Below are 101,048 nucleotides of genomic sequence, written 5' to 3'. Positions count from 1 at the left end.
CCCAAATCGTCCTGGTACTGAATCTGTACGAGCCTTAAAAACATCTGAAAGTTTATTAACAGTCCAAGAAGATAGTAATAATTGCTTGGAACCATTAAAGATTTAGATAAATTTGTGGGATCCGTGACATCTGTAAAATTTTTCGAAAATCAGAAGCATTGTAGGGTGGGTTGTGGAACAAAAAGATTGAAGACGGAAAAGCAAGAGATCAAATGGACAAGTAGATGGAGCAAAAGTTCGAATCGACAAAATTAAAAAATCTTCAATTCTATATACGTATGATGATTCAAACAATATTTTCAACAAAAATTTCGAACACATACTTTTAAAGCAAAATCTAGCTTATAATTCCCCAGAATGCCTCCCTTTTTATTGGGCAGTTTTCTAAACAATTTAAAGTGAGTGTACTGCAGCCGGAGACGAGCCAGACTCGGGCTGAAAGTCTCCTTAATAAAGACACAAAAAAAAAAAAAAAAAAGTGTACTGCAGCCACCAGGCGGGCAATGCGCGGGTTATTATTTATCTAGTCACGAGACAGTGAAGTTAAACAATTAGTGCCTAACTTGTAGTACGCGTCGTATGTTTGAAATACGCACGATTCTTTACAAACCACTGGAGTGTGTAGACTAAGTGATGGAATGTGCTATCGCTTATCAGACAAAACGCACTTTATCAGTTTGTTAATGCAAATTGAGAGCGCGATTGAGTTTCGTCAGGTTTCGTTTTTATACCTTGAAGTATCTTTGTTAAGCTATATATCTGGTTTCTTTACAATGTGACTTCCAATTAATTATCATCCCTGCTAACCCACTATTCTTTTCCAACGGCAATCGTGGAATTGCAGAGAATTGCTCGGCCTCTTCCCAACAATCAATTTTATTTGTTAAATATCTTGGCTGTGCATATGCACAGCATATGTTTCGAAATGGACAAATTGATATGAAATTTGCGAAAAAGAATCCACGTGTCTTGGAGGGACTCGAACCCTCAACCTCCTTCGAGTCCCTCCAAGACACGTGGATTCTTTTTCGCAAATTTCATATCAATTTGTCCATTTCGAAACATATGCTGTGCATATGCACAGCCAAGATATTTAACAAAAAAATAGTTTTCGTACGGCCGAGTTGCCGAATAATATGCAATTAATCAATTTTAGCTGAAGAAGTTTATAACCGCTTTACCCACCTCCAATGTTTGTTGGGTTGTACCAATGAATTATTTTGCCTTTCCTTTTCCTGCATTCATTGTGATCACCATTTAATTAAAAGAGCAACTAGCAACTACGAAATGTACAATCATGGTAATTGGAAACAAGGATGTTATCGATCATTTAGTAATCTGCCTTCAATCGTTTAGTAGTTTGTCAATAATTCATTCTAGAGGCCTAATTTCAAAATGTATTGTATGGTGGACTTTTAGTGCGAAGGTTTTTCTACAACTCTCCTTAACAGGTCGATGTTCGAATTCCACTATTAAATGAGTTACGGTGCTAGTTGCTATAGTTATACTAAATGATAACAAAATATGCAGTCATTTAGTCTAAGTTACTGCTACTAGCGCTATAGCTCCGTTATTAGTGAAATTCAAACAACGAACTGTTAGGCAGAGTTGTAAATAAACCTTTGCACTAGAAGTCCACCATACAACACATTTTGAAATTTGGCTTCTGGAATGAGTTATTGACAAACTACTAAATGATCGAAGGCAGATTACTAAATGATCGATAACATCCTTGATTGGAAATGCAATATTTGTCTTGAAAGTCAAAGAACATTCAACAAATTATGTGATGATCCTGTCCGGAAGGTCCAAAAGTCCAGATTTTTTATATTGAGAAATGATAATGCTAAAAATGTGCATCGGTTTCTCAACACCACCATCGGCATTTCTCCAATTTGTCCTACCCACGACTTGGAACGTGGATGCGCCTCTGACCCCCAGAGATGTAAGATTCAGCGAGTAGCCATTTCCTATGATGTTGTTTAGATCAGAAGTTCCCAAACTTTTTGGATAAACAACCCACCTGATAGAAACCCCCATTCCTTGCGATCCACCAGGTACCAAATGAATTGATATTTAGAAAATGGATAAAAATGAGTATGCGTTAGATTGAACAAATCATGAAAAAATGCTTCATACCCCTTCATTGGAATTGGATTTGGAATGGATTTGGATTTGGATTGGATTGGATGTGGATTAGATTTGGAATGAATTTAGATTGGATTGGGATTATGATTTGATTCGGATTGGATTTGTATTGGATTTGGATAATCCTTATCACATTTGGATTGGATGTGGATTAGATTTTATTTGAATTTGGATAGGATTGGATTTGGATTGGATTTATATTGAGATTGGATTTGGATTGGATAAGAAAATTATTTTGAGCTTTTTAGTGGAATGTTTTCACCTGTCATAAGACGAGTTTAAACAATCCCATTGAATTCCACCACTTAATTGTATCTTGACAGATACGTATTTCGACCTCAACAGTAAGGCCGTCTTCAGTGTCTCGTACTTGACTCGACTTAAGTCGAGTCGATTGGAATTCAATGGGATTGTTTAAACTCGTCTTATGACATTTGGATTGGATTTAGATTGGATTTGGATTAGATTTGAATTGGATTTGGATTGGATTTGTATTGGATTTGTATTGGATTTGGATTGGATTTGGAATGGATTTGGATTGGATTTGGATTGGATTTGGATTGGATTTGGATTGGATTTGGATTGGATTTGGATTGGTTTGGTTGGTTTGGAATGGTTTGGATTGGATTGGTTTGGATTGATTGGTTTAGATTGATTTGGATTGGTTGGATTGGTTGGATTGGTTTGGATTGGTTTGGATTGGTTTGGATTGGTTTGGATTGGTTTGGATTGGTTTGGATTGGTTTGGATTGGATTGGTTTGATTGGATTTTGATTGGATTTTGATTGGTTTGGTTGGATTTGGAATGGTTTGGTTGGATTGGATTTGGATTAGATTTGGATTAGATTTGAATTGGTTTGGATTGGTTTGGATTGGATTTGGATTGGATTTGGATTGGATTTGGATTGGATTTGGATTGGATTTGGATTTGGATTGGATTGGATTGGATTTGGATTGGATTTGGATTTGGAATGGATTTGGATTAGATTTGGATTGGATTTTGATTGAATTTTGATTGGAATTGGATTTGGATTGAATTTGGATTGGATTTTGATTGGATTTGGATTGGATTTAGATTGGATTGGGATTGGATTTGGATTGGATTTGTAGTGGATGTGGATAGGATTGGATTTAGATTGGAGGTGGATTGGATTTGGATTGTGATTGGATTTGGATTGGATTTGGATTGGATTTGGATTGGATTTGGATTGGATTTGGATTGGATTTGGATTGGATTGGATTTGGATTGGATTTGGTTAGAATTTGAATTGGATTTGGATTGGATTTGGATTTGGATTTGGATTGGATTTGGATTAGATTTGGATTTGATTTGGATTGGATTTGGATTGGATTTGGATTGGATTGGATTTGGATTGGATTTGGATTGGATTTGGATTGGATTTGGATTGGATTTGGATTGGATTTGGATTAGATTTTAATTGGGTTTGGATAGGATTGGATTTAGATTGGAGGTGGATTGGATTTGGATTGTGATTGGATTTAGATTGGATTTGGATTGGATTTGGATTGGATTTGGATTGGATTTGGATTGGATTTGGATTGGATTTGGATTGGATTTGGATTGGATTTAGATTGGATTTGGATTGGATTTGGATTGGATTTGGATTGGATTTGGATAGGATTTGGATAGGATTTTGATAGGATTTTGATTGGATTTGGATTGGATTGGATTAAGATTGGAATTGGATTGGATTTGGTTTGGATTTGGATTGGATTTGGATTGGATTTGGATTGGATTTGGATTGGATTTGGATTGGATTTGGATTGGATTTGGATTGGATTTGGATTGGATTTGGATTTGGATTTGGATTGGATTGGATTTGAATTTGGAATGGATTTGGATTGGATTTGGATTGGATTTGGATTGGATTTGGATTGGATTTTGATTGGATTTGGATTGGATTTGGATTGAATTTGGATTGGATTAGGATTGGATTCAGATTGGATTAGGATTGGATTCGGATTGGATTTGGATTGGATTTAGATTGGATTGGGATTGGATTTGGATTGGATTTGTATTGGATGTGGATTAGATTTTGATTGGATTTGAATAGGATTGGATTTGGATTGGATTTGGATTGAGATTGGATTTCGATTTGATTTGGATTGGATTTAGATTGGATTTGGATTGGACTTGGATTGGATTTGGATTGGATTTGGATTGGATTGGGATTGGATTTGGATTAGATTTGGATTGGATTTGGATTGGATATTGATTGGATTTGGATTGGATTGGGATTGGATTTGGATTGGATTTGGATTGGGATTGGATTTGAATTGGATTTTGATTATATTTGGATTGGATTTGGAGTGGATTTGGATTAAATTTGATTGGATTTGGATTGGATTTGGATTGAATTTAGATTGACTATGACATCCGGAATTTTTGGATTGGAAATTGTTCCGACTTCCCTGGGCATAAAAGTATCATCGTGTTAGCCTCATGATATACGAATGCAAAAATGGTAACTTGGCTTAGAAACCTTGCTGTTAAGAACTGTGGAAGTGCTTAATGAACACTAATCTGCGAGGCGGCTCTGTTCCAGTGTGGGGATGTTATGCCAACAACAAGAAGAAGAAGAAGGAGATGACATCCGGATATGATTCTGGGGATACAGTCGCGATTCGCTGGTTGGCCTCGACACAACTAACGAATTCGGTTTTTTAGTTGAGCCTACTAACAGCCATTTGAACACGTGTATTTTGACTTGAACATCACAAATGATGTCCAGTGACAACCTTACTAAGACAGTCCGTAATGGTCTTCAAACTGACCTCAGCGTGATATTTTGAGAACGGCCGATTTTGATGCTTCCGGAGGCTTCCTCAACTGCCTGGAAACTGACTTCATAATTCCATTTGTCTTGCAAAATGCTGAGGTTTGATACCCATTTACTTATACGCAGCGAAAATATTGAACGTGGAGGTGCTCTAATGAGAATAGCGACGAGGACTCCCGTGGAGGTGCTCTTATAACTCTTTGTTCAATTTAAGTCCAAAAGTGTAATGGATGTCTTTCAATAAAGATTTCGAAATACCCGAGCAAGTTTTGCTATCGAAAAAAAAAAACCAATTAAATATTAAGGCATAAAACTAAATTAGCATTAGATCCGGACCTTTATTTGTGAAATTTTCACCTAGAACTAGATCCGCGCCAAACCCGCGCGAAGTCTTAAAATCGATATGTAAATCCACGCCAAATCCGCGAAAATCACGAAATCCGCGTAGTCGTAACAACCGCTCTCTGCTAACTACCACTGGAAATTGGTAAAGCTCCGGTCCCAGCCGTCAATTGGAAGTGGGAAATTCCGGGAAATGGCCCTAATTTTTCTGAAATCCGTATCTTTTCGTTTGCGACTTTCGCCCTTAGCAATGTCGAAATAATTGAATAAACTAGAGATAACTGTAATAACGTTAATTAATGCCAAAACATGAGAAACACTTTCACCTCCTCATCACCATATCCGCTTGCTCGAGCTTATATTTCCATCCCATGTAAAGCTTTTACCACCCCCACCCATGTGACAAAGCTGTTCTAAAAACAAAACGTCAAGCACCTGCTGATGGTGCACGGCAGTGTGCGTGTGTCAGAGCCGCTAAAAAGAAAAGCGCGTCTGACCAATCACCAACACATCCGCATTCGGCATGTAAACAAACAGGCTGGAAGCTGGGACTGGAAGCTTTTACACGCAGAGGCTTGAACCGGAAACGGGTGAATGGATCGCTAGAATGCCGCCATAGTATTTTTCATTTTAAACTTGCTACCAAAAAATTGAAAAAAAAGATATATAAATATAAAAAGATATAATACAGTATTTATTTTACAAATCAAATATATTCTAATTCTTCCAGTGCATGACGTTTTTTTTCTATGATAAGAGACATGAAAGAGATAAAAGTTGCAGATGTTGGGAAACAGTTCACCGATGTATTTAAAGTGCAAAAACAGATTTTGCTTAAGCAAAATAACAGCAAGATTCATGCAAGAGTCGTGACTGGGAGCCCTCTACCTACATTTTTGTTTGGTCTCGTGAAAATGAAAACGGCTCTGTTTTCGCTTTTACGTCCATCAGGAAAACTATTAGTACTGGTGGTGTGAGATTTAATTATAGTTTGGTCAATTATCTGGTCCTTATTTTTAGTTACGACTAAAAATAGACGGAGTAGATTTTTTTATGAACGGTTCAATATGAATCTTCTTCTTCTTCTTATTGGCATTACATCCCACACTGGGACAGAGCCGCCTCGCAGCTTAGTGTTCATTAAGCACTTCCACAGTTATTAACTGAGAGGTTTCTTAGCCAGGTTACCATTTTTGCATTCGTATATCATGAGGCTAACACGATGATACTTTTATGCCCAGGGAAGTCGAGACAATTTCCAATCCGAAAATTGCCTAGACCGGCACCGGGAATTGAACCCAGCCACCCTCAGCATGGTCTTGCTTTGTAGCCGCGCGTCTTACCGCACGGCTAAGGAGGGCCCAAGCAGGGCAAGCAGGAGGGCCCAATATGAATAGGCCTTTAAAAATAAATATACACAGCAAAAATTATTGTAAAACACATCGACGTAATTTGCCCGATGTAGGAAAAAAGGCTATGTAACAACAAAATACAGATACAAAATTACAACAATTGTATGTGTATTTACATCGCCTAGAAATTACACAGGAAAATGAAATCCATTTAACATCACGTTACTTTCGTGTAATAAAGACATACAGGCAATGATATTATTACATCGAAACGTATGCAACCATCTGATTCTAATATGCGTGTTTATTATTACACACATTTTATTTAATATTGCGTTGAATAAAAACGCAATATTAAATCTGGCTGCACTTCTCTAACTCAGCTCCAGTTTGTCAAGGTGCCATCTTGAAATAGTTCGTGAAAATTCATGGAACTTGCAGGTTTAGGTTTTAGGCATCTTTTTGTTTGTTTCAAGATTTTGAAGTTGAATATTTGTAGCTTTATCAAATACCTAGTAATTGTCCACATCATCCAGAACCGTATAAGATGTAGGTATATATTTTCCTTGCAATAATTAATAATTAATTTGTTCGATTTCTGTTTCAGGATTATGGAGTTCTGTATTTCAAAACGGCTGAGAACTTTCAGAATGATCAGTCTGGAATCAGCTAATTCACGGTTGGATATACGGATAAATTACCGGAGAAGCCAAACCTTATCCGCGATGCCGTATTTTCTTGAATGGATCGTGGAAAAGAGACCAATTCTCGGTGAAAGTGTCCGACTTCTGTGCGCCCATTACCAAGACCTGCTCCCAATATTTAGGCTATGTGGCATGGAAATAGGAAAGCGACGAGTCTGGGGTTGAACTCACGACGGCAAAAGCGGTAGCAACAATACCACCGAGCTCGTCTTAACCCAATCATCGGTCTATGTGGCCGGCATAAAGTATGTAAATATAAGTTCTAAAACATATTCATACATAAACCAAACAGTGCCTTTAGCAAGCCCTATCCTATTATTGATATAAGGCTACTTTTACTTAGATAATTAAACAATCTTGTGACCATAACATCATCGAAAATGTCTTGGGGAAGAACCACAAAGTACGTCACGCAAAAATCTGCGATTTTCAACCCCTCTTCCCCCTTCGTCACACTTTGAATCATCACGCTGCTCGGAACTCCTCCTCCCCCTTAAAGCGTGACGTATCTTGTGGATGCCCCTTTGCCAATAATAAAACAAGTTTCCGCTTTTCGGATACGTAATTACTAGTTTGTTTCGGGAAATTACTAAATTTATTTTCCAATGTTTCAGGCTATCCCGCTTGTACAACTATCCTGACATGATGAAGTTATTTTGCCATAAAGCCCATTTCAGTATCGGGTCGGGTGTGCTTAGAAATTTGGAGCAACGAAACAAGATGTGAGTAATGCTAAATAGTGATACGTTTATAGCATATTCAGATTACGCCATTTATCATATTAATTATCGTGTGAATATGAGGAAGAATGTATGGAAATCGGCTTCAAATTACTCTTCATCATAATATTTATTATCATAAATGGCGTAAATCTAAATAGGATTTAATAGAGCTTCGGGAATATTTTATTTTTGGGGGAAACCAGCAGATGTTCTATACCAAAGAGTTATTATTAACTTTATTTGGGAGATTTTTTTGGTTCATCTCCGCAGAGGAAAAGGGCGACAAGCCTCCGGGGAGTAAAATAGTACAGGGATTTAAGTCAACTTATTATATTAAAAGTATCATATATACATCTGTTGGTTCGTCTTGGAGTGGTTGCGAAGATGAGTGTTGTTATCCGAAACGTTCCATATTCGATGTCCACTATAATACACCGAAGAGCAATTAATCTGTGGTAGAGCTAGTATTGAACTTATTCAACATGTTTGTTGGTTACAGAATTGGAGCTTCATCAGTATGCTTCTACGCTTCCGCATGAAATATAATTGGCATTCGAAGGAACATGTTTCCCAACAGAACCTTTATTTTTTTAAAGTTTAATATAGGGAGATGGACGATTTGTGCAGCACCCCTTTTTCCAACGTGTATTTGCTCGGCATCATTAAATCTAAATAGCTTGTTTTTAGCACCGAAACTAACCAAATACTAAAAAAAACAAGATATTGGGTTGCAATTGTGCTTATTCTGCGTCTCGTATGAGGTGGGGTGTTTCGAATGAAGTCGATACCTCCCATTTAAATTACACGGTCGTCTCACGTGAGACGTGTCGAAATCGACAATTCTCGAGTCATGCGAGACGCAGAATAAGCACAAATGGGTATCCTCTATAGTGCTGTCCAATGAGCAGCTCGAAGTAGCTCGAAGTTGTTCCCGTCCTGCTCATTCTTTTTTGTCAACAAATGGGCATGAGCAGGACAGGGAGAAACTTCGAGCTACTTCAAGCTCTCATTGGACAGCACTTATGTCTAGACAATTCCACCGCTTCGTCATATTTACTGAAGGTCAGAACCATAACAGACTAGCAGATAATATTTAGCTTCTTAAACAGGTACTAGTGTGATCATGTGCCATGTACCAATCATAATCAAACAGAAGAAATCAATATTGAACCAGTTTAACACTAATTGAATAAAGTAAAGTGAGTCTTGAGACAGAGTGAACCTCATAACTAAAAAGTAGACGCACGGGGACATGACTTGATATTTCTCGAAAGACTATTGCTAATGTTATTACTATAAAACACAACACATTAACATTATGAAATAATTAATATTGAGCGTCTCAGGGGAAAATATGTTACAAGGTTAAAATACTTTAAACTTCCATTTACTTCCGCTATATTCGGAATATAGCGGAAGTAAATGGAAATAAGTATTTTAACCTTGTAACATTAACATTTAATTTAGATTAATATTCAATTCATTTATTTAGTCGACATCTAAACAGAAAATTTGATGCCAAATTTCGAGGCCACATCTATCCATCCTCGGTTACGCCCCACGCTCGCCAAGTCGTTCTGTACCTGGTAAGACAACCTCGCTTGCTGCGCTCCACGCATTCTTGTACTTGGGGGTCGTGAGCGAACACCATATTTGCAGGGTTGCATTCTTGCAACATACCCTGCCCATCCTACCATTCCAGCATTAACTAGCCTCAGGATACTGGGTGTGCTGTAGAGTTTGGCGAGCTCTTGATTCATCCCTCGTCGCCACACTTTGTCCTCTTGCACACCGTTAAAGATGGTCATAAGCAACCGTCTCTCGAATACTCGAGTGCTTGCAAGTCTTTCTCGAGCATGGACCAAGCTTCATTTGCGCAGGGGACTACCGTTCTTATGAGCGTTCCATACAATGTACATTTGATACGGGCGTCAATCTTTTTTGACCGAAGTTTCTTCTAGAGCCCGTAATAGGCCCGTCTTGCCAACAAATGATGCGCCTTCGTATTTCACGACTAACATTATTATCAGCCGTTAGCAAGGATTCAAGGTAGACGAATTCATCGACGACTGCTTCCCAGGCGGGCTCTGTCGCGCTTGGTTCCGCCCACTAGCATGTACTTTGTATTCGATACGTTCACCAACAGTCCAAATTTTGTGGCTTCACGTTTCAGGCGGGTGCACAGTTCCGCCCAGGGATTGAACTTATCGTTTCATTATCATTTAGTATTCAGTCAATAACTAATTCTGTTGCAAATGTTCGTCCGACAATGTCCACATTATCCTCGAAACAAATATATTGATTGGTCTGTTGAAAATTTTACCTCTGCTGTTACACCTGGCTCTCCGCATGACATCTTCTAGCGCAATATTGAACAACAGCCATGAAAGTCCATCACCTTGCTTATTCCCCGGCGTGATTCGAGCGAACTGAAGTGTTGGCCCAAAATCTTCACACAGTTTTGCACATCATCCACCGTTGCCTTCAGTCTGGTAAGCTTCCCAGGGAAGCTGTTTTCGTCCATAATTTTCCATAGCTCTACGCGGTCGTATGTCACCTTGAAATCGATAAATGGATGGTGCGTTGGGACCTGATACATGAGACCTGCTCGTGGAGGACCAACGTGCACTAGGAGTTTTCGAAAGGAAAGTGCTGCGTACAATCTATGGTGGGGTGCAGATGGCGGACGGTACGTGGAGGAGGCGAATCAACCACGAGTTGCATCAGTTGTTGGGAGAACCATCAATCGTTCACACCGCGACTGCGGTGAGCCGGGCACGTAACCAGAATGTCAGACAGTAATCCGGTGAAAATGGTTCACGATAACGATCCGACGGTAACAAGAAGGCGAGGTGCACAGTGGGCAAGGTGGATCGATCAGGTGGAGGACGATTTGTGGACCCTCCACAGACTGCGTGGATGGTGACGTGCAGTGTTGCGACAAAAGTGTTGCGACCCGATATTCACGGTATTTTCGGAGGATTTGCAGTACAGTAAAGATCTGGTCCGTTATCGAGCGCCCTTCAACGAAGGGCTTGATAACTTTCCATGAACTCATTCACTATTGGTGACAGAAGACGGAAGACGATCTGGGAAATCACTTTGTAGGCGGCATTAAGGATGGGTATCGCTCGAAAGTTGTTACAATCCAACTTGTCGTTTTTCTGGTAGATGGTGCATATGATTCCTTCCAATTCTCCGGTAGCTGTTCAGTTTCCCAGATTCTGACTATCAGTTTGTGCAGACAAGTGGCCAGCTTTTCCAGACCCATCCTGATGAGTTCGACTCCGATACTAAACTTACCAGCTGCTCAATTGGTTTTTAGCTGTTGGATCGTTAACTTTCCCAACGGTGGGGGCTGATTGGCTTCGTCTGTTGAACTGACGTAGTTGTCTCCTCCGCTGCCTTGACCTTCTCTGCCTGTTCTCTCACCGCCATTCAGGTGTTTCTCGTAGTGCTGCTTCCACCTTTCGATAACTTCACCATATGTTCGTCCGCCAAGATGCTCCCATCCTTATCTCTGCCCACCTCGGCTCACGACAAGAAGCCTTTGCGGGATGCGTAGAGTTCCTGATAGTACTTGCGTGTTTAACCCTTTTGTTACCGACAAAAAAAAACACCCTTACGTTACCGACAGGGACCCGGGTACCCACGGACTTAAAATGATCATAACATTGTCAGTTTTTCACCGATTTTGACGATTTTGGTTGCTACGGATGCAGGAACTTACCCGCTATTCGATACATGTTACAGAGAACCGATTCGGATTACCTGGTAACCGGAATTCCGGATTAAATGGGCCAAGTCCCAAAGTATGTGTAAATTGAAGATATATATTCAACCAAATGAAGATTTCTTGCGTCATGACTAATAAACTTCGTTGGAAATTTAACTTAACTTAACTACGTTACAGGACCATCTTATGAATTAATCCCGGAACGGTTGTTCCGGAAACAAATTCCCGGCGGGTCTAAAGTGGCCACAAACTTATTCTGAAGAAAACCTGGCAATATGGGTATCAAAGTTCATGAAATTATATCGGAAGCATGATCCGATAAGTAATTGGACCATAGGATGGTTTGACAACGGACCGGTCATCCTAGAATAGGTTCCCGTGGGGCCTAAAGTGGCCACAAACTTATTCTGAAGAAAACCTGGCAATATGGGTATCAAAATTCACGAAATTGTTTCGGAAGCATGATCTGATAAGTAATTGGACCATTGGATGGTTTAACAACGGACCGGTCATCCTGGAACAGGTTCCCGTGGGGCTCAAAGTGGCCACAATCTCATTTAGAAGACACCCTGGCATCAAAATTCTTGGAATATTTTCGGAAACATGTTTTTCCAAAAAGATGGGACCGATGTTGGGTCATCAGGCTGAATGGCTGTTAGGCCGAATGGTTCTTGGGTCGAATTAGAAGTGAGGAGTGAATAGTGAGAAGTGAACAGTGAGAAGTGAGGAGTGAATAGTGAGAAGTGAACAGTGAGAAGTGGAAAGTAAAAAGTGAAAAGTGAAATGAGAGAAATGAGAAGAGAGAAGTGAAAAGTTACACAGTGTTGACCCGATTTTGTCACTCCCCGATTTTATCTACTTCCAACTTTATCACATTTTCGACCCGATTTTATCACGTCCCGCTTTTGTCACGTTATTATATTGCCAGGGTTTATTCTAAATGAATTTATGGTCACTTTAGGCCTCCGAGAAACTGTTCAAGAATGACCATTCCGGTTGATATTCATCCTATGGTCTCAACTACATGAATAACATGTTTCCGGAACAATTCCAAGAATTTTGATACCCATATTGCCAGGGTTTATTCTAAATGAGTTTTTGGCCCCTACTGGCCTTCCGGGAACTTGTTCCAGAATGACCGTTCCGGTTGATATCCATTCTATGGTCTCAACTACATGAAAAACATGTTTCCGGAAAAATTCCAAGAATTTCGATACTAATATTGCCAGGGTTTATTCTAAATTAGTTTTTTGCCACTACTGGCCTTCCGGGAACTTGTTCTAGAATGACCGTTCCGGTTGATATCCATCCTATGGTATCAACTACATGAAAAACATGTTTCCGGGACAATTCCAAGAATTTTGATACCCATATTGCCAGGGATTCTCCCAAATGAATTTATGGTCACTTTAGGCCCTCCGGGAACCTGTTCCAGAATGACCATTCCGGTTTATATCCATCCTATGGTCTCAACTACATGGAAAACATGTTTCCGGAACAATTCCAAGAATATTGATACCCATATTGCCAGGGTTTCTACCAAATGAATTAATGGTCACTTTAGGCCCTCCGGGAACCTGTTCCAGAAGGACCGTTCCAGGTCATATCCAATCTATGGTCTCAAGTACATGGAAAACATGTTTCCGGAACGATTCCAAAAATTTTGATACCCATATTGCCAGGGTTTATTCTAAATGAGTGTTTGGCCCCTACGGACCCTCGGGGAACCTATTCCAGAATGACCGTTCCGGTTGATATCCATCCTATGGTCTCAACTACATGGAAAACATGTTTCCGGATTAATTCCAAGAATGTTGATACCCATATTGCTATGGTTTATTCTAAATGAGTTTTTGGCCGCTACGGGCCCTCCGGGAACCTGTTCCAGAATGACCGTTCCGGTTTATATCCATCCTACGGTTTCAACTATATGAATAACACGTTCCCGAAACAATTTCAAGAATTTTGATACCCATATTGCCAGGAATGAATTTGCGGCCACTATAGGGCCCACGGGAACCTATTCCGGGAAGTCCATTCCGAGTCTATATAATCACGTGGTCCTAATACATTGGGAAATCATAATCCTCGAATTTTCTGCGAAACTGGTAACTCAGAATACAAAACATCATCATTTGGATTCTATAAGATCAACTTCTCCACTTTTGAGACATGGTTTAGCAAATCCGGAACTCCGGTAACCAGGTAATCCGGATTGGTCCTATGTGACATGGATCGGATAGAGGATGAATTTCTTAATCCATAGCAAACGGAATCGTCCAAATCGGTTGAAAACTGACGAAGTTATGGTCATACCAAAACGTGTGTACCCGGGTACCCTGTCGGTACGTTCCGGGTTAAAAATATTCAGAAGCCCCTCCCCAAGCACCCCCTTACTGGATTTTCATTTTCGTACCACCCAAATCTTAATTTTGCAGAGTTTGAAGATGTCACGGAGTTTCAATTTCCTGCGATGTTTAGAACCCCAAAAAAATTTCACTTGAAAACGAAAAAGGTATCCGGGTACCCTGTCGGTAACAAAAGGGTTTTAAAGAGAAAGGCACAGCTGTTCCAACACCTCGCACTCTACTTCTTCCAGACGGGTGTTTTCTGCTGAAAACGCGGGTCTGCTGTTTTCGTTTTTTTTTTTAGTCTTTATTAAGGTGTTTTTTTAATCTACAGACTAAGTTCAACACCATGTTTTCGTTTCAGTCCATAGCGTTCCATGTTCTGCTGGGTTTCTTGCTGCAGCACGATCGCCCGTGTTATGTCCTTCTCTACAATCTCTCTGCACTCTTCGACGAATCAATTGTTCCGTAGACTTCGCCCCACATACCTGCTATTGCGTCGTTAATTGCTGCTTAATTGTACTCCAGGCCGTATTAGGCCGAATTAGCAAAAAGTGAAAAATGAGAAGTTCTTTCTTCACCTTACCCCTTCTTCCTTCTCCCTTCTTTCTTCTTATTTCTTCCTTCTTCCTTATTTCTCCTTCTTTCTTGTTTTTTCTTCCTTCTTTCTTCCTTCTTTCTTTTTCCTTTTTCTTTCTTTCTTCTTTCTTCTTCCTTCTTCCTTCTCCCTTCTTCCTTTCTTCTTTCTTCATCATTCTTCATTTTTCCTTCCTACTTCCTTCTTCCTTTTTTCTTTTTCCTTTTTCTTTCTTTCTTTTTTCCTTTTTCCTTCTTTCTATTTCCTTTTTCCTTCTTTATTTTTCCTTTTTCCTTCTTTCTTTCTTTTTTCTTCTTTCTTCCTTCTTTCTTCTTCCCTCTTCCTTCTTTTTCCCGTCTTCCTTCTTCTTTTTTCCTTCTTCTTCCTTCCTTCTTCTTCCTTTTTCCATCTTCCTTTTTTCTTCCTTCTTCCTTCTTTCTTCTTCTTTCTTCCTTCTTCTTACTTCTCCTTTCTTCCTTCTTACTTCTTCCTTCTTCCTCCTTCCTTATTCTTTCTTCCTTTTTCCTTCTTCTTTCTTCCTTTTTCCTTCTTCTTTCTTCCTTTTTCCTTCTTCTTTCTTCCTTCTTCCTTCTTTCTTCTTCCTTCTTCCTTCTTCCTTTCACCTTCTTCCTTCTTCCTTTTACCTTCTTCCTTCTTCTTTCTTCCTACTTTATTTTACCTTCTTCTTTGTTTCATGTTTCCTCTTCCTTCTTTTTTCTTCCGTTTTCTTTCTTCTTTCTCCTGTCTTCCTTATTTCTTCTTTCTTCTTTTCTTCCTTCCTGCTTCTTCCTTCTTCATTATTCCTTTATCCTTCTTTCTTCTTCCTTCTTCCACCTTCCTTATTTCTTCTTCCTTCTTTCTTCTTCCTTCTCCCTTCATTTTTCCTACTACTCATCACCCTTTTTGTAGATAAGACACATGACACCTTCCATCCATCGAAGGAATCCATCCCGAGTTGCCAGAGATAACCGTCCATGATTTCCGAAGGAACCCTTCCAGAATTCTTGAAAAAAATCCCTTCCTAATTCCTGAAAAATTAATTCCCCGTGGATTCTCGAAGGAGTCCATCCAAAATTCTCGAAGGAATCCGTATAGAATTACCAAAGGAATTCTTGAAAAAAAATCCTCCAGAATTCCCGAAGAATTTTCCTCTAGAGTTCCCTAAGGAATCCCTCCATGATTCCCGAATGAATCCCTTCTAATTTCCCTCGAGAATTCTCGACATTGTTCTTCCAGAACTCCAAAATGAATCGCTCCAGAATTCCGGAAGGAATCCCTCTACGATTCCAGAAAATTTTTCTAGTGGGTTCCCGAAGCAATCTTTCCAGAATTCCCAAAGCAATTTCTTGAGACTTCCTGAAGAAATTGCTCAAGAATAACCGAAGGAATCCTTTGAGAATTACCTAAAAAATCCAGAATTTTCAAAGAAACTCCTCCATAATTCTTTAATAAATCCCTCCATAATTCCCGAATGAATCCCTCCTGAATTCCCTCCAGCATTCTGGGAAAATACCTTCAGGATTCCCAAAAAAATCCTGTGTGGATTCTCGAAGGAATCCCTCCGGAACTCCCGAAGCAATCCCTTGAAAATTCCTTCCCGAAAAAACTACAAAATTCCCGAAGGAATCCCTCCATGATTTCCGAAGAAACCCAGAATTCTTGAAAAAAAAATCCCTTCATAATTCCTGAAAAAAATCCCCGTGGATTCTCGAAGGAGTCCCTCCAAAATACCCGAAGGAATCCATAGAGAATTCCCAAAGGAATTCTTGAAAAAAAAAATCCTCCTAAATTCCCGAAGAATTCTCCTCTAGAGTCTCCAATTCCCTAAGGAATCCCTTCATGATTCCCTAATGAATCCCTCCTAATTTCCCTTGAGAATTCTCGACAGTTTTCTTACAGAACTCCAGAATGAATCGAAATCGATATAAAATTACCGAAGGAAGCGCTTGAGAATTCCCGATAAAACCTTCAGAAAGCACAAAGGAATCCCTCCAGAATTCCCGAAAAAATTTCTCGTGTATTCCCGAATGAACCCCTCCTGAACTTTCTACAGACTTCCCCAAAAAAACGCTCCTGAATTCCAGAATAATTCCTTCCAGAATACCCGAATGAATTCCTTGAGTAATCCCAAAAAAAACCTCCAGAACTCCCGAAAGAATCCCTCCAAAAATCCTTCATAATTGCCGATGAAACCCCTCCAGAATCTCCAAAGGAATCTTTCCAGAATTCCCTAAAGAAAAAAATCTCCAGAAGGAATCCCTCTATAATTCCCTAATGAATCCCTCCTGAATTCTCGATTAATTTTATCTAGAATTTCCTAAGGAATTGCTCCAGAAACAAAATAAATCCCTTCAGAATTCCTGAAGAAATCCTTCTAGAAATCTTTCCAAAATTCCCGAACGAATCCCTCCATAATACCGAAGTAATGCCTCCAGCCGGGCACGTATCCAGAATGTCGGATAGTAATCTGGTGAAAATGGGTTTAGACAACGATCCGACGGGCACAAGAAGACGAGGTGCGCAGTAAGCAAGGTGGATCGATCAGGTAGAGGATGATGTTTGGATTCTCCGTGGAGTGGTTGGCCACGTGGAACTAGGGTCCGAGCTGAATAGAGAAGACATCAGAGTACGAGAACAGAAAAAATTGAAAATAAAATGCTTTATTTTGGATGAGTTTCATGAACTGACCACTTTTACGAACTCTCCGGAACTCCCGGAGGGACACCGGACCGTGGAATAACCAGGAATTATGATGACCCATGGAAATAGACAGTAGCTACATTCTATGTATTGTGATTATTGCCACAAAAATTGATGAAAAATGACCATTTCCAAAATTACCCTTCGAAAGGCAAGGAATCACGCCAAAAACTATCCTAAGAATCTATGTTTCTTCAAAGCCGATTCCTGAGAATCAAAATGGTCAAATAGCAAAAATCAGTCCGTAACGACATCCATAGCTTCAATTTGGCTCAAAAAGATTGAAAATTGATTCGAAAATGAACTTTTTGGAGCGACTTGATATTGGGGTCATTTTGAACCCGCTATAATGCACAATGTGTCGCTTTTTTGATTGCACTAGGAAGGTTAAAAAGGATATTTCTTTAGCAACCGCAGAAGAATTCTCAAAGAGATTACCATCGGAATCTTTTCTGCACCTTAGAAGGATTCCAGTCGAAATCTCAAAAGCAATTCAGTCGGAATGTTAACCCTCCGGGACTCACTTTATTCCTCTAATTAACGACAAGCGGGCCTTTTCGAAAGGTGTAGTAGTTTTTACAACGGTGCGTGCCCCGGAAGATTAAAAGCATTCCTGTCGGAATACTAGAAGGATTTCCGTCGGTATGCAAGAAGGATTCCTATCGAAATCTCAAAGGGGTTCCCTTCGGAGTCTCAAATGGATTCTCGTTTGAGTCCCCAAGGAATACACGTCAAGATCCTAAAAGGATTCCACTCACAATACTAATAGGATTCCCGTCGGAATCCTAAAAGAATTCCCATTGGTATCAAAGAGATAGTTATAATCCCAAAAGGATTCCCGTCGAAATTGGAAAAGGATTTCTGTCGGAATTACAGAAGGATTCCCGTCAGAATCCCAAAACGATTCGCATCATAATCCCAGAAAAATCCGTAGAATCTCAAAAGGAATCTCAACAAAAATTCCCGTTGATATCTCAAGGAAATCTCGGAATTTCAAAAAGATTCTTGTCAAATTCCCACAAGGATTACGGTCGGAATTCCAAACGGATTTCCATCAGAATCCCAAAAGGATTGCCTTTAGAATCAAAACTCAAACGGATGCCCGTCGCAGTCCCAAACGGATTCCCAAAAGGATTTCCATAGGAATTTCCAAATAATACCCGTCGGAATCCTAAACGAATTCCAATCGGACTCCTAGCAGAATATCGTCGAAATCCCAGAAAGGATTCACGTCGGGATCCTAAAAGGATTCTCATCGGAATCCCAATAGTATTCCTATCGGGGTCCCAACAGGATTTCCGTCCGGATCCCAAAAGGGTTCCCTTCGTGATCACAAATGGATTCTCGTCGAGTATCGGAATCTTAAAAAAATTCCTTCAGTATTTCAAAAACGATTCTCTGCGGATTCTCAAAAAGAATTCTTTGTCTAAATCCCAAAAGAATTCTCGTCGGAATCCCAAAAGAACTCACGGAGTGATCTCAAAAGGATTCCCGTCGGAATCGCAAAAGTAATCGTTTTGGAATCTAGATAGGATTCTCTTTGAAACACCAAAAGGATTCCCTCCGGAAACCCAAAAATATTCCTAGTGGAATACTTCTGAATTTTCGACGGGGAGCCTTCTGGAATTCAATAATTGCTAATCATTGCGTATTTCTATTTTCAGCGTATGACGTCGTCCAAGAACACTTTTCCTCGCCGCTATCCTGGGAATTTCGAATGAGATGCCGCTCATTTCTCGCCATGCCATTTCACTGGCTCGGAAGTTTATGTCCAGGATGACTCGCTTTCCCTCGCTAGGTATGCTATGACCATTACAAGAGCTGTGGATGGACCGATCAGGACAATGAGGGCATCTTGATGAGAGGGCTTCCATTCGACGAACAATCACCCTCGGTGTGAATAATGCTCATCCACAGTGAAATCAATTATTTATTAATTTGTTCAATTTCACAACACCGCTTCTGCAGTAGAAAAACCCCGATTTCTGACCATAAAAATAATTTTCTTTATACAAATTGCTGTAATAGAATATACAAAATAAGAGCAATAAAATAATATTTAGATGCAAATTCAATAAAAACATTTCAGAACCCGAATTTCCGCCTTACCGAAATTAACATTCTGACCGGTTTTACATCTGATTCATTTACATCGTTTGGATTACATAATTTTATTGATTACATCTAATAAATTACATCGCTACTGTCCATTACACAGCAAGCTCTCGAGTACGTCGCACAGTGTAATATTCAGCAATCGATGGATTCGATGGGTTGCAGCGATTTCGATGTAATATTCAACAACTTTTTTTGCTGTGTATGGCAAACAAAAAGAAAATTCATTTATTTATTATCGGCGCCGAAGTCTACCATCGCAAAGTTTGACTTGCTCGCAAGCTCGCGAAGGAGTGTGATGTGTCAGACCTGTCAGACGATTGCCACATAACAAACGGCAAAATTTTGTGTTCTGCTGCGAGTTTTCGGAAGAAAAATTTCTCGATCGTGAAAAGTGCGATAATATTTTCCATTCGAAAGCACAAATTTTACTTAATTTACGGAAATGGCCGAAACGCCAAGTGAATCAGGTGCTCCTCAAAGTTTGAACGCAATGAGGGAAGCTCAGCCAGATGAAATTCCTGCCTCGAACGTAAGTTGCTAGGGTCATCGATTTTTTTTTGTGCTTGAATGACTTGTTTTCCTCCGACGTAGGTCCGATCAAGTTTGGCCGAACTGGAAACTCAATCTTCGCAGGTGCTGAATCGCCTTGAGTACGTCAAAGTGGCCCTGGAGCAACATCAGCAGAATACGATGTTTCAGCAAATGCCGCTAAGTCCCGGATTTTTACAACCGGACAAAAAACCTTCAGCGGAAGTCCTCACTTCCCTGGAGACGCTCATATCCCAGCTTGACATTGACGAAGAGACGGATTTTGTGCTTCCTCCGCTTGACGACTCTTCGCAGCTGGCCTCGGTCAGCCACTCTATTGGTGCTTACCTTTCGGCACTGGACAGGCAACATCTCAGTCGGATTGTTTCCAAAGTCGTTACGGACACCAATCGCTGGCTGAGTCACATGTTTAGATACATCGATTGTAGCACCAGTTATTATCGGGACAGCGCAGAATGCATTCTGCACGCCGTCAGGCTGGCCATAGCGACTCGGTTTCCGGAATCTATGGAAAATCGTCTGACACAACTGCAGGGCGCTACACTTTACATCTCGGAAGCGAGTTCACTGTTTGCTCTGCAGAACACCTGCCGCTATGTGGGACTTCCACCGTCGAATATCCGGGTTGTGCCTTGCAATACCTTGTTCGGTGCGCGTGGCACGATGGATGCTTCCGAGTTGCAGAAAATGCTAGCCGCAGATGTTGAAGCAGGTAAAATTCCGCTGTTTCTGATTGCCGATCTCGGTTCGTCGATCTGCGGCGAGGTGGACAATTTGACCGTGATTCGACAGGTTTGCAGCCTAAACAATATGTGGCTGCACTGCCAGGGACACTGTTTGGCAGCGCTGGCCGTGACGAAGGGAACACTGACTGGGGTAAAATGATTTATTTTTAGTTCTTATTATGGCGATGTAATTCTATTTTGAACATATTTCAGATCAAAGCAATACCCGATTCGATGACGTTGAATATTGGAAACTGGCTGGGCATAACGGGTGTTCCGTGCGTGTTGATGCACAGACAGGTCCCGGTTACTCTGCTTACGTTGTTTGATGTGGATCCTATTCTTTCCAATAGGCTAACTGCCATTGGACTTTGGACAGTAATGCAAACGATGGGGGCTGATTCAATTAGTGAGCGCATCTTCATGGCTTTTGATTCATGCCGACATATTTACGAAGTTCTAAGTAGAATTGAAGGGATTAGAATTTTGGTAAGTCTTGAGTTCTTAAGGTATTTTTTTCTAACAGAGGACTCACTTTCCTAAAAATCGGTTAATTTTTATGCGGATGTAGACGGTTTCTACTAAAGACACTATAAACAAAGACGGGAAATGTTCCAATTGGAATTCCAAATTTACTGTCAGTGCTATTCCAATCGAGCAGAAGACCTGTCATTCCAAAAAATCACGCAGTACATTTGGTAAGGGCTAATTTAACTTCCGCAAATAAACATGTTTAAATTATTGTTGTAATATTTTTGGATCAATGTAGCTTAATAAACCCCTACAAATGGTAGAAAATGACTCTCAACTTGTTTATATTGTATTTGCTATCTGATTTGCGTGGGTATAAGCGTTACTAATCATTTTTTTGAAATTGGGAAAATCACTTACACCAATTTGAAAACTTTATGCAATATAAGCAGTGTTGCGCATTCAGGGTTGCCTGTCGAATCATTTGCTCACGGATCAGATTTCGCGTCTTTGTATATAGTGTCTTTAGTTTCTACCAGTTCTGATCAGTAGCTGAGATTTTCATTTTTATTGGGAGAAGTCACGCAATATTTACATTTAACTCTCTCCCGCTCTCATAAAAAAAAACAATGGGAGGAATTCGCAAAGTCTTCATGGATTTTTTTTTTTCATGAAAGCGTATCAATATCAAAGTATTGCCTCTGCTTCGATAATTGTCTCTGCTTCGATTTATGTGAATCAGGACCAGTACGATAGTACTGGTCCTGATTCACATAAATAAAAAAAATACCAGTCAAACGTCTGCTCCCATCAAAGGAATAACTCATATTCTTGTTTCAAAACTTGCTTTTATTTTCCAATATTTTTGTTAACGTAATTTCTATAATTTTTCCATCCAACAGAGCAAAGCACCCAGACAGGAGGCAGGAAAATCGTTCCGAGCATTGTTAAGCAATCCGATCAACTATTGTGTAATACCAACAATGGTTCTCAAATAAACGAACAATTATAAAATATCTAAATTTTGCAGATCTTATTCGAGACAGCCGTCCCCGTTGTAGTGTTTCAGTTCGATGGAAGCAGTGGCGAGCGGGAGGTGAACGTCCTCGATGCCCCAACGGGTGCTCCTCACAGCGGCACCAATACCGACGATCCTCCGAAAATCGAAGGAGTAACAAAAGTCACCGCCGTTGATCCCGTCAGCAAATCGATTGAGAAAATATCCAATGCCTCATACTACGACCGGTTGAACGGGTGGCTTGGTCAGATTTTGCTTCGCGACTGCTCACAACTGAATTTGGAAATCATCAACCATCCAGTCTACGGAACGTGCATTCGATATTCACCGTTTGCTCCTGGATATGGAGAGCTGCTTCCATTGACCGAAGTGATCGAAAACGTTGCACAGTTTATCGATGCACAGATTGAGATTCTGATGGCAACCGTCAAACACAAGAGTCGATTCAACAAACTCGTAGAGGAAAGCCCGGTGCTGCGACTGATCGAACTGAACGATTGGGCTGGTCTTGGCAGCGTACATTACGTTCCGGAAGGTTGGGAAACTCTGCTAACTGACCAAGCGAAAACTGAGCTCAATCGTTTGAACACGGCGCTGGTGGATATGCTTAAGGCTCACGATGGTGCATTTTCTCTTGGCGAAGGTAGTGATGGGCTTATTTGTGTGAGGTAAGCTTGTACCATGGCAATATCTGAAAGCACTTCCAGTAATTCAATTTTTACTTTCCAGGTTTGGAATGGTCACGAACGAAACAGATGTGGAGGAACTGCTCGACCTAGTCATCCAAACCGGTCTTAAGATTCAAGAGAACTCCAAAATTCTCGACACCATGACGGAGATTTTGAAGAAGGGCATCGAAGCCGCTGAAACCGATCTTCAGCGCGAAGCCGAAGAAAAACTATGGCAGGATGGGATCTTGCGGCAAGTCCCACTGGTTGGCCGAGTCGTAAATTGGTGGTCTCCACCCGCAAAAGAAAGCGGCGTCAAGGGAAGGAGCCTCAACCTGACTCAAGGGGTCGTTGAAAGCACGGAAAACATTTACAAGTGAGATTATTTTTTCAGGGCAGATTTTTTTTTGTCTTTATTTAAGAGACTTGCAGCCCGAGGCTGGCTCGTCTCCGTTCAGAGCAGATTTTTTTTTAATTAGGTTATTTATTGTTTTGTTTTGGGCGGTCCTATTTATGGTTGAACCTTCAATGCCATATGCTTACAATTTCAATATCTTTCGGCAGGTACCATATGCAAATGTCCGCGAAAGCGAATCAGTTGAAGGGAAATAAGAATCCTCCCACCCCTCTTGTACAAACGCCGATCAGTGCCGACGGTACGAGTCTACATTCCAGAAACGCAAGCTCCAGCAGTCAGCAGTCGAGCGTCACTGTTGATAAGCAAACCTCTCAGCAGCACAACGGACAGCCGGAAGTGGCCCCTGCGTAAGTAATCAATTGTTAACGATTTTCGAATGTGTTTTTAAAACGTTAAGGTACTTTAATGCTGAACCAGCATACATTTACATAACACCCATATTATGCATTATTTTTACCAAAGTCATTACCTTCTTTGAAAGTGATAGATTAAGTTAGAGCAAAACCGTTCAAGTGATCTTGTACTACATAAAATAGCTGATAGGGTTAAACAATATAAAACAGGAGTGTTTTGAAGTGGCTCATGCCCGGTGCACGGATCAGCGCAATAAAAACATGTCAACTTATTTATTACCTATTATAATAGTATAACAGAGATGACATTGTACTTGTAGCCCTTCGGAAGCGTTAAATAAATTTTATTTTGCACAAATATTAAACGCTTGCTTTATTTATTCTAGATGACAAGGAACAGAAATGGAAAGAAACGGAAGGCGACGTTCCCAGGTTCTAATTTGGGTGAGTACTAACACTTGTCCAATATATTACCTTCCCCGTGCTTGAATGTTTTGCTTTTCTTGTACAAAAAAGTTGTACCGAAAGGCTATCATTTCACTCCGAAATCGATCTTTTTATAGAAGTCTCGGAGCCCCATGGTGTTATATAACAATCAACTCAACTCGTTCAACTGAACAAATGTCTGTCAGTACGTGTGTATGTGTGTTCTTGAACGATTTTTGCGTTGCATTCGACGGGCAACCCTAGTTGATCACTATTGAATATAATCACGATCGGTCATTGCGTTAAAAAGTTATGAAGAAAATGGTGCGTTGAACCATATTAGCTTGGTTGGTTGATTAGCTATACAGCATCTGGTCGGGGTTCAGCCAAACCGCACCAAGCGGCTTTTTGACTGACTTGTAATATTTTGTTCGCAAAAGGAAAACGGAAAGTATTTTATCTCAAATCATGCGTGCATTTGTTGTAGGATATCCTCAGTTATGGTGTTGAACGATGCCCGATGCGATTTGTGAATAATTGAATCTGTTACACGAAAACCTTGGTGAAAAAATTGGAAATTTTTCATTGGCGCTTGGTGTGATTTGGCAGAACCCCGGCCATCTGCAAAAGCCGTAATGTAGGAAATTATTTATGATGTGTATCTTACTAAGGCGAAACCAAACGATTAAATCGAGAAAGGCATCGTCACCGCTAGGTGGATTAGTCTGTTTTTTTTGTACTAGGTTTTAAAAACAAAATAAAAAGGACGGCTAACTTATTGTTTTCCATCGGACATTAACTTTCTAACCACGAGATGTTGACAAGATGGACAAATTTAAAACGAATCGATCATAAATTTAACTCGCCTTCTTTGATGATCTCTCATCTGCACCCGTCGAATCATTCTGATTGACCGTCGCGAGAATATCACCTTTGAAATAAATACCGCTAATCGATGTTTATATTATGGAATGCCTAATATTTTATTTATCAGACTAAGGCCGGAGTGGCCTGTGCTGCACATAAAAGTCTTCTCCATTCAGCTCGGTCCATGGCTGCACTTCACCAGCCACGCAGTCTGCGGAGGGTCCGCAAATCGTCCTCCACCTGATCGATCCACCTTGCCCGCTGTGCGCCTTCTTGTTCCCGTCGGATCGTTGTCGAGAACCATTTTCACCGGATTATTGTCCGACATTCTGGCTACGTGCCCGGCCCACCGCAGTCTTCCGATTTTCGCGGTGTAAACGATGGATGGTTCTCCCAACAGCTGATGCAACTCGTGGTTCATTCGCCTCCTCCACGTACCGTCCGCCATCTGCACCCCACCATAGATGGTACGCAACACTTTCCTTTCGAAAACGCGGAAAAAAAGTGCGCGTTGGTCCTCCACGAGCATCGTCCAGGTCTCGTGTCCGTAGAGAACTACCGGTCTTTTAAGCGTTTTGTAGATAGCTAGTTTGGTACGGCGGCAAACTCTATTCGATGGGAGCGTTGTGCGGAGTCCAAAGTACGTACGATTTCCTGCCACTATGCGTCTCAGAATTGCTCTGCTGGTATCGTTATCGGCGGTCACCAGTGAGCACAAGTACACGAACTCTTCAACCACCTCGATTTCGCACCACCGATAGAAACTCGTGGTGGGTGGCTTACATTGACCTCTCTTGAGCCTCTTCCTATCATGTACTTCGTCTTCGACGTGTTGATGACTAGTCCAATCCGTTTAGCTTGCCATAATATCTTTAACGTGCCATAATATCTATGTCGTCGAAGAAGCCAAATAGCTGAACGGACTTATTGAAAATTGTTCCACTCGTGTTAATCCTTGCTCTTCGTATTACCCCTTCCAAAGCGATGTTGAATAGCAGACACGAAAGACCATCACCTTGCCGTAACCCTCTGCGGGTTTCGAAGGGACTCGAGAATGCCCCTGAAACTCGAACTACGCACATCACTCGATCCATCGTCACTTTGACCAACCGTGTCAGTTTATCCGGAAATCCGTTTTCGTGCATTAGCTGCCATAGCTGATCCCGATCGATTGTATCATATGCGGCTTTGAAGTCGATGAATAGATGATGTGTGGGCACGTTGTATTCGCGGCACTTCTGCAGTACTTGGCGAATGGCTAACACCTGGTCCGTGGTGGAGCGTTCGCCCATAAATCCCGCCTGGTACTGCCCCACGAACTCCCTTGCAATTGGTGCTAGTCGACGGCACACCATTTGGGAGAGTACCTTGTAGGCGGCGTTCAGCAATGTGATTACGCGGTAGTTGCTACAATCCAGCTTATCGCCCTTTTTGTAGATGGGACACACGACACCTTCCATCCACTCCTGCGGCAAAACTTCCTCCTCCCAAATCTTGGTAATGACTCAGTGCAGCGCTCTAGCCAGTGCCTCACCACCGTGTTTAAATAGCTCTCCTGGTAGTTGGTCAACCCCAGGGGCTTTGTTGTTCTTCAACCGGCCAATCTCCTCCTGGATTTCTTGGAGATCCGGAGCCGTTATAATTATGTCCTGCGCGCGTTCCCCCAGGTCCATCACCATACCGCCATCTTCGTCTGCCACATCGCCATTCAGGTGCTCTTCGTAGTGCTGCCGCCACCTTTGGATCACCTCACGCTCGTTCGTAAGAAGGTTCCCGTTTATGTCCTTACACATATCAGGCTGTGGCACGTGGCCCTTACGTGAACGGTTCAATTTCTCATAGAACTTTCGTGCGTTATTAGCGCAATACAGTTCCTCCGTCTCTTTACGGTCTCGATCTTCCTGCTGGCGCTTTTTCCTCCGGAAAATCGAGTTTTGTCTGTTCCGCGCCCGTTTGTATCGTGCCTCGTTCGCCCTCGTGCGGTGTTGCAGCAATCCCTCCCATGCTGCATTCTTCTCCTCAACTAACTGCTCACATTCGCCGTCATACTAGTCGTTTCTCTGATCCGGAGCCACCGTGCCTAGTGCAGCGGTTGCGGTGCTTCCAATGGCGGATCGAATATCTCTCCAGCCATCTTCAAGAGACGCTGCGCCTAGATGCTCTTCCGTTGGAAGTGCCATTTCCAGCTGCTGCGCGTAGTCTTGGGCTAGTCTACCGTCTTGTAGCCGCCCAATGTTTAGCCGCGGCGGACGACTCCGACGCGTGTTGTACACCGTCGAGAGTTTTGAGCACAGACATACTGCAACGAGGTAGTGGTCGGATTCAATATTCGCACTGCGGTAAGTGCGTACGTTCGTGATGTAGGAGAAGAATTTACCGTCGATTAGAACGTGGTCGATTTGGTTTTCCCTTACTTGATTAGGTGATTTCCATGTGGCCTTGTGGATATTCTTGCGTGAGAAGAAAGTGCTTCGGACTACCATTCCGCGGGAGGCTGCAAAGTTTATGAATCGTTGGCTGTTGTCGTTCGATACGGTATGCAGACTATCCGGTCCGATGACCGGTCCATACATTTCCTCCCTTCCTACCTGAGAGTTCATGTCACCGATGACGATTTTGACGTCCCGCAGTGGACATCCATCGTATGTCTGCTCCAGCTGCGCATAGAACGCTTCTTTCTCGTCGTCGGATCTCCCTTCACCCTGCACGTTGATGATGCTATAGTTGAAGAAACGGCCTTTTATCCTCAGCTTGCACATCCTTGCGTGGATTGGCTGCCACCCAATCACACGTTGGCGCATCTTTCCCAGCACTATGAAGCCGGTTCCCAGCTCGTTGGTGGTGTCACAGCTTTGGTAGAAGGTAGCCGCTCGATGCCCGCTTCTCCACACTTTCTGTTCTGTCCAGCAGATTTCCTGCAGCGCTGCGACGTCGAAGTTGCGGGGATGTAATTCATCGTAGATTATCCTGTCGCAACCTGCGAAGCCTAGCGACTTGCAGTTCCATGTCCATGGAATGCTTAAAAATTATGTAAATCAAAAAGGGAGAGGGGGTCCAAGAAATGTGAACTTTCAAACGAAAAAACATTGGCGTAAATAAGGTTGGCCAGGGGGGAGGTCTATGTGGTGTATGTGAAATCGAATACGAATTCAGTCCAAATTCAATGCAAATCTAATCCATTTTTAATCTAAATCCAAATACAATACAAATCCATTTCAATACAAATCCAATCAAAATCAATCCAATCCAATGTAGGAGCTCAAACATAATCAAATATCAGATACCGTCGCTTTGAAAACAGCCCTGCAAATCTATCGCCTCTATATATGTACACATAAGAAAGTTCATTGATTTGCATATAGCTTCATTCGGTATTATTCGCCGAAAAACTATCACTTCAACAATGAATTCCTAGAGTCCGTTTACAATTCAAATTAAATCTGAATCCAGTCCAAAATCCAATTCAAATCCACTGCAAATCCAATCTAATGATATTCCAAAAACAAATCCAAATGTAACTCATTTCAAATCTAATCCAGTCCAAAAAACAATCCAGATCCAATTCAAAATCATTCCAAATTCATTCGAAAACCCAATCCGAATTCAATCCAAATTATATACGAATCCAATCCAAATCGAATACGAATCCAAATTCAGTCCAAATTTATTTCAAAAACCAATCCGAATCCAATCCAATCTGAATTCGAATCCAATCCAATTCAAAATCAATCCAATCCAATATATGAGCTGTTTTGTGTTTGTGTTGCACTTTGCCGTCGCGTTGATTATCGCTGCGTTTTAAAACATTGAGTTTTATGCGTAAAACTAACCGAAAATATAAACACGGATTTTCATTCAAGCATCAATATTTGTTTCATCTCTGCGATATACGGAACTGACTTCCAGTGAAAGTTGTAAACAGTAATTCGAGAAAAACTGTAACTGTCTTATTGCTGTGTCCGCCATTCATTTTGCACAATAATGTCAAAGGTTTGCGAGAAATGCTCTTCAGTCATCCACGATAATGATCTCAGTACAGTGTGCGAAGGAAAGTGTGCGAAATGGTTTCACGCCGGCTGTGTTGGTGTAACAGAGGCTGCTCTGTGTGCATTTGCCTTATCGAAGAATATCATTTGGATGTGTGATCCGTGTATGGCGTCATTCTGCAGAATGAGAGAACGATCAACTGCCGATATCGCTACTGGCACCGAACCGTCGATGGAAGATGAGCTGAAGGACTTAAAGCACACAGTGGCAAACATTGCGCAGACACTTGCTGAGTTCGTTAAGAGTCGAAATCCAGTACCAACGCATCGTCATTCAACTCCTGTTGCATCGCTCAACATCCAATGCATTGACGAGACCTCTTGCAGTTTACCACAAGCGGAAAGTGAGAGTGAACAATTCTCGTTGTATTTGTCCAATATAGATAAAAGTGCTACGAAAAATGATGTTAGATTGATGCTATCACGTACGCTAGGTACTCCGCTGTCTTCTTGTAGAAACGTAATTAGGCTACTTCCGAAATGGAAAGATATCGACACAGTTGATTATTTATCGTTCAAGATTGTTTTGAGTTCGAATCTGAAAACAGCAGCACTTAATGCTTCTACCTGGCCTAAAGGGATTAAGTTTCAGAATTTAAAAGCCATTTAAATGAAACATGGAAACCTTAATTGTGAAATAAGTGCTTAGTCAATGTGTAATGTGATGATTCTTTTTTTATTTATCGTTGTATGTATCAAGTTGTGATGATGAATGTCTTGTTTTATTGCCAATTGTTGTTTATGGTTGTTTTTTCTTATCATGAATTCCGTGTAAATATTGTACACTGTTTATTGCTGTCGAAATAGATTTAAGTAGTTCAATAAGATCAACAGTGATCAGTTGAATGTTATAAATACAAATAAACAAATAAACATATTCAAACATCAGATACCTGGCGCTTTGAAAACAACCCTGCAAATCTGTCGCCTCGATGTATGTACGTATAAGAAAGTTCATTGATTTCTAGCTATAACTTCACTCGGTATTATTCCCCGGAAAACTGTCGCTTCAACAATGAATTCTAACCATCCGTAAACGGAAATTGAAACCTGTCGCTCCAATCGAACAACTAAATTTCTTCAGAGACCTGCCGCTCCGAAATTCATCCTCAGAGACCTGTCGCTCCGGCATAAACCAAAAAAAAAAACATCATGAAGAGCCATCGCTCCCATCGAACAAAAATGTTGCCTCAGAGACCTGTCGCTCTGGCACTAACCATCGGAGACCTGTCGCTCCGGTATTATTTCTAGAGTCCTGTCGCTCTATGATAAATTAAAAAAAAAACACATCACGGAGACCTGTCGCTCCGGAATAAGAATTTCAGTTTTCTGTAACTTTAATTCATACTTACCAACTGCGCCATGTGGTAACCAAATTAAAATTTGAAACCAGCCGAAACAACGAATTGAATCGGCCGAACTAAAAACTATGCTGAGTAGAAACCACTCAGCACACGTGCGTCTATCGTCGCCAAGATCTGTCGCAAGAAGAACGATGAAAGCTTTCTCGCACGCTCTCGTCGGCCTCCTTCGTTTTCGTCGAAGCTTTCGGCAAAACGAACAAACGGTTCAAGCTGTCATTTTTCACAACATTCGATCAAACTGTTTGATGGACTACACTTAAAACAAAATATACTTATTATTTATCAAAACTGTACCAAATATAAGAGAACGATAAGAAATTCAAATTACTGTTCTAATTTTTTTACAATCTAAATCACATACACCACAGTCTAGTTCTCCCAACCTGGAAAAATCAGGGAATTCTCTAGACATTTTTGGGTCAATCAGGGAAATTAAGGTGAAGGTGGGTTGAGTACCAAAACAGAGCTTTGAAAATATTGGTACAATAAAAACTGTCATATACTGTAGTAGTATTGGTGTCGTTTTTATAAAAAAAAACAAAGTATATTAGTAGGGTGGTTCACAAAACGACCCAGCTTCACCACGCTCACTCGATTCTATCCCATGCTCCGAGTGTCCTCCAAAAACCGATTTGAACAAAAACTGGTTGAACACTAGCCGGTTCAAGTTTGTATGAAAACTAGTATGAGAAACTAAACTTTTCATTACACTGGCTACAGCGCACAGTGCTTCGAACGTATGGAGCTACGGGACAAAAATCATAACTTACATTCTACACGTTATAACTCAATGGTGTCTTTGGGAGAATGGTTGTAAACTAGTTTTTCTACTAGTTGCATTACTGACCTATGTTAAATTGATAATTGCATAAATGGCGTAAACGCCAAATTTCATAACATATAATATACTTCGTATAATCGTGATCCATTTGGGAAAATTGCCACTTATAATAAAAACTAATATTTGCGTAATTGACCTATGTTGAATCGATAATTGCATAAATGCCGTAAACGCCAGATTTTACGATATGTCTCAAAGAATCAGGATGTTTTTACGAAAATTATGAGGTATGATAACAGTTTCTATTACAACAATTTACATCAATTGACCAATTTCCAATTGATTATCTCATAAGTGACGAAAACGCCAGCCATATTTTTATACTATAGAATCAGGATATCCTTAGAAATGATTTGAGGAATTGTTTTTTAACGACGGTATAGGAAATCATTGGAATTTGTTTTTTTTTTCCAAGTTCGTTTATTTTGTAGGCTTAGGCGTGTATAACACTTTACGTAGCCATGGTTATTGATACGTACAATCAATATCATCTTATAAAGTTAGTAACAGAGGGGTAGAAGCCAGCGTATTCGTGGCGACTCGAGGTTAAGTTTACAATGTTTAAGGATGGGCAGGGATTAGGATTCGGGTATCATGGAATCATCATAATCAAGGAATTTCAGCTGATCATCCGGTCATTTCGCATCACACGCATACCAGGAATGACAATATTATGAAACTAAGATGAACCTCCGATCTGTTTTCACAGGGTTCTAGTACTAATCATCCTCTTTCAGGAAAGCATGCGATCAAAATATTCTATCGGTGAAAATTTAAGAAAATTAGATTTCAAGATTTTGCAGGGGTTAGATATATAGGTTAAGATAGGAAAAAATTGTCGAAATTCAATTTAGCATAATTTTTCGTGAAATAACTCAGTGTTATCAATTTGGCTTGAAAAGGATGGTATTCATCATCCCCATTATTTCCTATTGAAAATACGCCATACGTTGGACTATGGACTTAAAAGTTATGACCAAAATGAAAATGTATAGAAAAATCACTTTTCTGGCATCTATACTCATCCGATGTACTCGAAACAAATTGCGTTCGACGTGAAATTTTAAAATGGTTATAAACGGATTAAAAAATAAGGACCTATCTACCTATCAGTGATATTTTGGTCCTTTTTTGTGTGCTTTTTAACTCTTACAAAGGCACAAGAAAGGCATCATCACTGGCACTGCTATGTGGAGAGCTTTATACTGACTGAGACCATGCAAATATATAATGTTAGCTTTCATATTTAATTCAGTTATTATAATACGGATATACTGCCGTTCTACGCATAATTGTTCCATGTACATAGGAAATCACAGCAAACATGAGACAGATATGCGTATAACGGCAGCATAGTACACAATAACAACATGGTTGAGGTATTTATCATCCTTTCAACACAGTTCAAACAGATTTGGTCACACTCATTGTAACTTATCTATGACGAGGATAATTTATTAATATCAAGTTATGATATATGTATGTATGTCATTACCTCTTGTTTTGCTTTGGTTTTGATTATATTTTCAGCACTTTAAGACTCACTGGCTAATCTTTATCAGTTGCCAGGTGCCATAGAAATGTGAAATCCGTAATTGCCAAATTTGCTCACCAAATGAAAAATTATAAGCAACAACGATCATAATATTTTTGTTGTGAATACAACTTGTGTCCAAAAAATATAAAATGGCATTCTTGTCCAATTTGGAATCAACTAGCGGATAGTCAGATGTAATTATTATCATGAAAATGTCTAAATAGTCATCGATTCGCATTACTATAAAGTTTGATACCCATATTAACATAATTTCGTTCGTTAGCAATTTGGTCATATTTCCTGAACCAATTGTCACAATTCCGGAGCACTGAAAACCGAGTGGCTATTGAATCTCACGGTCTAGAAAATCTCAACGTAGTCATCGTCTTAGGGGCATGCCAAAGTAAATGCGATGCGACGCGACTCACATAAAAGAATAACAAGCATTATCAATGAGCTGTCAAATGTCTCTGTCGCGTCGCATCGCTCGTCGCGTTTACTATGACTTGCCCTTAAAAAAATAATTACGATTGATTCCAAAACTAACCAATCTCCCCAACATATTGTAAGGAAGTCAGTCCACATTGTGATCCTGGAAATCTCTATAATCATCGTCTTGAACAGTGACTTTCCATGATTTCGATTATCAATTCGTTCATACTCCCTTAATCAATTACACGGAATCGACCATATATCTGAGAATTCCTTACGGATTATAGACATATAGCCCGCATTGGACTAGTTGCTGAAGAAGGCATAAACAATATCCAAAGCTTACGTTTCAAATAATAAGCATCAGTGGAATAAATGCATTTTCCACCAACCTCGGAATTCCGGAATATCTTCGCTATCTTCAGACCGATATGAAATTTCATCTGAGGAAAAACCTAGAAAACATTAAACATCCAATGTTTTCATTTTTATCAAAAGTGAATTATTTTACGAAAAGTTATGTTAATTTGAAGTTCGACAATTTTCTTCCTATCTCAACCTTTATGTCTAATCCCTGTAAAATCTTGAAACATAATTTTCTTAAGTTTTCACCGATAGAATATTTTGATCGAATGATTTCCCAAAATGGGATGATTAGTACTAGAGCCCTGTGAAAGCAGATCGGAGGTTCATCTTAGTTTCATAATATTGTCATTCCTGGTATGCGTGCATCAGGGACGATGTGGCGTGTCGTCGTGCTCGAGGAATGGTTCGACTGGGAATATCTTCTGGACGGCCATAAAATGAAGTATGTACATGGCGGCGGATTTGATCAGAGGATAGTGTTGTTTTTAATGTCGATAATTTTCAAAGTAACTAGAGTCACGAAAAGCAGGCTCTCATCTGAGCTCTCAGCCTTCGACAATTTCTGTGTGTAGGTGCTATGTCCTGATCTTCCATCAAAAACCAATTTGCATACTAGTTTTACCGTCCTTGAGCTCTCTACCGAAAGTTGCTGCATAATGCAAATCAACCTCAGCGGACGTTTCAACGCGTAAAAATTAGGAAGCAGATTTGCATGTACCTCGTTTAAAGTACTTTGAAGCAGATTGTACTTTCTCTCGGATAAATCCAAGTCAATGTACAACGCCAGTGCTTTTGCCGCTGTCATAACCTTTTCCTGATTTGCGCTTGAGCTACTTGATATATGGGCCGCAGATGCTAGTTCCTCAGGTTCATTATTATTGATGAGGTATCAACACGTTATTTCTTTATTTTATTTGAATATTCCTGAAACGGTTTTTGAGGTCTTACCCTTCGCAATTCTCAAACAAAAGAATTTGCAAAACTGCTTTAGTTCTTTTTCAAGTTCCTCGGAGAAATTATCTGGGTTATATAAATCCGACAGAAACTTCAACACATGAACTTTTCGTTGGGAAAGCTATTGTTTTTATATACCTATGTTATGGAGCGCAAGAGTATCACCTACAAAATCGTTCATAGCTATTAATATACAACCTAATTCGGTTGCAAATGAGTTACAGAAACTGATGTACAACATGTGTGCTACTCGGGAACGTATAAACAAACCTGTTTCGCTCTTCATTTTTTCGGGTTAGGAAAAAATACTCCAATGTAAAGAAAGATTGAAGGACATAGGAGACGTGACTAAGTGTATTCTGAAAGACAAATAAAATTAGTTGACTACCTTATAACACAGCTTTTATCTACATGACTAATAGTTTGACCACCTAAGGTCTTGAGGAGGATCAATCAATGTCTTTTTAAGCCCATCATCAAATGGAAGCTCACGAAATGGTTTGAAATTTTTACTGACTGAATCTAGTTCCGAGACAATGATGATGCTATGCAAGGCCGTCATAAGTCCACAGAGATAGTATCAAGCGTTTTCTTGGAACATGGTTCTTCAAAATATGTAGTTGTTAAAATAGCAGGCTCAAATTTTTGAAGATTGTTTGGTAAACAGTTCTGAACTGTGGCCCATTTGGGCTTTTCGATTCAGTTTCGACTGCTTTCACTAGATAATTTTCAAAACTTTGTACGATTATTGAAATTCATCAAATTGTAATACGATATTTTAGTTTCAAAACACGTTTTCATGAAAGGTGTTTATTTGAAATATAGTCAGCAATTCAAATTTAACGAGATGTATCGCAATTCCTATACCATATACACATCAACATAATTGTATTAACACTGACTCGCGATTGAAAATTAAGATTTTGAACAAACTTTTAAAGCTTCTTTTGTTTGATGGGGCCATTACTTAAACGCTATTGATGAGAAAACTCGCTTAACTTTTGAAAAGGACCTAAGTAACATATCATTCATTCTGAGAAAAACGATGTAGAAGTTGAAAAAATGATTTTTTGCAATTCCTGATCATAATACCTGGTTTACAGTTGTCATTTTAGTGATAAAACGGCCTACTTTTCCATACCAACAGAATGGGTGCTTTAATGACCATTATGCAACTCAAATGGGTTGCATAATATTCATTATAGCACTCATTTGGGTGCTATAATGAAAAACCTACATTGGGACAGTAGTTACATGACTACTTTTAGCTGAATTAGTTTGGGTGAGTGTTTAAATAGTGTACTCTAAGCGTCTCGTAACAAATGAAATGGTTTGTTGGACATAACATCACAATTTTCCAAAGGCAATTGCATCCATCGCTTCATAGCTTTTCAAGCTATGCAATTTGGCACGATAAGATGGAATCTTATTGTTCTCTGCGCAACATAATTTATTGGCATGAATGATCATGTGGAGTAAATTCGATTGTACAATTTTGGTATAGATTTATCATATTAAAGCCGATTTTTCGTCATTGCAAAAAATAGCGTGTGTAACTCGTTGCAAAACTCGATTTTTTCAGCACTCGTAGTATTTATCCAACTCGGCAAGCCTCGTTGGATAAACGTACAACTCGTGCTGAAAAAATCATCTTTTTGCAACTAGTTGCACAAACTACTATTTTAATATGTATTAAATACAAACACATTTTTAAATTCCTGTTTCCTCTAGAAGCAAGCAATACCATGTATTTTGCTGGAGCAATCGATATTATTCGATTTTATGTTAAATTTTCTGCATACATCAAAAACGTTAGATAGGACATTTTGATTACTTGTGCAGTACATTGGACGTTTCATATCGACTATTGTTACATTGGTTATTTTTTAATTTTATTTTATTGGTTATTTTTTAATTTATTTTATTTGATTTTGGCTTCGATAATAATTCGAAATTAGTTTAGTAGAATCTCTCGTGCAAACAAATGATAGTGTCAGATTTATAGCCTTTTCAGATAACGATCACTAACGAGGTATTTGACGTGAAGGTATGTGACGTGAGGTAGGTATATGAAATAAAAATAAAATGAGCTATCTTTGACATCAAGATAGTCTATCATGTCATTAAGCTCGAAATCTGATTAGGGAAGATACATTAATTGCGTAACGTAAAAGAGTAAAATCAGCAGTGATTCAAATTCTTTGGGATTGTCACTTTGAATATGAATCTGAATTGGGATATGAATCATTTTCACATCAGCTGTTCTTAAGTCATTTTTTTTAAACAGTTGAGTTTTAAAAGCTTAAAACTAAAAGATATTTTAGTTAGTAGATAAAGATTGTCGCTGACGTCGCTGTCCGGAACATCTTTTGCTGGCGAGGATAGGGGAGCTAAATGTCAAAGAAGAAAAATCCATACGATTTGACAGCTTGGTACCCAACATGTTTCGGACAGCAGAACAAAGGGATCCGAAGCGACAATCTTTATCTAGTAACTAAAATATCTTTTTTAAAACTGTTATACCACTCAGTTCTATTTTCTGCAGATTTGAACCACAAATGAATCACGTCATTCAAATAATTTCAAATTGTTTTGGTGTATGTATGCGTCATTTTATCTGCGGATCAATCCACTTTGCAACTTTGGCGCCTTTCTTTGCAGCAACATAATTTCATTTCATTAAACAAAAATTAACATGACTAGAATACTGCTATACTACCGTTATATGCATAACTGTCCCATGTATATAGGAAATGCCAGCAAACATGGGACAAATATTGGTATAACGGCAATATAGTATTCTTTCTTTGTTTGAGTTCAAATAGTATACCTTATAAACTCCTTAATTGTTCAGGACTGTGGATATTGGATATATATGACATCTAGGGGGAAAGATGCTACGTGGACTTCGGCCCTTACTTCTCAACTGGAACATTTCTGCATTGCAGCGTAGTACTCATAATTCTACTACGACTTCTCTATTTAAATAATTACCATATTTGGCTAATTACCATGCATATCTGAATATTAGCTAATTTTAATTTAGGAATACCATTAGGGCCAAAATGAAGCCATTGTTTTCGATTACGACTAAATATCAATGGTAATTGCTAAGATATAAAACAGCATAATAGTAGACTTACTTTGGTCATGAGTTTGGGTCATCATAGAAGCGATGTAGCATGAGGTGATAAAACAGTCAATGAAGAATCTCCCTGGAAGCTGAGAGGCAACGCCCTATGGCAAACGGATCCATTTATATGCTAGTGATTCTTGCTATCATCATCACATTAGGGGTAGTAGGGGCAATATGAACATACGGGGCAATATGAGCCACCCTCATTTTGAGCTTATTGACAAGTTTTATCATGTAAAAGTTATATGATCTTTAAAAGGATGCTACACATATGCATCAACGTGAAAACCGCATTAAAATTCAATTCAAACATGAAAATACACTTGAAAATGTAAATTTTCGCTGCATAGGCAAAATTATTATAAGATTTGAAGTTTATAAATAAGGTTTTGACACAAAATTGATTAAAATACAGGTCAAAAATACACCACAATCAAAAGATATATTAAAATTGAGTATTGTACACACATGTTTGTATTGATACAAATCTGAATTTATCATAAAACTTTTTTTTTTCCAAAACCAGTCCCTATGGGGCAATATGGGCATACCTGCACAGAGCAAGATATCAGGCCTTAAAATACGAACAAGTTCAAATTTCAGTAGTCAAATACAAGAATATTATCATATATGTAAGATTCATTACGGAAAAATTACAACAGCGCATTACTGCGATTGAAACAGCAAAATGACCATTGGCCAATTGAAATGTGGTTGTTCAAACGGTGAAGAGTGGCAAATCGGTTCAGTCCGCTGTTGCGCGGTTTTTTAATTTTATTTGGTATGGAATACTCACAACTGTTGTAGGAATATCATATTCTTCCATATTACGATACTTTTTTCGCCCAAATAAACGTTTTAGATGGGTGGCCCATACTGCCCCAAATGGTGGCTCATATTGCCCCGTATAGTCGGGAACACACATTGAAATCAATACATTTTCAAAAGTGCATTCCAACAATTTCCAAACGCATTTTTCGTCATTCATCGACGTTATATGAAAGGTAACATTCTCTAGTATAAATCAACTACATTTGAACGATGTTTTTTGAGCTTTTCAGCGCTTTTCGGAACGATTTCCTTAGGTGGCCCATATTGCCCCGATCACCCCTACATATGCCATCCGGATGGAAAACCTACATGTATGTAAAAGATAATGAAACATGTATAAAGCATATAAGTATCATAATAAATAGCACACTAGTTGAGGAATACGATACATACCAGTTGATTTTAAAACTGATTTTTTATCAATAAACCTTAAAACACTTGCTAGTTGATTATTTTAATTATAATTTCTCACTCGAACAAAACGACCAATGTACAATTTTGAATTGTTTTGTTTTTGTTGTTACTTCAGACGTTTTACGACAGACAACTCAAACGTCTTATGTAACAGCATAACTTTTTTAATGCGATGTTGTACATTGGACGGGGCCCTCCTTAGCCGTGTGGTAAGACGCGCGGCTACAAAGCAAGACCATGCTGAGGGTGGCTGGGTTCGATTCCCGGTGCCGGTCTAGGCAATTTTCGGATTGGAAATTGTCTCGACTTCCCTGGGCATAAAAGTATCATCGTGTTAGCCTCATGATATACGAATGCAAAAATGGTAACCTGGCTTAGAAACCTCGCAGTTAATAACTGTGGAAGTGCTTAATGAACACTAAGCTGCGAGGCGGCTCTGTCCCAGTGTGGGGACGTAATGCCAATAAGAAGAAGAAGAAGACATTGGACATTCACATAAATATAGGTTTTATTAAATTCGATTACCGCTGTTAATTTGGAATGTAGGGTAAATTCCCATACAGTGGACTTTCTATCAACAGTGGACCATCTTGATTTGATTGCATTTGTGATAATGAGGATTTTTTAAATGAAATTTCATCTATAATTACTATTAGACTTTCTGCTAGCATGTATGCATTTGAACCATATTCTAGTATAAGTTATCTTTCAATCGCGATTAGCTGCAAGGCAGAATCAAACGGAGTTATTTCCAAGCACGAGCCTTGAATTTGTGTTTGTGAAAAATCTTGGTTGTTCTTCATTTGGTGTGAGATTGATCTTGCAACTATGCCAACGATGCGGTTTTTCAAGCTGCGTTGATTTATTGCTGGGTGGACGCGGCGTTGATTATGCTGGGTGGACGCGGCGTGCACGCAACTTAAAAAACGTTGCGTGGACAACGGCCCAAACATGAAGAAAACCCGTTTTCAAAACTGAAAAAATATAGGGGGCCTTTCACAAATAACGTAACGCTCTAGGAGGAGAGAGGGGGTCAGGCCGAGCGTTATGATCCATACAAAAAAATTAAACCTTCCATACAAAAAATGTTTCGAGGGGAAGGGTGGTGGTCCAAAATCATCAAATTTAGCATTACGTAATTTGTGAAAGAACCCTAATATGATATCTTATATATAAAAATGAAATGGTCTGTGTTCGTATCCGCATAACTCGAAAACGGCTGGATGGATTTTTTTCATTTCTTCAGCAGAAACATTCGTTATAGTTTCCGACGGGTTTATATGATATTTCCTAATGCGAAAATTACGAGTAAAGTTGAGCAAATCGTGAAAAACTAAAATTGTGATTCCTATGCGAACTTTGCATGGGCAGTTCGGAACGCACATTCTCGCCTACTATGCAGGACAACGTCTGCTGGGTCGACTAGTAATATTATATAATTAGGCATGTAGAGTATAGCATGGATTGAATACGTGTACTCTACTCACCCAAATGTAATTAATAACAATCGACAAAAAAGACCTATGTGCAATTTTTCATTTTCCTGATATTGAAGTTACATTGGACATTTTGCATGCGCTTGTAATAAAATGTCCTATGTAACAGTTGTACTCAGTTCTACAGAGCATACACATTGGTCATTTTATAAATGTTTAATTTTCCCAGCACATCATAAGAATTCTCGTATGGGTGTTCATGTGTTACAAAGATGAGTAAAAAAGCTATCATTTGCAATGTTTAACTCGATTTTTTCAAAATTGTTACTTAGGTCCTTTTGAAAAGTTAAGCGAGAAAACTACTTCGAAACAATACCACTCACACTGAATACTCCGAACAATATTGAAAGAGACTTTTTATAAGAACTGTTTAGATCAGGCCTTAACAGCAGACTGTAATGACGAATAGACTGATCATTTAGGAGTAAGGATTTGTAAGGGTTACCTTGCTGGACAACTAAAATTTGTAACATCAGACAACTCTAACTGGAAGAATACAGATATCAACACGACATACTAACAAACACATTTGTTTAACCGCCTAAATATAAGGGAAGCTCTTTGTGATTTATAATTGGAATCAAAGTTAATACATATAATCAAATATTATAACCGACATCTCTCCACAGCTTTAATATTCATCACTAGTGGACCCGGCAGACGTTGTCCTGCATAGTAGGCGAAAATGCGCGTTCTGAGCTGCCCATGCGAAATTTCCATACGATTCATAATTTTAGTTTTTTGCGATTTACTCAACTTAACTAATAATTTTCGCATGAGGAAATATCATATAAACCCGTCGGAAACTGTAACGAAATTAACTGCTGAAGGAATGAAGAAAATTCATCCAGCCGTTTTTGAGTTATGTGGATACGAACACAGACCAATTCATTTTTATTATATAGATAAAAATATCCCCAACCTGCCCATACTCCTAAGGCAGTAATATACTAGCAGTATATCCCGCAAAACTTAAAACCTCCATGGGTAAAGATGTTGTGAAGCCTTATCCTTTAGTCCCTGGTGTATCATGGACGATATGAATTTCAAATTCACATCGGTGACTTGGCCCCCGGCCCCCTTATACATCAATAATATAAATAAAATAAAATAAATAAAATAAACTTTCCTGACGCTCTGAATTCCACTTTCCTATAGGCTGTAATTGAAGCAGATTGGATCCCTTTTCCGCGAAAAAGAGATTACTGATATGGGTTAACGACCATTCGGTTTTTCCCACACCAATCAGCCAAGGCATTTTTGATTTGATCGGTCGTCAACTTTTCATTCGTGAACACTTTGACGAATTTATCCTAAAAAGAAAATTTCTGGTGTGATGTAGTAGCTACGGTACCGTTAAAGGTATGCTAATTTTGGTATCTTCATTTGCCGTTTCGACATTCCTATGTCACGAGTGCTGTGGAATGTAGAATGAGCATAGAAATACGCACATCACCCGATCCATCATCAACCGTATAAGTTTGTTCGGCAATCCGTGAACCAGCATTAGTTGTTATAGCTGATCTCAATCGATTGTATCATATGCGGCTTTGAAGTCGATGAACAGATGAGTGTGTGGGCGCGTTGTATTCGCAGCATTTCTGCAATATTTGGCGTACGGCACCTGGTCCATGGTAGATCGATCGGCCATGAACCACGATTGGTACTGCCCCACGAAATCTCTTGCAATTGGTGCTAGTCGACGGCATAAAATTTGGGAGAATACCTAGCTGGCGGCATTCAGCAATGTGTTTACACGGTGCTCCCAGGTTCGTCACCATACCGGCATCGTTGTCGGCCACATCGCCATTTAGATCCTCTTCGTATTGCTGCCGCTTCTGGAGCAATGCTGATATTTGGTTGGTTAATTATTCCCGCTCCCTAATCCATTGAATCTCTGCTGTCATATGTATCGATCAATTAATGTGGCAATTATAAATGATATTGTCAAGCAGTGCCGAGTTGTGGAACTCAAGCTCATTGTTGACCAATTTATATTAGAATTTTCTTCACCAAGATGCAGGTTTTCGGAAATTGAATAATTGCAGCGCAGCATGTTATTCTCCATGTTGTAGTCATGATTTTATTATATTTAAATTACGTGTTGAAGTCTTCAAAATTCTACATAATTACTTTTCATGTTCTTTCATTTAATTTCATCATGTTCCACACGATAAGTGGCTCGTTCAATGTTTATCATGCGATGTATGTCTTCTTCGAACTAAATGCTAAAAACATTCTCTAGGATGCACAAATTCCTTTTTCTCGTTTCAATGGTGATGTTCACAATTTGATGCAAGGATGCAGTTAATAGTCCCTTAGCGCTTTTGAGCACTTTTCGAAGGGCAATATCGGTCGTGGCCATACTTTCGAGTTTATTCTACCAACATTTCATGATTCACCGGGTTTGTAATGCGTTTTAATGAATTTTTGGTTTGTATATTTGGTATATCTATGATATAGTTGTATGACCTTTCGCAACCTTGCATTTAGTGTTTCGTTTCACGTGTTTTACTCATTCTTCAATAAAAATAAAAATAATCATATACAACAGCTAATTACATTCCTACATTCAATATATATTTAATTAAATATTTGGTTTAAGGGTACTTCATTACAATATGTTCGCATTGACTTCTAAAACTGCGCATTGGAAATAAATTGCCATGCTTCACCTATTAGCTACAAAATCTCAGTTGCTCCCCTACTCAGAACAACGCAACTGATGCTATTTTGTTCATTTCCGTAGATGTAGCTTCTTTTTATATTTTTGGTTTACTGTTAATATCAATTACATTAATATGCATATCAAAAAGATTTAGTTTGGATTTAGTCAATTTGCTTCCAACATTATGCGTAATGTTATTTTGGGTTTCATCTTGATTTGCTCTAGTCTTTTGTCTATTTCTTTCCAAACTTTCTCGGTATATTGGAATTGTGGGTTCAATAAGAAATAAAATTCTGTAAAGTTTGTAGAGTCGTTACCTTATTTGAGCAGGTTTTTACTTCTCAGACTAGCATTGTATAGTTTGGCATAATATCTAAATTATAAACGTAACCTAGTTAAACGAAAATGATGAATGAACACCATTCAAATTGGTAACCGAGCTAAGAGATCATAATATCATGTTTCGTAATGTGTGATGGTGTCGTAGCGTGATTGAAATTGTATGAAATTGATGTAATGTACATAGCATTTTTTCCACTGTCATTCCTCTCGTAGCATAGACACAAATGGCTCGAATCAATCGAGCGTATTTGTTACATTGTTGTTTCGTTATTGTTGAGCTAATCTAAAAAAAGGAAAGCTTGCCGATATATCTAAGAACCCTTTTCCGTGATATAACACGTTGCATTTCCACATGCACATGAATCTACAAAATTCGGTTGGATTGTTTTAACTGATTTGTATTATGTATGGTTCATCTAATGGACAAAGTCGATGTTCCAACGGTCGCATACTGTTAAAGAACTTTTTTTTTAATGATATGGTGTTAAAATGTCAAATGGAAGACTTTTCTTACTCTCTTCCCAGAAAAAAATGTAATCTGCTTTAGAATACAATTCGTATTTGTATTCAAAATAGTTAACTTGACCCTTGGCAATAAAGTGAACAAGTATGCGAATCGGATGTCCTACGTTAGACAGAAACACGGAAGGCCTTTCAAGCAAATCCTGTAAGATTCCAAACAATTAAGGTGGTAGAAGTGCGTAAATATTGATCCCGGTCTTCCATCATTGTTAAAAACAAAATAAACTTCAGTTTTCGATAGTATCTGTCTGTATAGTGTTTACTATCGTCTGCATCGATCAAATATCAAATGCTAGGTGCGTAGAAGGTTGATTTCATTTGCTTTGGGGTACCGGATCAGCGTTTTCGTAGTAGATTTGAAACTTATTGAATGATCCCAACAACAGCGAGCAAATAGAGAACATTTTCCATTAAATAGGTACTTAGCTGAAGGTGAAGACTGCACACATCACAGTCATCATCTCAAGTTCCTATTTAAGGTAACATATATCCAGAGTTCAAACCCGACCATCAATAATTTTGAGTAAAAACAAACCAATGATATTTATAGATTCATACACATTGAAAATAAAATGCAGTTTTTACACGTAGCTTATTAAGTACCCAATCGGTTTGTTCGATCTATTCCGCCAATTCCAGAAGTTCTGGAACATACCACAGATTGATCAAGCCAAGCCAGTTCATTGGCCCGCTTCTAGTTATAATCTGTTTTCTATTAAAGCCTAAGCAGTCGTCTATAGTCCGCCTGTAACGATTTATTTTGATTTCTCATTCACCCTTTTTTCTGCATTCATTGAGATTCATTCGCCTAATGAGGGAATGTGAAAAATGCAACATCTACCTATTATAGAAGATACGCTATTTGTGAGCTGCCCCGACAGTCTACAGCTCAGTCACCGCATAGAAACTACTTTCATCGCTATTATTAGGGCTATTCGTTGGGTTGCTGTTGCTCAAAACACCACCATTTTGACCATTGGTGCCGGCGCCATTGTTGGAACCGTTGCTCATCGCTTGACTGTTGTGGTTGGTAATCACCTTGGTAGCGTAAATGGCCTCCTTGGGTTCGTTTTTGGGCTTGCCGGCTTGATCCTCACAGGCACCATCCGACACGTGGTTCATCACCGGTGGCGGCGGAGGAGGCAACAGATCCTCATCCTCTTCTATCAGTTCCGGTGGCGGGGGCGGCAACGGAAGTGACTGGATCTGAGACGTAGTCATGGTGCTGTTCATGGATATCGCTGGAGGTGGTGGTAGTGGTGTGTTAGCTACCGATATCGGATTACCGTTGGGGAGGTTTGCTTCTTGTTGTTGCTGTTGTTTCAACTGTTGCGCCTGTGCCATTTTCTTCTTTTGAGCTTCAAGTTCCAATGCTTCAATTTTCGGCAACGGAATAGCTTTCAATGTGGCGAATTTACTATTGTGGTCAATGAGCTTCCGTTTAGCGTAAATATCGTCTTTCGCTGGTGCTGGCGGCTGTTGTTGCTTGGGAATTTCCGGCAACGGTGTATTTATAATCGATGGTAGTGGTTTAGTCGTAGTAGGCGGTGTCGAGTTGAAAGTTGTTTGGTTCTTTACTGCTTGTGCATTGTTCTTCATAGTTCCATAATGGTTTACTCCATTATTTGGGTTATTAGTTGGGTTGCTATTGTTATTACTATTAATATTATTATTGTTCGTATTATGATTGTTTGGATTTTTTAGTGTAGAACAAATGTAGATCTGTTTGTCACGTTCGTTTACAGAACTATCGTTGAGACTAGGAATAGCTTGAACCGATTCTAGTGCTTTTTGTGGATTTCTCAATGGTGGCAATGGCGGTGGATTATCCTCATTGTAGTGATTCTGTTCGATAACTTTTCTGTTGATGGTCATTGTGTGACCGGGGTGTTGCACATGGCGAGTATGTGGTGGCATATGCGCATGTTGTTGTTGCGGTTGCTGTGGTTGTTGTTGTTGTTGTTGCTGTTGTTGTTGTTGATGTTGATGCTGTTGTTGCTGCTGTTGCTGCTGTTGTAGTTGTTGTTGGTGTTGCATTTGCAGTTGCATCAGCTGTTGTTGTTGCTGATGGCTTAGCGTATGATAATGTTGCTGAATATTAGGCGGGTGATATTTTTTATCGTTACAGGCGGCGTAACTTCAGTAAAAATCATTTGCATCAAGTGTCTTGCAGTGCTTGCTCAGGGTGGCGTACTTGCCATTGTTTGGTCCATGCATGTGTGTTGGACTGTTATTGTGTGATGGTAGCCTTCCGAGGGTATGTGTTCCTCCTTGTCGCATCATGGCTTGGTGATGATGATGCATATGGGCCTGCTGCTGAGGGGTCATTTCATGCTTAGGGTTTCGGCCTGGATGTGCCAATGTGTGGGACCCACTGATCACTGGTGGGCTGCAATTGAAAAATAGTAAATTTAATTTAAAAGTTCTCTGGCATATTTCAAGAGTTTCATTTAATACCCCTTATGTTGATGTGGCAGTGTTCTGGTATTCATATTCTGATGGTTTTGAGGATGAAGTTGATGGGCAGATACATATGATTGTTCTTCTACTTGAGCATAGTCGTTCCTATAATGATTGCAATAAAATTCGTGAGAAGTGATAGGAATATATGTGTTTTACAGATACACTAATCATATTTTTCTTTTGTATCGATGAACATTACTAAAATTGCTGAGATTTACACAAACGAGTGCTCGGTAATTGTTTCAGCGTTTAAATAAATTGCCGGAAATCTTGGCAATCTCAAATTCTCAAATGTCGATTATTCCTTTTTGCTTTTCTCGTGTCACTCCGAAAACGAACTTTTTATGGAAGCCTCGGAGATCGGAGATCGACTCAGCTCGTCCGTGTGTATGTGTGTATGTATGTATGTGCACAGAAGCCAAGAAAAACTACTTTACATATTATTATCCTTAACCGATTTTCTCGCAACAAATTTTATTCGATAGGGGACTTAAGTTCAAAAGGCCGAAATGACAAAAGGTCGATAGTACAAAAAGTCGGAAGGACAAAAGGTCGAACAGACAAAACGTCGAAAAGTACAGAAGGTCGAAAGGACAAAAAGTTGATAAAATCTTTGGAACAATGTCGTAAGTTCAAAAGGTCGAAAGTACAAAAAGTCGGAAGGACAAAAGGTCGAACAGACAAAACGTCGAAAAGGACAGAAGGTCGAAAGGACAAAAAGTCGAAAAAGACAAAAAGTCGAAAGGGAAATAAAAAGAAGGTAGAAGGAAAAAGGCGGAAGGAATAAAGAAGAAGAAAAAAGTAAGAACAAATAAGGAAAAAGGAAGGAGGAAGCAGAATGAAGGAAGAAGATATGAGGAAGCAGGAAGAATTATTAAGAAAGAAGAAATTGGGAAGAGGGGAAAGCAGAGAGAAAAAGAGGAGGAAACAGGAAAAAATATGAGGAAAGAAGGAATTATGAAGAGGGGGAGGGAGAGAGAAGAAGAAGGAAGCAATAAGAAGAATAAAGATAGAAGATAAAGAATAAGAATTTAGAGAATAATGAAGAAGAATTTAGAAGGAGAAAGGAAGAAAAGGGAAGAAGAAAGGGAAAAGAGAGAAGGAAAGAGGAAGGAAAAAAAGGAAAAGAGAAAAGGAGGGAAAAAAGAGAGAAGGAATAAGGAAAAAGGAAGCAGGATGAAGGAAAAAAGAAGAAAGTAGAAAGAAGGAGGAAGTAGGAAGAATTATGAAGAGATAAGATGAAGGAGGAAAAAGGAAGAAAAAAGAAAGAAGAATAAAGAAGGAAAAAGAAGTAAGAAGGGAGAAAGAGGAAGGAATGAAGTCTTTTTCGACATTTTGTCTCTATCGGCCTTTTATCTCTTTCGACCTTTTGTCTTTTTTCGACGTTTCATCTTTTCCGATCATTCATCCCTTCGACCTTTTGACAGCTTTCGGCCAGCTCTTCGGATGCGCGTGTGTGATTTGTTGTTTGCGTGTAAACGCCTTTTTTTTATTGGAAAAGTTTTTTTTTTATCAAATGCATTGACGCAGACTAATGGTTCCATGAAGTCGCTGATTTCGAAGATACTGGAATTTGCTTGAATGGCTGATAAACTCTAGTGGTTCAGTGTTCCGGAAATGGATATTGTTTCAATATGTTTGTATTATTAGATCATGTTTTGTCTGGGAACTATCCCGAGAAGCAATTAGTAAAGGATTGCGAACTGATTTATTGGTGAGGACTTTATGGATCAAACAAAAAACATTAATTCAAAGATTGCAATAAAAATACGTTAAGTGGAAATAAGTCAAAATACTTTTTGATTGAAATAATTATCTTTATATTAAGGGATTTATACTGGATTAGTTGTCAATAGTTGTCGGCTTTCAGTCACATGAAAATGTTGATAATTTCAAATCATTGCCAGGGGTTTGGATCTTCATCAGGGCTCGAGATCGAAACGTAACAATGATTTGAAATAACAACATTTTCGTGTGACTGAAAGCCGAAAATCCTAATTATTATAATCTTTATTATATTATTATATTATTATTTCACGGTTCGTTCTATGTCTGCGATGACCCTAGAGGGATTGTTTTGCTTACTTAGCAAAAAGTTATGCACAAATAGTTGTATAACAACAATATATTTGAATTTCACAACCTATTGGCCTGATAAATCATGAACATATAAATAACAAACAATAAATAAAATAGATATATACACTTTGGACAGCCGACTGGAAAGAGTTTAATTTGGAAACATATAGAAAAAACATTTCCTATGGGTCGATTTGCCAGCTTGAGGCACATTTCCATTACCAACTTTACAGTACCCTATTACCAACCTCCGTAGAACTTATGGGAGCGTCGCCAAGTCGGAGGACTCTCGCTACGTAAGTTCTACATCAACATTTCCTTTCCTATACCTAGTTACGGTAAAAAAGGGCGTGGCCGGCAGTAGTAATCCTCATGCTTTCGTCATTTTTATCTTAGATAGGAATGAAAGATTACTCCCCACCTTGATCTCTGATAACAATTTAGATAAGTATTTTAAAAGAAACACGAGTATCATCTAATCTACGAAGTATGCCATAACAACGCTATTCGCTTGTCATAAGACGTGTTTGTACTATTCCATTTAGTTCCACCACTATATTGTACCTTTGACAGATGCGTATTTCGACCTCAACAGTAAGGCCGTATTCAGTCGAGTGAAGTCGAGTAATTACTCCCCTCGACTCGATAAATCGAGTCAAGTACGAGACACTGAAGTACGTGTCGAAGTACGTGTCTGTCAAAGGTACAATGAAGTAATGAAATAAAATAGAATAGTACAAACTCGTGCTATGACCAGTTTATACATTCCACTAAAAGCTTAAAATAATTTTCGTAACGCTATTTGTCCCTTCGACCTTTTGACTCTCAACCTCTTGTCCTTTCGACGTTTTGTCTTTCGGCCACCGTTTGGGCTGCACCTCCGGCGACTGACAAGGGCTTCATGGAGGGGCTGGGAATCGCATCCATAATCGACCCCTTATAAGGCGAAAGTGTAGCCAACTACGCTACGGGACCCCCATGACCAGAAAGTAGTATGATTCCGGATATTGAGCAACACAATAGAACTTTCAGCTTATCGTCTAGAGTGAACCCTATATTCTACAGGCTTCCGAATAATGTATTGATTTTGAGCAAAATGATTTTTGGCATTACCACTGGAGTTTTGAATTAAAGAAAACATCCCTCGAAAAGCTCAAAAAATGGTGCAAATTTCATTGTTAGCCTGTTGGATTACACTGTTGGAAAGAAATTCTCTCTTTCCCGCGGTTTTCGTGTAAGTGTCTATGCTTATGGGTTCGCCACTCCCATTTTTGGCCCCTTTATCCAGCAGTGCATTTGTTCACTAAACTTTTTACAATATAAATATTCATCCCATTTTGTCGCTTCTCCAATACGGTAGTTTCTGCTTCCAGTATGCGGCAAAAAACACACATGCTGAAGCTTCAATGGATTTGTTTCCGTATAGTGCTGGGTTATATCAATTTGACTCATACGATGAGTCTGGAAGTACTTGCGGGAGTACTACCTCTGACAGATCGTTTCGCGGAATTATCGCTCCGGTTTCTCATCCGTTGTGAGGTTCTAAATCCATTGGTCATTGACAACATCGAGAAGCTGCTAAAACAAAACCCTCAATATCGATTCAAAAGTATTTACCACTGGTATATGACGCTGGAGACACTAATCGTGCTAATTTCATCGACTCGTACAGTTCCTATGTTAATTTTGATCTGTCCATGGAACAGGAGGTTCATGGAATATCATCCAGCAATGTCCCAGTGTGGGGATTTAATGCCAATGAAGAAGAAGAAGATATGCCATCCCTACCTCCTGACCACTTCTTTTTTTTTTCACCGACAGTCTAATTTTCCTGAAGGCTGTTCAATCAATGAAACCTGTTAAGCACTCAGCGTATCGTCTAATCGGGATACGGAAAGCTTTTGAGTGCATCATTCACAATCACCATGGCTTAGGTCCCTTCTCATTGCTCGATCCCGAGAAATGAGAAAGCGGACTCTTTGGGTAAGGAGGGCACTGTGGGAGATGAGATTTACGATCAGGTTTCGAACGAGGATTATCAGGATATATTGATTATGTCGTGTGGGCGTGCGAAGAGCATCGTGGCCTGAACATCTCCGGGTCCGAGGAAAGCAACAAAAGACTATTACACCCAAAACAATTCTGTGTGACATTCTTTGTATTAATATCAAATCTCGCATTCAAACCGATCAGAGAATGTCATACTTGTTAATACAGCCCGTTGCATTAAGTCGTTTTTTTGGTTTCGATTAATACATCCAAACGAATCTCGTAGGCACCTCCTAGAACAAGTATATGAATCGTGTACAGCAATATAACTTAAACCCACACAATCTTCCCGATTCCATTGAGCTTGATGACTGAAAAAAAAAACAAATATGCATGGTGCCTATTCCACTCGTATCACTCATTGCTATCCCTGTTATCCTTCCACTTGTCACATCCGCATAGTATAAAACGTGGATTATGATTGCCTTTGGTCGCGTCGTTCCTCATCTGGTATTTACCGGATGAGAAACGACGCGACCAAAGGCAATCATAATCCAGTCCAGAATGTTAGCGCATCATACCAGATGTGCTAAGTGTGGAGGGTCCGGGTTCAATACCCGTCTTAGACCGATTTTTTTGTAAGGTTGCTGAGGTTGTCGAAGTATACAGCATTTCACTCCTCGACGGGAGACTGTAAAATTTGATTCAATGTAAACACTAACACATAACCAGTTCTTACTTTTTCTCGTGACCGGAAACCTAATGCAAGGGCCTGCCGTTTACTTAATACAATCTGTGGCATATGTCGCGAATTATGGCAAACTGTACGCGAAACTAATGCGAGATTTTAATGAAATGTTGCAGTCTCTGGTTGGGTGTAGAGAAGTGTCGGCGGGCCTTGATCTCGAATATATGCCCCTTGTTCACCAATTTGTAAAAGTCGCTGATGTAAGACTGTAATCCATCCCCTTGTCTATCGTACCCCATGACGAATGTCTTCATCGTGTTGTCTGTCGTTAATCCCTTTCGTATGTCTTACTTTCATTGTAGTTCCCAAGGAAAATTTTTGTTTGTCCCGTTACAGATGTGAAACCTCGCCAAGAATGTTTACTATGTGAACATCAGCATCGTAATTACTTAAGCACCCTAAATTCCTTTCCTTCTATATTATTGTATTCCCTAACCTCGACCAAACCGCGAGTCTTTCGGTTCCCCAAAACTAACACTATGTAAGGTACCCCGGGCAAGTGGGACCTAAAAAAAACGCTAGTTCAGCAAAATTGTTAACGCATACTTGGAAAACAAGACATTTCAGAACATTAACCACGGATAGATCATTATAAGCTTCCGTTGTTGAAGTGTGGACGTATTGTAGGCCATTCATTCAATTACGAAAAATATTGGTAGTGAAAGAAAGAAATTCATCTGTAGGACCCACTTACCCCTTTAAACGGGGCAAGTGGGACCTATTCTGTTTTATACTGTGGAACTGAACTAATTAAAGGAATATATAATGTTCATATTATTTCTGAGTCGTAGTTTTTTCTGATCATGGATGGAGGTTTGTTGCTTGTCGAATTTTTGTCTTTGCAACAAGGAAGGTATTATAATTTTAGTAGATATGAACACAAGACAACAGCCGATTTACTGTTTAATTGGCTCTTGTCTTGCTTTTCACTAGGTTACTTTTGTACCAAATGTTCTAGGTGGAAAGGATAGGGGAAGTGGGGGTAGCACGCCCATAGGGGTTAAAACGCGCCACCCCTGAATAAGGTTAAATATCCCCATTTTGATTATTTTCAATAGTCTATACGATAAAGCAATGAAAAATATTGCCATTGGATACATATATTTCATGATTTTTCTCTAGTTATACATGAAATTCTAGCTCGGTGGAATTTAGTCTTTCTGTCGCTGTTATACATTGATAAATTAATAATTGAGCCATGAGCCATGCTGCTTACTCGTGTTCTTTATGTTCCACACGAAATCGTCGTCAAAAATGGTTTTAAAACGATTTTATGGGCCTTCAAACTTCTGAGGTCGGTGTGGGGCATTACGCCCATGCTCATTTCGTATGACCGAAACAGCTGAAACATTCGGTTAATTGCCTTAATGTAGGCAATTAAAATGAAAATCAGTACGATAAGCACATGCGCGTTTTAACCCATCCACTGGCGCATCTCACCCGCATGGTTTCAAAATCATTTTTTCGGGTGCTTTAAAAATCAAATTTCTGTGCAATAAAATTGACAATTAGATATCTGTTATCGGTAGTCAGTCGCAGATATGCTGTTCTTCAGTATGCGCTGATGAAAACTGGCTGAAATGGTGGTTTTCATTGATAAAAATGGCATTTTCCTTAACGTGGGCGTCCTACCCCCAGTTCCCCTAAGCAAATCTTTATTCACCATTCGAGTGAATGTTTCTGTGTTTAGAACATAGATTATTACATAAATCAGTACTTCAAAAGACATGTAAATTCAGACAATGCGCAGTGTTGTAAATTTGTAATAGAACGAAATTGCCAATTTATTTGTTGAGCACTTTATTTATCTGAAAATCTGTTAATTTGATACGAAATTTGAAAATAACAAAACACAAGACAAAATCTAGAACAAATATATTATTTGCACTGTGAACGGAAAAATATCGTATAGTTATGACTATTGCTCCTTTTGAGGCAAGAGATAATTTTTAGAATGAAAAATACACATTTGCTAATTAACTGTACAATACTATTTAACAACGAAACCAACGATATCAAGCATCTGATTTAGATCCATATGATATATGAGTGTCGAAGTTATTTTTCACTAGACAACGATTTAAATTGTTGTTGAAATATGTCCCACTTGAACCCATGTATGTTAAAACTAAAGGGCAAGCGAAAATTGCAATTTTTAGCTTTAATTAAAACTTAAAAATCGTTTTCGATGTCACACAATTATTTAAGTGCTCAAACTATTCACCTTCCACATTAATGATAAATTTAAAAACGACTATTCTGTTGGAAATCCATCGAATTAAAATAAAAGTAATTGCTTTTCCCGGTAGTTTATAGTCATGATTAAGCTATAGTATTAGCATGGTGCCTCAAATGGTTTTGATTCCAAATATTTTTGTGTCGGCTGTATTCGTTGATAGTCCTGCTTCATCTTTCTAGAAGATTGTTACCACTAAGAACGTTTATCGATTGATCGGTAGCCATAGTACCCACTTACCCCGTATTTTCACTTGCCCCAGGCAGTGTTGGTAAAATCACTCATAAATCTCAATCAACGAGCGCTCCCGTGCGATCAAAATCGTCTGCGATTTTAAAGGAATGCATCACGCTTGAATTTTTCATGCTAAAACGCATCATTTCACTCACTTGCCAAAAATCATTTTAGGTTTAAAAACGCATTTTAAATCAATTTGGGGGCAATTTATTGCTTATACATAAAAGAGTGTCTAATATTTTATGCGACAAACGTCAATTAGGCTAGATATACCAGTTGTGGCTATAGCACCAATTGTCGCACTAGAGCTTTATATGTCAAATGGCCAATCAAATCACCGCAAACCAAGTTCATATCGATAAAGCATATTCATATGATACGATACAATTTTTGATCTCCTCCAAAACAAGCAAAGCATAATTGTAAAAATTGATTTTGCTTAATTTTTGACGTCCTTTGCACCAGTTCTATAAGGATAAGGACCACTTTATTTGGCCATTCCCATAAGAAAACAATGGGATTTGCCAAATAAGGAACCAAAATTAAGAATAGTGCCACAACTGGTGCATGCGTTCATATTATGGATTAATCAATTTTGAGGATTATAACAAATTTTATTGTGGTTTTCACTGCTGTTGTAAGGAGCAGGAAGTAAAACCTTTCGCTTGATATATAAAGACCACCCACATGCCTTTTACTTATTTTCTAAAAAATAGTTGTTCTTAAGTATGGCGACAATTGGTACACCCACCCTAACTGTTTTTAACGAAGGAGAACAAAAGAAAACCTACGATGATTCAAATGGATGATTCAACTCATCCATGAGTTTTTAGGTGCTGAGTTGGGTGCGTTTCAACTCACGCTTGATTTGAATCATCCATGAGTTTTGAAATTTTGAGTTTTTACCAACACTGGCCCCAGGGTACCTTATAAGAATCAAGAAATGTACTATTGAATTTGATCTTGGCTCACTTTGCTTACACTTTCAAGAACAGACTTGCTTGAGGCTTGTGCGCGATAAAATCTGGACACCTTTACACACGTATAACTTTTGAAATACCTCATCAATGAGTGAAATAATTTGTAGAGTGATGAATATATGTCCTTACTTACTGAAAATATATTTCTTATAACTGTTACAAGTAGGGGAAATGACGGCTTTGGCAGGTTTTGTTCTATTATTGTCAGGGGGTTTTCTATAACTAATTGTGCTCAAATTTGGCCTAAACATTCTTTGCATGGGGGCCCTCCTTAGCCGTGCGATAAGACGCGCGGCTACAAAGCAAGACCATGCTGAGGGTGGCTGGGTTCGATTCCCGGTGCCGGTCTAGGCAATTTTCGGATTGGAAATTGTCTCGACTTCCCTGGGCATAAAAGTATCATCGTGCTAGCCTCATGATATACGAATGCAAAAATGGTAACCTCCCGACTAGAAGGTCATATCAAAATTATATCAACCTATGTTATTATGTTATACTAAATTTTTATAACAAAATTTGATTGAAACATGGTGCAGGATGTTGTTAAAATATCTAAATTTCTATCAAAAACTACACTACTGGAAACAAAAAACTATCAAATTTCGTAAATCTCATAAAAAATACATATTTTATCATAAAATATCATAAAAATAACATATTTTGATAGAAATTTATAACAAAATCAGATACAAAATATATTGTTTCTGTGCAGTTGGGATTTTTACAGGTAGTGATAGGTCTCCAGATTGTGATCAACAATCAGAAATTTTTGTTTTTGTTCGAACAAAAATATTTTTCGAGAGCATGATGTTAGTTTCATGCTCTCGAAAAATATTCTTGTTACATTACATTACAAATAAGGTAACCTTCTTAAATTATATCAGCGTTGTGATATCTATGGCTGGGATACTTTGCTACATCTATTTTAATTGCCTATTGTTGGGCAATTCGATGTTAGGCATTTTTCAAATCATATTATGATATAATCCTGTTGCAACATTTGAAAGATAATGGCTACTGAGAACAAAATTGTATCAAAATAAGATATGAATATATCACAATATGTTAAAATTGTGTTCAGTTTCTGTTATGCTCTTCTAGTCGGGCTGGCTTAGAAACCTCGCAGTTAATAACTGTGGAAGTGCTTAATGAACACTAAGCTGTGAGGCGGCTCTTTCCCAGTGTGGGGATGTAATGCCAATAAGAAGAAGAAGAAGATTCTTTGCATATCAATTTCATCAAATTTGGTCAACAAAAACCCCCCTGACAATAATAGAACAAAGCCGTCATTTCCCCTACGTAGGCTTTGGTCCGATTCGCGAATAAAAATAAAATTAAACTCAAAAGTGACAGTACAGAAATTATGAAATCCCCCGCTCATAAGAATGGCTGGTGCTACCCAGCAAGACCAGCAAAACATCTATCAAAAATGATTCAATATCTGTCAAAAATAATCTTGCTCTGCGAGCAGGGTTATTTGGAAATTTTCAAACTGTCACTTTTAAGTTTAATTCGATTTTAATTCACGAATCGGACCAAAGCCTTAGTGAATGATGGCGTCGAAGAAATTGGAGATTCGAAAAGCAATTGTGTGCAGTCCAATTAAAATTCGGGACTCTCAATCCGGAAACTGGCTGAAAACTTTTTCATAGCGTTTTGAAATTTGTCGATGCTTGTTTGACAATATCCAACACGTCGGAGAGTGGAACAAAAACGGATTTTTTGAACCGCCATCTTTCGGCACGTATTATTTCTCGGGAAATTCAAATGTCATCAACCTTCATGCATACATCGAAGCATCGACAATGAATGAAGCCATTTGAAGTGAAAACTGTGCCGGAATTAACCAACTAGGGTAAAACGACCTAATGTGGAGGGGTTAAGCACCGTGTCAAACCAAAATTGATTTCAAAAAATTTTCAAAAATCACCTGTTGGCATACTTGCTTATCCAGAAACAAAAAAAAATAAGGGTATTCACTTAACAGCGTAAGCAGCTGCGTATCCGATTATTAAAATGTTTCATACACAATCTCAAAGGACAACCTACACGGAAGAAATAAACTACCCAATAGTGATTTCAATTTACCAAACCTCGAACATCCGTACGGGAAGCCAAAATTGAGTAAATGGGGTCGAAGTAGTTTGCCCTTACTCCCATGTTAAAAAGTACCCAACGGAAAATTTATTTACCCAACTGCAGGTTTAATTTACTCAATTTTGAGTTAATGCAATAAACTCAAAGTTGGATTCCCGTATTGAACTGGCGTCGTTGGATTGTTTCGCTCTTTTGTTTTTGACAACAGAAGAAAGAGTGGATGAAAGAGAAGAGAAAAAATAACTCAAATATAAGTTTAAAAAAACTCAACGTTGGGTACTGTTTTTCTTCCGTGTACGTTGTTTAGTGATTACTCCTATTAACTTCCCGAGCTACGCACTTGTCCTCAATAACTTTACACAGAAAAAATATGTTGTGATTTTAAATGTATTTTTATGCACATATTTGGAGCATGCAAATAAACGCAATATTCAATCGATCTTACTGTGCATTTAAATCGAAATAAATTTAAACTGTGCTTGCTTATAAAAATCAGTCAAATTATTAATATTAAACTATCAAATATTAATTCGTCCTGACGAGCTCGGAGCTCGCTTCTGCCTTATAAATAGGAGGTCGTGGGTCCAGGCTCGTTCCTATCCTACTTTGTATTTCTATCTTAGTTCTTTCTGTGTTTCACATTTTACCAAAACGACAACCTTCCACACAATCCCAAAACCTTCCGTGGCACCTATGAGAGGTCATAGAGTTCTCTGCATCTTTCTTAAGTAGGTGTCCAACTAACCATCCTTCCCCTTCCTCAGCATTCGCAAGGACGTGGCCAAGACAGATCTCGACTATTGGAGAGTGTAATGCTTGCATTTAAGAGATAGTGATTAGTCCCAAATCAATATCTGAGGTAACGGATGAAAGTTATGCTACTCTCTTGGCTTGTACCACCTACGAATTTGTGCGAATTGCGCAATGCTAATGCTAATATCAAATGTTAATTCGTCCTTTGGGATTAGCTGCAATTTTACACGTCGTTGAATATTCAAAACTGTTTGCTGTGTATGTGACGGAACATATTTAGTCGTTTTTGAGTTGTCTTCATTAAATCTACCTGACTTATGCTGCTTCAATTCCCACAAAGTCATAAAGCTAGATAATGTATGTATGCTACTAAGCTTTTTTAATAGGTTCGAATGTATATAACTAGTTTTGTACGATTTATTTTTCCTAAATTTAAGACGCTGGTAACTAAATAAATTTGATAATATAAAACTCACCTTTTTCTAATATATATCCAAGTGTGTGAGTCAACCCAAACCATCACAGTGAGTAAAATAGCAGCCATGAAGCTGGCGACCAGCATGAGCACAAGTCCCAAAAGTCCCCCCTCGCAGAGGCCACGTGTTGCGCTTAGATAGCTGTAGTGAACTGCTTTACAGTCGACCAACGCCGTTAGCTGGGTTAAAATGCGTTCGCATAGTTTAATATCCGCATTGACCGATCCCAGTTTAGGCCCTAGTCCGGCGTTTTTAAATAGCACCGGAGATATTCTGTAAAGAAGCAAACAACTCTCAATGTTATTGATCTCGTGTAATCCAACTGCGCATACTTACTTCGAGACGGTGGTCATGGAGTTCCGGGCATTGTTGATAGCATTGTGTGATTCGCGGAGTCGTTGAGTGAATGGATTTGACCGCGAAACGTCGCACTGTGTGTAGTACAGGAGGATGTCCGATGGTAACTCGTTCGGTGCTTGATGTACGAGAAAATCAGCCGGATCGTTACACAGGTCCCCTACGGCAACCGAAGTGGACAGATAGAGGCCCGACATGAGCCAAGATCCGGTTACAGCCAACAGGCCGCAAACACTGAACAGAATCAAGGCACATCGCGAGTGACGTGCGACTCCGACCAGCAGAACTGCACACAGCACCAGCAGAAGCGCTAGAATGGCAACTGTCCCTGGCCATCGAATTAGCTCCCATTGGTCTCCTTTCTGTGAATAGAAATTAATTATATGACTTCATGGATGACGAAGTTGTGGTAGGAAATAATAGCAATTACTCCATCGAAGGAGTAGTTGAGCGCTCGGCGAAGGTTTGGAGTTCATATAATTCACCACGGTGAATATCAAATAAAGTTTTATGTTTATCAACAAGTTGATTGGTCCAATAAGAACATGTATTAGATGGAGTTTTTGATGTCTTTTGAAACCAGAGTTTCTCTTCTTCAAGAGCTCTATTCTTCTTTCATTAAATGGCGCTGGATTACGTGGCTGGGCACAGCGACGTGAGAAGCTCTTGTTCACAAAAGCAGTTTGCGCACTTTTGAAATGTTGGTGTCGAATTCAACTTCAACGACCAAGACAATTACTTGAAAAAAGTAGAAACATGGACATTTTACGTGGCATGGTAGGGAAGATTAGATTTCAAGCGTCTCCAAAATATAAGGGTTTGTTTAGTCAAATATCGTTTGGTCTGGGCTACGGAATATTGAGCTGACATACGTAAAGGGGCGCTCAAAATATCCCTGGTCTTCACAAGTTCCGATACTCACGGTTCCAAGGATTGCTGATGACAATCGACCGCTAGTTAAAGGTTGCGTACTTAGCTGGTATAGAAGCCTGGACAAGAGCCTGCACATTGTTGTCCTTCTGACATCAGCTAGAGTGATGGGTGCCTGCCTTGGATGTGGTGAGCAGGGTTTCGACTTTTCGTTTCAATGAGACCAAAGCAAGCGTTTTTCGGGAAAATCTTGTTTCGTTGTTTGTGTTGAGGATCAGATTTCACCCACCAATCTTTTCTCTAGAATTAGCATTGGAAGATGAACGAAAATCTTGCCTATCCTTTTTCGTTTCATTACTTTCACCTCTCACTCACTTTTCGCGAGAATTATCGCAGAACAATTACAAAATTGTATAGCCGCGCCGGGATTTGAACCCAGCATAGTAACAATAATAGCTGTGGGGATGCGCTTACTTTAGCCACACCACCACGCTATCTGTGTGAAAGCGTTAAGTTATTTGTTCCATATAAGCTACTACCATTTGCATTGATGATGCCACGAAAAGACTCGAATATTAAAGAAAAAGAGCAAACCAACGTTTAGCGGCAATCAAAGTGAGCGAAAAATTGTTATCACTCTGCAGGCTGTTTTTCTTTCCCGAAAAGCGATTTCTCCCCGAAAACTTTCGTGAGGGAAAATCATGTGCTCCTGAGATTGAGTGAGCATTACGAACCCTGGTGATGAGGTTTGACCTAGGGTTTGACAGTGAGTTGAGTTAAACTTTTATGAAAACCGGCTTGCGGCTCGAAGCGCAGTAGCCCCGTCCTGTGGGGTGAGACTCTAACACTCTAAGCAAATATGACCCGACTGTCAACAGCGTCTGTACTACATTTCTTCCCGGCAACCTTCATCACCATACGATCTTTTCCGATCTTGTTCGCATCTAGCCTCGTTCGATTCGCTTGTTCCAGTTGACAGCCGTCTCTTTGTCGTGGTTGTGGGTCTATGTGGGGCCGTATACTAATTATGTATGCAGTCTTTCTAGGTTTTTCAACTCCCCCGCCCTCAAGGTTGGACATTTCTCACACTCGTGGTGATAGCATAATCATTGCCAGGTCTACATTGGCGAGTTGAATGCGAAGATCAGCTCCGATAACAACACGGACTATGAACGTGTCACGAAACGTCATGGTGGCGGAGAAATAAGCGAACACGGTGAGCTATTTACAGAGTTCTGAAGCAACTAGCAATAACAATTGGAAGATAGCTCTTTCTCCAAGGAGCAGTGCGCAGAGTCACGTGGGTCTCTCGTGATGGACATATTGAAAATCAAATCGACCACATTTACGTCAGTAGAAAAAGAAGACGAAACCTTATTGATGTCCAGACTACATCACTACATCACTGGACATCGCGGCTGACCATCACTCTCAAATAAACGGAATCCGATTACACGTTGTTTGGATTAAGCGGCGGGAAGAGAGACTCGGACGGCGTTTTACCATACGCCAACTAGAAGATGTAGTTATGACGAGACCACTCGGTGAAGAACTTGAAACTTGGACAAAGGATGTTCCGGAAGGTACCAGCATAGAAGAGCAGAGAACGGCCATTGTTAATGGCCTTTAACAAAATAAACGAGAACAATCTGGCTGGAAATTTGAAGAGCATCGAGAAGCAATAGCCGCGATAGAGCCTTCCGCCCCAATAGCTGCTTCTTCTGCAGATCGCCGACCAGACGCCATCGTCGTCCGCTCTCCGTGGAATCTCCAACGAAAATAACGCGCGCATCTGTGGCATGCCTACTAATCGTGTGTCTGCGAAGCGCCTGTCTACCAATATCCCCGAACCAGCTACGGAGGACAGTACAAGAAACCCGCCGGGACAATTTGTTGATCTGGTATAAATAACACCGACAAGTACCAATTATCACCATCTCCGTTTCCGAATGTAGCTCATGGGCCCCAACGATGTTTATTCGACCGTTCCTTACAATTTCCATATCTATTTTCCTCATTCTTAAAATGTAAATAAAAAAACGTTAAATGTATTATTTTTTTTTGTAAAATTTACGCCAATCATTTTCTTATGAAAGAGGTTTGGTATCCATAAAGGTGAAGCTACTTTTCTTCCATCCTCGTTACGTCATTGTCGAGTAAAGCTAAATGGTTCTCAGAAGCAAGTAGGACGCCGGCCCTGAAAAATCCATATTAGGAGGTGAGATAGTTAGGGGCGTGCGGACGTCCACTGCCCATGCGTATGGACGCCACGGCAAGTATCACACAAAGAAAATAAAACGTTGGTCCAAAAGGCCAATTACTCACGTAAAACTGATGTCCATCTTGGCGATGCATGAACGGGATTGGTTGGTTCTGAATTTTTTTACTTTTTTTGAAAAGAATTGGAGGGTTTTCAAATCGATTGATAAGAAAATCTCGAAAATCCATCAAAAGATAAAGGCGACATCAGCGTTTAAAATTTCGCCTAATTGCACCCTGGTTACGAGTCTACCCCTCAGGCGTAGTTAACGTAAAAAACATCTATTCAATGCATTGAGGCAATCGGACAAATCGAATTCGAAGACTCCTTTGAATTTTGAATAGTGCATAAGTTATGCCAACAACGGTAAAGAGTGTCCCCGGTTTGGATTTAATGCTCAAAGTAGTATTGTTTTCATCGTTCCCGGGCATGACATGACACATCTAGAAACGTAACATCCAGAATCGATTTCGGTTCAAAGGTAGGGTAGGATGAGGCGAGATGGGTACCTAAGGAGAACCATCAATGCCTCAAAAAAGAAACAATTTAGCTTTTCAACGTGGATCTATAAAAATAGCTCATAATCTGTAATATTAAATAACAAAAAATTTACGTTTTATTCCATTTTGAGTCAATCAAAAAATCCGGGGCAAGATGGGTCAAATAGTGGGGCAAGATGGGTCACCTTGAAATTCTGCCATTATTACTGTTTTTATTATAATATTAAATTACACACAGATAGATAAGTGTATTGCCATGAATAAAACAAGGATTTAAAACCTTTGGATTAAGAAATGGCCCTATATTTTAAAATGTCTGCAATTTCTTATGAAAACAAGCCGTTCGTGTATTGCTTTCTTAAAGACAAAAAATACATTTTTAATTAACAAATTAACATCATTATGCTCAAAAGTAACCTTAAAATGATTAAATCAGCAATGGAAAAAATGTTTTGAGTACGAACTATGTTCTTCAGTATGTGCTGACCCATCTTGCCCCATTTGCAGGTTCATGTTAGAATGTATAACTTTCGATCAATATTTATTTCAAAGCAGTTAACACAACATCGCCTACATTACTTATGATACATTCACTATATTACTAAAAATGTTTAAATTTTAGATTGCTCGACGAGATTACACGTTTTATAGAAAGTTTGATTCGCATAAGAAACAATGCTGAACAAAATTTTACCTCGCCATACTCTACCAAAATGAAATGTTATCATCAAATCGAGTGACAATAAAGTAGAATCAAATGATTCATCCTTCGGTAGTGTTGAACTTAATTTTAAAATTAAAAAAACACTTTAATAAAGAATTTAAAAAAAAAATTCATCCTTCTTCTTCTTCTTCTTATTGGCATTACATCCCCACACTGGGACAGAGCCGCCTCGCAGCTTAGTGTTCCTTAAGCACTTTCACAGTTATTAACTGCGAGGTTTCTAAGCCAAGTTACGATTTTTGCATTCGTATATCATGAGGCTAACACGATGATACTTTTATGCCCAGGGAAGTCGAGACAATTTTCAATCCGAAAATTGTCTAGACCGGCACCGGAAATCGAACTCAGCCACCCTCAGCATGGTCTTGCTTTGAAGCCGCGCGGCTAAGGAGGGCCCCTAAATTATTCATCCTACAAAGTCATAATCTTCACATTAAAATGTATACGATGCTCAAAAACGGCCTTGACCCATCTTACCCCGTGACCCATCATGTCCCGCCTAACCCCCAGTCTTCGCCAGTGTTCGAGTGTGATCGTAGATTACGGCGTCGAGTGTTGATGTACAGTCGATGTTTCCTTGCAGAAGATCGCCAATAAAGCACACCTCAGCCACGGTACGCTTTGCACCTAGAGTGTCAAAGTTGATAAGCTGACAATGGCTACTGTAGGTTGAGCGGAATTTTACTTTGGGTAGCTTCAATGTGTACTTCGTTTTTGTAATACGGAGCTAATACAACTGACGAGTACCTACTTCAAGATTGGGCGAACGATTGCACAAAACAATGATTTCGTAAAGCATACATCCCGGAATTTCCTGGCAAAGCGAAACAAGAAGCCCAGCTATGAGGATGCCTTTGAAACAATATTTGCTACGTGATCCTTAAATTTTCAAGTCGATCGTAACACCAAGATCCTTGACTGTCGATTCGCGTTGAAGCTGATTACCTATCTGATTATAGTAGTCGAATAGGAAGAGCGAAGGTTTGCAGCCGGATGTTATGACAGACCATTTTGCGACACCTTAAAATACTTTTGGCATGCGATTTAGCGTACTGGTGTCTTCCAGACATTTTATAAGTAAATTAATGTTCTTCTTTGGAGGTATTCAGTTTGATGACCATTCCCCCTAAAAGCAAGATTTTTTTCCACTTTACGACATAAAAGGTTTGTGCTTTCACAAAATTTGAAGCTAAAGTTCTCCTGAAAAGCATTGTCAGACGCCAAGTTCGTAAATGTATTACCGTGGAAGGCCGTGGAAGGTCCGGTGCCATATTGACTGCCATCGTGGTACTCTTCCAACTGTGTCCTTAAACATGTGCATTATATATAGGCATACAAGCATATGGAGACGCATGGTGGTTCTATCCATTAACTCCTAGTGACTAAACTTTTTTGTGTAAAAATTAAAGGATAATAATATTCTTCATATGTATCAGTGAGAGCCATTTACATCAAGCTACTATCTAAAACAACGTGACATGAGGTAATACCTAATAGCTTACAACTCGACAGTTCAGATATGAAATTGAAGTCAATTACTTGCACTTTGGTATGCGTGTGGAATTGTCTGCCACAATTTTCCTCTTGTCTAGTTGCAGTTTTACAAAATGGCAAATTCAGACAATTATGTACATTTACAATTTAAGTACGACTAAAAAACCCACATAAACTGTTATAACTTTTTCATTTTTTTAAGTTTTCAAGTCGCTATAGTCACCAAACTATGTGATTTAATATTATCATGAATTTTCTAGAACTTTCTTTAATATTATCAACTTGCAAAAAAAAATGTAGAAATGAAAGAGAAAAGGATATGATAAATAAACCATTTTAAGGGGTTGTCGGCTTAACATCGTAACAAATCTCTTAAAGTAATGAAGCTACGAACTTGGCGTCTTCACCATGTTTTTTAGGAGAACTTTTGCTACAACTTTGGCATAAACCTTGTATATTGCGTAGTGAAAAAAAATACATCTCACTCTAAGAGGGATTGATAATTAAGCTGAACATTTCCAAAAGAACGTGTTAAATTACTGATAAAATGTCTGGAAAATACCATTAGGCTAAATCACATAATAAAGGTAATATTGAATAAACCCGTCTAGAACACGATTTTTGCCACTGTGCGATGGCCAGAATTGTGCTCAATATTAATAGTTCAATAATATAGGTACAGCAATAATTACGGCGTTGATACTGAGGACTGAGGAGCGTGATTTCGTCTTGAGTAAAGCATGAAAACCATTAATATCGAGAGAAGCTGAATACTATGTTTCGGCAATTTATTGTGTAGCTGAATCTACAGAGAATTGTAAATACCACAAATGTTAAAATAACTCTGGAAAAGGTAATAAACAAAATTTTATTTCATTCGTTGAGTATAATTGAAAAAACAGAACACACTATCATCGCCATATTTCATCAATTCAAAAAGTCCATAATCATTAGAAATAGTTTTAATACATATTCATTATCGAAGATAAGATGTAATTGAACTAACATTATAGAAATAGTTGATCATCAAACAATTTTAACTTACCGAAAGAAAATCCGTTATTGTTAATCCAACCAGCGGCCGCCGGATATCGTTGGCCGCATTCTTCGCAATGGTCACATTCCCCTTGGTGGCTGCCAGCGCCGATTGCAACTGCAGCAGTGCAGTGTTGTTATTGGTCTTTCCATCGAATATATCTTCGAGCTCCGTGAGCTGCTGTTGGATTTTCATCGTGAGAGTGTTCTCCAAGATGAACGTTTGATTGCGCACCGATGAGACGGCGGTATCCACCTTGCGCCCGGCTTGCAACACTTCCAGCAAGCCATTGTGCAAATCGTCATTTCCATAGAGGCCCAGTCCGATGGCGGCACAGCACAGGACCGTCACGATGGAGAGGGTAACTTTGAGGCTGGTAATTGAATGGGCCGGTCGGGGCTTACGGTCGCAACATCGTGTCAAGAGGTACAGCAGAAGCCCGAAAAGTGATACTATTAACAATGCCGCCGGTATCGATCCCAGGATACCAAGACTCTAAATAAAATAGAGAGGAACAATGCGATATGAGAATAGTGACAAAAGGGCCATTGTGGAAATGTCGATGGAAATGTGAAAGTTGAAGTAGATAAAGTTGTAAAATACAGTATGTTTCATTATGTTCCAGCAGCAGTCAATGTATGGAGTTCATAATATGTATGCACTGCACCTTAATGCGCATATACTCTAATGTCGACATGTATGGCGTTTTCAATCATTTGTTTCTATTGTCCCCAGAGGGATCTGAAAATTTAGCTCCTAAATTATTCGCGTTTACAGATATTTAATAAATGATAATAGAAACATAGGGCCCCACAGTTATGAATCAATTAAGGTATGGTGCAAATTCGTGTTGACATCCAATCATCTTGATTAAGCGGTCATGTGCCGTGAAATGAGATTGATTTTCTTTTAATAAAATGATATTCGATTATCCGAGTTAAGTACCTAGAAATAACGGTGTTTTACGAAAATATCCAGATTTGTCGTTCTCCAGGCATCAGTGAAATGATACATCATAAATATGAATGAAATGTTTACATAAAAGATGATTCAAATCCAGAATTTGGCGGCCTTTCGCTCTACCAAATCAAACATCTTTTTAACTGTCTTGTGATACATTGCTTGTAGAACGAAAACGGAAGTTTACCATATCTAAAGTAACTGTTGTGTAACTGTAAGAATAACAGCGCTCCTATATTCATCTTATAAACAAAGCAATGAAAAGTTGTTTGATTTGCTTTGCAAAAACTGTCGGTAGCAACACCGTGGCTCGGCGGCGCACACCTCTCGGTACAAAGAAATAAATCACTAATTCAATTTTTGCTAAAATTATACGAATTTCCGAAGAATTTCCAGATTTAAAAATCACGTTGAAACATCAGGGAAATTTTTGGAATACATCAACGATTTCTTTGAAAATTCTATACAACTTTCCGTTAAAATTTCGGAAAGGGCCGTTTGGCAGAAAGCTGTTTGGCTGAGGGCCACAAGGCTGAAAGTTATGCTATTTGACTATACAAACCATTTGGCTGAAACTCATCTAGCCGGAAATATTTTGAAAATGTCATTTAGTAGAAGGGGACGCACGGCAGTAACTGTCGTTCAGCCGAATAGTTACTTTGACTGGTAATTTTGCCGAATAAGTCGAAAATGCCGTTTGCCCGAATAGATGTTTGGCAGAAAGGACGTTTTCCAGCCAAATGGCTCTTTCTACCTAAAAACCATTTCTAACAAACGGAATTGTTAACCAAATGATGTATTCGGTCAAACGACATTTTCGGCCAATAGACATTTTCAGCCAAATGACCTGTTCGGGCAAACAGTACTTTCGACCAAACTACCTGCTTGGCCGAATGCCCCTTTCGGCTGTACGTCGCTTTCGGCCAAATGACATTTTTGGCCAAACCATTTTCGACATCATAAACGTTCCGGACAAACGTTCAATTCAGCCAAACGAAATTCGGCTGGATGACTTTCGGCTATTTTGTAAACAAACATCAGGTACCCCGGGGCAAGTGGGACCTAAAAAAACACTAGTTCAGCAAAACCGCTAAAGCATACTTAGAAAACAGGATATTTCAGGACATTAATCACGGACACATCATTATATGCTTCTGTTGTTGAAGTGTAGACGTGTTGCAAGCTATTTATTCCGTTACAAAAATATTGGTAAAGCAAGAAATAAATTTACCTTCAGGACCCACTTACCCTAACGGGGCATGTGGGACCTATTATGTTTTCTACTGTCGAACGAAACTAATTTGAGGAATGTAGATATACTGTTCATATTTTTTCTGCGTATTAGTATAATCATATCATGGATGGAGATTGGTTGCATGTCGGACTTTGTTTTTGCAACAAGAAAGGGATTGTAATGTTAGCAGATATAAAAACAAGACAATAGCCGATTTACTGTTTATTTGGCTGTTGTCTTGTTTTCCATTAGCTTACTTTTGTACCAAATATTTTAGGTGGAAAAGATAAGCAAATCTTTATTCATTTTTCGTATGAATAAATATTTCTCTTTTTAGAACTCAACATGAATCAAAACTTCAGAAAAAACGTTTTTATTCAGGCGATGCGCAGTGTTTTTAATTTATAACAGAACAAAATAGCCAATTCATGTGTTAAGCACTTTATTTATCAGAAAATCTGATGCGAAGTTTGAAAATAACAATACACAAGACAAATCCTGTTGACCTATTGTAGAATAAATAGATTATTTGCACTGTAAACGGAAGAATATCGCATAGTTATAGCCATTGCTCTTCTTCATGCGGTAGATAATTTTCAGAATGTAACATACACAGTTGGCAAATAACTGTACAATACTTTTTAACAACGAAATCAAACTGCATCTGATTCAGATCCATATGATTTATGATATATGAATGACGAAGTTATTTTTGACTAGACAACCATTTAAAAACATTAAAATAGCTTTATCGATAATGTTGTTCAAATATGTCCCACTTGCCCATGTATGTTAAAAGTCAAGGGCAAATGAAAATGGCAGATTTTGGCTTTAATTAAAAAATTTAAATCGTTTTCGATGTCACACAATTATTAAATTGCTCATAATATTCACTTTCCACATCGATGATAAATTAAGAAACAACAGTTTAGTTGGAAATCCATGGAATTTAAATAAAAGTAATAGATTTTCCCGGTAGTTTAAAGTCATGATCAAGCAATAACATTAGTATGGTGCCTCAAATGGTTTTGATTCCAAATATTTTTGTGTCGGGTGAATTCGTTTATGGTTCTGCTTCATCTTCCTAGAACATTGTTACCATTAAAAACGTTCATCAATTCATCTGCAGTCATAGTACCAATTACCCCGTATTTTCACTTGCCCCGGGGTACCTTAGTTTGTTCGGATTTCGTAGAATGCAACCGTTTTTCTCCAGAACTAATTCCCTTATCTGATAGAGAAGACATTATTCTGCCGGATGCATAACATGTTTTTCTCGGAATGCTTGCTTTAGGAGAAAATCGCCTTCCAATGTTTGTTCACAAAATAAGTTTCGCCAGAATCGCAAATCGGTCCCGAAATGACATTTGCAGCCAAAGGGCTTTTTCCGTCAAATGACCATTTCAGCCGAACGGCATATTAGGCCAGATGACTTATTCGGCCAAACGACCTGTTAGGGCAATCTTAATAATTTCCATGGAATTGCCGAAGAAATTATATATGGACAAAATTTAGACATTCTGAATAATTTTAGTAGATCTTCATAATGAAATTTAAAAAAATCGACTAGAAATTCCGAATAATTTTCATTGGGAATGCAAAATAGCTTCCCGTGAAATTCCGAGAATAATATCCAAATTAATATTTCGTAAAAACTTTTGGGGAAGTTCAGCTGATTTTTCCGGTGAAATGCAAAAGATCCTCCTTTTAATAACTTGAAAATGTCCCGAACAAATCCAGGAAGAAATCTTGAAGAAACGAACGCAATAATAAATTGCCACGCCGATTCATGCTGTCGCCGCCGCCAACCAAAATTATGACAAACCGAAAATTTCCGGACTGGCGCGCACCTATAAAATCCTAGAACTCTCATTAATTTTTTTTGGAATATCTGTGAGCAATATTTTATCAAAATTGAATGGAAAAACCACATTTATTTCAATACCAAATTATCAAAACGACTAATCGTTTTGACGAATCTGATAGCTTTTCCACAAAAAAACAACATCATCAACAGGTAGCCGAAGCCTTCACTTACGTAGGAGGAAACTTTTCAACTAGTCCACTGGATGTTATGTGTCCTGTCCTGTCCGTTGTCTCTCATGCTAGGTGTTGAGTGTTCAGTATGTACGACCTCTGGTCTTTTTTAAGAGACGACCGTGAATCTACGCACTTTTAATAGCAATTTTAGAATGTTTGAGATTTTTTTTTATTCATATAGGGGAACAGACGGTTTTGGCAGGCTTTGTTCTAGTACAGTCATACCTCGATATAACGTAACTCAATTTTTATTTTCGTTACGTTATATCGAGGTTACGTTATATCGAAGCAAATTTTTTTCCCCAAATTTTTTTTTAAATCTTTTTTTATAAAAGAATTTTAAGCTAAAATCAATGTTATTCATCCACCAGGGTGTTCCTACCTTTCTTACTTAACTTTTTTTTTTCGAATTTTTTGGTATTTTTATATTTCATATTTTATTTGCCTTTTTTCATTTTCTTTATTCATGAAAGTAGAATTCAAGTTCATAACAATTCACAAACCAGTTCGAAATAGCAAAACAACATTTCTGCACTAAAGCCTTTTGTTCTTGACTTCATGGAGCATTGTAAAGAATATTGTAAGATTTGCGAATCAAGTCAGCTGGAACTACCGACCACGCTTTGGCGACTAAAAGATCTTCTATGTTGATGGGCTATGGTAATTTGGTCAGAGGAGGTGCCCGTGGACTCGAAAATAGACGAAGCCACTCTGATTAATCTCTAAAAACGTGATGACCAACCATGTAGAGACGGGGAGCATCCAAAAGTTGACGTGGTAACGGACATTACGGACATAATCATGTCGTTTATGGGAGGCCTCCAGACCTTCAGTAAGAATTTCAAACTCGTCGTGGTTAGGCAGCAGTGGAAGTCTCTGCTAATGTCTAGTAAGGAGGCGGAACATAAAATACGCTTCCTTTTTGATTAGAAGGAGTTGGTGGTGTGACTCTTAAAGTGAATAAGGTTGTGCAGGATGCCGCTCCAAAACGTTATGTGTAAGTCCCACCGACTGAATTTCATCGGCAGGACAACCGTCCCTGGTGGGAAATTGCCATAACTAAAAAGCCGAAAATGAAAACGAAGTGAACCATAAAAAAACGGCAGAAAAGGAAGGTGCGGCAAAGAAAGAGGTACTTGTAGAAGTAGGCTATTATGACGGAGCTACGCGGATGTCCCAAAGGTTATGAGAGAATAGCAAATACTCTATGGTCAAGTAGAAGATGTCAACTTATGAATGCAGAAGGGCAGGATGATTTTCGGGATCCTGCTCAGAAGAGCTTGGCGTACAAAAACTTGACTGTAGAGGGGCTGGTTGATGGGATTCATGTCAGTGCCCTATGCCCAGTTGAAGTCATCCAATGTAAGGGTTTGGATGAAATGACTGAAGCCGGTAAGCTGGTCGATACATCGATACAAGAAAGGAGAGTTGAGATCCTATTCGTTTACGAAAGCGCTATGCGGGCACGCAGATTATGATGAGCCTATATGTTTGCCCGCCAGGTACGTCTGGCGGCAGCCAAGAAGTTGCTCGATAAGACCAAAGGTAGGATTGATGGTATGTTACGTGATCATACACCTACCACTTGTGGTCTGCTACAAGTGCTTTGGCCATAAGTCATTTCAGAACTAAACTTCGGCAGGAAATTTCGTTTAGTACTGATTCTCAGCCAAATATTTACTGTATCTCAGCAACCGAAACGTCACTTTTACTGAGATCTCGGCAAAAATCATGTTTACTGAAACTCGGTGGTACCCACCTAGGGAAAAATCGTGGAACTGACACTTTCTCAACTTCATCGGAAGCACACGCGTACTCGGCGATGTGTTCAAGGTCCGTGGATTCGACATCGTAGCGATGTGGGAGGTTTGTTGGAAGAGATCAATGGTGCGAACGTTTAGAGGTAATCATACCATCTATCAGAGCAGCGGCAACACACACGACCTTTGAACAGTTTGCGTAGTGATGGCCGATATGCAAAGGTGGTGGCCGATTCATGTGAGAATGCGCAGGTTGAGGTTCAAAAGGGCTGCTCTACAACTTTAGCATAATCATTATCCATAGCCCATACTCCGGAAGCACTGATGATGAAAAGGACGCATTCTACGCCAGCTGGAACGTGAGTACGACATCTGCCCAAGCAACGACTTCAAAATCATCATAGGAGATTTGAACGCTCAGGTTGACCAAGAGGATAAGTTTAGACCGACTTTTGGAAAGTTCAGTGCCCACTAGCTGACGAACAAAATCGGCCGACACAGCCTTCCATATCGGTACACCTGGAGATCAACACTGTAGACAGAATCACAAATCGATCGTTCTGATTAATGGACGGCACTTCTCCGACATTACCGACGTCAGGACATATCGTGGCGCCTACATCGATTCTGATTACTATCTGTTGATGGTTAAATAGCGCCCAAACATATCGGTCATCCACAATGTTTGGTAACGACAACCGCCGTGGTGTGACCTAGAGCGACAGAAGCAACCTGATGTCGCCACTGCATACGCGCAGTATCTCGAGACGGCGTTGCTGGAAGAGGGTGAGCTTAATGGGGCTCCTCTTGAGGACTGCTGGAATACAGTTAAAGCAGCCATTAACGACGCAGCAGAGAACAACGTCGGGTATGTGAAACAAAGTAGCCGGAACGATTGGTTCGACGAAGTATGCAGACAGATTCTGGAGTGTTCGCGCTGCAGCAAGGTACCCGGCAGAACGTGGGACGCTATAGACGGAAGCGGAGACAGCAGACTCGCCTTTTTCAGGAGAAGAAACGCTGCCTGGAAAAAGCGGAGTGCGAGATGATGAAACAGCTGTGCCGTTCTCATGAAACACGCAAGTTCTATCAGAAGCTCAACACATCCCGCAATGGTTTCGTGTCGCGAGCAGAGATGTACAGGGATAAGGATGGGAGAATCTTGATGGATGAACGTACGATGATCGAAAAATGGAAGCAGCACTACGAGGAACAATTGAATGGTGCTGAGAATACAGGCAGTGAAAGTGAAGGCAGCGGAGGAGATGACTACGTCAGTTCCACGGACGATTTAGGTCAGCCAGCCTTGAGGGAAGTTAGGGATGCCATCCAACACCTAAAGGGCTATAAAGCAGCTGGTACGGATGGTATCGGAGCTGAGCTCATCAAGATGGGCCCAGATGGGTGAGAAATTGTCAAGCCGGCTTCGTTGATGGCATAACGACAGCGGATCAGGTCTTTACTGTACGGCAAATCCTCCAAAAACGCCGTGAATACCAGATCCTAACGCACCATCTGTTTATCGATTATAAGGCGGCATACGACAGTATAGCCTGCGTAGAGCTCAGGAATATTATGAATGAGAACAGCTTCTAAAACGTGAAGTAACAAAAGTTGGTCTGGTGGTGAATGGGCGAAACCAAGCGCCACAGGGTCCGCCTGGGAAGCAATGTAACGGGGAAAGATAGACGGGGATACTTTCGAGGTGGTCGATGAATTCGTCTACCTTGGATCATTCCTAACGGCTGAAAATAATGTTGGCAGTGAAATACAAAGACGCATCATCTGTGGAAGTCGGGCCTACTACGAACTCCAAAAGAAACTGCGGTCAAAAATGGTTCACACCCGCACCAAATGTATCATGTACAAGACGCTCATAAGACCGGTTGTCCTCTACGTACATGAAACTTGGACCATGCTCGAGGAAGACTTGCAAGCACTCGGAGTAATAAAGAGATGGCTGCTTAGGACCATCTTTGGCGGTGTGCAAGAAGACGGTGTGTGGCGCTAAAGGATGAACCACGAGCACGCCCAGCTCTACGACGAACCCAGTTTTCAGAAGGTAGTTAAAGCCGGAAGAGTACGATGGGCAGGACATGTTGCAAGAATGCCGGATGCAAAGATGGTGTTTGCCCCAGATCCGGCAAGTACAAGAAGTCGTGGAGCGCAGCAAGCGAGGTGGGCTGACCAGGTACAGAACGACTTGGCGAACGTGGGGTGCATTCGAGGTTGGAGAGATGCGGACTCGAACCGTGTATTGAAGCGTAAAATTGCTGATTCAGTGTTTTCTGTTAAGATGTAAGCTAAATAAATGAAAATGAATGAACCCAGACAGCATCATAGAGAGGATATGTCGGAACGTGAACTTTTGGAATGGCACGTCTCAAAATCTTAGATTCGTCTTTCCACCCTATGTCTGTTGAGGATGGTCCTATAGTGGCGTAGAATTGAAAAAAATATTTTTATACTCAATTAATCACGTTTATAATGTAAACTTTTAAAAATGGGAGCAAAAAAAAAGTTACGTTATATCGAGGTAAAAATTACGTTATATCGAGTTACGTTATATCGAGGTTACGTTATATCGAGGTTACGTTATATCGAGGTATTACTGTATTGGCAGGGGGTTTTTGTCGACCGAATTTTATGAAATTTGGCCACAATATTCTTTGATATGCAAAGAATGTTTGGGCCAAATTTGAGCATAATCAGTCATAAAAAACCCCCTGCCAATAATAGAACAAAACCTGCCAAAGCCGTCATTACCCCTATTTATTTGGTAGGTACTTTGTGTTCTTAACCGCTACTGTGCCGTGATCCACTGTGCCGTGTCGGTGAGACGCGTTCCCCAAAACGCCACCGTACGGACTAGGGGCTCCATTTTCCCGGGAATCAACTTTCCGGGAAACGGGAAATAAAATATAAACTTATGGGAAACTCAAAATTGTAGCTTACTGTCGTGAAACATGTCTTGAAAAAATAGCTTAGAATAAAAATATACATTCGGATCGATTCGGATTGAATCTAACAAAAAAAGTCAATTAGTTGTTGAAAAGTCTGAGAATGTTTTCTGTTCAGTGCGAATAGCGTTAATTCTTTCTGCAAAACCTTCGCCATGTCATGGGTATCAGTTGGCGAATCTTCTTGTCAAGTTTGATTGAAATATCGTTTTGATTAATCTTACGAACACTTGAGCACTTTCCACTTTAAATTTAGGGTATTTAAAGCAATATTTTACATATTTTCAAAAATAAAATATTCCCAGAATAAAAAATCAGACGAGCGCTTAAACGTACTTTCAAGATTAAATGATTCTTCAATCAAACTGAGTTGAAAATTCTGAAGACCATAAACGCATAAAATTATGGCAAGTTTTTGTTGTTAGACAGTTGTAATGACCTTACATTAAGGACAAACTAAATGAATCATTTGTTTGAGGAACTGCATATATCCATTTTACACAATTTCGAGAAAATAACAAAAAACTTGTTTTTAACTAAATCTGTTTACTTAGGCTGTGAACCATTCCACCGATTCGTTTAACTTTTAGTTAAAATTTGACACTTCGATGGTTATTTTCCCATCGTGGTTAAAATTTTACTCCGAAGTCGACCCATTTGAGTTTTGACAAAGTGATAGTTATTCCGAATGAAATTGATTTGGCGCCAATTTTCTCGCGAACAAAGTTTAACTATTGAACTGTCAAATCTAACCATGCTCCGGAGCAGGGTTATTTTTAACCACTGTCAAATTTTAACTAAAAGTTAAACGAATCGGTGGAATGGTTCACAGCCTTATATATACTCTGACATGTCCAGATAGTTAGCTCTTATTAGCACATAGAGTAATTCGCCAAATGTTGAACGGCTAATTTCGTCGCCTATTGTTGAACGCACGTGCATTTCTTATGGGAGTTCAACAATAGGCGACAAAATTAGCCGTTCAACATTCGGCGGTTTCCCCTAGTAAATTTGGAAACGCCCATGAAAAATATTCAAATCAAATATGTCAGAAATATTTCAAAACAAAAACGAGTGTTCGTAACAAAAGTCTGTTCGGGATTTGAATCAAATACAAAATGTTTAACATAATAGCTTCCCGGGAAATTGGGGAAGCTAGAGTGATTATCCCGGGAATCGGAAATCCCCGGGAAATTGTTTCCCGAAATGGAAGCCCTAGTGCGGACCGCGCTTCTGGCGACTTACAAGGGTTTGGTGGAGGGGCTGGGAATCGAACCCATAACCATTCGCTTATAAGGCGAATGTGTTGCCAACTACGCTACGAGACTACTCCCCCCACCCCCCCTTTTATGAATAATCTTTATGAACGCTCAGGTAGGAAGGGAGGAAATGTATAGACCGGTCATCGGACCAGATAGTCTGCATACCGTATCGAACGACAACGGCCAACGATGCATAAACTTTGCTGCCTCCCGCGGAATGGTAGTCCGAAGCACTTTCTTCCCCCGCAAGAATATCCACAAGGCCACATGGAAATCACCCAATCAAGTAACGGAAAACCAAATCGACCACGACCTAATCGACGGTAAATTCTTCTCCGACATCATGAACATACGCACTTACCGCAGTGCGAATATTGAATCCGACCACTACCTCGTTGCAGTATGTCTGCGCTCAAAACTCTCGACGGTGATCAACACGCGTCGGAGTCGTCCGCCGCGGCTAAACATTGGGCGGCTACAAGACGGTAGACTAGCCCAAGACTTCGCGCAGCAGCTGGAAGTGGCACTCCCAACGGAAGAGCAGCTAGGCTTGAAGATGGCTGGAGAGATATTCGATCCGCCATTGGAAGCACCGCAACTGCTGCACTAGGCACGGTGGCTCCGGATCAGAGGAACGACTGGTATGACGGCGAATGTGAGCAGTTAGTAGAAGAGAAGAATGCAGCATGGGCGAGATTGCTGCAACACCGCACGAGGGCGAACGAGGCACGATATAAACAGGCGCGGAACAGACAAAACTCGATTTTCCGGAGGAAAAAGCGTCAGCAGGAAGAACGAGACCGTGAAGAGACTGAGCAACTCTAGACCAACATTTGAAAAGGGCGTAACAGCCAAAATTTATTCCTTCTGATTCTTTGTCCACATATATAGCTATATATGTAGACGAAGAATCAGAAGGAATAAATTTTGGCTGTTACGCCCTTTTCAAATGTTGGTCTAGAACTGTACCGAGCTAATAACGCACGAAAGTTCTATGAGAAGTTGAACCATTCACGTAAGGGCCACGTGCCACAGCCCGATATGTGTAAGGACATAAACGGGAACCTTCTTACAAACGAGCGTGAGGTGATCCAAAGGTGGCGGCAGCACTACGAAGAGCACCTGATATAGCAGACAACGGTGGCGGTATGGTAATGAACCTAGGAGCACGCGCGCAGGACATGCGACTTTCGGCTCCGAATCTCCAGGGAAATCCAGGAGGAGATCGGCCGGCTGAAAAACAACAAAGCCCCTGGAGTTGACCAACTACCAGGAGAGCTGTTTAAACACGGTGGTGAGGCACTGGCTAGAGCGCTGCACTGGGTGATTACCAAGGTTAGGGAGGATGCGGCTCTGCCGCAGGAGTGGATGGAAGGTGTCGTGTGTCCCATCTACAAAAAGGGCGATAAGCTGGATTGTAGCAACTACCGCGCAATCACATTGCTGAACGCCGCCTACAAGGTACTCTCCCAAATTTTATGCCGCCGACTAATACCAATTGCAAGAGAGTTCGTGAGGCAGTACCAGGCGGGATTTATGGGTGAATGCTCTACCACAGACCAGGTGTTCGCCATACGTCAGGTATTGCAGAAATGCCGCGAATACAACGTGCCCACACATCATCTATTTATCGACTTCAAAGCCGCATATGATACAATCGATCGAGACCAGATATGGCAGCTAATGCACGAAAACGGATTTCCGGATAAACTGATACGGTTGATCAAGGCGACGATGGATCGGGTGATGTGCGTAGTTCGAGTTTCAGGGGCATTCTCGAGTCCCTTCAAAACGCCTAGAGAATTACGGCAAAGTGCGTGAGAGTGTCGTTGAGTTGACTTCGTCTGTTTTTTCCAATCGCATTTCGATCAGCAACTAACGCAAAATTGTTGAACATAAATTAATGACATGCGTAAAGGCATCTAGTTTATTCACGCCCGATTCCAACGATATATATCATCATTACGTTGCATCGTTCTAATAGTCAGAAATTGGAAAAAGTGTTTCAATCAAATCATCCATTGCCGTTACTATTGTGTGCCGTATCAGCCGTACTCGTAATAATCACAGTTTTGCTTCGCACAATAATGAGCTTTGGTTGTGGCAAGTGCTCGCGCCCTATCGGTGGTATGGATGAGTATATCGTCTGTGATGGATGCAGTGGTAAATATCACTTGAGCTGTACGAACATGAATACGTATCAGATGCGAGTATGCGTAGATTTTGATAACGTGCTCTGGTTATGTGAGGCTTGTCTATCCTCGTTTCGTGAACAGCACAATGCAGCATATAAAATTGAACCCAAAAAGAATATGTTAGAAGACAACCATGACGGCCAAATCAATCGCGTCGTGAGTGAGCTTCGGGAGGAAATTTCAACGATTAAGAGAGGATTCGCAGAACTGCAACGAACGTTGAACAGTGGTTGCCAACCGGTACATTCGACATCTACTCCCCAACGAACTTCAGATCGCGAAAACATCAACGATTCGTCTCAATTGACAAGTGGTTCTAACTCCGAAATTTTATCTACTGGATCTAGAAGATTCTATATATTTTTTTGCAAGAGTTGCAAAGCACGTCTCGACGGATGCGATGCGGGAAATAGTATCAAGCTGTTTACATTCAACTGATCGAATCGATGGTTCACAAAGATGGTTCTCAAAGATGGTTCCGAATTGGATTAATTCCGAGAACCTGAAATATGTTTCCTTCAAAATTGGTGTTAATTGGATGTTGAAAAAGAAGGCACTTATGAAGTCAACGTGGCCGACAGGATTACTCTTTAGAGAATTCGTGCATCGGGAAACCAGTTACTGGGAGCCATAGAAAAGCAGATGTATTGTTCAGTTCTATAAATAATTGTTATTTATTTTGTGTGTTACCGATTCTGTTATTGCACTTTGTACTATAATATAAGTTTATTCGGTTGTCTGAAAGTTTGTAAATTTTAATATAGAATAAGTAGATCATTTGGGCTATATGTTGATCGTAAATAAATAAATAAATAAATAAATAAAATAAATAAGGTGATGGTCTTTCGTGTCTGCTATTCAACATCGCTTTGGAGGGAGTAATACGAAGGGCAGGGATCGACACGAGTGGTACGATTTTCACGAAGTCCGTCGTTTCGCCGACGACATTGATATCATTGCACGTAACTTTGAGAGGATGGAGGAAGCCTACATCAGACTGAAAAGCGAAGCTAAACGGATTGGACTAGTCATCAACACGTCGAAGTACATGATAGGAAGAGGCTCAAGAGAGGTAAATGTGAGCCACCCACCATGAGTTTCTATCGGTGGTGACGAAATCGAGATGGTTGAAGAATTCGTGTACTTGGGCTCACTGGTGACCGCCGATAACGATACCAGCAGAGAAATTCGGAGGCGCATAGTGGATGGAAATCGAACGTACTTTGGACTCCGCAAGACGCTCCGATCGAATAGAGTTCGCCCCCTAACTGACCTAACTGACTATCTACAAAACGCTTATAAGACCGGTAGTTCTCTACGGACACGAGACCTGGACGATGCTCGTGGATGACCAACGCGCACTTGGAGTTTTTGAAAGGAAAGTATTGCGTACCATCACCATCTATGGTGGGGTGCAGATGGTGGACGGTACGTGGAGGAGGCGAATGAACCACGAGTTGCATCAGCTGTTGGGAGAACCAGCAGCGTTCACACCGCGAAAATCGGAAGACTGCGGTGGGCCGGGTACGTAGCCAGAATGTCGGACAGTAATCCGGTGAAAATGGTTCTCGACAACGATCCGACGGGAACAAGAAGGCGAGGTGCACAGCGGGCAAGGTGGATCGATCAGGTGGAGGACGATTTGCGGACCCTCCGCAGACTGCGTGGTTGGCGAAGTGCAGCCATGGACCGAGCTGAATGGAGAAGACTTTTATGTACATCACAGGCCACTCCGGAGTCTGGTTATAAATAAATGTATATGGGGCTGAGAAAGAAACCAATCCTAGGCCGTATAGCCTATGAATTGTGTTACTTTGATTAGCTTAAAAATAGAGATTTATTTTAGAATTTGTTTGGAAGAATGTTTTATTTTTCATGAAACAAGTGGAACTGTAACTCTCAAAAAGGAAGGTTGTTTTCAGTGTATCGTACCTTGGAGTAAGATAAACCAAAATCTGCAAACCATATACCTGATAAGACATCTCAGATCATGTAAGGATTGGGAAGCGACCAGGCAGCAATCGCCGTGCATGAGCCGAAATGGCTTCTTTACGACTATACAGAAACCCCTGTAGCTGATCCATGCATAATTCTTGAATGAGTGAGTTCAACGTCCATTGCATTCTCTCTACGGGTTTATCCGAGGCCGTATCTATGCCGGTAACAAGTAGCATGGCATTTCAATAATTTTAAGAACGTGAGCATGATATGACGTGCTTCACCGATTCAACATCAAATTTCACCTATCAATTCCGTAAAGTCCGGGAAGTCTGCAACTCCAAACCTTCATACAACATCCATGTTCAGACAACACATCTCTGATTTCAAAAGTACACCTGATCATTGCCCCAGTACAACCAATTTGAGCTTCATACTTAACTTAAACAGAAGCTCATAATTCTAGCCGTACTTTAAAAATGTTGGTGTTATGGATTCAACAGTTTAGAGTCAGTCATCAGCAAAAACTTTCCCAAAAAGTAAAACTAAAATTTCTACGGAAATAAGTTCCAGTATTTTTTAAATAATATAAAGTTTGTGCTAAGTTCGTTACTGCATAAATATATTACAAATATTCATATTCTTTAATTTCTCTAAACATTCTTTGCTATCGTTTTCCATTAAAATTCAAAAATTTTCATGCAACTATTCCCATTTTGGACTTTTTTTTTCGTTTCCGTGTTATTTTTTTATCCCCCCCCCCCCCCTCGTGTTTTCCGAGATCTGTCGGACATAAAATAAATTTAATATTTGTATCGGCCTAATGAAATTTAAAAAAAATCGCTTGAAAAATCCGAATAATTTTCTATGGAAATTCCGAACCATATTCCGTGGAAATCCAAATATTTTTTTTGAAATCTTCATTTTTCCACATCCACATTTCCGCAGAAACTCTGAAGAAAATTCCGGAGAATTTCTCGTGATAATTTCAGAGAATTTTCCGTGAGAACTCCATATAGTTTCCAGTTAATATTTCGAAGAATTTTCTTTGTAAGTTTCAAATTTTCGAAGGTTTTTTTTATGGTTATTCTGAACACTTTCCTTTAGAAATTTGGAACAATTTCCCGTAAAAAATCTTTCAAAAAATAGCTTCCCGTGAAATTCCGAGAATAATATCAAAATTAACTTCCCCAAAAGTTTATCAGATTTTTCCGGTAAAATGCAAAAGATTCTCCCTTTAATGACTTGAAAATGTCCCGAAAAAATCCAGAAAAAAAACTTGAAGAAACGAACGCAATAATAAATTGCCACGCCGATTCATGCTGCCGGCGCCGCCGATCAAAATTATGACAAACGCCGCCGAAGATTTCCGGACTGGCACACACATAGCACTCTGCATCATTTTTTTTTTCATATGTAGTCAGTCTAGCGTACTGTAGGGTCGTGGGTTCTAGTCCCTTAGAAGGGAAAGTGGTTACCTCCAATACATTTTTCAAATCAATAGGGTAAGGGTACCAATAGTGGAGGTATTAGTAGATCAACAAAAGAAAATATTTTCAAAAAAAATTGATAATTATGGGAAATTTACAGCTTTGATATCTTATCGATCCCCAAAGTGCGGCCCTTCAAGCCAACTAGCAAAAATACACCGTGATTTAATTTTTGTTTTCCAGAACGTTCCAGAAAACGTGACTTTGTTCCCGAATCCGTGGCTGCTGTTCACGAATTCATGAACGCTTTTTTTGCGTGCAGAATCTCAAATAGAATCCTAATCGAACTCTTTTCCAAGCTTCAAACGAATTCCGAAAGAATACTGCTTCGAATTCGATTGGAATTCCGTTCAGAATCACAATCATGTTCAGAATGGCAAACGAATTCTGTTCAGAATCTCGAACGAATTTTGCTCAGAATTTTGAGTGAGTGATTCTTAGAATCTCGAGAGGATGCTGCCAAAAATCTAATATGGGATTTTTTCCAGAACCCTCCGTTATTTGTTACGACAAGTTATAGTGCACAATAAACGTCAACCATAGAAAACATAAGATCGAAACTACAGAATGGATCGACATATGGTCATATGGGAAAACTGCTTAAAATATGTTCTCCAAATGAGCCGAAAAGATGCTTTGGTGAAGCTTCGTGTCAAGTGCGCTACTGCAAAAAGGGTACTGAAGATTGAAAATATGCTAGAGCGATAAAACCTGCAGAAATTATAAATAGGGGAACAGACGGCTTTGGCAGGTTTTGTTCTATTATTGGCAGGGGGGTTTTTGTCGACCGAATTTTATGAAATTTAGCCACAATATTTTTTGATATGCAAAGAATGTTTAGGCCAAAATTTGAGCAAAATCAGTCATAAAAAAACCCCTGACAATAATAGAACAAAACCTGCCAAAGCCGTCATTCCCCCTACATATTTTATTTGAAAAAGTTTCACAGGAATAAAATATTTAATTCAAATCTATATACATAAAAATGATTTTCTTTCTGTCTGACCCTTATAGAAACTACTGAACCGATCTGCTAGAAAATTTGTTTGCAGAGGTTTTCAGGGCCGGGAAAGGTTTTTAAGATGGTTCGAGACCCCCCCTCTTTGGTACGAGGGGCAGCATAACTCGAGAACGAATCAGAGAATAAATCAATTCAAAGCGAAACGAAGTTCGGCGGGCGTGCTAGTATACAATATTTTGTAAAATGCTATTTGAACTGAAGCATAAATGTGGCAAGCAGTATACAGCGGCCCGCTTCAACAGCTCGAAATTTCTATGCGGCCCTTGCTTACTATCATGCTGGGGACCACTGTCTTAGCCAATAGATAAACTAATAAATTTGCTAACAAAAATGAGATAGATGTCATTTAACATCAACAATTACCAAATATTGCTGTACCACTATTGGTACAGTTGTACCACTATAGGTGCAAGGGAGTCAATTTTGTTAAGGAAAATCATTGTTTTCAATAGTTTTTCAAGCGAAATATTAAGATAAGTTGCATTTAACAGGATATTTAAAGCACCACGCACCAACTGAAACCATCGTAAAGTGTATAAATATGATAAATCTCATTAAAACCCCACTACCTCCACTATCTATCACCCTATCTTCTGCATAATGTACATATTCACATATGAGTTTTCACAACATTGTAAATTAATGTCCAATTCTGGTGGTTTAATCCCCGGAAGTAGGCAATTAACTTTGATTGAAGCAGTTGTTTTGTATAAAAGATCAATATGATATGAAGCCAGTGTTGTAAATTTTAGGTTGATTGCAATCTTTTTTTTTTTTTTTTTAACAGTTCATTTATTTGGTAGGCTCAGTCGTGTGTGACACTTTGCGGAGCCGCAATTCTCAAGAATGATATTTTTACATGGTATATCATCTTATCTTAACAGTTAGTTGGGAGGGGACATAGACCATAATACTCGTGGCGACTCAAGGTTAAAAAACTTAATACAGGACGGACGGTGTAGGGATTTGGGTTTGGGTTTAGGTTATTTCAGCTGCTCATCCGGGCGTTTGACGTTGAACGTTGAAAACGATTTTGCGTGGCGTCGTGCTCGATTTTGGTTCGTCAGGGAGCATCTTCCGGATGGCCAGAGCTTCGGGGTACAGGGTACAGAGAAACAGAATCGGACAAGAAAAAAAAAACTGAGAAAGAGAAGAATATAGGCATTAAACTTTGATGTCAGCCAAGCAAAGGAAGGCATAGATGGCCTGCATATATATCACATCGCGATCTCCCAAAACACCTCTTATATCCCGGAAGGGTTGTTTACCTCGGGCCACAAGGGTATCCAATAGTTGCTCTCTGGAGGCGTCATTTTCCGAGCAATACCAAACTACGTGATCGATGTCATCGTAACCGGCTCCGCACCTACATAGGTTGCTATCGACCAGGTTTATTCTGTAGAGATGTGCGTTTAGTGAATAGTGATTGGACATAAGCCTCGACATCGTGCGAATGAAGCCTCGACTTAAGTCCTCACCTCTGAACCACGCTCGCGCAGAAACTTTAGGAACTATGGAAAATAGCCACCGTCCAAGTTCATTGTGTGACCAAATCATTTGCCAATTTTGAAGAGTACTCTGACGGACTAATGGGAAAAACTCGTTATTCGAGATTTGTCTATCATAAACTTCACCTTCCTGTGCGCCCACCTTTGCTAGCGAGTCCGCCTTCTCATTGCCATAGATTAGGCAATGGGATGGGACCCATACAAAGGTAATCTTGAATGATCTTTCGACCAAATCACGCATCTGCTCTCTTATAGTTGTAAGAAAGTAAGATGCGTGCTTAACAGGTTTCATCGACGTGCCTCGATAGAACTAAGACTATCCGAGAAGATGAAATAATGGTCTACGGGCTGATCGGAAATTATCCCCAAAGCGAAATTAATTGCTGCCACCGAACACGGTTCTTGAAGTTTTCGGAAGGTGGTTGAATTTACGTTGAAAACACCGAAGCCAGTGGATCCGTTAATGCGAGAACCATCAGTGAAATATCTGTTATTGCAATTGACATGTTCATATTTTTCAGAAAAAATGGAAGGGATAGATATTTGTCGAAGATGATCTGGTATTCCTTGAATAGCATGTTTCATGGACAGATCGTATTCAATTGAGGAACTGTCGTTGACGAAGAGAACTCGAGGTGGATTATAACATGGAAGACAGAGATCTGTCGATATGTAGTTGAGATAGACTCGCAGGTATCTTGAACGATGAGCCAGCTCAAGCATATTATCGAAGTTTTCTAATACAAGTGTGTTACTTGTTCCACATTTGATCAGTATTCTAAGTGAGAGCTCCCAGTAACGGTGCTTTAAAGGAGTGACTCCAGCAAGCACCTCCAGGCTCATGTTATGCGTTGAATGCATACAGCCAAGGGCAATACGCAAACAGCGATATTGAATTCGTTCCAATTTGATCAGGTGGCAATCAGCTGCTGAGAGGAAGCAGAAAGAGCCATACTCTAAAACAGAGAGAATAGTCGTTTTATATAGTTTGATGAGGTCTTCCGGTGAGCGCCCCACCAAGTTCCAGAGATAGAACGGAGAAAATTGATCCTTTTTCGGCATTTCTCTAACAAATAATCAATATGGGTTTTCCAGGTACACTTGGAATCAAACCAGACCCCAAGGTATTTAGAAGATAAAGATTGGTTTATGTCATCTTTCAACAGCTTTAGTTTCAGTTGAGCTGGGTACCGCTTCTTAGTAAACACTACCAATTGAGTTTTTGCGGAAGAACTCGATCCCTAAATGTCTGGCCCAAACAGTCAGGTTATTTAGGAATTTTGCAATAGTCTTTGCAGGACATTTGCACATGAACCTCTTAGGGAGATCACGGCATCATCTGCAAGTTGTCTAAGCGTGCATTGTCCTTCCAAACAATTGTCAATATCTTTAACATAGAAATTGTAAAGCAAGGGACTTAAACATGAACCTTGGGGAAGGCCCATGTAGCTATTTCTGGAAGTTGTCAGAGTTCATATGTTTTACTGACAACAAATTGTACAAGAAATTATTCAAAATAACGGGTAATCCACTACTGTGCAAATTTTCCGACAGTACTTCTATGGAAACAGAATCAAAAGCGCCCTTAATATCCAAGAAAACTGAAGCCAGTTGCTCCTTGTGCGCATAGGCCAGCTGTATATCTGAAGAGAGCAACGCTAGACAGTCATTTGTTCCTTTACCTTTTCGAAAACCGAATTGAGTATTTGACAGTAATGCATTTTGCTCGACCCAATGGTCAATTCTTGAAAGGATCATTTTCTCAATAATTTCCTCATGCACGATAGCATGGCGATCGGTCGGTATGAATTGTGATTAGACGCTGGTTTCCCAGGCTTTTGAATAGCTATTACTTTGACCTGTCGCCATTCAGGTGGCACAATGTTGTACTCCATGAAACAGTTGTATAGGTCAAGTAATCGTTTTTTAGCGATATCTGGGAGGTTTTTAAGAAGATTGAATTTGATATTATCGCATCCCGGAGAAGAGTTGTTTGATGAAAGAAGAGACATAGAAAGTTCCAGCATTGAGAATGGTCCACCAAAGAACCGGGATCATTGACTGATTCTCGAAATAGCGGTTCTGCTGGTACGGAATCTGGGCAGACCTTTTTGCGAAGTTGAATATCCATCGATTGGAGTATTCTTCACTCTCATTGGTGGAAATGCGGTTCCGCATGTTGCGGGCCGTTTTCCAAAGTGTTGTCATTGAGGTTTCTCGTGATAGTCCCTCGACAAAACGTCGCCAGTAGCTACGTTTTTAGCCTTGAGAAGATTTTGAGCTTTCTCTCAAGCCTCAAATACTCTTCGAAAAGCTCAGACCTTCCGTATTTACGGAAAGCCTTGAAGGCATCAGATTTCTCGGAATACAACTTAGTACATTCCTCATCCCATTCAGGAGAGGCTGGTCTTCTTATGATAGATGTACTTGGAAAGCGTCGTTTCTGAGCTTCTAGTGCGCTTTTATGAATCAATTAGGTAAGGAATCGATACTCATCTAGTGAAGGAAGAATATCAGTTGATTCAATACCCATTTTTAAATGCAAATTTAAGCCAGTCAATGTTTTTCGTGTGGTCGAAAGGAACATTGACTGGCACTGATCGTTGATAGCAGCTTTTGATTGTGGTGACAATCGGCATGTGGTCACTACCATGGGGATCTTGGATTACCTTCCACGTGCAATCTAATGATAGTGAATTAGAGCATAAAGACAGATCTATTCGACTTTCCTGACCTTGAGGTCCTATTCGAGTTACTTCGCCTGTGTTCAAAATATTCAAGTTGAAATCGTCGCACAAATCATAGAAAATAGGCGCTCTGCTATCGTCTCTAGTTTCGCCCCATGCAATACCATGTGCATTCATATCACCCAGTATTAAAACTGGGGATGATAAAAGAGAGACTGCGCTCCAAAGATGCCGACGATTAAGTGAGGCATTTGGGGGAATATACACTGAAGCTATGCAAAGGTCTTTATTCTTTACATTTACTTGGCAAGCGACGATCTCTAAACCATTAACAGTCGGAATAGAATTCTGTAGAAAGTGTGACATTTTTGATTCCCAAAGAACGCCACCATAATGATCATTCCGATCTTGGTGAATAATGTTAAAATCGTGGAAGTTGATTTCATCTTCAGAAGAAAGCCATGTTTCACAGAGTGCAAATATATCGCAATCAGAGTTGCGAATTAAAAACTTAAACACGTCAATTTATGTTTCAGACTGTGACAGTTCCACTGCAGCACAGTGATTGTATCTTGTATGGCCGTATTATCCATCGAAAGATACAAGTCCTGCAAGAAGGGGCCATGAAACAGTCAATTGCTTCAGATAACTTTCAACTGTTGGAATAAAGAGGTCAATGATTGGCCTCAATGAATTCGGAATATTGAATAAGTTCAAAATACGATCCACAAGGTCCTTAAAGGATATCAATCCTCGCTTGGACGAGATTCTTTTCTTGGAAGTGCGAGTAGCAGTTTCTGCTCAGAGATATTCCTTGACTGATGTTTCTTTGTAATATCAGTTTTAGGCAATGGCGGGAATGTCTTACTGCAACATGGGTCAAAAGGAGCAGTATAGACAGGCTGCTTCGGAATTTTGAATAATCCCCACATTACCATCAGATTTAGGCAAGCTTCTAGGGATGATTTTTGTTTTCTTACGGCGCAATCCCTGGGAAGACAGTTTCTTCCTCTTTTCGGGTACGTGTACCTCCGCAGAATCATCCATATCGGCTACGTCAGAGTCCGATTCGTCTATGGAAATGACATCATAAAAATCACTTACTTGAACGGCAGCTGAAATAGCAGCCGTTGCGTTGGCAGTTGCGGATGTGTTTTCTGACTTAAACATACGACTGCTTAGAGCGCTGTACTAACGAACGCCTTACTTTTTGGGTGCGCTTTTTGTACACCGGGCATTCTTGCAAACCATGGGGAGGGTCCATGCCACAATAAGCGCACTTTGTAACTTGTTGTTGGCAGGACTCCTCCCTATGCTTTTCAAAACATTTGCCACAACGGGGCTTGTTGTCGCAGAACTCGGCAGTGTGCCCCAACTGTTTGCAGTTGGTACAATTGAAAACTCTGGGTACAAAAAGACGCACCGGAAACAACATATTTTCGATATCTACATATTTTGGGAGTATCGAACCGGCAAACGTTACTCGTAGCGAACCTGACTTCGAATATACTTTTTTATTATCTACCATGGCTGCTGAATGCAATTCCTTGCAGTCCAGAATATCCACGGTAGATTGCAGGGCATTCTTTAAACGGCCTTTTCCTGCAAGTACATCCTTGCAAGTCAGGCTCGCTGCGTTAATTACGCCTTCAATCTCAACCTCCCGCGAGGCGACATAAACCAAATATTCCACATTATAGTTCTGGTCTTTTGCGATAGCATTTGCATCCTGGAATGTAGCTGCGGTTACACGTAGTTTGTTCCGATTGATCTGATGAAAATCAGTTTTCGGAAAACGACGCGTCAAGTCACGTTTGATTCCTAAAAAATCAATACTTTTCACTTTCTGCCGAAAGTAAACAACCCAGGGACCAGGTGATGTGGCCTGGTAAAATCGCGTGCGAACGACATTGTCTTTGGGAGGCGTTTCGCCTCCACTCACTTCGTCCATGTATCACAGATAAAAAAAAACTTAAATAAATTTATTTAAGAAAAACATATTTTTTTGGACCAGGCTAATGCCCACTCTTTCTGAACTGTCCGATTCTTTCTATCGAGAAAAAAGTGTACCCAACTCCACCGCATGCAAACAATACAAAGCGAATAGGTACTTAGCCGTTTTGTTTCTGCCTTTGTAGGTGCCTACGAACGTCGTCGTACGGGGATGGATGATGCTCTGTCCGAATGCTGATATTCACGACGCTGTAATGATTACCGGTTGGTAATTTACCAATTACAGCCCGCTTCCTTCTGGTCGCCAGGAATTCACCTTGCGAAACTTCGGTGCCGTTTATTTGGCAACGTAAAAAAGCACTTGATCGAGTTCGCGTGAGAGATCCAAACTAAATGCGTCTGACTCGGTCCGATGCGACACAGGGAATGATTGATTGCAATCTTAGAAATGACGGGTTCTACTTGAATCTACGTAGTCATGTGTCCGATAATAATTCTATACGCTTGTAGTTTCTTTTTCATGAAATTTTTAGCATTTCTATAACACAACATATCAAAATGGAAATGTTCATTAAACCGTTTTCAAGCTCCACGTTTTTGCTTAAGTTGGCATGAAATGGCCATGCGTCTCCATCATTTCAAAATGGTTGTTGCAACCAGCTCTTAATGAACTTGAGTTTGCTATATTATAATCGTCCAAACTATAAGAGTGCATGTTCGGCATTATGTTTATCGTTGATTGTAAAGTCCGTCGAAAGTTTGTTGAGGAGATGGGTTTGATCTCCAAAGCAAAACGTTTAGAAGTCAAGATTTTCGTAGTTTTCTATAAAATAATAATCAGCATTTGGTTTTATTATCATTATTTTTACTACTGGAGAGGCCTCTCGTATGTATAATTTGGTTTGACAACATTAATTCAGATTAGTACAATGCCGTTTGGGCTGATTTTCAGCCCAAGAGTTCTTTAAAAGGTCTCTAGTTTGCCTTGCCAACAAAAGCGTAGGATTCAGAGATGACGAGTCCGACCTACGATGTTTCGGATGAGAAACATTTTCGGGTCCCTGGGCATAGTGTATCCATTGTACTTGCCACACAAGATACATACTCATGCAATTGGCGGTGGAGAAAAGCTTTCAATTAATAACTGTGGAAATGATAATAGAACACTAAGATGAAAAGAAGGCCAACTTCCAGTTCGAATGTAGAGCCATTGCATTGGAGGTATGCATTGAAGGAAGAGAAGTTATTCAAAAGCTTCGCCCAACACTTACATTGGAATAGCTGGTTTAGAGCCAATAAAGTCATGTGATGCTTCAGTGCGGTCAGCTCATCCGACAATTCGTTTCCAGCTATGGAAGTATTAACTAGTATTATGCTACTCAATTCAAGTTTGATATGCAACTTCTAACTTCGATCTTGAGTTGGCCAAAGCCAGAGATTAAATGGCTTATTGACCATATGAACAGGAATGTGAACTGTTTGCATTTGAATTTGCACTAGTTTATAATCTAATTAGCTGAGCTTTTTTCATTCAAAGACCACCGTATTAATTGACCGTGCTTAAAATTTTGATTATCAAATCACAAAATAGAAAAAAATAGTCAACAAAATCCTGCATCTAACCAAAACTTTATCTCACGCTTCTAAATATCTTTTGAATAAGCATACCAGTTGAATAGAGTTGTTGTCTATTTTTAGAACATAGAACATCAATATTGATTCTCTTTCGAAACAATAGCCTGGCATCATAAATTTGTTTACCTGATAGCAGCGTCGCACTCTTGATTAATGTGACCAGAAACATTTTGTGTGAGCGCGGGACAAAAAAAAGCGCTTGAATCAAATCTTTCAATTTTTTATTTGTTACCTTTTGTTACCAAGCCGTAGTTTGCTAACTGTGTTAAACGGCAACTCATTTTAGAAGTCAAAGCTTTCTTCAAACGTTGAATGTGCAGCTCAATGAAGCTGCCATGGAGCTTCGTATATTTTTGAAGTTTAGCGGTTACCTGTCAAATATCTGCAAAACTGTTGCAACTATCAAATTGCAGTTAAAAAGCGTTGCAGTTAAATGACTTTCAGTTGTTGATCGTCTAGTGTATAGAATTTTGTTAGAAAATATTTTTTGTAGCAGTAGAAGCAATGATATCGAACCTCGAAAATTATTTTCCGAATAACTTAAATAACTCTTTCTAAAACCTACCTAATAAAAGTAGATACTGTGATTATGAATTAATTAGATCATATTTTTCTAAAAGTCTATTCTGGTTAAAGCTTTCGTCTTCAGGAATATGGTCCACGGTTTTTGTTCCAATTTCCCCGTTCCAATTGGTACCCCTCAATACCCCGCGGTAAAACAACATGAGCTACACTTTTGAAATCTTAAGCTTTGAGGACCTTGAATAAAATTCTGCCCAAATTTGCCATTTTATAAGATGCATGAATTTCAAAAATTGTTCATTTTTGCCTTTTTCGTGTACTAAGCATACATAGAAGCTATATACTCGCTTCAAAAGCATTTAAAAGAAAGCCCATACACCCGTAGTGTTGTATACCGATCGACCCACTTAGACGAAACGAGGTGATGTCTGTGTGCAGTGGCGCCGGGAGTGGGTGGGACACGTAGGACATGTCCTACGCACGAATTTCCCTGGGTGGGACAGTCAAAGTATTGTCCTACCCATGATTTTTGGTAGAACATATGAAGTCATTAGCTGGCAAAAATCTGTGTGTTATTAAAAGATGATTTCAAATTTTTATCAGTCTTTAGAATAATCACAGAGGTTTCCGAAGGAATAGACTACTGATTGTTCTTTAGGACGTTGAGCACTTTATAAGTGTTCAAGATGTCTAAAGCAAGGATCTTTCCGATCATTTTGTAATTTGGGTTCAATCATTTAGAAGTTTATCAATATTACCTCAATCCAGAAGCTGACTTTCACAATGTGTAGTATGGTGAACTTTTTATCTGAAGATTTTTCTACAACTCTGTCTAACAAATCGTTGTTTGAATTTCACTAAAAACGGAATTTTGAAAGCGTTGTTGATAGATGAAGGGCGTTTAAATGAATTATTGGAAACCCAAGGAAAAAGGTTTTCCACAAACCTTAAAAGATTCATTGAAATCTGAGGAACCACAAACATCACAAAGTCCACTTGAAATCTGGTCCGTAACGATTTCTTAGAAGTTCGCTTTGAATCGCTAAATCCAAAACCAATAATAAGCAATAATTGATTGAAACCAGTGAAGATTTATGGATTTAAATATGGATAAGATTTAAATTATCTGAGTATTTTGTCCGCAAAGATCTTTTTAAGTCCAGATTATTTCTAGAATCGATTATGTTGCTGCCGCATGCATAACTGTCTTATATTGATATGGATTTCATTTCAACATGGGACGGTAACATTTACGCTTTTGGCGGCAGTATAGGTAGAAGGTGCATCGATTTCGGAAACAAGCATGGTGATCTAGTAGCTACCGCTTCTGTCTATAAGCAGGAGGTCGTGGGTTCGATCGCATGATCGTCCTTTTCCTATGATCTATGCCTTAGTTCTTTCTGTGTTCCACGTTCTACCGAAACTATTCCTTCTGCTATACCTTCCACACTAACAGCTCCAAAATCTTCCATAGCACCTATGAGAGGTCGTAGAGTTCTCTGCACCTCTGTAGTAAGAGATGCAGCTCTCGGTGGTCACGGGTGGAAGTGATACTACTCTCATGTCATAGTGCTTGTAACACCGGCTAATTTTTGCAAACCGCTTATTTTTCCTCAATCTTTATTAAGGTGTTTTTTTCAATTTTAAATTAAGTTCAACACCGCGCGAATCGCCTAAAACCAATGCCAATACCATAACAATTGCTCAAACTGGCATTTCCTATTTGTCCTACCCACGACTCGCAACGTGGATGCGCCTCTGTCTGTGTGTATGTCTGTGTGAATGTCTGTATGTGTGTGAGCAAAAATGATCTTAACTCTTTTTTAGACACTTACCCTAAACCGATTTACTCGCAACAAGTTTCTTTCGTCAGAGAATGTTGTTCCATTATTTCCTATTAAAAATAGTGTGTATTGGGCTATGGGTTCAAAAGTTATGGCCAATATACATTTTCTTATAATGCACGAAAAAGATAACATTACCGTTAGGAGGATTAATCTATCAACGTCAAATTTGAATTATTCAATTGAAATCAATTGATGGCTGTTCGGGCCACATTGAGAGTTGACGTAAAGTCAATGTCAACTTCTCCCCACGAACAGCCTAGATAGCCGTGTGGTGTCGGCAGCCGGTTGTCTGGCTAAGAATAACGCTACGGATTGCCTGTTCCAGTGGTAAAAGTCCACCATACAGGTGACCCCTAATTCTTGGTGTGATGCGGCTTTATGCTTACCGTGCCTATGAATGAATGGTTAGGGGGTCTAAAAAGAACCTAACCGCTAACGGAGCCTGTGAAGCACCAGGGCACCCTTCACAGTATTGAGCCCTTATTGCGCTAACCTTTGCTTCTCCGGAATAATCGGCTACTCTTATTCAATCTCAACTTGAGGTTTAATAAGGGTGGGATTATGAGTATGTTTTAATTAGTTTTCAACAAATTGTCACCTATATGGATTCGCTATATGCGTTTTTCACAGTGTACTCTGTGTTTCGTCTTTGACGTTCTTGAAACGATACCGACTTGGTTTCATCGTTGCTGTTCACATAAATGTTGAAGTTGTGGAGTGTATTATCGTAATTCACAATGGCTACAGTTAGGATAGCTCAAATCAATCTTCAGCACAAAAGAACAGCAACGATTAATCTTTGTAGACTTATGCAAAATGGCAAATCCCAAGTGGCTTTGGTGCAGGAACCCTATTTTCGCAAGGGTAGCTTCTACCTAGGTAACCTAGTGAACCTGGTTTTGCTGCTTTCAGTAATGAAATGGTAAACTCTCGATCAATGCTGCGTGCATGTGTTCTTGTTAACAACGCTATCGTTGCTACACTTATCTCTGAACTAACAAGCAGAGATGTATGTGCTGTCACAATTGATGCAACTGGCGGAACCCCGTCAGGAAATACGTCTATTGTACGGTTTATTTACCACATGATGAACCATCCCCTACGGATGCCTTCAAACGAGTTGTCATATATTGCACTACAAAAGGCCTCCCGCTAATTGTCGGCAGTGATACTAATGCTCATCACATCATCTGGGGTAGCTCGGATATCAATCTGAGAGGCTCCAGCTTGATGGAATGCTTAAGTGGTACCGAACTTAGTTTACTTAACTTAGGCAATCGCCCAACCTTTATGGTATCTAATAGAGCAGAAGTGTTAGACATAACTCTTTGCTCCAATAGAATCAGTCACGAGTTGACGAATTGGCATGTGTCAGATGAGGAATCCATATCTGACCATCGCTACATCTATTTTGATCAGTTGAATGTTTCTTCGCAGACCTTGCGTTTTAGAAATCCCCGTTCAACCAACTGGGATCTCTATACAGAGTTGCTCTCGACAAAATTTCATGGATATCTACCATCCATTGAAACTCCTACCGACTTGGATGATGCCGTTGATACTACAACGTTGCATATCGTGGAAGCTTTTGAAGAAGCTTGCCCCTTGCGTTCTGTGAAAACCTCAAGAGGAACCCCGTGGTGGAATTCCGATTTGGCTAAGCTCAGGAAGCAGTGTAGAAGGAGTTGGAACAGACGCCATTCAACAGGGACGGATTCTTTCAAGTTGGCTCGCAAAGCTTACAAGAAGGCTCTACGATCTGCTGAACGATTCGGCTGGAAAAACCTTTGTGCAAATGTTTCCAATTTGAGTGAAGCCACTCGATTGAATAAAATTCTTGCGAGATCCAAGGATTTCCAAGTTGGCGAAATTCGCAAGCCAAATGGCGACTACACTTCTTCTGACGAAGAAGCGTTAGAGCACTTATTTGATACACACTTCCCTGGATGTGTAGATATTGCATCTTCGGATGTTCCTGATGTCTTTTCATGTAGTTATGGGTCTTGGGCTCAGGCTCGTAGAATCATAACTACTGAATCGATTCAATGGGCTCTTAATAGTTTTGCTCCTTACAAATCTCCAGGGGAAGATGGGATCTATCCTGTTCTTCTTCAGAAGGGTTTTGAGCATATCAAACATGTTTTGAAAAAACTTTTAGTATGCAGTTTTGCTACTGGGTATATTCCCATATCCTGGCGGGATGTCACTGTAAAGTTTATCCCAAAAGGAGGACGTGCTTCGTATGAAGAAGCAAAGAGTTTTAGACCCATCAGTCTGACCTCATTTCTTCTGAAATGCTTAGAACGTATTATCGATCATCACATTCGTGATGACTGTTTGGCAAACATGCCTCTTCATGTTAATCAACATGCTTACCAATCTGGAAAGTCCACCGTGACTCTTCTACACAAGGTTGTCTACGACATCGAAAAAGCATTTGCCCAAAAGCAATCATGCTTGGGTGCGTTCTTAGATATTGAGGGTGCTTTTGACAACGTGTCTTTCGATGCAATATTGGAAGCCGCACGATGCCATGGGCTACCTAATATAATTACCAAATGGATTCACCAGATGCTTAAAAACCGACATCTCTACTCGACATTACGTCAAGCAGCGATTAGGAAATTAAGTGTCTGTGGCTGCCCCCAAGGGGAGTATTATCTCCACTTTTGTGGAACCTCGTTGCAGATACGCTATTGAGATTACTCAATAATGGCGGTTTTCCTACCTATGGATTTGCTGACGACTATCTAATATTGATAGTCGGTTTGTGTATTACTACTTTATTCGACCTGATGCAAAACGCTCTTCAGGCAGTCGAAAGTTGGTGTCGCCAATATGGCCTTTCGGTTAATCCGAATAAAACATCTATTGTTCTTTTCACGGAAAAACGTAACCGTAACGGTATTCGCCCATTACATCTTTTTGACTCTGAAATCAATGTAACGGATCAGGTAAAGTATGTGGGACTAATTCTTGATTCCAAGCTCTCCTGGACTCCTAACATTGAGTTCAGAGTCAAAAAGGCGTGTATGGCTTTCGGCCAATGCCGACGAACTTTTGGTAAAACTTGGGGTCTTAAACCTAAATATATCAAATGGATTTACACAACAGTTGTACGACCAATTTTGGCTTATGGATGTCTTGTGTGGTGGCAAAAGGGTGAAGTGAGGACAATTCAGTCTAAATTAGGCCATCTTCAAAGGATGTGCCTAATGGCAATGACTGGTGCGTTCTCTTCGACTCCCACGGCTGCTCTCGAGGTTCTCCTCGACGTTGTCCCACTACACATACATCTCAAACAAGAAGCACTTTCTTGTACTTACCGATTATGGGTTCTCGGTTTCTTGGAAGAGAATCCTGTAAACCGCAGTTCTACACACACTTCGTTGTTACAACTCATGGTTGATTGGGACAGAACAGTCCTTGCTCCAAGTGATCTCACACTCGCTAGTAGTAGTTTTCCTTATAGGACATTTTCAACACAATTCCCCTCATGGGATGAGTGGACTTCTGGCTATTTTGAGAGAAGTATGTCGGACAGCATTGTTTGTTATACTGACGGCTCCCTCTTCGAAGGTAGAGCAGGTGCAGGTGTCTACTCGCGTGAGCTAAGATTGGAACAGTCACACTCACTGGGCAGACACTGTACTGTCTTTCAAGCGGAAATATTTGCCATTGTGGAGTGCAATCTGCACTTCAGAAACACATAATGGGCAAAGTAATATACTTCTGTTCAGATAGTCAAGCAGCTATCAAAGCCCTCGCTTCGGCCAACTCAAGGTCGAAGTTAGTAATCGCATGTCGAACTCAAATAGAGGAACTGAATTCAGTTAATACATTGCACCTTATATGGGTACCTGGCCATTCGTCCATAGCTGGAAACGAATTGGCTGATGAGTTAGCTCGCACTGGAGCATCACAAGACTTTGTTGGTCCTGAGCCAGCTATTCCAATATCTAAGTGTTGGGTGAAGCGTTTGATTAGCTCTTGGGCTTCCACTCAGCACAAACGGTATTGGAGTAGTTTGGATTCATGTCGACAAACAAAATTGTATATCCGAGAGCCATCTCCGGTAGTAGCTAACTATTTAGCTAATCTGTCTAAACAGAATTGCAGTGTCTTAGTCAAGGCCTTGACAGGTCACTGCCGACTCAACTATCACATGGCAAATATTCAACGTGTTGAATCCTTTGTCTGTGATGGTTGTGAATCCGATTATGGAACTTCTTATCATCTGATATGTAACTGCCCAGTTTATGCGCAACTGCGTTTCCAAATATTTGGTAAACACTTACTAAGTGAAATTGACTACAGAAACCTGAACCTTCAAAGCATTCTGTTGTTCATAACCCGTTGTGGTAAGGAGCTATGAGCTTTTGTACGTGTTGTATACGTTATATGCCCTCTTCAAGGGTACCTTTCCTCAACTTCCCATTTTTCTCCCATCCATATTCCTTTCCTTTTTGTTCACTTCCTTTTCCGTCAGGTGCGTGATGAGAAAGGCTGTGAAGGCGATGGCACAAATTTCCCGAATTGAGGTGAACGTGCCCCTGGAGCCAACGTTCTGATACCTGATGATGTCTGTGTGAATGTCTGTATGTGTGTGAGCAAAAATGATCTTAACTCTTTTTTAGACACTTACCCTAAACCGATTTACTCGCAACAAGTTTCTTTCGTCAGAGAATGTTGTTCCATTATTTCCTATTAAAAATAGTGTGTATTGGGCTATGGGTACAAAAGTTATGGCCAATATACATTTTTTTATAATGCACGAAAAAGACAACATTACCGTTAGGAGGATTAATCTATCAACGTCAAATTTGAATTATTCAATTGAAATCGGTTTCTCACGATTTTCAGCCTTTTGTTATTTTCGCCTTATGTATGATTTTTTACTTTTTCCGCCTTTCGTGTTCAGCCTTATGTGGAAGTCCCGAATAAATTTTCATTTGTGTTACGCATAAAATTAGGTAGTAATTGCAGTACATATTACCAGAACATCCACGTTTGACATTTGATTTGTGTAATTGCACAACATGTGAAAGATTTAGTTTGAAAAATATATTGGAGGGTAACCAATTCCTTCGATGGGGTTTGGTCCCACGAAACCAGTACGAAGTACGATAAACCTTGGCTCAGTAGCAGAGTAAGGAACAACTTGGGAAGCACCTTCCATTCTAGTCCTCAGTTACTAGTCGCATTAAAACTAAATGATTTTTTGTGCATCAGTTGAAATTGACAGATATTATTCATGTGTACTACAAATTAGGTAAATTGATTGGAATGCGACTGAGTAATAAACGATGGTGGCGGAAATCGGGATGCTGCCAGTATGGTGCTTCTCCGTCTCCCAATCGCAATGAGCTTCATTCACAGTCTCCACTCTATTTACTATTTACCATAGATTCTTTTTCAAAAACATATTTCATTTTCGTATGTTATACCATATCTGTATACTCCACTAGCTCACAAAATTGATATTCAGAACATATGCAAAGTAAATTGCAGTCCTATTTTTAGTTCGAAGACATCTCTCGTCGTTACTTCATTATCTATCGTCTTCAGAAGGATGAAATGCTTTATATGTTGCATGGAATACATTATGTGTCGTGATTCATTACATACCTCTAGGTAGACATCGTTTGACGGTCGAAAAGTGTTGTTAATCCGATGGAAAGTGATGTTGTAGTGAGGTAATGCATGCAGCAGTTTGGCGATCAGTGGCACCTTATATTGATCGTCGTCTTCGGGGTACCCCGAGTACCCCGATATTGGAGGCGTCGAACCCTGCATGGCACTGGCAATAAATCACACAACACACACACTCACACTAAACAACACTCCAGGCTTCTGCTAGGCCGCAGATAAGTGATTCAACTTTGGACCGACAACGAACGCGCTTGCTGTCTTCTCAGTTATGCAAACTGGGGACTGACTCTTGAATCAATACACTTTCCTTTGATGATTCACATTTTTATCGCTTCTGAGGTGGAAGATTTCAATCGGGTGAAAATCGCCATCCTTTGCACAACCATCGATATCCTTTTGTGCAGAAGTAAGGGAATGGGAACAACAAGGACGTCACGACGGCCAGGATCAGGGCCAGGACGAGTGTGGTAAGGAAAAAGTCTCATTCGCCAAGGAAGAGCACCCACTCAAAGTTTAAGTCATCATTCACTTGATTTTTTTTCTTTCGTGCACCTCAATCCAGTTTAATTATCCTTCTAGTACTAATTAAGCCCGTACTTCATATTTCCGGCACTCATTGCACGCTTACACACTTTTTGTGCTATTAATTAGAACACTGCAAGTGGTCTGGCAGGCGAAATTTTCCACTTTTTCTTTCACAAAATTGAAGAGGAAAACATATTTTCTCTACTCTCGGTCACACCCTTGTTTTCGTTCTTGATCCTGGCAGCATACTACGACGGAGCATAGCTGTGCGAGGTGAACGAAAATTGAGCAGCATAAAGAATGACTGAGAGAAAACGAGAGATGCCTTCCATGTAATATGCTGCTGAGCATAGCAAATGTGTATAACATTTGTCGGCGTTCTCTCGCCACAGTACAATTCGATGTACGCTCGCTTTCTTCAGTGGGTCATCTGAACTGCAGCTGGTTCCCTTTTGACAATTTATGTCATCCTAGCGGCAAATGTATTTGTGCGAATGTGTCGATAATGTATTTGCAGGGACAAATACGTAGCTCACTTCTCATCTCATCGAGGTATAAATCTGCACAAACATGATTTCAATTTACCAGTTATATTGTGCGGAATGCCATAAAATCATGTATACAACTTGATTATGCTTATTTTTGTAAAACTTTTGAGTGCTATGACTCATCATCTCATACATTCACACCAAATATTTTTAACGAGATCCAGTTTTAGTTTAAGCATCTATAACCGAGATTCGCATAACCGAGCTCTCTGTGAATATATTCACATTAAGTCAGACAAACTGCACATTTATATGGCTGCTAATCCGTGATTGACGATAATCGGCAAAACTGTGCAATAGATCCAATGAATGGCTAAAAACATACGATAACCATTCTCAATGCATAAGTTTCGTTTCTGCGACTGAAACAATTCAAATATCTTTGAAGGTGCCGGTAATGCCACATAGGGGAACTGTTCCGTTTTCCATCTCATTGAACATATATTTATCTCATCGCAAAACAAAGAAATACAGCACCAATCAAGATTTTTTTATGTACAGGTTATCCGACTTCGTCAGTAGATGGGAATAACCAGCGCGGGGGGAAACATACATTTTCAGTGCAAAACCAGCAAAACGTAAACAAACGAGCATAAATTCCATACAAAAATCCAAGATGGCTGAGTTGGGGATATTGACAAGTCGGATAACCTGTACATAAAAAAATCTTGGCACCAATCTCGTCGGTGAAAAAAATCACAAATATAAGAAACAAACCAAATTACTTTTCATTGCTTTATTTTTGATGGGATGGAAAAAGGAGCTATGGGATGAAGTGCCGAACCGTTCCCCTATATCCAATAATACGGTAGAGCGCAGGATGAAAAAATCAGCCGATTATGACCCAATTTATTTAGAAAACAATGGGATAGGATTCCCAGTCGAATACAACTAGCTTAAATCGTGGAAGATTTTGATTTGATACATTACATTTTGTAGCCCAAGTAGGGCAAATGATCCGATAGTCCGATAGTATAGCGGTAGTGTTGTTTTCACAAAATCTACATATTTAACGCAGCAACCCAGAGAATGTGCTTAGTTCCTCCACTATTGGGTCTTTTACCCTAACACAGTTTGTTTTATAAGAGTTAAAAACAGTGTTGTGCTGGATCATTATCAGACGATAATGATTGCATTTTTCATGTGAAAACCTTTCACATGAAAATAGTAGGCGAGTTGTCGCCGGCGTCAACTTCTCAAATGTTGAATTCAAACGATAATAACTTCAGAATTTTCATTCAAACATTAATATTTACGAATATTAGCTAATTGTCAACAGTCCCGTTATATCTTTTATTTGGCGTTATGGTTTCATGGTAGTAAGGAAAAATAGTTCAAAATGTTAAGGCTTCAAATAAAGATACGGTTTTCAAACGAATTTTTATCACTTGATTATTTAAAAGTAAGATCGCGGGTGAGCTTGATATCCTCGAATTTTTGAAAATTTGTTTTTTTTTTCCATTCCTGGTTAGAAATGCATCTTTCAAGCATATAGGTTTGTTAAGTTTTGGAATAAAAACTTGTTTCATTACTTTCAAACGACCTAAACAGCGCAAAAATTATTGATATTTCCAACATTTTTCAGTCGCATCCAAGTTTTTAATTGCACATTCAGACGCCTAAAGTTAAGTACTAAGGAAGTTTTCAATAACCCTACTGTCAACATGATTGTGTAAAATTGAATACCAAAACAATAATTTTGATCAACATTTGCAACGAAACAAACCATATACAAAAATGGATAAAAAATGTACCGCCATCGGGGGTGACAATGGGTCTGGGGGGTGAGAATGGGTCATCGCTCTCACCGGCAGTCTGGAGGTCGTAAGGCAAAATCGTTCAAAAAGCTCTTATATTTTAGTCTTCTTGCCCTCAGATACATTCAATCTATTCTACAAGTATTCTAAGTGGTCGAAACAGTGACCCGTTCTCACCCCCATTTGACCCATTTTCACCCCCGACGACGGTATGCATGAAATGTGAATGTCATTTTGATAAAATTAAAAAGACTCAAACAAAA

General features: G+C 39.7%; 3 protein-coding genes and 1 long non-coding RNA gene across 4 annotated transcripts; 2 read left to right on the top strand and 2 right to left on the bottom strand.

The window, feature by feature from the left end:
* The first annotated feature begins 6,725 nt into the window (after positions 1 to 6,725).
* On the top strand, positions 6,726 to 19,492 carry LOC134207987 (uncharacterized). The gene is made up of 4 exons (XR_009978454.1): positions 6,726 to 7,192; positions 7,251 to 7,592; positions 7,962 to 8,069; positions 19,095 to 19,492. It is a non-coding gene; the product is annotated as an uncharacterized LOC134207987 (long non-coding RNA).
* A 355-nt stretch (positions 19,493 to 19,847) lies between these two features.
* Positions 19,848 to 24,265, top strand: LOC134205432 (pyridoxal-dependent decarboxylase domain-containing protein 1). The gene is made up of 8 exons (XM_062680675.1): positions 19,848 to 20,077; positions 20,140 to 20,973; positions 21,036 to 21,311; positions 22,196 to 22,264; positions 22,324 to 22,979; positions 23,041 to 23,355; positions 23,544 to 23,744; positions 24,137 to 24,265. Exons 1-8 carry the CDS (start codon positions 19,991 to 19,993, stop codon positions 24,138 to 24,140), a joined length of 2,442 nt encoding a protein of 813 aa, XP_062536659.1. The 5' UTR covers positions 19,848 to 19,990; the 3' UTR covers positions 24,141 to 24,265.
* A 20,609-nt stretch (positions 24,266 to 44,874) lies between these two features.
* Positions 44,875 to 45,867, bottom strand: LOC134206697 (ras guanine nucleotide exchange factor P-like). The gene has a single exon (XM_062682421.1). It carries the CDS (start codon positions 45,865 to 45,867, stop codon positions 44,875 to 44,877), a length of 993 nt encoding a protein of 330 aa, XP_062538405.1.
* A 114-nt stretch (positions 45,868 to 45,981) lies between these two features.
* Positions 45,982 to 98,734, bottom strand: LOC134205429 (protein tweety). Its single transcript, XM_062680670.1, has 6 exons — positions 97,932 to 98,734; positions 65,301 to 65,786; positions 58,387 to 58,769; positions 58,051 to 58,323; positions 46,450 to 46,557; positions 45,982 to 46,381 (listed from the first exon to the last, which is right to left on the bottom strand). The coding sequence occupies exons 1-6, from the start codon at positions 98,097 to 98,099 to the stop codon at positions 46,132 to 46,134; spliced, it is 1,668 nt and encodes a 555-aa protein (XP_062536654.1). The 5' UTR covers positions 98,100 to 98,734; the 3' UTR covers positions 45,982 to 46,131.
* Between the last annotated feature and the right edge of the window lie 2,314 nt (positions 98,735 to 101,048).

Source organism: Armigeres subalbatus, chromosome 1, assembly GCF_024139115.2.
Source record: "Armigeres subalbatus isolate Guangzhou_Male chromosome 1, GZ_Asu_2, whole genome shotgun sequence".
In the NCBI taxonomy this organism is placed as follows: Eukaryota; Metazoa; Arthropoda; class Insecta; order Diptera; family Culicidae; genus Armigeres; species Armigeres subalbatus.
This window is presented reverse-complemented; position numbering and strand designations above follow the sequence as displayed.

What these genes read in the sequence shown, in the direction of transcription:
- LOC134205432 (XM_062680675.1), top strand. Translation starts at nt 19,991, where the DNA reads ATGGCCGAAACGCCAAGTGAATCAGGTGCTCCTCAAAGTTTGAACGCA. An exon ending in ATGAAATTCCTGCCTCGAAC is followed by an intron (nt 20,078 to 20,139) that starts GTAAGTTGCTAG and finishes CCTCCGACGTAG; the next exon opens with GTCCGATCAAGTTTGGCCGA. An exon ending in CGAAGGGAACACTGACTGGG is followed by an intron (nt 20,974 to 21,035) that starts GTAAAATGATTT and finishes AACATATTTCAG; the next exon opens with ATCAAAGCAATACCCGATTC.
- LOC134205429 (XM_062680670.1), bottom strand. Translation starts at nt 98,099, where the DNA reads ATGCAGGGTTCGACGCCTCCAATATCGGGGTACTCGGGGTACCCCGAA. An exon ending in CAAACGATGTCTACCTAGAG is followed by an intron (nt 65,787 to 97,931) that starts GTATGTAATGAA and finishes TATTTTATTTAG; the next exon opens with AGTCTTGGTATCCTGGGATC. An exon ending in CAATAACGGATTTTCTTTCG is followed by an intron (nt 58,770 to 65,300) that starts GTAAGTTAAAAT and finishes TTCTATTCACAG; the next exon opens with AAAGGAGACCAATGGGAGCT.
- LOC134206697 (XM_062682421.1), bottom strand. Translation starts at nt 45,867, where the DNA reads ATGACCATCAACAGAAAAGTTATCGAACAGAATCACTACAATGAGGAT.